Source organism: Ammospiza nelsoni, chromosome 1 (assembly GCF_027579445.1).
Source record: "Ammospiza nelsoni isolate bAmmNel1 chromosome 1, bAmmNel1.pri, whole genome shotgun sequence".
NCBI lineage: Eukaryota > Metazoa > Chordata > Aves > Passeriformes > Passerellidae > Ammospiza > Ammospiza nelsoni.
Window position 1 is genome coordinate 31,402,290 of NC_080633.1, and position 144,179 is coordinate 31,546,468.

At 38.3% G+C, this 144,179-nt stretch overlaps 2 protein-coding genes across 6 annotated transcripts; both read right to left on the reverse strand.

Moving 5' to 3' along the window:
• Nucleotides 1-47,366: 47,366 nt before the first annotated feature.
• POLR1F (RNA polymerase I subunit F) lies at nt 47,367-50,994 on the reverse strand. The gene is made up of 4 exons (XM_059477498.1): nt 50,756-50,994; nt 50,538-50,679; nt 49,238-49,446; nt 47,367-47,842 (listed from the first exon to the last, which is right to left on the reverse strand). The coding sequence occupies exons 1-4, from the start codon at nt 50,992-50,994 to the stop codon at nt 47,434-47,436; spliced, it is 999 nt and encodes a 332-aa protein (XP_059333481.1). The 3' UTR covers nt 47,367-47,433.
• A 16,391-nt stretch (nt 50,995-67,385) lies between these two features.
• TMEM196 (transmembrane protein 196) lies at nt 67,386-86,712 on the reverse strand. 5 transcript variants are annotated; one of them, XM_059478074.1, is made up of 5 exons: nt 86,461-86,712; nt 74,509-74,565; nt 72,439-72,693; nt 70,491-70,564; nt 67,386-68,213 (listed from the first exon to the last, which is right to left on the reverse strand). In XM_059478074.1, the coding sequence occupies exons 1-5, from the start codon at nt 86,605-86,607 to the stop codon at nt 68,207-68,209; spliced, it is 540 nt and encodes a 179-aa protein (XP_059334057.1). In that variant the 5' UTR covers nt 86,608-86,712; the 3' UTR covers nt 67,386-68,206. The 5 variants fall into 5 exon arrangements, with proteins under 5 accessions (XP_059334057.1, XP_059334050.1, XP_059334042.1 ...); XM_059478067.1 differs by having other exon boundaries at nt 86,449-86,712; XM_059478059.1 differs by having other exon boundaries at nt 86,443-86,712.
• Between the last annotated feature and the right edge of the window lie 57,467 nt (nt 86,713-144,179).

Below are 144,179 nucleotides of genomic sequence, written 5' to 3' on the forward strand. Positions count from 1 at the left end.
ACACCACTCAAAGCCCAGTCCACTCCTTGACAGTCAGTGGAGGGAGGAGGTCATCTCCTCCAAAAACCTTTTGACATTGTTCATACAGCTGACTCCATAGTGGGGCCTGTTTCCCCTCCATGGTGTTGAGGAGAGGCTGTGCTAGCCTTTTTTTTTTTTTTTTTTTTAAGGAAACTATTTATTTGGCAAAGAAAATTGGTTCTAGGTTGATCAAAACAATTCACTATTTTTTTTTTTTTTTTTTTTTTTTGCCAAGTGTTATGAATAGCTTTGGCCAAAAAAGGTGCAGGCTTTTCCTTTTTATGTTACAATACTTCATTTCAGTTTATTTCAAAACAGAATGTTTTGTTTCAAAACAGTTATTTGAGATCAAAGTTGCCTAAATTGAATAAAAAGAAATAAAAACAAAATTAAATTAACAGACTCCAAACTGAAGCATTTTTGGAGACTGAATGGAAAGGTTCATTTGACTTCAGATAAAGTTCTGAGAGAGGGGCTTGGTTTTTCAGATCAAAAAGAAAAGAAATATCTATTAACTATTCATTCAGCCTTAGTCTGGAGTTCTGGTTCAGCTGGCTTTTGAGAGAGTAGTGAGCTACAAAGTTCAAATCCAAACTGGAAATTCTCCATACTTTGGGGAGGAGGAGGAGAGGAAACAGGATGAAGCAAAGGCGAGAGAGGGTGTTGGGGAAAGAAAATGCTAAAAATGACAAAAAGTAAAAGCCAAAAATAACCAGACTGATTTAAAGGAGAAACATGTCAGCACAGAATTTCCTTAGCATTACCTTATGTTTATAGTAGAAATCACTGATAAAACTTACATTGTCAAACACAGAAATTCAAACACAAAAGCATCATGCAGGGCCTTAAAAACTGCATAGAAGGCAATGATGCTTAATTAAAGATAAAATAAATTAATTAAGTGTAGCTACAGCATAAAAATGTTTGGAAAATATATGTTTCAAAGAGATAGACATAATTAATACAATAGTTAAGAACATTTTCCTATTTTTATTTTTTTCTAAAGCAATATAGACAAGAAAAAGGTAATCATCAGGCTTTTTGAAGTGATTTTAATAAGTATAATAATAATAATAATAATTACAATAATAAAATCATTATTTCCTTTTAAATACATTTCTGTGTTCTATCTCTGGTTTTTGGGACCTCTTTATTCCTGCTCCAGCAGCTGCATTCCCTATCACACTTTGTCACGTCATCAGTCATACAGCTACTGAAGTCAACTCCCCCTCTGCAGAAAGGGACACTTGTGAGTTTATATTGCTGCCATAAATTTTTTGGCAGTAAATTTCTTAAAAAATAATCCCATATTCTCCTGTATACAGTGCACAAACTGGCTAATAAAATGATTTCTACTTGGGGATTTGTGGAATGCCTCCATCTTCAGTCAAACGTGTAGACAGAAGTATCTTGTAAAATGTACTGGAAAGTTCATAAGTTTCAGGGTTTTCAGGAACACTCCACCTGGTGAGAAAAACAGATTTTAAAAAACTCAAGTTTTAATGTTCTCCAAGTTCACCATAATCATGAGCCAAGGAAAACCTTAATTAGAGTCAATGGAGAAAGTTGAGCAGTAAAGAGCTGGCCTTTTGGGGCTAGCAGCACTTGAAGAAATCCAATTATTAAATAATAAGTTATTTGTGGTTCTGAGGTTTGCATTGTGAATGCTTTATGCCAGCAACTTCTCCCTGACCATTTTATCTGGAGATGCTTGAAATAAAGTACAGCACAAAGCTGCAGAACTACTTGCAGGTCTTGACATAAATTGGGATCACTTCTTGTCTGCACTTCTAACTCTTAATAATCATTTGGCAGTGCAAACAGAATTTGAGTGGGTATAATGAGCCTCCTAAGAATGAAAATGAGCATCACATCTTGCCCAAATGATAAATAATCCTTTATTTTTTTATCACCCTCTATGCATAAACTCAGTAGCTCTCAGACTTTCTCACCACCCTTGGGTAATCTCACCATTTTTTAGGGTAGAATGAATAGTGAGAAAAAAAATTTTTGAGACTTTTAAACTTAATTTGTGCATGTGTTCCAGTTTAATTCTGTTTTCCCATAAATACATGCAATAGCAAACTCTGGATCTCACAGAGAAGAGTAATTTAAGTGCTGAAAGAAATGCAGTTTATAATTACATTGGTTAGTTCATAGCACATAAAAATCCCAGGTCAGCCAAAGGAGAAGAAAAACCAATAAATGTCTTAGGAGGCAGTCTTATCAAATTAGATTAATTAAATTCCTAGAGAAGTAATAACAGTAATCAGGACAATGGAAGGACAAGAGGGTGGGAACTCCCATCACCAAATCTCATAAGTCTAAAAGCTCCCAAACTGGGTACCTTTACCCCAGTGTGAGAGCCTGCTGAAAAACCCTGGTGATTTTGCCCACAGATCATTAGCAGTAACAATGAAGAACTGAGAGCAAAGTGCTATCAGGAGCACTAGAGAGCCCTGAAGACAAGAAAGGTTTAAACTCGAGATAAGGACAAGAAGGAAACAGTTAATGAGACTCAGATAGAAAGTGGAATTATACAAAGAGCCAAGTTCCAACAAATGTGGTAGAGACATTTCATATCTACTGAAAGAGACAGTTATAATGTGAAGAATATAAGAGGTTTGTACGTTTTAAAAATTGAAGGTACTTCAGAAACATCTAAGTACCTCAGAAAACCAGGGTGTTAGTAAAAGCAAACATTTCTGCAGAAAAGTAAAACTCCTGCATCAGAAATGGAAAGGAAAGCCGTGGGAGCACCTGCTCTTCAGTGCAACAAAATTTATTGCAGAGGGCAAACAGAGGCCAAGGAGTTCATGGTCTCCCCTGCACAAATCTTCCTGGGCTGAAAATTATGGTGTTATTTTTTCAGTCTATCAACATCATGATGACAAAAAATATCATGTAAACCAAGTGTATTTCAGAAGAAACCTTCTGCTCATCATTATCCTGAGAAGAAGAGGGATACTTCTGGTGAGAAGTTTGCCTCAGGGCTATGTTCCAGAACTTGCCCATGTCCCAGACACTCTAGGTTTGTTCCTGCCAGGTGGTAGCCAGTTCTTGAGCATTCCTTGATGCCTCCCTGGAGTTTGTTTTGTTACCTCAGGGAACTCAGCTGGGCCAGAAAATTACAGTTTAAGGATACCTGCCATTTAATTTAAAAAGAAGACATTCATGCAATATAAATCTTGCTACAATGAGGCTTATTTTCTAAATAATTATTTTTTTTCAACCCTAGTCATTAGGAATGTATGTTTGTGAGTTGAGTCCTAATCTCCTAAGTTTTTAAGTTTTTTAAGGAATCTGTGTGTTTTAGCTCTTTGTCTACATCCCAGATCAGTTCACACATACCTCAGCTGACACACACCATGTACATCAGCATACACACTATCCACCTATATGAACTAAAAGAGGTTTTCTGGGGTAGATTGTTTTTCTGTTGTAATTTTAAGGTGTTCCTTATTGTGTGCTCATAGTGGTTTGTTCTGTGCACCCTGTTTGATTTCCTCAATGGTTTTACCCTGAAGTTCTTTACTACTATTTTCCTGCCTAATCTTATGTCAGTCCCCATGTCAATATCCCTGGCACCTCCCTGATTTTCAGATTTATCAGTTTCCCAAGATTTAATTTTTTACATCTTTAATCAAGTGATGAAATTTAACTCCCCCTATATTAATTAGATAGGATTATTATTTTCATTATTTTTTTTCTCTTTTTCATTTGTGAGAGCAAATGCAAACATAAATCAAAATAGAGGCTCTTTTGTCTTGAATTTTTATTCAAGATGTGCAGATGTCCAGTGTAACTCTTAAGAGAAATTCAAAGGAAATTAAAGTCTACAAAAAGGGTATGGACATCAATAAATTTTTGTTACTCAGACTGTGATCTGTTAGCCACTTGTGGTCCAAACTACATCAGATGTTTTTCTGTGAAATGACTGCAAACAAATTAGAACAGAATGAAAATAAAAATTAGGTGAACTAAAGCAAACAAACAAAGACTGGTGGGAAAAATGGTACTAAACTAACACTGAAAGGTTTGGCATCATTTCTACTTCATTGTAAATAAAGAAACATTCCAGCACAGCATGAGTAGACACAATGAGCACTTTATTGCAGAGGGAAAGGGGGAAAGCTTGGAAAAATAAGAAGAGCTCTGAAACTAGAAAAAAAAAAACACACTACAGCTGCTGATTTCTAGCAAAGAAATGTTGAAATGTTGCGCTCACTCTGGAAAGTGAAGAGAGGCTATTCTTCAGGAAAGAGACTTGGGTATGCTCTGAACCCTTCCCTGGGTGCCTTCCATGAACTCAAGGCCCAATTCTGCTGGGAATTTTGGTCTCATATCCTCCTTCCCACAGAGCTGTGTGTGGCTCTGGCTGCCCCTGCCCCGGGGAGAGGCATCTGGGGTGGCAGAGACCTGCTGTGCTCTGCCCAGGCCATGGTGAGGGGCTCTGGGACGGTCCCGGGGCTGCGGCTGCACCACACCGTGCCACACCGTCTGCAGGAGCTTCCCTCTGCACTCCTCAGATGGACAGCATGTAAGGAAGAGAACTTCTTCCTTACTAAAAATAGCTTCAATTGTCCTTGTGGGAGTAGAGCAGGGCCATTAACTCCAGTGTAATGGGATGTGGGAATGAAGGGTCAAGCTCAAAAACAAAAAGATATTTTAATATCTCATTTACTTTTTTTCTTTAGTGTTGCTCTTGTACTCTCTGGACTGTGGAAAATAGACTTGATTTTTGTTTCTAATCTGTTTCTACCCAGTCTCACCCAGCTTTCACAAGTGAGCCCAGTGGTCGCAAAAGCAGAAATGGAATATTTCAATCCCATGTCAGCAAGTGTAAGTAACTATAATCCTTTTATCTGTAAGACTTTTCCTTCAGAATAATCTTGTTCTTCTGTAGTCTGTAATCAATCACAGCCACAAATCTTTTACTTAATGTAGCTTTTTCTTCAGAAAAAAATGCCAGGGTTTTATTGTTTGGAATAATTGCAGGTGATGAGAACACTAAGGTGAGAAAGAGTGGGAAATTCTTGTTTTCTGAGGTACACTAAATGCCTGCCATAGTTTGGAATGGGAAAAAAGTGAGTATAAAGGAAAAGCAAGTAGAGAAAAAGCAGATTCAGTAAGAGTTCTTTCTGAATTTTTACTGTCAGCAGCCATATGTTTACCAAAAGCATCTGGATGAGGAAAATTACAAAGTGGTGTGTGTTTGTGCATGGCATTTTGTTCTGTGAATGAAATAGAGCATGAGTGTAACAGTTGAAATTTGGGTTAAAAGAAGTTAATATCTTTATTTTTAAGTAGTTTCTTCTCTTTGTACAGACATTTTTGGCAGTACACCTTCTGAAAAACTTGGCAGGAAATATTTCAATCCCCTCCCAAAATCCTGAAACTAAAAATATTTAAGAGAAGTTGCTGGAGTATGACAATGCCCAAAAATCACTCTTTGGAATGAAAGAAGTTGTAAATGTTACCTGGTTCCTGGAGATAGGCACTGCTCCATGCACGCAGCTATACTTGATTGCTTTCTTATTGTCTGAGAATGTATTTTAAGCAAATGGCTGGACATCTTTAGGTAGCCACACTGTATAATAAAAGAATGGTGCATAGTGAACAAAAATGGCTTTTTAGCATTTAGAAGGAAAGATCTGTTTTGCTATTTATCTTGCGATGGGTTGTTTTAAACCAATAAACATGGGAATAAACACTGGTAATCGAGCTAAAGGCTATTAAAAATGGTGCTAGAACTTGTCCCAGCAGCTCAGCCCATTGCTAACTCAGTTCTTGTAATCCATGGGCTCTATCAGCAGCAATGGGGTTTAGGTGCAGAGCATGCAAATAGTGACACATGTGCTTAACCCAAAGCTTTGTAAGCCAGAGGTCTCAAGCGTGTCAGATTTTACAGCCTTGGCCTCTGCTGTGTGATGACCAGTTCTGTTCCACTGAACGCTCCAAATTACCATTGCTCTACTTATGAACTAAACAGAGACTCGTGCCTTTGTGCTCTAGGATTCAGGTTATTATTAAATCTGTCTTCAAGTATTCTATTTATAAATCTGGGAGCTTCAAAGCCCTCAGCAAGAACAGCTCTTTGCTGAAGCCAGGGGGGCACTTCTGCATACCCACAGTTTAAAAACATCTTAATGAAGAGATTCTGCCAGCCCAGTGACAAAGGTAAGATGGACAGAAGTAAGATGCCTGGCTCCTCAGAACATTCATGCTGATATTTGGCACCAAATCCTTCCTTAGCTGCAAGGGCGACTCCAGTGCTACTCTACCCTTCTTCCTAGTGTGAGAAAGCAAAGGTATTGCCACCACCCTGTGTTTCCCTGCTCCAAGATGTTCTTGAGGCACCAATGGAAATACATGTGTCACTTTTCGCTGTCTTACAGCTATGGCTCTATAAAACACTACAAGAAGTGCTGAGATTTCATTTAGCAGCAAGTTCAAATCAAGAGAAAAAATAAAAACAGAGCAAAAAGTTAGAGTGCTTAACTGAGAGGTAATGTCCCTAAAATATGTTTTGTGATCAAAAAGCCTAAGTAACATATCCACAGTGGCAAAAAGACCCACAAAATACTTTAGTTTAACATTTCCATCATTTGACTTACACTTTGGTGAAAGACAACTTGAACTAGGGCTTGCAAAAGAATTTACACAATAAATACTTAGCTGCAATAAGAAAGAGGGAAGCAGTCAAGAAAGGGGAATATTAAAAATATTCTAGAGATGTCTTCAAATTCAATTAATTATTTGGGATTGAGAACGGAAGGCAGAAAAGTTGAAGAGAATTGTGGGGATATAAATAGAAATTATGACATCCAAGTGAAGTTAACAAGCAATAGGACATTTGGCACTGGCAGTTAGGTGCTTATATTCTCCTTTTTGGCCAGGACAGAAGAAATAGGAAAATCTGGCTAACACTATCAGCTGGAGCTCCAGAGGATTGGGGAACTGTAGAACAAAGTTTAAGGGATACAATAATTAAACACAAGGCGATGTATTTGGATAAATTAACTGATTGCATCAGGACCATGGCAATTACCAACATGAGAAAGGCAGATGTCGTGTTAGGATTAACCAGGTGCTGTTTTTCCACAAGTGTGTAGTTGCCAAGACACTGATGAGTCCTCATCCAGGAGACTGTCTACAGCTTTGGCTGTGAGTTTTCAGAAAAGCTGACGTCCAGCTGAGGCAGATGTAGGTGAAAGCTAGAAGAAAGAAGTATAAAGTCTGTCATGCAAGATAGCAGAGGGACATATTTTGAATCACCTCACGTGATTATCCTGAGCATGCTTGTGGCCCATAAATGTATGAGGGAAACAAATATTAATGAAAAAGAGAAGAGGAACTAAAACAAACTTTTATAAGGCATCCGTGAAGAAAGGCAGAGTGGAAAGGAGACTTCCTATGGCTGTGATATCTTGTAACAGCCTTTTGGTGGGAGTAGTGGGGGCAAAACCACTTGCTTATTTTCAAATGGGACTTTATCAGTTTGTGAGTGAGATTATACGCTAAGAAAGCCTGAGTTTGAAGGGGACCAAATGTAGTGATCTTTCCATCAGGGTGTTTCTAGATGCACTTCTCTGTTCCAGCTTCACATTGGCGAGCTGGGAGGTTGGGAGGTTTGCCTTAATCATAGAAGTAACTCTACTGAAGGGAGAGAGAGGAAGAAAACTGAACTGTTCTGAACCTTTGCCAAGGCTTTGGAGACATTAAAATAGAAACCCAGGAATTTGTCCAAGATTTTATGTGACCTAGTTCAGCAGTTATGGTTCCCTCCCCCACCGCACACATCTTAAAAAAGACATAGCAGAACTGAAAAATAGGAGAGAGGCGAGTGACAGAGCTGATCAAAGGTATGGAACAGCTTTCAGGTGAAGAATAAGTAACTGCACTATGACTCTTTAGCCTCTAGAGACTTGTCTGAGGACAGACACTTTACAGAGATCTACAAAATCAGGCACAGGGCAGGGTCGTTGCACAAGCAATGTGTGGTCTCTGTGAGTGCAACTGGGGAGCATCAAAAGGCAGCATCCAGTGGCAGTTTTGAAAAGCAGGAGGCTGGTGTGGAACTCCCTTCTGCAGGGTGATGTGGGTATGACAGGATAAGTCCTTTCAATGAAAAGATATCACATCTGGCTAAGTTGCTGAAGCATGGATTGCTGCAGGATGTAAAAGTATTTCTGGGAAGAAGTACGATGCTCTCCACTATCAACCTCTATTTGCCTCAGCCAATGGCAAGATGCCAGGGTTAGATAGAGTTTTGGCCTGATTTAACACAACTGCACAGTTCAGAGCTGCTCAGTATTTAAACAGCATGCCATGGGCAGAAGAGAGATCACGTTTGGGATCAGCCCCATGTGCCGTGCAGGGAGCAAACACACTCCTGGCACGGTCACACAGGACAGACATCTCGGGCCACACCTGCCTGACTACACTCCACTGTCTCAAGGCCAAGCTTGCCCAGGCCAGCTGGCAGTGTAGAAAGAGGGCAGGCAGAGCTGTCAGCTCAGTGCTTTTTAGCAATATAGCCACAGCTGCCGAAAGCAAGATATATTCAACAGCTCTTGGCAAATTTTGCTGCTGGAGCACAGCTGAGAACATTTGGAGTGCATCTGCAGGAACATTTGCTGAAACACACCTGGGTCCTACTGTGACCCCATAAAAGGGCTGTGGGGCTTAGCTTCTAGTAGCTAGTCCATGTAAGGACAGTTGAGGCTTGTGAGGTATTCATGGCTTCAGAGTTACTCAGTTAACAGGGAGGAGTATGGTAAGATTTATATTGCTTTCTTGCCATTCTCAGTGGAGCAAAGCACTACTGGAGTAAGGTAGCATTAAACCAGACATTAAAGTTATGCTAATTGTCAGCATTGCAATATTTTCTCTAACTCTTTCTTCCTTGCTTTGCTCCCCCTCACCTGATTTGCTCTACTACATTATCTTTCAGGGCATTATCCAACAAGAATAATGGGCAAGAAAAAAATAGGTCTCTAGGACCACACTATAGTACCAGGAGTGCTTCCAAATTTCTGTGTACGGTACACAAGCTGGCCCCGGCCCAGTTTCAGATGAGGGTGAGACTGTGCACATGTCAGGCTTCCCTACACCTCAGCTTTTGCCAAGTACCACCCCAACACATTCTCCAAACGAAAGCTCTCCCCACCCACCCTGTGCCCACCACCCGGGCAGTACCCAGGGGTGTAGATGGAGCCAAAACTCCAAAGCTCAAGCAACCTGATGCCTGCAGGCTATAAAGCTGTTAAACTTGTTAAACTTTTAACATTTGAATAGCTCCGCTAGAGCTATGAGTTATCCAGTTTAAACTTAAGCACATGCCTAATTAATTTGCTGGCTTGGGGCCTAAAAGTGGAGTAGCTGTTACCTAAATGCCTCACCTACTGCTGCTCTGTGAACTCCCTGCTCTTTTTTGTGGTCTGGGTCCTCTCTTCCCACATGCACAAAACCCAAACATCTACCCCTGCAGCCAGGGTAACCCAGGCTGCCATAACTCTTCCAACAGCTTCGAAGGAGCTGGCTGCTGGGAGTGCATTTAGCCGTGCGTGACCTTACAACTGTCCCTGGACATCGACAGGCTCTCCTTTTCTTAGCTGGAGAAATGATAAATTTCATTGACACTTCTCCTCATTCCTACGCCCAACTGGGAGCACTTCAGAATTCAAGCTAATGTTTTTGTTTCAAGGATTTTTCCTTCTTCTTTTTCTTTAATGGACTGCTTTGCTGCACTAGAAGTTCCTTTACTGTTAGATCCACCATCTCCAACAAGGAAAAAGAGTTCCCTCTAGCCACCATCTTCTGTAACAACATCCAGCTGCCTCCATCCACACTTTAAATGTGGGTTTCTGTTTGCCTAGCCGTAAAACTGTAATCTGAACATCAGTGACAAGTCTACTGAAAAGTTATTTAGCTCCTAAATTATTATACTGGTTTTTCAGAGGGAAGGAAAAACAAATTTATCCAGGGGCAGACAAAATGCCAAACTGAGAAAAAAAATATTGGTCATAATAATAAACTGAAAATGCTTGGAATAATTTAGAATAAAATGCTTATTCAAAAATGTTTTCCATTTTTTGGAGAAAAGCCAGCATAGTCAAATAGGTCTGGGAAAAAATATCCCAAGATTAGAACAAGAAATAATTAGCTTGTAATAGAATTCAAAGAATCCTCATTTTAGTTGTTCAAACAGAGTCAGGAACTGAAAATATTTTCATTTCATTTCTACTTATTTTATATGAATCCAAATGTACTTACTTCTGGTATTAAATCTTTCTTAAAATCAACCTTCTCAGACTTATTTGGTGATCAATGCACTCTTTAATCCACACTGAGTGCTAGGAACAAGCTAGAAAAAGCAGATGCACATTCCATGTAAAAATGATGCTGAAATATGTACGGGTTCTGCCAAACCAATATGACTATAAAAAATCTCTATCAAGTGGTTGAAGCAGACATGGTGCAGACATCTCACAAACAAACCAAGGACCATGTTCAAACACCACTCAGCTGAAGACTCTATCCATAAGCAATCCAAGAATATTGAGGAAATGAGGGTGGAAGAAGTTATATCAATAGGGGAGTGTGGAGGTAGAACAGAGAAGAAAAAATCGTTTTAATATAATATTGAAACAATCATTACAAAGCAAAGTGAAAACTGGAATAATATACAAAGTAAATGATCACAAGAACTATCACTTTGCGAGTCTGAGAAAAGACTAGAGAGAGGAAAACCAGAAATTATTGCTATAATAAGGACAGAAAAGCACAAGAGAAATCAAATCTGACATTAATTGTAGGATTGCACAGGGCTTATTGTAACTATGGAAAGATATACTGTGCTGTGGGTTGCATACTGCTTTCAGTATTTACATGAAATTTTTGAAAGTTAACTACTCTTTTATTATATCATGTGAATAAACCAAAGAAGAGAATGTGAGAAAGGAGAATTAGTTCTCAGGACAGTGGAAAATGTGCATCAGTATTTGTCGTCATATTGGTCATACTCATTTTCCATAGTAACTAGATTGTCATTAAAGAATAACAAAAGTTCCACATGAGATTTTATTCTCTGCTAGAAACTTTATGCTGCTCAAAGATGATGCCTTTGCTGCCCAGCTTACAAGGCCCTGGCAACTCTAATAGAGAGTACAGAGCTGATGTTTTTTTCATTAGCTTAATTTTTTTTTCAGACTTTTGGGTTATACATAACAGTGATTTTGTTAGTCAAAGGGGGAACTGACACCATCAGTGCTGAGCACACTGCCCCCAGTGGTTACTCCACTGCCAGGTCCCTCGGGAAATATAGGGCAGAAATTCCTTCTCCTAAGGGTGAAACGCAGCCAATTTTCAATTTTGGGGTGTGACACAACTGTGTGTGTTAAACAGTGCAGAACAGGTCCTGCATCCACCATGCATTACTGTGTCTACTGGCAAAGAGACCAAGAATGATAAGTGCAGCAACTATGGCTTGAATTGTCTTTAAAAGTACCTTTGTCAGTGCTCACAAAAACTGTTTCCTTGCTGAAGGAAAGCCTAAACTGGTGGATGCTGGGTACTAGGATGATACACCTACTGGGGTAGGTGTATCATCCTAGTATTTGATTGTATGAATATATTGTATTTGATTTCTTTCAACCTATGGGGCTAACTCACTCTTCAGTCTGACCTAATAAGGCAAGTATTTTTTACTCTCAAGCCATTTGAAGATATTTGTTCAACCAGCACAAGTATTTTCCACTGGGTATCAAACAAGCAAACAACTTGCCTTAAGATGGATTTTTATGTCTTGGTCATGCATGTCTTTCAGAAACAGCCGGATAACAATTCACTGGTAACTGTTTTTACTTGAATATATATTTCCTATGGCCTATGGCCAGGTGTTAAATTTTTATCTACTTATAAAAATGTGATTTTAAAAAGCTGATAAATATTTGCATATTGAGGAAGAAAAAATGCTCATGAAAAAAAGCCATTCATTTAATGCAAAGTATTTATGTACCATGGATTGTTACTAAAATGGGTATCAAGCAGTGGAGTTAATACTACTGTCTTCTCAAAAAACCCATTTGGTAGATGTAAACGAAATGTTCACTAAATCTTCATGTGATGCAGGCTTGCTAAAAATGAAGGACCAGCTCCAGTTCCTCCATGGATGTGGATTTCATTTTGGAGGACTTTCCTTCTTTGAAATACATAGCAGATCATTCATTTTGTGGGACTTGGCAAGATCAGGGCAGAAGTCTGAAAGACTGACAGCAAAAATAAATGAGAAGAGAGTAGTTCACGGGAAAAAATACCTGGCTTGTGTTTGAACCAACATTCGATCTAAAAATGATATTTGATTTGCGTTTAGACCATTTCTATGACATTTATGTTAAATGTTTTCATAAAATGCATTTAAAACAGATTGTTTTCATTACAATTGAAGTCAGATTAATATTTCATTACAAGAAAGAGAAAACTGCAAAAACCAATAATGCAGGAAGTTAAATTGTTTAAATTTTAAAAACCTCTAAATCTCTTTGGGAAACTATTTTCATTCCTGCTATTCCTAGCACAATAATGTTACTCAAGCCTCATAAATGCTGGATAAAGGTTCAGTTGATATCTGTTACAGAAAAATCTTAGATATTAGTTCTTTGATATTCTTACATGCTAGGTTCTAGCCAGGACATAAGCATGTCCTTTGAAGATTGCCATAGAGTTGGTCTCACTGCAGGAACACCTAACTTTTATGACCTTTACTACCAAAATTGGACAAGACTGCTGGACTAGTTCACAAGAGACAGCTCCAGTGTTCATTATTTTATGAAGTGAAATACAAACGATACCTTCAGATGAGCAGCAAACTTTCAGTCACAGCGGATTCCAAAAAATACTTCCCCTTTCATGTGCAAGGTTCAAAGCTTTGCAAGTCTGGAAAGCTCAATAGAGAATGGGGAGTTGGCCAGATTCTATTCATTAGAACACGTCTTAACTGTCAGCTTGTAAAATAAACCTTCTCCCCCACCTCTTCCACCTCCTTCAAAAAACATAATGCAACTCTGACAGAAAGCTGATAACTTCACCGTGCAAAAGGAAACCTGAAATCTGCAGGCAAGGATTTTACTATGTGCTGAGCCTGGAAAGTGGAAGGAAAATAATGCAGCATTGTCCCCTACACACAGATTTTCAGGTAGAAATCTTCCAACTCATGTTGTACAGATTCCTGCTGAAGCAGGAGTAGATGGAAGCTTATCTGTCATGGTTTGGCCTCTGCAGAGCTATACTGTATAGAAAGGGAGGATTCATTATTTTATATAGTTTTCTACCTCTCTATTTCCCAAAACACACACAGGAGTGTGAACACACACATGAGATATTTTTCGCTCTCCTGAGATAATTTGTTTTATGCATTTGTTTTTGTTTTATGCATTTCAGATTATTTAGAAGCAAATCTCTATTTTTTTAGCCTGTGGATTGCATCTGCTATCTAGAGTTAGTGGTGCTCTTCCAGAGTGAATGGACAGTTAAACTATACAAAATATTGTGTCTTAAATAAATGTCCTAGGCAAACCTATCCTCTTAACATGCAGCTGGGCAATTCTCAGAAGAGATTTCTGCAGGATATTGGTGTTCCTTCAATCATTGTCTTGATTGAATAACCCAAAATAATGTATAAGCCCTGTGCCAGCACAATATTTCTCATTAATTGTCACACACTTATATGCAGGTGTAGTTGGTGTGCAACATGTATTTATGACTGAGCGTGAATAAACATATATTAGAAACACAAAACATAAAATTCTCCACTGGTGAATATCATACTCCTAGTTTTAGCACAATATCATACTGCTAGTTTTAGCATGTTTACAGTTGCAGATCTCCCAGATTTCACCATGATTAGAACAATTTATTCCATGTACAGTTTAATAGCAAATATTTCAACTATTGATTAGTTTCCTTTGACAGTGGTTTCCCTATCATGATTGCCACAGTCACAGGAATAAGTTCTTATGGTTCTTTCCACTATTATGGTACAGGAGTAAAGGATGGAACACAGAAGTAGTTTTACTGTTTCCCCAACTATAGAGACTTCCAAACTTCTCAAAGGAACTTCTGCTACCCAAGGTCCTGCCCTTCTATGGGTTTATGTGAGAATTGACTTTAATTTTATAAAAACTTTCTGTTGTGTTTTTTTTCAATGTTCTATAACCTTGAAATGCTCTCTTTAGAAGTGATTTACCCCTCCAGTAACTGTATATATGTCTGGAAAAATGACTTGGTTCTTAAACTTCAAGCTTGCACCTGCCTTGACAATATTGTGCATTACGAGAGATTAGCACTTTGTTTCTTCAAAATATCAAAGCACATTTGCATGCCAGTCCCCTAATCCTGGAGAACTTGAAACACGAGAGATGCAGCGGCAGTGAGCAGAACGGGACTCAAAGACTGAGGGTAGGCAGGGAAGAGTAATCTATTCCATCTCACTAAAACAAGTCTTGGACATTTAAACAGCAGTATCTCCTAAAAAACAGGTTGAGGTTAGCCTGAGGGGAAGAGCAAGTGAAGAGAGGAAGAATTAAATTCTCTGTTTTCTTCCAGGTATGTTCACTTTGCAGCTGAAGGAGAATTGTTCCTTGCCCATACTTTACCACAAGGAAAAAATCAAGAAAATAGTACAGAAAGTATCAATTCTCCCTAATGATATTAATTCCCTGTTTCTAAAATTCTTGCTTGGGTTGAGACCTTGTTAACAGAATCTGCCTGAATAAGAATAAGAATGGAGTAACTCAGCTGCTCACAGGAGCTGGTTCACTGTGATAGTGTTCCCATTGCACCATTTTCCTCGTGTAACAGTTCTGTCTGCCTTTGTCAGAACCTGAAACTAGAGCTGATAAAAAAAAAAAAAAAAAAAAAGAGGGTGTTTTATTCTATGAAATGCCCCAGAATGACTCTCAAAAGACATGTTTCTTGGCTGTTAGGGTGGCTGCCCATCTGGTTATACTTTTCAAGAAAAATTATGATTGAATATTCGTTCCTATGTGAACCAGAATTGCTAATTCAGAAATATCGGAGTGATCTGGTTTTTGTTCTGTCACAGCCTGGTGTTCAGGTTAGTCTATTAAACTACTTCAGCACTTTATTTCACCTACTTCAAATCTGCTATTCTTTAGCCAGGTTTTGAATACAGCAGTCCTGAGTCACACTCCTTGCCATTCCCTCAGATATCTGTAGTTCAACAATCCACTTAGCATTAAACATAAAACTTTAGGAATAAGCTTTAATGGTCCTGTCCAGCAGAAAATGCACTTACTGAATTTGGAAACAGTCCGGACCAAAATTAGACAAAGCCTCTCCAGTCCATGAATGCAGGGATCACTTTCCTCTGACTGCTCTGGGGCTGTGGCACAGCTTCATTGACAGTTTCATATTTTCCTTTTCTCATTTCTCGTGTTAGTCAGGTGCCTGAAGTGTTCATTTTCTTGTTCAGTCACACATGTTCCCATTCTTTCTACTTTTTAAGAGTTTTTGCCCATTCTACTTTCTTGTGAGAATTTTTGGCTCCTGTTATCTTATATATATGAGATCTTCTATACCATGTACTAAGACCAAAAGGAGGAAATTGTGCTACATTTACTAAGTAACACCTTGCTGTGTCAGCCATGCTGTTTTGAGAAAGATGTCTGGATTGAGTTACTGTTAAAAGTGACTGGGGAGCCAGACTTCACCTGTGTGTTTTCTTACAGTGGCAGCCTTCTCTTTGCCACCCAGAGTCTGAGAAATTCACATTAACTCACCATTTAGCATTATCTATCTCCTTTTGGCTGATCAGCTATTTACCTTTGAGTTTTATAAGTAATCTTGGACCAAGATTATGTATATATATATACTTGCTGGTTTAGTGCCGACTGTGGTTGGGATTAAAGGTGCCTGTTCATCATCATTACAGCCTGTGACCCATCTACTCTAACAGAACTCTTTCTGTGTATTCATTAATTCATGCTCGAGAAATGCTTTAGAATGGTTAAGCAGTACATAAATGCTGATTTATTGTTTTTCTGAAATGTGCTGTTACTGATCATCCTGTTGAGGTTTGTTGCAGAGCTTTCTGGAGATTGTACTGAATGTACTGTGCTCTTGGCAAATCCATGGGCAGGGACTTCACAGCCCAGAGGAAACAGAGGAGAGCTGAGTAATGATGGCACAAACCTTTTGCTTCTTGGACAGAGATCTCAGCATTCTCCGTGGCCCTTGTCACTCAGAGGATCAGAGGATGAAGAAAGCAGTGTGTTACTGCAGAGGACGGCCCTTCCCTCCTCCCACACTCCTTAGGGAGACACTGGTACACCTTCAGCCCACCCTGACTGTGCTTGGCAATCCAGGAACTCAGCAAATGCTTTGCCATCACGTTTTCTCTCCTCCAGAATGCAACAGCAAAGCAGGTTTGGCATCTCCTCCTTACAAGCCTCACTGCGCTCACACATACATCACACAGAGACTCAGATCACTACTTAAGAAGGATTTTTTGGCATCACGTACTGCATGACTCAGCCTGGGTGGTCACCAGATAAAGGAAATGTCTTTTTCTTGTATAACATGGAGTTTTACCAAACTTTTAAGCTGAGTTGCCCAGCCAAACCCCAAAAGAGGTCCTAAATAGTGGCATCTCTGAGGAATGCCAGTTTGTGCCTGTATGGAGCAATTTTCTGCCTCTTGGAACAGTCTATTCATAATCTAGCAAAACATCCTAACACCAGCTACTAGAACCAGACAAACTTTGGAGACACTGGCATCAAATGGTTAAATAATTTATTACAACACCAGGAACAAAAATAGAAGCACAAAATGGAACCTCAAACTTTGTCTAAAATTTTAGCTTCATTCCTTGCTGCTCACACTGATCTTTCCCCAGGCCGTCCCTCTCTATCTCAGGCAGAAACCAAGCTCACACTGTCAGTGTGCTGCTGTGGAGACCTGCCATGTATCACACCTGAACCAGCAAAGCTGAGGGACCAATTTGGGAAGCAGTAATAGTGTGGAACAGACCTGTTGCTGCATTTTGTCTGTTGTTTGTATGTTAGCATGTTCATTGAAAGCAAACTTAGAGGAAGGCCATTTTCATTTTATTCCTCTGTGTTGCTATAATTATAATTACATGAAAAGCAATGATACTTTAAATACACTTAAGGGATAGAAGAGATACCAATCTCATTGGCAGGAATGAAAGCTGTATCCCACCTACCAACAGAGGCTCTTCCTGTGGCAAAAATGGAGAATGGTGTCTGAAAAGGATTTTAACTTCACATGCCTGTTGTTCTTCCTTTTGGAAAATCTAGTTTCATTGGTGGTCTGTGATACATGACTCTCTCAGCCTTTCTGTGGTGTATAGAAAAGGGGTCCTGTTGCCATACAGACTACTTCAAAATAGGTTACTCAAAGATTTGTTGATAGAAGAATGGAGAATTATTAATGAAAAGTTTGTCCTGCCTAACATAACCGTGCTGAGCTCATTCAAACCTGGCCCAGCTATGAATGAGACCCATTCAGTTTAACATAGGAAGGGTTTGCAGGATTCAGATTCCAAGTTTGACACAATTAATAGTGTTTATAAGTTCAGGAATGTTGCTGTTAGGACGGAGTGTATTCAAGACAAGTGATCATATTTCATAGCACACTTAGAGGGTGAAGAGGCACTTGACATAAAACACTCTTGTTTCCATAATTCAAATCATTTGGTTGTTTAAGAAGATTTATATTTTCTTCAGCTTCTTTCCCTCCCTTTTTCTACTAGTTCATATGTAACGTAAATTTTATTTTTCTCCTATTCCTTGCCTTTGGGAGGATCTAAACAAACAAAAGTCCTCCCCAAACTGTTGTGATGTGAGTTCTAGCAAAACTGAATAGCAGCAAAAATAAAGTATGCTTTTGCATTTGGTGGTTCTGCAGCTGTATGAAACCAACTGTAGCACTGTCATGAATTTCATACAGTGAAATGAATAGCAATGATTCTGCCTGTTACAGGCATAAATAGAAAGAGAACATTCAAAGAAAGGCACATAAAACTAGCATATCCTTATAAACAAATCAGAAGAAAATAGGGAGGCACTTGAAAAAATGAACATAGAATTTTGTAAATGCAAATTCTGCAGTCAAAATAACTGTGATATTGACTCTTGTTTTTGCACTCTCAGAATCCTTTTTTTACCAACCTGGATATGCAACTATATTAGGACTGCTACTGACTTGAGTCCTCTTCAGATCCAGAACATATTAAAAATAAAGCAGGCTCTGCTTCAGGAGAGCATCTATACTTAGGTGTCATGTTCCACTGAAATTCACATGCTTTAGCTCATACAGCTGCTACCTCATGTGAGGGACAAAAAAAGATCAAAAAGTTTGATGTGAAGCAGATACTTTTCAATCAAGTGTACCTCTAAAATAGGGAAGTAGGGATGTAGAAAATGAAAAATTTTAGGCTGTAAAAAGGACAGAAAAATTATCTCAATTACAGAGAGGCATATAAATGTGATTGATGGGCTGGAATAAAAGCAAGAGAAAAGCAGAATCATGATAGCTTCAGAGTACAGGAAACAGTCTGTCTATCAGTCACTATGTTTACATGCCACCCCCAGTGCTGCTGCAAAGCTGCTGGAACAAGAAAACGCTCCATAAAAGACCAATTAGATAGATATTTAACATGTATGCCAGAAGGAAAACTTGGCCTTGATCGATTAACCTGGAAAGCACGTTTATCCTGCAGCATTTATTGCATTGTGGCTTCTCAGCTCCTCAAAGAGGTTCCAGCACTGGCAACACCTTCCGCCAGAGGCCCTCAGGGGCTATTTATGGGTCTTCTTGAGATAAAAGCCTAGCCTCAATCGAGCATGAATTAAAGATTTGAGGAGATACAAAAATAACATTGATGGAACTGAGGCAGTTGCAGAGCCCTAGACCTGGAGTGGAAATGAAGCAGCCTGTACTGGGCACCTAACACACACTGCACTCTGCCCTTCCAGGTGGTAAGGCTTGGCTCGTGCTTTTGTTCTGTGCCAAACTTGAAAACTGAAGAACAAAAAAACGAAACCAAAGTTAAAGACAAAACCAACCAAAAACCTAAACTAAGCAACTAGCAACAAAAACCCCACCAAGTCGTCCTGAACAAGGAGCTCCTTTCAGCTGGATATTAATTAGAGAAGCAAACGCTGAATCTCCTGGCCCTCTGCTGAGCTCCTCGCAGTGAAAAGTACAAAGTGAGGGCCTGCTGTGTGGGTAAACTGATGACTCACTTTTAATATCAGGCTGAGCCAGGACCTTGAAGGCTGCCAAGTTAACTCTACAGGGATCCCCACTTCAGCCCACTCACATTTCCTACTAACAGCATAGCATTTCAGCAGGCTGCGCTTAAGCAAGGCACTTTGATTTGTAAACAGAGGCGGTCTCGGAAATAGCGCAGCAGTGTGGTTAGCTGGATAATGTCGTGAGACAACAAGGGAGAATGGCAGCACTGGTATTAAATGGCCAGAGGATATTGCTCAAATTTGAATGTGACAGCGATTAATAAGAGATAATTTTTAATGGTATTTTAAAATTCTACCCGTGCTTTCTGTAGTCCCGGGAGAGGTATTACTGCCCCTCTTTGAGTCACATGGAGAGGAAAGGGCTGCTGGGAAGCGTATGCCTGCAGACGCACACGTTTTAAAGAATTTTAATTTATCGTTAGATGACCAGAAAATATTTTGTACAAAATAGACCGCTTGTTCCTGTGTTTTGACATAAGGGCTTAAGCCATCCTGCTTGCTGGAATAGTTTTATGGGTTCTTGAAATGTTTTACTTCAGGTCCCCATGTCTTAACCTGGTGAAATTCAGGATGTGCAGAAACATCCAAGAGTACTGACTCACTCCTGGCAGATTTGCATCTCATTCTATCCTGGCATTAGCTATGACTCATGCACTGTTGCCACACAGATCAAAAGATGCATGTTTATTGTCTTGGTCACATGAATGAAAATATATCACTGTGTAAGTTCTACATTAGGCTTCCTGCTTGAGGACAAACCTCCTTCTGTTCAGACATAAAAAGGTTTCTTAAAAGAGATGTCTGATTTTAAGACTCCATTGCCAAACTGATTGCAAATCCAGTAGTGTATTCTGAAATGTTAAACAACTCTGTGAAAGATGTTTAACTCCCTACCCACACTTACCTTCTTCGCCCACTTGGCTAAGGCTTCAACCAACTTTCTTTGTGGCAAGCAGTCTTCCACATGCCTAATACTTGAACACTTGGCACTTTTTCAGGATTACAGTCTTGTGCCTTTCCCTTATGCACAGCATAATGTGCAGGAGGTTTAAGCCCTGTGGTAGGAAATGAGTGCATTTCCCTCTCACTAAATCACTTTTACTTCCACTGGGCAGTCACAGAAAGTGAGGAGAAAATCCTAACCAAAGATTATTTTTAAATCTGACCCCAGCCAAACAAAAGGAAAAGTCCTCAGCTGATTGGTGCCAGTGCACCCACCTAATCTCCCCCAGCCAAAGCCCCGGGGAAGGAAGCATCCACCACACTCAATCCACTTCTGCTTCATGCAATAGGTTTCACCCTTAGCTTCCTGCTAGGGTCGTGCTCTATGGACGTCAGGAGGTAGTTTCTCCTCACATTAAGGTCCTGGATGTGCCTTATATCATTCATAAACCATGATTTTTCTTCCAATGCCTGCAATGGTACAATATGATATAAGGCTTTTTCAAACTTTATTCAGAGATCAAGCAGTTAACTGATTTTAAATTACCTTAAAGATAGCAAGAATAAAAAAAAAATTGTAGTGATTTCTAGCTGTACCATATAGAAGCGAAGGGAGACAACCCATCCTTTGATCAACATCGAACTCCAATTTATTGATCAACCATGCACATTTTATAATGGTGTTAATTAATTTCATACATATTGCAAAACCCGAGCTCATCATTGGTTACAGATTAAACACCAATCCCTCCTTTTGTTTTCAATACCTGTGGTTTGCTTATTGAAACCAAGATTTGTGTTCTCACCCTGATATGAATGGTTCTCAAAACCTCCATGTCTGTTCCCAAAACAGCCAAGGACAGAATGTTTATCTGTTATGAGAAGACAGCCTGAGAACTTAGCTGTTTACAGAAACAGGCTGTGAGAATTTGCTCCTCACAGCTGCCTTTCACTTTTCCATCAGCTGTATATGATTATGGCATGTCTGAACAAAACTCTATAAGCCATTTCTGAGCAAAATTCTCCAACATACCAGGTGTAGCAGCTCTTAGAGATATTGATGATGATATACATCTGCATGTGTGTGAGGCAGGTATTCTGGGATGCAACCATTGGCTAGAAGCCTGTTGGGAAGGGGGGGGAAGAAGCCACCAATTGTTTCAAAGGAAATAATGTTAAAAGAGTATGTAAGTCAGAGAATCATAGAATTAGCTCGTTTGGAAAAGACCTCTGATGTCATCAAGTCCAACCTATGACCTAAAACCACCTTGTCAACTGGACTATAGCACTGAGTGCCACATCCAGTCTTTCCTTAAACACCTCCAGGGACAGTGACTCCACCATCTCTGTGGACAGTCCATTCCAATGTTTTGTCACCCTTTCTGTGACAAAATTCTCCCGAACGTTCAACCAAACCCTTGTCTGGTGCAGCTAAGACCATGTTCTCTAGTCCTGTTGCTGGTTGCCTGAAGAGGCCAACCCCCACCTGGCTCCAACCTCCTTTCAGGCACTTGTACAGAACAATAAGGTCTCCCCTGAGCCTCCTCTTCTCCAGGCAGAACACCTGCAGGTCACTCAGCTGCTCCTCATAGGACTTGTGTTCTAAACCTTTCACCAGCCTTGTTGCCATTCTCTGGACAAGTCCTTGTGGCATTTGCAGCTCCTGAGTTCCTGGTTGGCTTCCTATTGATTCTTCATGTTCTAGGTTATATTTCTAAATGGAGCATCTTCTAAATTTTAAATTTTGTGTGAATAATCTCTAGAAATCTTTTTCTCTGATATAGCCCAAAACTGCAAGGACTTCAATAGGATTTTAGTGCAGAAAGGGTAGAATTTGTCCCAAAACATATCAAAGCAGTAGCAAAAATTGCCCTTCCCCATATTTGTGTACATAATATCCACTGCACTGAAGGCTGTGCAGAAACAGTGGTTTAATTACAATAGGTCACCACACCTTTTGGCAGCACTAACTGTAAATGATCTTTGTGTTTCCAGTCCACTGAAATGAGTTCCCTGAAATGTGTTCATTTTTCATGGTAGTGATATCTTTCCACTGATATAGAAACAGACTGAGACAGCAAGGATATAGCCTGCTCTATTCTGGTTTGATGAGAAAATGTCAAAGCTAAGTCATCTCCAGTCTTCATAGCAATTAAACCTGGCACAGGTGCAGTAACATTATTTTCTTGCTGCTGGAGCTGATCCTGATGGCATTGACGTGACTGTTTCTCATTTCAGTATTTTGTACTTGATAGTCTTCTCAGAAGCCAGCATAGGGGTGCTGATTTTTTAGCAGGTTCTTAAACCAGTCCCATGTTAAAAAATATCAATGAGCCTTCTATGGATACAGATGTCTCAGGGCATTCAGGATAGTAATGAGAGTCAGAGACAAGCATGAAAGAGCCTGTGGACGAGAAGTGGGAATGAGATTCACTGTACCATTTTAATCTGTTTGATGAATGTCACAGGGATAAAATTACAAACTTTTGTAATGCACATGAGAACACAGGGACTCCATAGTGCATTGTGAGGACATGGCAGCAAAAAATGCAGCAAAAAGGTTTCTTGTCATATTGCATTTGAAGAACAGAAGCTTTTAACAGTTGTGGGGTTTTTTTGGTTCCCACCCCACGTAAAAATACAACCCAAAGCACCTTTTCCCTCCAAAATATCCATGAGTCTGAAAGGCAGAGAGCTCACCTGGGATACATAAGTAAGAAATGCCAGTGCCAGAACAGCTTATTATCAAGGCTCTTGCCTTGGCAAGAAATAGACAATTTTCTGGAACCACAGCCTCTCTCTAGGAGCTGGGACAATTTATCATATCATCTCCTTTTCTGCAAACTTTGGGTGTTTTAGGATCAACACATTTTTGCCAGTGCTTGGCTCGAGTGAAAAGACACTGGTGCAGTGACATCAGGGAGTTTGCATTGCTTGTGTCTGCTGTGAACTCAGCACCAGTTGGGAGGTTTCTGTAAGGTCCTTCACAATGTAGAATTCCATTTACTTTTTATCCACAAAAAACTAGCAAGTTCTAAGTTCCAGCTGCTGGATTGGTTTAAAGATCTTACTTCATTTGACAGACTGCTTTATAATTGCAGCAGTGACATGTAGGAGAACTTATTTTAGCCTCTGAGAGATTAAATAAGTTCAGGCCTGCCAGGTCTCTAGACAAATCCACGTGGCAATAAGAAGCGCAGATTCAGCAAACCTCTGTCCTTTCTGTAGCCTTAATTCTGCAAAATAAATGTACATATGAGCACTTCAAATTAATTGTGGATACTGAATGACAAAGATTATAGATATATTTGAAATATATCTTGCTTTTCATCCTAGACAGATGGCAGAGTGGCAAGGACTCCTTGTCTCCAGATGTTACTACTAATAATAATTTACATGGAAGATGCTCAGATACTTTGGTAATGAGCAGTAGGTAGGTTAAGAGGGTAAGAGCAACTCCATTTTTCTAATGGACATTTCTGATTTGACACTACTGCATCAATAAAAAATTATTAGCACCTGACAAGAGGCCTGATATTGCAATATACCAGTATGAATGACGTTCATTCCCTGCTTTCTGTGCCTGTTCATGGACTCAGCAGTCAGGACAGTTTCTGCCAAAGCCAGATAAGATAAATCCTTTGCTATTTCATAAGATGTTCTGATGAGGATTTTGGGACTCAGGAGGATCTCGTCTATTTCTCTAGTGTAGGATTTCATCTCTAGAGAACTTTAAGGTCAGAAGAATGATTTTCAAAGAGCACACCCACTTCTGTCTGCAGGTATCAACATCATTTTGCTAACCTAATTAACATCCAGGACAATTTAAACAATAGGTTGACTCAGCTGCTCTGGGAGGCCCATGGCATCTAGTTAAGTTACTTTCCAACACTGCTGTAAATCAAAAGAGAAAGTCTAAGGTCTCTGTGTTTGCTGTATGTTTCAGTTTGGGACCCTGATTGCTTTATCAACTGCTCATTGATGTTGTTTTCATTACTTGCTAAGGAATACTTCATTTCTTGCTCCAAGGTTTTTATTTCTATCCTCACCTGACATGCAAGGTAGCCTTTAGCTTGAATATAATATGCTTAAATTTAAGAAACAAAAAACAATTCAGGGAAAGTACTTGCAAAGGAAAGCATACAGCAAAGACTTAAGTAGTAGAAAACCATGTAATTCTTTGGTGTTTTGCTTTTAAGGTTTCCATTCCATCTGGGCACAATTCCCATTCTTACAGGGAGCAATATAGACATATTGTTTGAGAGGAAAGTAAAAACTTGGACAAGATCTTCAAGAACAATTTCTGTGGAGAGAGCAGCCCAGCAAAACAAAGCGATGGATGAAGAGTGGAACAAAATGTTATTGGCTTGGACTGGTGATGGCAAGGGAAAAGCAGGAGAAGGGAGAGGAGATGGGCTCAGGGGAGGATCCGTCCTCAGGACAGACGTCCATCACTGACCTGGCTGGGACAGCTCCTCTGCTCTGGGCTGGGGTGGTTTCCACAGGGAATTAGAGGTAGAGCAGTGTTAGGTGGATCTCTAACATTTCAGACAGGTTTGGGTTGTGATGCATTCTATGCTCAAATCAATACCTTTTCCTGTGCTGAGTAAGTGTCTGGGAAGAATCAGCTCCCAGCTGTGCAAATTTTATCACAATGCAATTTCTAAACCGACATTAAAAATGCCACTGAAAAACAATTTTCATCCACAGTAGCTATTTCAATTTCCCAGCTATCAGACCCTTAATATTTTATACCACTATTTAAGTAGTTTTTGCTGTCTTTTGTTCTGCCTTTCATATAATACTGTGTATATAAGTCTGTTAAATATGAAGAAAACACAATAGTATAATTAGAAGTCAATGCAAGGTGAAAGTATTAAGTCTTCTATTCAAGGAGTGTTTTCTCTTGAATAGTATTTACTTATTTATAGACAAGACTGTTAGAGCTGGAAAAACTTAAGGAGATTATGAAATCAAGGGATTTGGTCCTGTGAGTTTAGACATAGAGATGCTAAATTTTCTTCCACTAATAAAATGCTGCATAAGAAGAAATAAGTCTTGCAATGAAATCAAATATATTTATATTTAATAATTGGTAATTCCTATGGGGTTTTTTTCACAATATTTTGCAAATGTCAACACCTATAAAATACAGCCTCTGCATCTGTTATCCATTGTGCAAATACCTTTTAAAACACCTTTCTGAGACACTTTCACTTCAGACAAGTAATCCTCATCTTTGTCATTTTTCTGTGTGCTTGTTTGCATTTATAAAATTTCCCTAAATTCTCCTAAATTCCTCAGTGATATTTTTTACTACTTCTGGTTTTGTGGTATATATCTGGCAATAACCCCTATGCTTGCGTGCTTGCATATACTGTCCCATTGTCTCTACTGGGAGTTGTATACAGATTTTGCCGGATGAACACATTATTTATTTCTATATTAATTAATAATCCTTCCCTTGAATGAATCACATACAAAAAATATTATTTGTGATCTAAATTGAGGCTGTGGCCAATATTTTATATGGTCATATATTTCAGACATGGAATAGATTTCACTTTAAAGATTCATAAATTATTCTTGAATTTAGAATTGTAAGGACAACACAGGGCTCAAAAATAATATGAATCTGGATTTGAGATGACTCTGAGAAGCTTCTGCTGCTATAATGTAAGCAGGAGTCATAGGATCATAGCATCATGAAGGCTGAAAAAGCCTCAAAGATTGTCAAGTCCAAGCAATATGTTGTGAATTTGAAAATCATCTGGCATCATGTGAATGTAATTCTGATTTGGATCAGAGGATGTACTGTAACATACTTTTATTTTTGTCCTCAGTGTGTAACTGGATTTTCCTAACTGTAAAATCTAGTTCAATGATTGAACTGGTCAAGTTTGTCTTGACTGCATTGAGTTTTTTTGTAATTTAAACATACATATTTTATAATTCTTGGGTGTATCTGTTCTGTATGTCTAATTATTAATTTCTAATTTTCACAGAATCTGTCAAATTGTAAGTAGACATTAGATGTATTTTTTTTAATCCTCTATGTCCAAACATATTATAATTCAATGGGTAATTTGCGGGTCTTAATTGGACCAAGAATGGTGTTACAGCTGCAGTGAGCATGGCCCGGTGCCACCCAGGAGAATTGTCAAAAAGATGACATTTCAGCATATCCTCCATTTTCAAAAATCTCCATAAAACTTTCCAAGGCCAGGTGTAACTGCAAGCCCATCGTAGATACAGCTGTGGAATGAATGGGATTTACCACTGCCTCCTTCTCTTAATCTCCAGGGGATTTCTACTCGCAGTCTGACTAGCTCACCCTGTTTCGTCCCAAAACAGCTCAGTTACTGTGAGATGGCAGGGTTGCACTGGCTGCTTTTCCAGCCGAGCCTCTGGGAGCCGGAGGGGCTCTGGCAGAGTGACCTGCAGGCCTGAGGTTCCTGCTGGACTCCCTCCACTTGCGCGCCTCCAAGGGCTCTGATGGAAAACCACAGCTCAGTCCTTTGGGCTCATAACTAGACACAACCAACCTGAGAGGGTTAAAGACAGCATGGAGAAAGGCAGCCAAACCATCAGGATAAACCTCTGTTCTGACTACTGGTTCTGGAATAATACCTCACCTGAAATACATGCTCCCAAGCTTCTCCTCCAGTTTCTGGAAGTGATGGTTATTTCAGAAGAAATCAGTAAATGTCAGTGTGCATAAAATATGGGGCAGATCAAATAAAGGTATTTCAGTATTAAAAGCCATTAATTTTGCACGACATACATTTGAATTACAATATTATTAAATTCCATTAAGCTAAAATGATATATTTAACTCAGACTTCAGAGTGCTAATTTCATAGATCCCTCCAAGCTGTTCCTGCAAAGGTGTTAGCGGTAATTAACTGCCATTTTCTCAGTAATTCAGAATCTGCAATCAATCAAAATGCAGGGCCTGAGTGATTGTAGAAAACAGTAACACTTAGTTTATTATGCAGTACATTTTCATTCTGATTGTTTTATGATGGGATCAGCTACACTTTTTCCTCTGAATTTATTATGCCTACCCTTCAGCCAATTAGTTTTTCTCACTTTACTTTAACCTAAAACCTGGTGAGTTTGTTATATATATGTGTAAGTTTGCCTGCCAGTTATATTGGTCATAGACCTGCAGGACAGCATGTGTTTAAACAATTAGGAACCCAGTATTGTCCAGAAAAACGGCAACTTTGCTTTCTTAAAGCAGTGTTTCTTCTTTAAAACATATGAAGGGAAAAAAGAGAGCAATGGGAAGGCTATTCCCCATAGCTACAAGTGCCTGGCATGGAGGGATGCCCAGAGCCAGGTACCAGCTGGGGATTCTGGTCTCCAGCTGCTGGCTGTGGTACCTGGATGGGCCATGCCTCCAGACTGTGCAAGCACTGCCAAATCAATTGTCATCATTGTGATAATGATGAAGCAGAGATATTTGATCTTCAAAATCAAGCATAGAGGTAGTATTCCCACAGAAGTTCTCATTTACTTTTGGAACTCATCCCCAGTGCTTTGGCACACGTTGACTTTACAGCTAGTCTCACAGGGAAGGAGACTTTAAAATTATAGCCATTTAAGTGGGTAGTTTGCTGAATGTTACTGGTGTGGATAACAGTAGCAGGCCTCCAAGATGGCCTGATGGGAAAGTATAATTGACTTAGCCCATTTTTGTTTCCTAGCCATTTAAACCTGCATCTGGAAATCCTTCTCTAATTTCACAGCTGTGGTGTTGAAACATATGGGGTTGCAGTGGAGTTTAATCAGTATTATAAAAAAAGATGGAAACTCTGAAGCAAACCAAACTTTCTCAAGAAATTTACCCATGTAAAGCCATAAGAAGGACAATACTGAAAGACTCCTGCTGTTCCTAAGAGCGTTGGTAGGAATTATTGTCCCAGTGTGATAATGCTGACTGGACATTGTGCAGAATTGTTCAACTACAACACTACAAACACCTTGACTAGGACATTATTTAACATAAATACAGTTTTAAAATCTTGCTACCCTATTTTACTAACTCCAACACTCTGGGAGCCTACAAGCCCAGCACTCAAAAGCAGCTCTCAGGTGGAGCCTGGGCTCTCATTCTCTCTCTGCAGTATGATGTGCCCTATGTGAATGCATCCAGAAGTCCTTATCTAGGCAGGACTGGGCGTTGTGTCTGATTTCTCAAGGGCAGGTTGGCACATTTGGCAGATCTACAGAGAGGTCCTTTATGGTTAATCTCTACTGGCAGCTGCTGCTGCCCTCTACTGAGGGCAGAGACCACTCGGCTAAAGCATGAGGTTTGTCTGACTCCCAACATTATTATTTTCCCTTATTGATCTATAGTGGACAAAAACACATTTTTTGTTGGGGTCACAGTCTAGATCAAGAGAATGACACAGTGTAGTGACAGGTGGGAGACCCAATATGTCTCCAAAGTACAAGTTTTGCATACAAAGGAGTTGTCCCATCAGCTAATGCCAAAGAACATGGAAGCAGAGGATATTCAGATTTTAGTTTGCATCACTAAGTGTGTGTGGTCCCATTGGGATACACAAAAAAACCCTGAGATGGCCAAAACAAACCCCTTGACTTGAAACAACTGTTGTTTTAAAGGTAGGCTATATTGCTTTTTGACTCAAGTACCCTATTTGAATCTGAATAATCCTAATGATCTCACAAAGTATCTGACAGCACAGAGTTTGGCAACATAAATTGAATATTTTTTTTTCTAGGAAGCTTAAAGAGACATTATATACAAAGAAGTGACACAAAATTGAGATTTTGCAGTGTTCTAGGTAAATGTTAGATAAACATGAGAAATAGCAGTGTTACCCTTGTGATGGTTGCAGCGATGCAGTCAAAAAATGACAAGTGGTATTTCAGTCTATCTGTCATAGCACCCCACAGCCTTATTGGGGTTTTTCCCTTTAAAAAACTGTGCCAACATATATTTCTCTTTCCTGGTTCCAAAAATATAAGATTATATAGAAAGAGATGAATAGAGGTCACGTATTTCCTTTAGGATGAAAGAGAAACACATAGGGAAGTGGAGTAATAAAGAAATTTTGAGAAAATAAAATTAGGAACAGATGTTGCTGTTTATTTTTCTTTCCGTCTCCCCCTCCCTATGATTACAATAAATTATCTCTTTTTGCAATGATTAGGAAAGAAGGGGATTACATCAAGGTTAGACAGAAGCATCAGATAAAACTGACTATAACCCCACTTAAATCCTCTATTCAACATTACTCCAAGGTGGAATTAAAGCTACTATGTAATCTGGTGCTTTAAATGAGTGAAGATATCAGAGAAGTGCACTGTCTTTAGACACACTTCAGGAAAAAATGAAGAGAGTTTTCTACCTGATGTTTGAACTCTGGTCTGAATTGACTGTATCATCATCACATAATCGCGTATTTTATGTTGGTTAAAACATGAGAAATATGAAAGGCAAGTAAGGATTCAGAGATGTCAAAAGAGGTCATGTCAAAAAATCCAGGGCAATTCCACATTCTGTGCAACTGACAGTATAAAGAATATTTATATTGTTGAAGAGAAAGTTAGTTTGTCGGAACCATTCATAACTCTTTAAGAGTAATACCAAAGAAACAATTTCGTTAGCTGCATTTTTCACTGTTCATCCTGTTTGACTGCCTTTTTCATATTTGAACTTCGAAAATTAAACCAGACATTTTTACAGGAGACTTTTAGCCCTTTGCTCCAAGTGTGTTTGCAATGTTCCAGAGTTTAGGAAAATAATCCCAATCCACTGCTCCTTACAACAAACACCTTAAGAATTCCAGGCTAAATAAAAGATATTTATGTTATCTTCTAATATAAGCATAAGGATCAAATAGATAGGAAAAATTAAAAACTAATAGGCACAAACCTCTGTGTTAACATGATTATGACAAATTGTTTTCCATCTTCAGTAACATTAACTTCTATGATAAATACACTGGCTCATTAAGAGTTTCCACTTTGGAAACACTGCTGTCTTAGAATTCAAATATATTGTGGTTTTGTTTGGAGGGATTTATTTTCTTTTTAAATTTTTTTTTCTTTGTAGTCAGACAATTCATGTTATTTATCTGCCCTGCAGAGGAAAACCATGAAGTTTCAGCAAGGTGTAACTGAGAGGAGACGTTCGGATCTTGGATAGCTAACAAGGTCCAAAAAAAAGGAACTAAACCCAAAATTATTGGAGCATCTCCAGCTAGCCTGAATCACTTGGAAAATCTTAAATAGGGCCAAAATGTGTGTGAATTGTCACAAGCCATGCAAATACATCTTTTAAGAGGTATTGCTAAGTTTCCTTTTAATTTACGAACTATTACTTCTCACAAAACCATACGACAAATGGCTTTTTACTTTCTCCTCCCATAAAACCATACAAAGCTTTTTGCCAGGCTAGCAACCATTAGCAAAAATGTTAATGTTAGGTTTGTATTGTAGGAATCTATCTCCTGGGATATAGATACAGTAGCATGATTTAAAGCTTCGCTGTAGTAAGGGTCTTTAAGTTTCTGCACATGCTGCAATTTGAATAGAATGTGTGCATTCTTTCTGAACTCAAATGTTTTTTGTATTGTACTTCCTTCTATTAAAAAATGACACATATGAAACTGTACTTAGAATCCTAAATAAGATATGAGCACTTCATTATACAATTCTCATACTTTAAGGAACGATTTCCTTTAAAGTGGTTCAAGCTGAAACTTGGCACACAAAGTTCTAATTTGGGAAAGGCTGGGATAAAGAATGGTTTTACAAAGTCTCACATAAATCAGTCTTGTCATTTTTTAATTACTTTTACAGAAGAGCATGACACCTATTTTAGTACCTTTCTTGTTCTCTTAATATTTGCCAAGTCTTAAATAGAAATAAGTTATTTTTCTGAGTTGTTTTCACAGTATTTTCTTGTCAGTTTAAATCATTTCACCTTAAATAGAAAGTTTATCAAGTCACAAATCCTAATTAGTACTTGCTTTTCTTCTCTCAGAACAAGCATATTGATGAAAGTTTCAAACTAATTTAGTGATGTGAAAAGTGCCAAACTGTCAGATGTAGAAGATAAAATAGTGTGTTTGTGCTGCGGACATTTTATTTTATTTTATTTTATTTTATTTTATTTTATTTTATTTTATTTTATTTTATTTTATTTTATTTTATTTTATTTTATTTTATTTTATTTTATTTTATATTGCAGTTGGAGGCTTCTCCAGCGTTGTGAACCACAAAGGCCTGTGACTCTGGCAGATGTGGGAGCTGGTGACAGGGATGAGGCTGGTAATGGAAGCATGCTGGCAAATCTGTGCAGCATAAAAGATGACCTGGAATACAGCACTGTGTTTTAAGTACTTCTAGGATACTACTCTCATCAGACTATCCAAAATTTTGCTGAAAGCAAAGGAAAACGCACTGGGGTAAAAGAACATTTGATAGAGACTCATTGCCAATATACAGCAAAAAGTTCAACTTAATTCCCCATGATTAAACACAGGGTGAGCTACTGTTGAGAACTCTTAGCCAGAAACTGTCCAAAAAATGCTCCTCTGTAAATCTAATTATTCAGTTATTTTCACAAAGGCAAAATAGTAGGATATTGATTTTCTCTGGGTAAGGACAGCAACTTTTGTTCATTTCTTACCAGTTCAGTAAAGAATATAAACCTTACTTCACCTATCTCCTCATGATTTATTTTTCCTTATTTAGGTTAGGAAGGCATTAATCTATATGTTCAAAATATCTACATCCAAAATAACTAGCAATGGACAGATTTCCACAGATATGTTTAAGACAAAGGATGGACCTAATTCTTCACCTGGGCTTTTCTTCATTTTAACTGTAGCTTGTGATTGTTTTTCATTACAAACAGTACAGTACAGAAAGAGTAGAATGTTCCATTTCTGGGCAAGTACCTACATTTCAGTAACAACCACTAGAATTATGTGAATTAGAAAATACATGCCAGTATACCTTAAGACCGCTGGTTTTATTTTTCATTAAATTTATATTCTCTTGCCAGAAGCATTTGGGGTTCTTTTTTTAATATTCCATTTTTAGATTTAATATCTGCCACAGTCTGTTCAATGTCACTGTGTTAGCACAGGAATATGGCTATAACATTCTTGCATGTAAAACTGTATTTCAGGCACATTTTAACAGATTTATGTCATCAACCCCTACACAGTATTAATCATTCTTCAAGGTCATTTTTAGCTACCAAAGTAAGAGCCTTAGTAAAATTTCCAAGGCAGCTTTCAAGCCAGGCCAGTTGCAAGTTTTCAGGTGCTGGGAAAAAAAATAAAAGGAGAAGCTGAGGAATTCACAAAATAAGTTTCTTGGCAAAGTATCCTTAAAGGTCTGTGATGGGAGACTAACCATTCATCAGCATCCATGCAAGCTGTCTCTGTTATGAAAACCAGGGCACATTTAAAGGAAAAATAAACAGATTTATCAGTCTGATTGCAATTTTATGAAGTACAATATTAAAAGGCTTCCTCTGTCTGTTGCAGACACTGACAAGATAAACTAGACATGGCTAAGGTGGAATGTGTCACTTCTGTCAGGTGCTATGATAAGTATGAAAAGCCAGGTATGCTTCACACATGGACTCCAAATAAATTTCAGACACGGTTTATGTTCCTTTATTTTGTTTTCCATGTTTCATCATTGCTGAAGCAAATCAAAGAGACCAGATTTTGGGATGTTTATTACCCCACCAAATGGCTGAGGCCTGCAAGTATGGAAAATCACACCAAACTGTTGGGTTTATGTGAGACCATGCTGACATTTAGCAAAAATATTTAAATTATAATTGCTTGAGACTTACTCTGCTTGCTTTACATTCTGGAGAACTTGGTAACAGGAAAATGCTGGTTTCTGGGTCAAATTCAATTACAAAGGCTGTGCAGGGATGAGAGGCAGCCTGGAGAACAATTACACACTAGCATTTTACTAGCATGTAGGTACCGAATATCAGCTGTAGAGTGAATTCGAGAGCTGATCAAAGCTCACAAGGTCACTACATTAGGTTAGGGATGATTTTTTTCATAAAGAAACGTTGCAGATATTGTTATTTTTATGTTCTTTAGGAATATGGAATGGAAATGTTACATGTGAGGATGTCTGCAATGAAATCCTTTTCCTCCTTCTTCTTCCTCTCCTACATTTTGCACCCAGAAGCCCTTTTGCTTGAAAGAGACAAAAAATATCACATTAAATAGAACTTCTGATATTGGAATGGCTTCCTAAATGACATTCATGGGCAAAACAGAGGATGATATAAGAGACAGATCACATATGATCCCCTCTTTGCTACAACAGTTTGCATCCCACAAGTATTGCTAAGCTTCCTTTATTAACTCATTACTAATTTAAGTCCCTATCACACCTAGCAGCTATGCAGTCATAACTTATGTTTTTTATATTTGAAGAAAGACAGAAAATGAGAATTAAAAGAAAGAGAAAGAAAGAAAGAAAGAAAGAAAGAAAGAAAGAAAGAAAGAAAGAAAGAAAGAAAGAAAGAAAGAAAGAAAGAAAGAAAGAAAGACAAAGAAAAACAAAGAAAAACAAAGAAAAACAAAGAAAAACAAAGAAAAACAAACAAAGAAAGAAAGAACAAAAGGGTGTAAAAGAAATTGAGGAATAAACCTCAAAATATTTAGGAGGAAGTGCAATTAAAAGAGAAAGTTGATACAAGAAAGATATAACTGATCAAGCTGAAGGCAAAAATATTAAAGGTGACAGAGTTTACTGTGACTTGTTTTCTAGGTTCATCTCTTTGTACTCTGTTTACTTGTCCCATGCTCCTCTGAGGTAATTCATGAAACTGAGCTCTTGAATGTTTGCCTCACTTTTAAAAAAAAGTCGGAATCTCTGCCTTTGCTTTGATGTGCTGGCTGTCCCACTGCAGGACTGACAGGCATCCCATAAGCTTGTCCTGGTACTCAGCCTGCCTCAGAGACAGGACATGAGCTGCACAGGAGCTTGTTATGGGCCCTAGGTTCAGTCACCATCACTGACACTCACTCTGAACTGTGCTGATATCAAATATGGATTATTTCCATTGTTTAACCCTTCCTTCATAGCAGCCAGTGCTACACGAAGATGTAGTGCTCAGTTGGTTTTATTGCGTGAGGCACAAATAACTGGTTTGATCCTGGAGGGTCAGAATAACCCCCAATGGAATATGAATAAAAACCTAAGACCAGAACACAGCAGGGCAGGGGAAGGAGTAATGAAGTTCTGGTTCAGGACAGATCGCTGGAGATGGGAAAGTTGTATGAGACATGATGTTGAGAAATCAGGCAAAGTATAGATTCCTTTGCATTCAGTATATGCATGCATTTAGAAACTTCATCTGAAAGCTGAGCATCAGAAGTATCTGTGTAAGAGTAGCACTTGGTGGAACAGCTAGAAAAAATTTGCATCTTTTCTCTAAAGTATACCTGGAGTGTACATTGCTTTGTGGGAAGAAAGTTCCCTTTACAAAGTCCAGCTTGATTCAAGATTAAATGCTTCAGCAAAAGAAAAGTAACATGCCATCTGTTACTATGTAGGAATAAAGAATGTGACGTTTCACCAAATAGCCACTGCAGAGATTTTTGTGCTGTGCTTATTAACAGCTTGATAGTGCTGATTAAAAAATCATAAAGGGGAATAGAGATATTTTCTAGCACTCAGGAGAAAGAACAGATTTGATTTTATTCTGCTACCCAGCCAATATCTTCAAATAGGGAACCATTAAAGAGTGACCTTCTAAGGTCTCCATCTGCCCACAATAAAACAAACCTCCCCTGTAACAGAGCAGTTGACTGTGTTATTATTTTATAATGAAGATCATGGCCATTTCTCCCTATTTGCTGGATCCTCAGGTATGAAATCTTGGTTTTGCCCTCAGGACTTGGTATTTATGTTCTTTGATATTAGATAGTACCATTGTTATTCATACATGACCAGCTAAATGGATTGGAGAATGGAAAAAAAAAGAGTTTTCCTGTAAATAATGTCATTAGTTATGAAAATAAACAGGAAAAGCAGAAGATTGGCAGACTTAAACTATAAACAGAGAAAATTAAAATGGTTTCTCCTATGAAAAATTGGCACTTAGAACTAGGGAAAAAACCTGAAATATTTAAGCAAACTTTTCTCAGTTATGCACACTGATAAAAACTCCTTTAAGCCTAAAGAGAAGAAATTAAAATATGATGGATTCAATGAGCTTTATTTCCAACTCTGGTAACTGACTGAACACCTTATGTCTATTTTCTACTATTAAAGGGACTGCTAAGAAGACAATAGAGAAGAGATCAAAGATAAGAGGCAATCTGATGCTCATAGATAAAAATAAACAATAAAAATGTACCTTCTGGAATCATAGGGTTGATGTCGGTAGCCCCACTACCCTGTGCAAAAATCCTATTGGCTTGATCAAGGCTAGACTTCCAACCTTGGCTTTTAAAAGGGAGAAATTATTTTAAAGGAATAACATAGGTATTGTGCCAAGTGCACATTAAATACAGATGGGGATTCCCATTTAACTTCTGCTTCAGCTGCAGAAAGCAGGCATTTGTGATTCAAAAAGTAAAGAAGGTTTGTCATTCTTTGAAGATTGGAAGGAATAGGGTTTATTTGTTGGGGTCATGTTGAGAAAGATGATGACAAAGAGAGCACATAGTGAATGCGACCCAAAATAGGACTCAGGGATTCTGTTTATTCCTGAAGCACAGACAATCCAATAAGCAGAAAGCTGAGAAACAGTTCTAGGAGAAAGCCATCATCCTAATACAATGATCAATTGAAACATACTGTGCTCTAAGCAGCAAATTTAAAACTGAACAATAGGAAAAAACAAAACAAAACAAAACAAAAAACATTGTCAAATCCTTCTTAAGGGAAGTCACTCACTGACCCAAACCTGCATGAGACTCACAAAGGTGGCATAGGGGCCCAGGTGCTATCTCCTTGCTCCCAGTATGCCAGTGCATATGCCTCCCTCTGGCTTGCTCTGAAAACCCACCTTTGGCTTGGTCTAGGTAAGAAATGTCCCTAAAATTCTCAAAATTCCAAACAATCATTTTTGCCTTAAGCAACAGTCCATTCCTGTCTCAGGAGTGCTACTAATGATCGGAAGATGATGAAATTTCATTTATGTCCCTGAGATGTACATGTTTGGCTGATATGAAGAAGGACATAAAAGAGCCTGTTTTTCTCTTCATTCATGACAGTTACTCCTTTTCTGTAGCATTATTCCAGAATTTTAATTAAACAGGAATATACTCAGCTGCTGGGTAGCAGCTTCTAACAGCTCCAATCCTACTTTGAATGGAGCCAGTGCATATGTGTGCACCTCCAGCCCCTGCAAAGGAAAGTGGGGGGCTTAGGCTGGGTGGGGGCAGCAGCTCACCCTGACAGTCCCCTGATCCTCCACAGCAGGACCCAGCTGGTGGAGCATGGGGCAGAGCCCCTGGCACAGCCATCAATTACTTCCAGTGTGTATGACTATGATTAGCTGTTTGACTTCTTGTTAAGCAACACTCCCCATATCTGTAGGCACACAGTAAGCAGTTTGGAACTGCTGATTGCTCTCTGATTTACGAGGGGTGGTGGAGAAGGATGAAGAGAGACATAAGTCTCGTTTCACTGCAGTTTGGGAATCGGAAGCAAAACGTAACTGACAAGGAAACCAGACAGAAATTTAGTTGTCAACCCACAATGCACACTTTTCACTCTTTGGGGCTTGCCTTTTACTCTCTTTTTCTTTTTTTTTTCTTACGTAATTAAGACACTAATTGTCTTAAAAATTTCAGCTAAAAAATAGAGTATCAATACAGGGAAAAAACTCTCCCGATAGCATTTATACAATATCACATCCAGACTAAGCAACACCAATATATAATAAATGTAAATTCAAAACACAGTTCAGATTCATGAGATTTCCAGACCAAACAAGGTTAAATGTACTTGGAAGAAGTTCAGCTACAGATCTGCATTTTGGACACATGTCCCTTCATAACTTCCCAACTTTTGGACACTTGCTCATCATTTCTTTCTCAAATGATGTTTCCAGATCAACAAACCTATCCTTCCCTGGGATCAGTCATTTCCTTAGTCGTGCCTTTTAGAAAGCAACCCTTTTACTGTCTATTTTATGACACTAGTAACACTCTGTGCTCCAGCTCTGTATTAATCTTCAGAGAATGTTATTTATTTTACAGTATTGGCACAGCAAGAGACTTTCCTCTGCTTTGGATGAGGGCCCCCGGAGACAGCAGACACACCATCAGCACAGTGCCAAAATAATACTGCAGCACATTCAGCCTAAATTAGCATAAGATACTGAGATAACACCATTTCTTTTTCTTCTGATACTGCTCATATTGATACATTACGTTATGAAGAGCAGGCTGAGATCATAGTTTTCCTCTCCTGTAAACCCCTAACCATACTCTCCTAACTTTCCTAGCTTCAGGCCCTCAGCAGAAGTCCTGCTATTCCCCATCTTGGCTTTGCTGCAACGGGCTGTGAATCATCCTACATAAACTGCACAGGCATGCAAAACTAAGAATTTACTTGATTTGTCACTTACATAACATTTTAGTCCTGATCTCACAAGGAGTCCGGTAATTTTATATTGAACTAGTGAGAATACTACTCTCCTTATAATTTGTGTGAGAAAACTTTCTAATTAGAAAACCTAATTAGAAAAAGTCTTAAGTTGAATTTTGTATCTGAAAACAGAAACACTGTCAATTTTTCAGCACTAGGGCTTTTTATGAGAAGACATTTTGAAAATTGTTTTTCAAAATGTATTTTTGGAGTTTCAAGACTAAGAGTAAATGTAATAGCTCAGTGGTGAAAGGCACTTCTTAGTAAGACTGACAGATTGGAAGTCTTTAACCATGGGTGGCATCTATCGAAGAGAAGCTTCTTTTTCCTACAGCTTTAGTAAGCAGAGCTGCACAAACACTGGTCCCATGTAGGCTGGTTTTCTGGATAGACACCTACACTAATTTTTATACCAGATCCCTGTAGAAAGCAGTGTGAATGAACATATTCCATGTTTTAGGGCACATTTCCATTATATCCCATTAGCTAAATTTATAGTGAATTTAGCTAATGGGATATAATGGAAGTGTGCCTTAAACTTTTGTGCTGCCTATAAGGTAATGAATCAGTATTTTTTTTTTTTTCAGATAATCCCCTTAATTCTACTCTCTACTTTTTTTTTTTTTAATCCCACAATTCCTAAAATAAGTCAATGGATAATTTCATGACAAAGTCTGAAGCAACCTGAGTGACATCCACATCCACTCCAGAGCTCAGACATAATGCAAACACAGTTGCATATTTTATCATATTCTATCATCAATTTTCACACACACTTGGCAAAATGTTACTGATATTTTTGAGTCCCTGTCGCTGTCTCGGCTGTTTTAATGACCTGGAAAGGCTCGGGATGGCCTTGGGCAGCCCGCGCTCCAAAGGACGAAAGGAGTCTTCAGGTTTTTTCTCAGTCTTCAGTGTTTATTAGTTTTTATCTACAAGATTTTCTCTCGGCCCGACAGAGGTTTGCACAGCAAGCCAGCCATGAGCACACTGAGAGCCCCCGGGGCGGTCACTTATCTTTATACTCAAAACTACGTATAAGATATTTACCTATTTTCCCCAATACCTTTCACCCTTATTGACCAGTGCACTTTTAGTAAGAACCAATCCCAAAGTGCCACCACCACCACAGAAGATGGAGGCCAAGAAGAAGAAGAAGGACAGAACATGCCCAAATTCCTCCATCTTACTTCTCTAGACGCCCCTGTACAGAAATCCTAAACCCTGTGTCTCACACTCTAATTAACTTATCCCTTCACCATTTAGCCAGTGAAATCCTCCCATCCTCATACAGGTGTCGTCTCCCGTGCAGGATCAAAGTCCAGCCACCAGACACTTCTGGCAACATTCCAGGACTCCCGAGCCCCCCAAGGGTGGTCTTGGTGACTCAGCACATCAGTCCTGAGGCGCTGAGATCCCACAAGTCCCCACGCACACAAGCCTGACACTCCCCCTCAAAGGCAAATCCCCACAACAATTTCATGAGCGGGGCTCAGTTTTCTTTAAAAATGTCATTCATTACTAGGGGTAAAGAATTTGTCATCCACCTTTTCTGCAAGATTCTAATGGTTACATTACTTACATGTAAAACACGTGGATTTATGTTGGGGTGGGTACATCACTCACCACACTAAGGAGGATTAAGACACCTTTTAACCTTCCCAGTGAAGCTGTACAGACAAGCCCTTAAGGGTACCTTATTAAGAAAAGGCTAAGTGTAATTGAGCACATTACTGTATTTCAGTGCAGTGTAGAGCATTATGGTCTCAAGTCTCAGCCACCAAGACAGATTCTGTATTTCACTTTGTGACTGACAGTGCAGAGGGCTAAAAGTGTAATCTGATGTCACTCCTTTTACATTAATATATTTCTAATGTGTCTGCTAGCGGTATTGTCACAGCACAGCAGCTTACTAGGATAGGTGGTATGCAGAGAAATTCCACCACCTCCAATTTTGTTTTTAGAAAATCTTAATTCCAAGTCTTACATCAGTCATTGATATTTAACATGACTGATACTGAGGTTTTGATGGTTAACAGTGGGCTTATGTGAAAACTAAAATGTTTTGATGACCTCAACACTAACATGGACTTTTCAGCCTCTTTTTCCCTTGTTCCCAAAGGGAACAAACTAGTCTACAGAAAACCCAGGAAAAAAAATTGCATGTGAATAAACACAAAGTAAGTCCATGTCATAAAAAATAACCCCAAACCCCCAAGTGCAGTAAAGACAAATCCAAATTGTTTCCTCAGCACCAGAGCTAAAGATGCCTCCCTCCTCTTTCCCTCATGTATAATAAGGTGCAAAGTTCTGCCTGGAGCTTTTCCCAGTGCCATGGAGTGTGGTTTGTATTCCCCACAGCTGAACTTGGATCACTTTTTCTCAAACAGGGGAAATAATATTTCTCTCTTCTGCCCCACAACTAGTGTCCATGAAACTTACAGAAATTCAGTATTCATTTAAGTAAACAGGAATCTGAAAACTGGCCATTAACTAAAAATTTACTAAAGAAGAACAAACAAATGCACCCACACATCACAGCATTTGCATGAGCTTTTATTCACAGCAGGGCCATGTAAATCTCTTTTCCTACACAAACAAACTACAGAAAGGATATGAAATATGAACAATGAAAAACTAGATGAATACCAATATTAACAGCACTTTGAAATAGATGAAAATTAGACTATAAACTGAAGCAACATGGCCACAACAGCTAGGGTAGACACCAAGGTTTTGATGCTGATATAGAGAGCAGGTACAAATTTTATTTCTCTTCTACTCTTATTTCAGTTAGCTGGAATACTTCTCATCAAATACCAGTTCATGGAAGTTTTGAGCTCTTTAGATGATAAGTGTGGAAAAAAAGCCCAAAAGGAAAAGCAATACTCCACCATGTGGCATTGCATGAGAACAGGCAGAATCCTTCCTCAAGTCAGACTTTTTCAAGTCTTACATTGATTTGCAATATAAAGTGTAAAATCATAGTGGAACAGAGCAGTTTTGTGGAATCATATTCTGACACATTTGGAAAAAATAAAACTGAAAACAAACAAACAAAAAGACACCCACTAAATTCAGTCCATTTCACCAGACTGTGAATTTGGGAGGAAAAAACCCTTTTGGCTCACTCCCTAACAATGCAGTTCAGGTACCTAGAATGAAATAGTCCTCTATTTGAAATGACTACTTACACTTTTAAATATTATATGTAATGATCAAAAAATTAGAGAAGCATTTTTATTGGACTGAAAATATTTAGTGGAGAGATGAGAAAGGCCCTTAAAGAAAAACTTCAAATTTCCTTTAATTCTCAGGAAAACTGTGGAGATTTCAAAAATCTCCTTAAACTGAATTATTTTCCTTTGCACTCTTTATGAAAAAATCCCCAGCTTTTTCTCTCTTTTTTTTTTTTTTTTTGTTTAAAATCCTTCTTTTCGAGTCAATTTTCCATATATCAATCTTGAATTTTTAGACCATTTTCCAAAGTGTGCTCCAGAGAAAAAACAAAACAAGTCTAACCATAAGTAATTGCAGTAATAATTTTTGCCTGGGAAAAGACAGTTGCTATATTCAATTAATAGGAAGGTATAAAGTTATTTACAACAGCTTGTCTTCACATTCCTCATTATAATATGGCACAACCACAGATTTACAGGATAAATATAAAACATTAATGGATATGGTGATGCTGGTTTCTATTTGGGGATCATTTATGACAATGGTTTTGCAAAACAGCCATTGAAGTGAGATAGAACTAACCACAACACAGATGGCTCCAAAACTAATCTGTGAGCATCTGCATATTTTGGTAAGTACTTCAGAAATACTACATGGGTAGAAAAAAAGGATGTGCAAATGCACTTAAACCTATAACACATGCATATTTTTCTCTACCTCAGAAACCATAGAACTGTCCATAATATCAATCCTTTGGCCCAGTAAACCAAGAGCTCGAGTTTATTTAATGTCTAGTTATAATGAAAAGATTTTCAATTCAAAATTTATCAAAAGACAAATTTTCAAATTTTGTCTATGAAACAGGAATTATCCTCTCAGAGAAAACTAGAAAAATATGGGATTGAATAATAATTAATTCAGACATAAAGCAGGTCACTTCTGCTCAATTCAGTTTAATGTCAAGAAAATCATAACAAAACTAGCTATCAGCACACCCCATACATCATCAGTGCAGACTTATTTTTAGTCACAATTCATGAAATTTCTTGGAAAGGCAGAGGTCCTAAACTGCTTCTCTGGGGAGAAGGTAGATACACCAGAGGTAAAGGCAAGCCCAGCTTCACAAACCCACAAGCTAACACTGAGAGGCTCCATAATGAAATTAGGAATACCTACACCAACTGTGCACTTTTTGGTTTGGGATTTTTTTGTGGGGGGGGGGGGTTGTGGCTTTTTTTCAGCTGAGAGACAAATGGCTGTCCTTCTAGGAAAGTGCTTCATAAAAACTGGTCATCTGTGAGCCCATGTAGAGATGACCAAATCTCTGGAGAAAAAATGAACCTTCAAACGTATATATTAGAAAATGGCATTATCCTGAAAGAGGGTCAGATGTCACTGGTTTGTTATCTATAACAAAAAAGGAACTGATCCAAAAATTTTATAGTGCTCCAAAAAGTCTCACTTTTCTGATATTAATATTCATGTTTACTGATGCAGGAGGATAAATTTGCCTTCTCTTTCAGTCCAGCCTGTAAATGTTGATTTGACTGATCCATACAGAATTATAAAGTTATCCATGTGCTAACACATCTATTATAAGGAAATAAAAGCACAGGCTGTGACTTACCACAGGGAGCTGTAGCCTGCTCTTTGAAAACAAGATTACTCTGGCTGTAGCCAGCTCCCTGAATGACTGGGAGTTATTCCATACTAATTTTGACAAAATGCTTTCAATGAAATCTGGGACCATACTTGCAATTCCACTGACTGCTGCTCTTTAAGTCTCCACCAGGAGCTGCGTGTGCTGGGCATGGAGGTACCACAGTGAGCTCATGCCCACTCAGGATGCCTTTGCAGGTAGAACTGAAATTTATTTCTGAAAATGACCTTACCTGAAACTCAAGTCAAAGCATTTGATAAAGATCTGCTTCTTCAGTGTCCAGCCTTCACAGTGTCCAACCTACACAGGAGTAATGTGAGCATCTAAGCAACACAGTACTGACAGATTGGCTCTTACCAGAGCCTCTGAAATACACTTCTCCTCTCTCAATTTGTGCAGCACAATGAAATCCTGCTTTCGAATGGGACATCACATTCACAGTGTTTAAAAATATTCTTAGAGAAGTTTCTACACACCAAAGGCACCAGTGAAGGAAAATATAAAGGAAACAGGTTAATGGGTAATAATAACCAAGACAGCTTTGAAGGGCAATAGTTATCCCTGTCTTTTTAACTGTATTCTTACTAAGTATCATACAAATGTAGAGACCAAAGCTCACAGCTTAACCTTCTAACCATATGAAAATCACTAAAATAATCCATAAAGGAGGGAGGTATTGATAATGAATCTTGTAGCAAAATTCTTTCCTCTGTTTGTAAGGTTGCTTTGCTACACACTAAAAATTGCTTGTTTTACTCACCTTCTGTACAGCAAGTTAATTTAATCTGTTTTTATAGATAGATTTATCAAATAAGTTCTTTTCCAAGTTCATCTGTTTCTGTTTGTAACAGAAACATTCTAGCAGCAGTGATACTCTATAGATGTATCACAGTATTTAGGAAATGAGAGGAGATCATCTCCATAAGATCACTCTTATGGAGCAGGGGTTCTTAAAATGGGAAAATTAAAGCTTATTCCTTCTTTGCATAGGACAGTTGGCTTCAGGGGAACTTGAAGTCATGACCAGGCTGCAATTGCTTTCACTTGCTTAACATCAGGTCAGTTGAGTGGTTTGGGACAATATTTACAACTGATTTCAACCCATCTTTATCTTAATTATGTGTAAAGTCATGAAAAGTAAAAAAATCTTGAGCTATGTCTGTAAAAACTTATCTACTGACAGTACTGAAGAAGTGCAAAGCTTGATTTTCAGTCTTATTTTTTGCTCACATGAATCCAGAAGATACTTAAAACAAAGAAGATCCTTATAAACAAAGCCTACTGGATACTGAAGTCTCTCAGACTTTATTAAATATACAGAATTACTAAAAGCTAAATAGCAGAATAGAATCAACATTTTGATTAGAATGAAACTATTTCAGTCCTTCCATAGCCAACAGTAATAATCATCTGAGAGCATCAGATCACATAACCTTTTCACAGCAAAGGTCTGTACTGTCTAGGGCTGGCTGAGGTTGGGATGCTTCCAAAGGCAAACTGTTTACTCAGAGGCAGATTTGATCACGGCTCATGGTTTTCCACAGGGCAGCTAGCTCGCTGAAGACCTTTAAAAACCTTTCCCTAGACCTCATCCACTAGGCTGTTTGGGCTAAGTATTTAAAGCAGTAGCAAAGTGCCAAGTCAAAAGCAAAGAATTTTTTTCTTAGAGAAGCAAGGAAAAGACAGAGAGCAAAAGTTAGCACTGCAGATTATTGCAAGCTTCAGAGAATACAAAACAATTGTTTTAGAGACAGCTAAAAATATCTTCTTGTAAGACTGCTTGCTCTTCTGCCAAAGGCATACAATACACTGAGAAACATTTGCAGAATCAAAATATTTATACTACAAAGTAGCAGTTTCTACTTTAGAAACTTATAGCTGATTAAGTTGGAACTTCATGTTCTGTAATAAGGACAAAAGAATATCAAGCATAGCCATAAGTAAATATTGGCTTTGTTACAAGCTTATTAAAACAACAACAACAAAAAAATGAATCCAGCAATTTTTTTCTCTAGATCACATTTACCTTGGTGTAACTATAAATACAGTTATAGGATAAAATATAATTTTACTTTCTAACCTTCTTTTTGCTATGTGAAATGAGTTGTACTAGAATGCACCCTGAAAAAAGGAACAGAAGGGCTGTTCTCTGAGGAAGCTTTATAAATGAACCTCATCTCTCAGGAAGCTTTATAAATGATTGTTCTATATACTCCAAAATCTTGTCTCAACTTAAAATTCAATATAACTCTTCATCTGTAGTTATACAAATGAAGCAGGAAAGGCAAAGCAGGAACTTAAAGGTTTATAGAGATCAAACTTCAGAGAAACTTTATTGGAAAGTGTCAAGTTCAGTTCCTTTGTTAATTACAAGCATCAGAAAATCTTGCCTTTTTATGGGTAAAAAAAACCAAAGACAAGTGATTTAAATCATGATCAGAGTGAAAATTCACTTTTGAAAATCCAAGTTTTCTTGCCATATTTAGCAAATGTCAAAACAGTATTTACAGCAACATCAACAGTGCAGCTCTGAGGCTGCCAATATTGCCTCCAACTGTGTAAACCACTTTTTTCTTCCCTCTTTTTTGAAATCTTTTCTTCCCTTTCCCCTTCCAAAGACACAAAACTTAGTAGGAATTTAACATGTTGTGGTATTTGTATCGCTGGAGAAACAACTTGTTCAGCAATCATTAATTGCCAGCTCCTGCATTTATTTTTAACTGCTCTCTTTTGTTGTAACCCAAGAAAAAACCCCAAAAAATGATACAAGTGGGTGCCAGCCAAACTTTTGTGCCAAAAATAAACCTGCCTCTAAGTAAGGCCCAAAACTGAGACTATTGTAGGCTTTCAGAAAAGACTAATCATCAACAAAACAGTTTGCACAATTTGCTGAACTACAGTAAGCAATTTCTAAGAGAACAGTAAAGGAGCAGAAGTGGAAAAAGAGCAAAAGAGCAAAGTGCTGAAAGCATTTATATTGTCTATTACTTGATTCATTACTTGCAACTTCACTGCTTCCCCCTGAATGTCTTCCTTTGCATGCTGATGAAAAGGCAGAACAGAGCAAAACAGACTTTTGGTGCTACAAACTGCTTCTATCAACTGGTGAGGCTTCACTCTGCAGATGTGCTTCCCTTCTTCCCTTGAAGAAAGGAAAGTGAGGTGCAGTGAGTATTAAGGAGTAAGAGATCAAGTCATGTGAATCAATCTTTGGTTAATCTGCAATAGTAACTGCCTCCATCCTTCTCTTCATGTTGGCACCATCAAGAACTATCTGTGCTTGCCATCCTCCTCTGTCCTTCTTACCCATCCATACAACTTGTCCCTCAAGTCACTACCTAAACATACGTATATTTTATATATATATATACATATATAGGGGCAAGTAGTACATAATTTCTGACAAAATTATGTTTCCATGGGACTTCTGTGCCATTCTCTACAACCAATAACACACCAGAATACTGCCCTCAGCTGATCCTGCAGCATGGTGTAATACATTACAAACATCATCTGACTTCTCAGGTTTTATCACAGTACAGGAGAAATGGATAGAAGAGCCAGTGCCTATGAAATTGTGTGGAAATCAAGTGTCAGGATCATGACACATAGAAACACAACAGGGGCAACTCGTGCTCACCTCAGGACTGCTCAGAAACTGGCTTCATCTCAAGATGGAGTACACTGAAGAGCTAACACAAGAGGACATCCTGCAGTTTCTGCTACTGCAGGCATTAGCTACTGAAGTGCACTTTCTTTCTAAGTCTTCAAAAATTCTTAACTTGGCTCTTTATAGCACCATAACTTTAAAATGCCTACTGTGTACTGTCACGCCATCGAGCCTGTAAGCTGGTAACTTTGTCTTGGCACATCTGGAGCTTTAAAGAAGTATAAATGATATTAATATACAAAGTGAGTCCTAAGTATTGTCAGACTCGAAATTCAGAACATGTTCAATGTGAATGGATGTTATTAGAAGGTGTAAACACTTCTATTAAAGCGAGCTAATAGCATCAGAACTAATCACTACAGCAAAATGTTTTATCACCTAGGAAAAGAGATAAACAGCAAGTTTCCACATTCATGCTCTTTACTTACAAGGCTTTCAAGGAGCTGATTATTTCTTCTTGTAACAGGTAAATCAATACCAAAGCCATCACTGCCTCCTACCTTGGTGAAACACTACACACGCTACAGTTCTCCCCAGAGCTCCTCACAACTGAAAAGAGCTGCAACCAAAAGCTGAAAACTTAAACTCAAAAATTTCTCTTTTAAGCCTCCTGGGAATTCACATGAATTTCCCAGAAACCCAAAGATAATCCTAATCTACTCATGTAAAATCAAGACACTGATTGGCAAAGATGGAGTTATAGTAGCACACACTGTAACTACCAACTGGCTAATGCTAATGTGGAACAGGAAAGCAGACAGAGAGGTGATCCATGTGCTCCTGTAATTACATTCCACAGTTCTTCTGTGCCTTGTTTTCCAGTAAAAAAGCCAGGAAGGTATGGCTTCTATCACGACTTAAAAAAATCTTGCATTTCAAACTGCTGGTGCACATAATCACACAAACACCATCTGACCTAGCAGAGCAGACTGTGTAGTAAAGAAAAAGAGATACATATTTTCAAAACAGGGTTTTATTGAAACTTATCAAAAACATCTGAAATGTAATGCAGGGAAGACACTTCAGACCTCAGTCCTTTTCTTTTTTGCTTTGGGTTTTTCTGACAGCTGAGATAATTCACTTTCTTCAACTTCATCACAATGCTTTCTCTTCTTTTTCTTTGACGTTTTATGGTCACTTTGGTAACCACTGGAGTCACTGGTAGGCAATACAAGTTCCTGTTCTCCTTGTTTGTCCTTGTCCTTATCTTTTTTCTTTTTCTTCTTCTTCTTTTTGTCATCACATAATCCATTCACAGCATCAGCACCTGGCTCTTCATTTTCCCTCTCCAGGTTACCCATCTCATTTAAAGGCTCTTCAGTGACATTATCTTCTCCACAGTTATTCAGGCCATTTTCCTGGTGCTCAAGATTTTGAATTTCATCCCCATTTGTACTTTCAGGGACTGCAGCAGATTTTTTGGGCCGCATGCTGTAAACAAATATACAACATAAACTGGATTAGAGACATGTCAGGGTACCTCACACAGTGAAATGTCAAAATTTGCTAAAACACCAAGCAGATAGAAGATAAACATTTGTTAAAAACAACAAGTGGAGAACATGATACTCTGTGTTACAGAGAATCAGAGTTTAATACTCTCAGGGTAATTTCTATTACCTTACTAGTTTCCTTCTTACCACATAATAAATATTCTCTTTCAAATCTTAGCCTAAATTTCTTCTCTAAAGTGCCATACAGACCATTTGGTAATTCCTTTTTTCTAGTGCTCATTCATCCCCTAATTCATAACTACACAATGTGTAGTAAAGATTTTTTGGGTTTTTTTTAAGTCATTCACAAAAACACCCAGCTAGTGGCCAATTCAGTCATATATGAGGCACACTGCTGATTTTACCAAGCAATTACCCTACTCTAATTAAAACAAAAGTGATGCCCAAAAAGTTTTAAAAAACCCAAAAAACTCCACAAAAACCCAACAGATTTTCCCCCTCCAACAGCTACCTTGCAACCAAGAGCACTGGAAAAATGTCTAAGACAAATATGGAAAGAATGCAGTTAAAAACCATGGAGGTTTTTATGTCCCCAGAGGCACTGAAGACAAAACTGCTAACTTTCACTGCAATTCCACTGAAATTATCCAGAGCATCCTTCCAGATCAAAAGAAGAAACAAACAAAAAATGCCATGAATTTGCCAGTAGGAGTCATATTATACATTTAATCAAAACCAAAATCACGCTGAAAGAAAAACATTGCTCAGTAAATGACCGCTTTAAAAGAAAAACATGAATGAACTCTTCTGAAGACAAGATTTCTTGCAAAGTTACCCATAAACTTACAGAGTCCTAAGGAGGAAGTTGACACATTTTCTCATCTTTGAAATTCTCATGTTTTAGCAAGTATTTAAGTCATGTATTTGTCAATATACAATACATATGCATGCGTTTGTGTTCAAATGTCAATGTAAACACTGTGTTCAGGACCCCTGGACTGTTTGCACTTGAAAAGCCTATGCACAAAGTTACTCTTGAACACCTGGGTGTGCTATTTTGAGCAAATATTATATATGCCATCCACAATGAACAGGTCAACATACTCAGATTTTTAAAGCTCAAGAAACACCTAGTTTTATTTTTTCCAGGGAAAATTTCCATGGAAGTTCTAAACAGCAGAAAGTTTAGTTTAAGCCAACACATATATATATATTTTTTAATTTATATATTTATATATATAGTTATAGATACAGTTATATAGGGATTTGTGTAAAAATAAGAAAGCTGAAAGACTAAGATGTAATTAAAATCACTTAGCTTGCAAAAAACATATTAAAGCAGTTAAAAATATTCTCTGTTAAGGCACCATACCTGCTTTTAGTGAGTCCTCCTCGAATGAAGAACACCCCAGCTGTATCAGAATCCAAGTGCAACACTTGAAATTTCAGTTCATCCCCTATTTTTAACCCCAGCTCTTGCCACTGTACAGGGGACATTTGTTCAGGCTTGGGGATAGATGCATTGAAGCAGCCATGTATCAGGCAGCCAATGTGACTAGGGGCCACTTTATTAATTACACCCTAAAAAAGAAAAAGAATGTCATGCAAGTCTGTAGCAAAAATCAGCCCTTTCAATGCAAACCCTTTAAATATTTAGTTTCCCATATGGAAAAGTTGCAGTAAGAGTTTATGTACAAGTTAGGAAGTCAGTTTATTTAGCAATAAGTTAATGCTCCTTCACTAAAATCAAAATTAGTCCTGTAAACTCTTTATAGAATTCCTCTGAAAATAGAACTGAACTGCAGGAGAACAAGTCAAAATATGGGATTTAGCTACAGTGAATACCTGAGTAGGTGACTCTTTCCTTACACTTCAGTGATCGACTTCACTTTGAAGCCATTTTAAGTCTGATTTACTTGCCTAAAATGCTCTTCAAGCTGGCACAGCAGCTGAAGACAGGGAAGACACATAAAAAGCTTCTGAATACTCCATTCAGTGGATTTCTGACACATCTGCATATGAATCCATATCTACCTTTGTTTTACCGATAGAATTAATGACACTGAAAAATTTTCAATTCTCCTCCTAGGAAGATGGCACATTCACCCTGAAACACAATTATAAAGACACCACCTGGGTTGCAAAAGGTATGGCACAACAATGAATGTAAGCCAGCTCTCAACGTGCTTCACCCACAAGTGCTGAGCAAGGGTTTTGACAAGCTCAAAGCTGTTCTGTGATCCATACAACGCCTTTACTGAAAGGCAGGCTTCAACTTGATGTACTGCTCCTAAACATCTGCCCTCCTAAACGTTCCCGTCACTGTAACAAATGTACCTGGTTGAGAACTATGCGCTCTTCAGAATGGAACACCAGTATGATATACGCAGCCATGACACAGTATTAAATGAGCAATCCCTATGATACAATGGTTTAGCAATAGATATTTATATGTAAATTCAACAAACCTAGAGGCAGACACAACAGACAAATTACAGTAAAAAGTACCAGTACAGACTACTTTAATTTGCTATGAACTACCCATAAACGAATAAGCTAACAAACTAAAATGTCTCCACCTAAGCCCCAGACCACCTGATGTTGAGATAAGCCAAGCTTTGACCAATTAATGAAAAAAGCCCATCCCGTGAGACGCCAATGCGCTCGCATACCACCAGCTTCTTCCCCTTCTTGGGGCTGAAGATGATGAAGTCCGCCTCCACGTCCAGGTGGATGAACCCCTGATCATCGTAGATGTCGCCGAGCTCCCCCACCACTTTGATGTTGTCGTAAGCCACGGGCACGCCCTGCAGGCTGGAAGGACAAGAGGAGGGGCCCCGTTAGCAGCCGGGCCGGGCCGTTCCCGGCCCCGCCGGGTGCCCGCGGTCACCTCTCCGAGTAGCGCAGGAGCTCCGCGTCCAGCTGCGCGCGGATGCCGGAGCGCTTGCGGCCCAGGAAGCGCGGGGGCAGCGCCACGTGCCGCCGGTGCGCCGCCGCCACGAGGCACGAGTGGCGCCGCGCCACCAGCGCGCGGGCCGCGCCGAACGAGGGCGCGCCGGCGGCGGCGGGGGCGGCGGGGGCGGGCGGCGGCAGCGCCGGGGCGGCGGGCGGCTCCCGCGGCACGGCCATGCACGCACGGGCCCGCGGCGCGCTGCGATGGCGTCAGGCCCGGCCCTCCGCCGCGGCGAGCCCGGCTGCCGCAGTGACGGAGTTCCGGGGGGGTGTGCTCGCCTTCGGAGGGGCGTTTCGTGCCGCAGGACCGTGTCGTGGTTTAACTCTTTCCAACCTGTTGGAAACTTGTCGGAATTACGGACTGTTCTGAGTTGGAAGGAGCGTCGAGTCCGGCTCTTACGGGAGCGGCGCGCAGGGGGATCGAGCAGCGGCGCGCTGGGAGCGCGGCCCCCGGAGCCGCCGGCGGGAGCCCCGGGACCCGCGCGGAGCATCTGCTCCTTGGGGCGGGAAACCTGGCACCTGTGAATTCGTTTCCATGAGAAAGTTATCATATTAAGAATAAGAATATTTCTTATTCTTAATATTATATATAAATTATATAAAATATTATTTATTTCACGTTATCCTGTTATTTAATCCACTATCTGAATACGCTTCATTCACTGGCTGGAAGCACACAGGAGAGTTTCAGCGTTGGAAACTTGTGAATTGGCCTTGTGAATTTAAATTGGGCATTTGGTGATCCAGGCAAAAGACGCAGTGACGAATAGTGGCGTTCTTCACATACAGCAGTTTTAAGAATACAGAATTTGTTATCTGTTGCTAGACCCTAGATTCAGTTTGTGCACATGGTGAGAAATGTTTAGGTGCATTTAATAGCTGCAGACTGAGGAGAACAAAATAAAGTACAAGTCCTCAATAGGGTTGCTGGTACGCTCTACACAGCAATTACTTACAAAGTGAACTGCAGTACTAGAACCTTGTCCAGAAACCTTACGGTTTCTGCAGTACTAAATTAGAACTGCAGTACTAAAACCTTGTCCAGTTGGGATCAATGGAATTTGTGGCTGGTTAGTGAAGACATGGTCCAGAAAGGTAATTCAGACTTTATATCCACACAAAGTGGCACAGTATGATTTTACTTTAAACTGACTCAACTGAACTCATGCAAAACGTTGAGAAGGTGTTCTCTCATTGATTTAAATCTAATTTATATCAACTTAACTTGTTATAGTAAATGTACAGTTTCAAACTGATTGAATCCATATGGGGAGTTACAAAAGAAAGAAAAAAAGTACGTATCGGTTTCGTTTCAGGTGTTAAAATTCCTTTTATACTGTGGAGGGCTCAGAAACACTGTTTTGTGGAAACAAGTCTTACATCAGATACCAGAAATCCTTGAACTCCCTATAAAACACTTAGTGATGCAAAAGCCTTTGAAACTACTCAAATACTACATCACCAGAAAGTTTTCTTTGACTGAACACACTGTGAAGACAGGACATTGTTAGCTTTCACAAGTAAAACAAATGGTATAATTTGCAGTACTTTACTGCAAGTAAAGTTGGATTAGTGTGAAAGACCTGACATAAAAATGGCTTTCAGATGTCATACCAAACTCCAAAATTGAAAGAGAAAATGTCTTGAACTACTGTAATCTGTATTCGTATGTGGCTTTAGTCCTCCAAGGTATTTAATGTCTGTTGAAATTAATTTCATGTTATATGGTCTCAGCTTTCTGGAAAAAATATTTTATTTTTTATTTCAACTATTTGGATCATATTTAAACCTTGCAATGTGCTTTCAATCTTGGTGAAAGACCTTAAACAATAACTGCATGCACTTCTATTCCTAAAAGAAATATATTTTTTATAACTCTTATTTATGAGTGGATTTAGTTTGCAGTGAGAACATATAATACACTAAGGGTTCTACTCAATTTTATCCAGGATAATAAAAACCTACCTTTGCTCTTAAAATGAAAACTAATAATAGGATGGAAAAGCAGTATGAAGAAAAATGTGGACTTTTGTCTTTCACCCTGTAGTCAGGTTGGCCAAGATGGTGTCAGAAGGGCTCTATCTCTCAGGGCCTGCAGCTATCCAAGGTTATCCCCATCAAAACTTCTGTCACTAGAGGATTCCCTACAAGATTGAGTCTGTACTTTCTAATTAAATCTCCATTTAGCCCTGCTTCTGTGCCTGGTTTTCATTGCACAGTGCTCTTGGGACTTCCAGATTTCCTTTCAGGCTAAAGCAATCAGGAGAATGAACTTTAAATCCTAGTGGTCATTAAGTCTGTGTGGTAGGCCAGAGATAATTCAAAATAGCCTGTTTGAAATCCTTTAACTGTAAATACCTGGCCTCAGCTGTTTTTCTCTGCAAGTCCACACCTGCCAGGTGCTGCAGCTTGCTGATGCAGCAGGGTCTGTCTGTACCAAAAAGCAACGTTGTCTTGCAGTCTTGTGGAGACTTCAGACCCATGGCATGACTTGGACTCACTACCTCCCTGTAAAAGATACTCTGATGAAAGAAGGAATCTCAATCCAAATACCACCTCCTCCAGCCAGTTCTTAAAACCATCTGGACCATTGGACTTAAATCCTAATATCCCCACATTAATTTCTTGGCTTCTTTCTCTTCCCTGGTTGTATAACTTTTCACTCTTGATGTAAGCTTTCAGCTTAAAGTGTCTGTCTCGGCCGACCTTTCAGCAGCACGGCAGTGAGCCTGAGTCCAAAACGCAGCTAAAATCAATGTCTAAACCAGCACAGCTGTTGGTACGTTTGCAAAGTGGCTGATAAGACTGTGCTGAGACTGTTTGTCTCTAGAGGTCAGGTTGCAAGTAACAATGGGGACCAAACCCAAAATCTGCCTTTGCAGTCACTGCTGTTCTTTTTCTTCCTGTTTTATCTGGGTTTGTCTTGTTTTCTCTGTGAAAGGATGGCCAGATTCCAAAAAGGAGATTCCTTGACAACCACAACTTCTGCACCTCTCAGCTGGTCTTTTCTATCCATACAGTCACTGCCATCTTGTATGCAGGTTTCCGAATTGGCAATGTATGTTGAGTAGAAAGTTCATCCAATTGCTTATTGATGCTCTCCTGTGGCACGTGCACTCATTCATTCAGAGAGTGGCCCTCACCCAGCTTTAAAATCCTGGAAGTCTTGCAGAGTGGAAGAATGCTGATGGCAGTGTGCTGGAGTAGGATATGCACTCCCCCTTAGGACTGTATGCCTGGAGGAATTTCTGCATTTTGAAATTTATTCCATCACAGGTTCCTTATCCCACAGCTTCCACTCTATAAAAAGGATAAATGAAGAAATGCCTCAGCTGCCTAAGTTAGATATGGTACAAAGATTGTTCTCTGGATTTTTTTTCCAAATGTTTTAGCTGGCTTCTCCTTTTTCATTTTCAGCCCTACAGTATTTTTAGTGAAAGTTCTTGCTGTCATACTTAGAAGGAAGAATGAATACTCAAACTCTCAGTTTTGTTTTTGAAGTTGTGTGGCAATTGGTTTGCTTCAATATCTTTGACCCTCATGACAAATAGGGACTAATCATACCATTTTTGGTCATCGAGAACTAAACACCTAAATGCCATTGAGGATTGTCATCTTGTGGTCCTCTATATGGAATTCTGTTAGGAATTCTGATTTGTGGAAGTTATTTTAAAAAGGATGACCATTCAATTATGTATAAAATCTATCAATGTAAAGGGTTAGCTAAAGTTAACAACAGTTACAGTAGTACAGGCTCATTTGACAGTAAATGTGAGAGGAATTAAGTTGTTACTGTCAGGCACACATTAATTTGAGCAAATACAGGATGATAAGATGAAACTATCAATGGTCAAAGAAGGTAGATTCCCCTGAGAGTGTTATCAGGACTCTCTTTATTTGTACTTAAGTTAATTGTACCAAAAGCTGAAAGTCCACCAGATGGCACACAATAGCCTTGGTACGGATAAGTGCCGTCATCCAAGAGAAGGAGAGGAGCTGCATGCCTGGCTGAAAATTTAATCTGTGTTACACTATGCAGACTCTGCTTTGTTTTGTCAGCAATTAGTAGGTCAATCCCTAATAGCTAGGAAATGACTTAAAAAAACATTAAGGGAAAGAAATGCGATAAGACAGCAATTATGTTAATTTCTTTCAGCTACTAATTTGTCTTGATTTGTAGTGACATTCATGATGTAAGGAGAGGGAGCGGTTGGAGTGAGTCCAAAGGAGCGTCACAAAGATGATCAGAGGGCTGGAGCACCTCGCTGTGAGGACAGACAGAGAGTTGGGGTTGTTCAGGCTGTAGAAGAGAAGACTCCAGGGAAACCTTACAGCACCTTCCAGTACCTAAAGGAGACCTACAAGAGAGCTGAAGAACTTTTACAGGGGTATGGAGTGGTGGGGCAAAAGAGGAATGGCTTCATACTAAAAAGGGGTGAGCTTAGATTAGATATGAGAGAGAAGTTCTTCATGTTAGGGTGATGAGGCACTAAAACATGATGCCCACAAAAGTTGTGAATATCCCTTGCCTGGAAGTGTTCAAGGCCAGATTGTATGGGACTTTGAGCCAATGGAAGGAATACCTCCCCACAGCAGGAGGAGCTGGCACTAGACAATGTTTCAGGTCTCTTCCATCCAAACAATTCTTGGGATGGACATCTTCAAACAGTTGGGGACTGACTAGATCTGCCTTTGGCTGTTGTTTCTCTAAGTGGGCTATTGCTTGCTGGGAAATGGCTGATATGGCTGGCAATCACTCTTGTGGAGATAAAATATCTTATCTATAGCATATTATAAAAAGAAACTACTGAAATATTATAATATAATATATATACTATATATTAAAATGTATAATATATACTTACTGAAATAAATATATTACTGAAAGACATGTGTTCAATTAGCTCCCTGGCCTTATTATATTACTGAAAGACATGTGTTCAATTAGCTCCCTGGCCTTATATCTGCAGAAATAAGGAACCTGCTGTAGATGCCTGGTGCTGACTGTGGTGCTCATCTCCAGCTCCACTGGTGCTTGAAGGCATAGTTTCAATAGCAGAGACATCATGACCTGTGGAGCTCTGGCTGTTTGTTGGTCCAATGCTGAAACCCTCCTGTGTGTTTCCAGCTAGTGAGTGAAGTGTGCTCAGATAGTGGATTAAATAATATGGTAACGTGACTTTTCTCATAGAAACAAGAGGTGATGTTGCCACAGAAACAAGGGAGGAAAGCAGCCTGTGCCACTGCAAGCACAGTAAGGCTTTTCTGCAGCACTGTGAATGCTTCTGATGAACGATGCTAACAAATGAGATGGATGCACAGGTTGTAAATGGGGTAAATGAGGTGTCTCTTGTCAATCTGTCTGTGCTATTTTGCAGTTTATATTCTGAGAAACTTCCAGCTACCTTTTACTCTGGTGTTTTTAAAATGTCAGGAAAGATGGGAATTAAGGATCCACAGGGGATTGCCTCCAGAAAAGTCAGATGCTATTTATTTTAAGAGTAGAAACCATCTTTTTGTCATCCTGTTTTATGACACCTATACTTCTTCCAGATACTGCAAAAGACAAAATAATCTTCTGGTTCTACTAATAGTAGCCTGCTCTGTCTTTTCAGTGCTCTTCATATCCTGAGCCCTGTTACAAAAATAATTGTGAAGACATTTATAAATGAAATGAAGAACACTGAGGCATTTATACTTTAATCCATTCTTGCACAGTCCTATTCCTATATATATATATATATATTTTTTTTTTTTTTTTAATGGAAAATTGTTAATCATTCTGGCCTGGAAAAGAGGTCCCAGATCTGAGGAGTTTGCCATTCAAGAGGTCCAAAGTAACCATCTGTTTGAAAGAAAGATAGCTGATTGTATCTCCTAGGTTGTTTTCAAGCCCCTGTACTGCAATCTGAGTTTTACAAGTGAATTTCAGGAGGATTGACACTTGAGAAGTATTAAAAACAAGGATAAATAATTCAGTTATGGGGATTTTTTATTTTATCTACAGAGTTTAGCAGGTAGATTATTATCAACTGTGTTCAGGGTTACACATGGATCTTGGGGATTTTTGTCTGTATTTTCTTCTGCAGCTAAACATGCTTTTGTATTGATAGACTGGAAAAGTTGAAGCCTTTGGCCCAAATGTAAGAGAAATGAGAGATAATTCTTTTTGAAGTTAAAAATGTGCTTAGTTTTACTCTCCTAAGTGTATGCTTTTGTTTTGGATCAAATATGAACTTGCTTGGATAATATCAAAACAATTGTTCTTGTATTTCCATCCTATGAGGATGAAAAAAAAATAAAAAAATCTCAAATCTGATAGGGATTCTGTTTTCACATTGCAAGCCAAAGAGGCTGAGTAATCATTACAGCATTTTCTATTTATCCTGTTTATTTTCAGGAACCACTGATATTCCTTTTCCAAGAATACGATAACTCAAAGATAAGCTTTTAATTATTTTAATCAGTGTTTTGTACATGAAAATCTGCAGAAATGCTGAAGAAATAATTTCTAAATCTCTGCTTAAGAATGAGAATTAAAAAAATGACATCAGTGTAAAACAATTCTGGATTTATAATTTTTCTGCTGCCCTTCTCAGGTAGTGTATACTACTTTAGAAAGTCTAATATAATTGATTTTCTTAGAGGAGCTGAGCCTCTGACTATCCATAGCAGCACTATCTACCTTTGGGAAAATAATGGGTAGGAGTCATTACTTTGAGTGGATACTGAAGAGTTTGACTGTCAATTTTTGCATTTGAGCAGAGAAGCTCTAGATGCTCAAGCAAATGCACCTTCAGTAGATTATATAATCTCCAATGTGCTGTGCCTTATCTTGAAAACTGTTAAGAGTGTCCCTCACTGCTGAATGTGTCATTGCTAGGTATCACTTGATACCTGAATGGTCATTGAATGTCAAGGATAAAGATAAGGTAGCATAAATTTAGGCAATTGTCAACTTGTCCTAATTGGAAGAGAAAATTTTCTGTTCTCGTTCAACTTCCTGCTGAATTCATGTTTTGGTTTAGTTTGTCACATTCTCATTTACCTGGTTCAACTGCGTACCATCACATCCACCCCCCTCCATGTAAAAATCCAAGATTTCAGAAGTCATGGTAATAGTAAAAAAACTGATACCAACCAACCAACCAAAAACCACCACCTCCCCTGTCCCGCTCCCAAAAACACCCCACCTCCTACCCCCAAACCAAAACCAACCAATGACAAAACAAAACCCCAAAACAACCAATCACCCAACAACGCCAAAGCAAAACAAAACATGGGTGTTAGGGACTCTTCTCTGAGAAACAATTTTAATGTTCCCTACACTGGTGAAAGTAGGAAAAAAAATAAATGAGGTGTGGACAAAATCCTGCTCTCATATCAGATTATTTTTTCATTTACCCAAATCACTTAAGAGCATGAGAAATTTCTCTGCTTAGGTGGTGATGGAGGAAGGAAGCCCCAACAGCCAAACCTGAGAGAAACTTCAACAAGCCAACAGCAAAATTCAAGGCCTGCAGCTGGCTGTGCTAGTCAGCAGTTCCCAGAGCAGAGCTTCTTTCCATGCTCCTCTGTGCAGTAAATAATTCTTGCTTCATTCCGACAGAAGAGGGCCTCCCAGTGTCACCTTGAGTGACACAGTGGATGCTGCTGAGAAATCAGAACGGGAGCTTGGATGCTCTCAGGATGGGCAAAATATGCTTTTGCTGTGCAGGTGTGGTTTAGATGGTAGGATGTTAAGTCCTCTTGAGGCAGTCTGAGTTTTTAAGTGCTCAGTTCTTGAACAGGTTACTGATTTATGGTAAAAATTCTGAGCTCTGGATTAGGATAAATGTTTCCTCTGGAGAGCCAAAGCTCACCCCTTTCTCCACAACTAGCCAGATATTTAAATAAACTTTGGATTCCACTCTGACAGCAAGGCACATAAGATATCAGGCTTGAAAGGCCTTTTTTGCAGCTCCCCAAAGCTGATAAACACCAGAATCTAATGCCTTTTAATGCTGGACTCACCAGTAGGATTTAACATTACACAGTCCTGAACTGAGCTTACTCTCAGTTTGAGTTCATGTTCACCATCTCCATTGGAGGATTGAAATGCAGACCTGTTGTCAAACCGGAGTTCACCACCAGAGCCAGGCTCAAGTGGAGCTCCAGAGCAGTGGTTTGAGGGCCTTGTGTGCCTTGGAGTGCTCCCAGCTTCTCCTTGGCTGGATGAGCCGGGTGTGGTGTCCCTCCAGGGCAGCACGCTGGTGGCAGCCAGGCTGGCCAGCTGGAGGCAGCTACAAACCATGCAGGCCACAGGGTCCAGCACACTTAAACCCATGCTGAGGCCTGTTCCTAATTTCTTGCTGATGAGCTGTCCAAAAATTTAAGTAATCCAGCTAAACCAGTACTGAGCTCTTTCTCAGTAAGTAGTGTCACTTCTGCGGTGACCCCCAGTGCAATCAGTGGGGCAGTCAGTGTGGCACTTGAGGTTGTCATTTGGAAAAATACTCTGGGTTTTTCTTTTTTTTTTTTTTTCAATCTTGTTTTTATTTTTATTCTGTTTTTGTTCTGTGTCTTAGAACAGAAGGCATGATGCCCACATTAGTGTTGCAAATCTTTGGACCGTCTCTACGGATACTTGCAGACAGGAGAAAATGAGCAGATCTCCCTGACAGCCCCCTCACTGCTGGGCTGTGTACATCCCAGCAAAAAGGACAGTTTGGGGTGTCTTTGTTTTCTTTGCTTTTTCGCTAGTTTTCAATTCAGCAGAACGATGAAAATAAGTTCTCCTGTAATTTTCCACCACAAATGCATCTCAATGAACCTATGGGTTCTTCTAACATACAGCATAATTTTCCTGGCAAGTCACTGCTATTTCTTACTTTTTATTTATTTATTTACCTTTACTGGACATGTATATTTTTAATTATGCCTGTGCAAACTCATTATGTTGGATGAGGTGTCTCATGCAGGTTTATAGATTAAGAATAAACTTTTTGGTTGTCACACACTTTCGGTAGGAACTAATACATATGTTTATATGGAAAAGGATTTATAGTTCTTAGATTTATAAAGAGAACCCAAGTCTGCCAAGTTATGAAATTTTATTTGCAAATAAATGTTCTACTTAAGTGTTCTTAAGATATCAATATAAACATTGAGAATGTAAATGCCTAATGTAAATGCTTTGAGTGCCATCAAAGAAGGAGATTTTAAATTAAATTCTTAGTTCCCAAAAAAATGTGTTGTTTTGACAGAATGTCCTCTCTTTGCCAGTAAGCTGGGGGGCATCTGTAATGTTTCCATTCCTTGATATAACCAATATATATCATGGAAGTCCCCAGAATGTGCATTTACTGGAAATCGAAAGTAAATGCTTCCAAATAAACCGTTCAGTGTTCAAACATTAACCTTTTAGGGGGGGTTAAGAGAGTGTATTTGAGGAAACCATTAAAAGGAGTAATCTTAAAGGCTTGCAGGTATTGCAGACTATAAATGTAGGTGTTGTGAGGGGAAAGGATGGTGCAGTCTATCTCGTGTGCAGGCGAGGCAGCTGTGATTGCACTGACTGATGGAAATGGGCATTTTTCACTATTGGGTGCTAATGGAAAGGTAGGGAGAAAGCAGCAAAAATCCCTATGTTTGTCCCTTTCCTTTTCTTGTCCTTCAGTAGATCTGTACTTATAAAATTCATTTATTCTGATTGATCACTTTTGTGCCTGCACATCCACTTACTATTTTTTGCAGTGTTCAGGGCAATGCAGGTTAAGGCCCTGATTATTCTCGTACTGACACCACTACAAAAATAGGTGCTAGTCATTGGACTTGTCTGAGTGTTAGTCTACCATTACAAAAAAAACTCTTATTTGAGATAGTTGTTCAGGGTTAACTTTAAACATAAATCTTGGTCCAATTACTCTCAGTGGAAGCAGTTTCTTAAGCATACCTTTAAATATAGTCCTCGAAAGAGACTTTAAATTAGGATTTGGGAAGCTGAACCCCCAGGCACATGAACATACTGACTTCTCTTCATAAAGTACAAGCATTTATTTTCAAATATTCATTTTTTTTTCTGCTTGTGCGATTTTCAAATCAAATATTGAATATAATACTATAGAGCACTGGGCAGTCACAAGTGTATGACATAAAAGAATAAATTGAACACACACAAAAAATTGTTACAATGAAAGTGAAGAATGTAAAGATATATTGAACAAGACTACATTAGTGGTATTTTTTTGTTTTGGTTTGATTTTGGATTTGTTTGGGGTTTTTTTAATTGAGTGTTGTGTTTTGGGTTTTTTCTGTCTGCCATTGAAGACATGATGTGTCACTATGTCATTAAACCCTTAAGCCCTTTTTCTCAGAGGTTTTTTTCCCAAATTTTCCAGTATTACAACAGAGATGCAACTGGCTCCTTTGTACGTACACAATCCCATAATTGCAGCCATAGAATTACCACAGAGTTAAGACTGTTGCAACATTTTCTTGAAAGACAAATTGCAACAAATTAATATTTGTGTAAGCTGTTTTGTTGGATGCTCATTCTGGCTCCATTACTTGCCAAGAGACTGCTGGGACTCAAGCGCATAGCACAGACTCTGAAAAAGCTCACGTGTCCTAAGAGGGGGGAGAAAGGTCATTCCCTCTTGAGCAAACCATTTAGCATAAGGGAAGCATCTTTCCTTTGACAGATGGGAAGGCAATCCCTGTGTAGTCCTTCAGCCTTGTTTGATGGCTGGTTTTGAAACCCAGAGGGAGCAGAGGTCTGTGTGTGCCGAGCTAGGTGTGGCTTTGAGGCAGTGAAGGGGTCCTGTGCCACACAACGTGTTCCTGTACGTGACCCACAGTGTGCAGGAGCACTGCATTCCTGTGTGTGGGTGCTTCTGTCTTCGTGTTTGTCAGCCCCACCTCCCAGCATACGGCTGAGGAGCTCAGGTCAGGGGTGCCTCGGTAATTCAGCTTGCTCTGCATCTGGGTTCTGCAGAACCCCTTACAGCACATTTTAAAATCCTAGGTGTATATGTATCAGTGTTAAACTTGCCAGCCTGCAACAAAGTCACACAAGACATCTATCTATTGATGGAAATCAGAGAAGATTCTAAAATACAAAGTAATTCCTTATTTTCTTCATTACTCCTACAGCGAAAATAGGCTGTTTGTCTGACAAGAAACTGGGGAGAAACAGCTAAGACTGTGTGGAATTTTATTCCATTTTATTGTCCTTGTAGGATCAAGACTAGTTCAAAGCAGTCAAGGAGAGATGAGAACACTGACACCAATGTATCTTTGGTAAGGCAGGGATGAATGGGATAAGAAATTAAAGATACTGACATAATTCCTATGCACAGGACAGAAAGATTAAGTTTACATGGGAGAATTTTAAAAGGTTTAGAAGAGAAGTTATGTATATATGTATATGTATATGTATATGTATATGTATATGTATATGTATATGTATATGTACATGGTCTTGAAATCTGCCCCACAGTGAGGGATTTTAAGAAGCTAACTCAAGAGAAGGTTAAAAATTTACTTAATTCCAGTTTGTTCCAGGCTCTTTAATTGAGCATACAATAGTATAGTGAGAGCCAGTGCCTGGGAAATCTGCATAGAAACAAATTACTTTAAAGTAGGAAAGTTTGTGATCATTGGAATAAGGGAAGTGATAGATTACATGTTTTGACGGAAAAGTGTATGTTGGTTTCAAAGATGTTATATGATTTATAAAAGGATTGTCAGATTAAGTATCCTGTCTTGTCCTACACAGAAGGAAAAGTTAATCATAAAATCCATTCAGGTATTTCTTCAGGTATATCTAAATTTACAAACTCAACAGTTTTCTCCATAGTTTTATACATATTTTTTGCAAGCATAAAATATAAACAAAACAATTTATTGCATAGGTATGATCATGCAGAATCCCATGCCTTTTAGATCCAGAACCCTTGGACCATTTCAAGATCTCTGATATTTATACTTACACTGCCACCATAGTGTAAGTATAAATATTAAGCTACTGCTCTTCACATGTAATAGTTAAAAAAGCAGCTCTGACACACACTTTTCCAGGGTGCTACACAGTTAATAAATATTTCTCAAAAATACTAGCTGTCAACATTCCTGGAGTGTATTCATGGATTTAGGGTGGAAGACGGCAATGATATCAGTAATGTAGCAAACCGCAGGAATTTAATAGTGTCAGTCTGCATGTTTGGACTTCATGGTAAATAATGAATTTAGATTAGCTTTGTTTGTGATCTCACTGTAAAATGAAGGCAATGGTTGTTGTTTCCTTTCTCTGGGCAAGAAAGGTAAGAACTGATTAAATGTTAAACACTTCAAAGGATTCAGCAGCAGTTTAACAGAAGGGAAGAGATAAGGGTAGATACAAGACACAGTCTCCTAGCTTGAACCAGCATGAAGTGGGAGGGAGAGAAAATAGGGTTCACATAATGATGTGGGAGAGGAGCTGAACAAGTTGTGGTCCTGGTAACTTAATTTGATTTGTCTCACATTAGCTACTAGTCATGGGACTCAGGAAAGAGGGTAGGAAATCCTCATGCTTCTTAAATATTTTTAAATGTATGTATGATTTCCTAAGGGTGCAAAAAGAAGTTGTGTTGACTCCTATGCCTGGTTCATATCAGCAAAATTATATACAGCTTTTCAGTTCTCTTTATGGTGCCCCTTCATCCCTGTCTTCCTAGCATGTTGCCATTGCACATTATGCCAGTTCATGTAAACAGCTATTTTCAATATGCAGATGAAGTAATTTTTAATTAATGTAAGTGATCAACCTGTTCAAAATGCCATAATTGCATGTATTTTTAGAAAGACATATTTTGCAGTTTATGTCAGGATTTTAAATGCATTTCAGAGAGATCTCTAGGAAACCAAAACAAAACAAACCTTCTACGGGTTATGAAGCAAAACTAGAATGATGTGGAAGTCGCTATAGCAGCCTGCTGTGAGTTGTGGTTAAAGAACATAAAAGATACCTTGAAGCAAATCAGATGCAATGTAAAGGGAAAAACCAACAGACCTTCCACTTCTGTATACGCTGGGAGCTCATTTGAGGAGACCACAGAGCAATAGTGAGGGTGCTCTGCACAGCTTATTGTTGGTTCTCTGGCAGAAATGGGTGAGTGTATGTGATGTGTCTTCAGTGTTTCTTGGACTGTTTTGATGAGAGGTGGCAAGAGAGACCCTGGTGCAGCCCTCTGGACTTTCTGCTCCAAGGCAAAGCTGCTTCTTCCTGTAGCAGAACAACAATTTCATAGCCAAGCAAGCCTCTCCAGGCACACACCTTCTGCTGAAATCCCAGCTACTGATTAATCTCACCCAGTTCCTTTTTTTCCCTTCAAAACACCATGTCACATTCTCATAATTTTATAATTAGGAGTAAAAAAGCCTTTCTGAGCAAGCTTCCCAAAGTCATTTAGAGCTCCTTAGGCTGGTGATACTAAACTATGATGGGTTTAGCATCTTTACTCCAATCATATTATCTTTTACCAAAAATATTCTGCTATTTTCTTCCTTTTTTTTTTTTCTCCCGCCCCCTGGCAACTCCAAGTCTGTCTGGTTAGCCCTTGTACAAGTTCTAAAAATATTCCTCAAAATCTGCCTCCAGATGCATGTAAAACAGCTTTGGTTGTACATACTGATTGTTGATTTTGGAGGTTTATGGTGAAGCTAAAGATGTCACTTTAATAAAGAAAAGGAAAGCTAGATAAAACCATTTTAGGCAGGAAGATTATGCAGAAGTATCTACAATGGTATGGTAGACTAATATCAATCTGCTTTTAGATATTTTTAAGGATTTAATTATAAAAGGTTCCTTTTAACTCCTTAACCTGCCTGGGACTGGGATCTGAAAGGATTAAAAATGGCTTAAACCATGAGACTCTCATTTCACTGCATCTTTAAAATCACACTGTCAGGGAATTTTTTTGCTATAAGCATGACTATTTGTGATTATGTATGTTTAATGTATATCAATTTCCTATTGAATGTGGCCCGCTTCACTGTCCTTCATACCTCTCCAGACCATCTGAAGGGAAATTCAGAAGTTCTAATACAACAAGTATATTTTGAAGATTGTGCAAGACAGATTTAAAACATATTATACCCACTGTTCTGCACAGTTTGCAATAAGCACTGCTGATTGTTGTAAATTCAAAACATGTGTGTTTCTCACCAGCTGAGGTTCAATGAAATGCTAAGTATAGCATAAAATATAGCCTAAGGTATTATAACATGCATTAAGAATTTACCAGCTAAGTCCTCTGCACAAAGTTCAGTAAATAAGTTCCTTCAGGAAGAGTGTTGCTTGACCTAGTAAATAACAGCTGAATATCTCAGAGAGAATCTAAGCCAGCATCTGATTTTACAGCAGCATGAATCAGACAACTGTGTCAACAGCAATACATGTTTCATCCTATTTAGATTGAAAAGGACTTGGGTGCCCAGCCTTCAAGCTATTGGTGTAGTTACACTGGCTGGTCGCATTCTGTAAAGTGAAAGTTTTGTTTTTCATGCAGTTGGATAAGTGGAATGAGTGTCCTTTCATCTACTCCAGTAACAAAAACACACAGAGAATGTTTCCATTACAGTTGAATTCTGTATGCAATTATGGAACAAAACCATTAAACACAGTGAAACTTTTCCCAGAATTCCCCTACCACATACGCATATTGTGGTAATTTACTCTGAATTCTGATCCTCTTTTTATGTCTCAAGTAGGAGCACTCTGTCACATTTGTTCCCAAGTCTTTTTATTTCCAGATTTGCATTTCCAAGGCTTTTATTTATGTAGGGACCAGTCAGTTTTTCTACATTTTACAAGCTTGGCACCAAAAGAAGGAAAAAAACCTCTATCAATTAAATTTGGGGCCCAGATCTCTTCTTTCTCCTTCCAGCACCTCTGTAAGCAGACATGATGTGGTGGTATTTCATAATTCACAGCAGGGCTTCAAACACTGTGAGCTTAGAGGATGTATCCTCCTTTCCTTTCCAAAGTAGGAGGAAGTGGCTGTTGTACTGCACTACTGTGTTGGATAGAGAAGAATTACTTATTTCCCTGCACTATCCCACACTGTCACTAATATGCCAGGAAGTTAACTGTTTGTGATAAATAACTGGGTGGTGTTGTGGTCAGTGGTTTCATGTCATTCCTGAGCAGATTCTGAACTGCAACTCCAAACTGCTCCAGGATCTGAAGCTACCATTCCTAGTCCTGAGATATCACAAGAGATTCTGGTGAACTATGATATTATAGTTGTGATGAACCTCAGCCAGGCAGTTCCAAGGTGGATTTTTGAGAAATATTTTAATTTAGTCTTGATTTTATAAGGCCCTTGGGTTTTTTTTTTCTGAGACAACGAGGGAAGGAAAGTTAGAAAACCACCTCCCCAGGCTATATGTTCAATGTGCATTTTTCAACATATGTGAATCTCTGCATCTGTTTCTACCATGGTCCTGCCTTGGCAGGTTGTGTCCAGAGTTGCAGCAAAAATGCTCTCATAAAGGGCCTATACTGGGGACAGATTTATCTCATGCTTCCTGCTGCAAAGGAAGAGGAGTATCAAACTGAAGGGACAATGGCACCTATAAAGAGCACAAACAATTTATAACATAGTGAAGGAAGCAGTGTAAAGACAGGTAATGCCTGGAAAGGGGAGAACCTCCTTGAGCAGAGACACCTTAAACATCTAGTTATTTTGCTATGACACTGTCTTTATTCTTCAATGAACCTGAACAATCTCATTAGCAATGCTTAAGGTATGTAATGAATACTAGTCAACCAGGGCCTCTGAGAAAATTCAAAAGCTCTTTGGAACAGTAAGTAAGTGAAGAGAAGCCTTATAAGGTGGTCTGTTTCTCAACTCATAAGCGCAGCCATCCAACTAATTAGCTTGGAGTTTAAGGGAGAGACTTAAATTGCAGTGAAGATATTCCCCATGTTGTAATTAGATCCCTTATGGACTTCAACAATTCTAAGACAGTCAATTTAAAGATTATTTTATGCCATATGAATTCACAAAACAATGTGATGTAATTTATAGGGCTTTCTATGGTGTAGTTTGAACATTAATAGAGTTCTGTTCATACCTGTCTGGGAATATGGGTATGAATCACCAAATGTTGCCAATCATCAATGATGCTCACATCTGAAATTCGTGTTGCAGTGCTGGGCAATACTGCAAAGTCATAGATTCACTATGTAACATATGAGTGATTTTATATGAATATGAATATTAATATTATGCTGTAAATGCTCTGCTACAGACAATACCTTCCATTTTTCATGGCAGTACCAACCACAACGTTCTGCAATAAAGTTTGGGGTCAGTTAAAGCTGCATACCTGCTGCTTTAACATACCCCCAAACGTTATTGTTGGTGTGGAGAATTGCCAGTGACTTCTGATCTTGACCATGACTTTGTTCAACCTTCATTTTTTTCCTTTCTGAGCTTTTAGGAACTTTTCAATATATTGTGCTAAACTGCAAGCATGACAGTTCAGCTTCGCAAAATATTTCTAACAAGAAAAAAAACCCAAAAGATCTCTCTAAAATCTCTGGTTTAGATTTCATTTTATTTGTCATCTTTTATGAACAAGTTACGAAATATACTTCATTCACAAATTGGAAATATTTACAATTTCTTTACAACAAGGCATTATTGAGGTTTTGATTTATGGCATTCTTAGAGCATTCTGTCTTTCAAAACAAAGACATTGGTGTTGTTTTCAGCACACTGTTCATTTACACTCTGGATGTGAGATGGGAGCTTTTTGGAAGAGGAGTTTGCACTCTCTTTTGATATGATCTGCTGGGAAAACTGAGGCAGGATGCATTCAGAATGTGAGGAGAGGGACTGTGCAAATGTGTTGCTGTACCATGCCATGATCTGAAGCCATCATACTAAACCAGATGCTGCTAAGTGGAGAGGAGAAAAAGATTCCCCTGAGCCATTCTTCCTCTGCCTTCTCCTTTGAGTGGGCTAAATGCAGTTCAGGTTTTTTTCTGATTTTTGAGTCTTCATGAGAATAAGAGTCTTGCAAAGTCTATTTCAAATACTATCACAATTCAGAAAGATTATTCGGACAAAACTGAAAGAGAGTAGCCAGGAAGTGAATAAATATTGTATATCCGCAAAATGTTTAGGAGACAAATTTTGAACATGGTTCTAAAAGGGAATTGCAACTGTGCTGGTCTGCAGTTGTGACATTTGAGCCATAAAAGCTATGATTGTTTCATTTTCTTAATTTCTTGGAGTCTGTTTTTTTTTCCTGAAGAAAATTCTAAAACCACTTCCTTCCATGGAACTTTTAAAAATTTCTTAATATACACTTCCATTATAAATCAGATGTGGGCCACCATTGCTTAGGTTGTCTGTCATTTCCTAGAACAAGAATAGAAAACATTAATTAAAATTAGAATTATTGTAAGGTGTACAAAATTCAGTCATCTAAGGGTGTGATGAAATTTGAACAAACTCAGAATTTCAAACACTCAAAAACACTTTACATTTTTATTTATCTTGATAAACCTCCTTACAAATAAAACATATTTTTTCCTTCATAAATTAGGTACATTTGAAAGCCGATAGATTCATTGATAGTGATTGAGTTGGACATTACACTCAGGCCACATACAGAGCATTGATGGCATCTGTACTAGTTTGTGATGTTGTCCTTTGAAATTGCATCAACTCAAGCTTGTGTGCTGATCTACAAAAGAATGAAATGGTAGTTAAGTCTGTTTCCATTCAAACCTCTGTCTGCGCTTACATGCTACAAACAGATGCCAGTCAATGCCTGCTGAAATAGACATTTGGGAAGCAGATCTAGATCCAAATAGGATCTAAGGGTTTTAAGTACTTGTTTTCCCTTGGGATGGGTCTGATTTTAGTTTTCCTTCATTATGCCAGTCTACAATTTTTAGTAGTTCAGGGATTGCTTCTCCAGTGGCAGGTGAGTCATCCCAGAGTAAGCTGACCGGCTCATGAGTCAGAATCCTAAAGCACCTGAAACAAGATTTGCTCAGAGATAGATTTTCTAATTCTCAAATTGAAATGCAAACAATACCCCCTTAGCAGCTGTCTAAGCACAGAGATGACTACATTAATTAAACAGTTCCCTGATCTCCAAGCCTGCAAAGCCACATTGAGTTTATGGTTGGAACTACCTTATTCTGAGCAATCCCAGGCCTATTTCATACCAGATTGAATCTGGGTGCAGAAATAAGTGATCTGCTGCTTATGTCCAATGACAGAGAACATTCAGCTATGGCAAGAGGAATGGATACAGGTAAAAATGCAGCTTGGAGTATTTCTAAAATTCAAGTAGATGAGGTGAAGGTGCCAGTGTTGGACTAGTTCTAAAATAGCTGCATGATGACCAGAGGCTCTTCTCTGCATGGAAAGATTAAATTCACCTCTTCTTCCTCCTAGGTACACTTGGAGAAAACGTGGAATAAAAGGGATTTGTTTGTCCCCCTTCCTGTGGAAGCTTCTGTAAAAAAGTGAAGCAACATTCATTGGGCTAGACAGAGAGAGAGAAAAAGACGGAAAGAAAGAACCCAACTCTGTAGCATAGTAGCTGAGATTCGTGGTAAAGAGAAGAAAATTATTCAACCTGGTCTTTATTACTAGTCTTACTCAGTCTCTCTCTTCTTTTAGTCCACAATATTTGGCAAGCAGAGACCAGAACTCATGGTAACATAAAGTTAAAAAGCACCAATGCCTCCTTTTTCAGTTTACCAGCTACATTTTAAAGCAAATCATAGGACTTAATTGTTCCCTTCACAGTTTTTGAAAGAAGGGATGTTCTATTCTTCTCTACCAAACCAAGTAGCCTTGCCAATTAATACTCCTGAATCAAGCATAAGCTTCAGAGAAAATCAGATGTGAAACTAATTTTCAGTAATTTCTACCACACAGGTCTCCATTTGCAGATGATGGTGTTGGATGTTTTGGTATTGTGCCTTATTCTCCTCATATACTGAAGAGGAACATGCATGCCTAACACTGGACTATGGATCCCAGTTTGGGGATTGTCTGGCACTGTAATTTCTTATTTGTAGGTGCCCAAAGGCTTTGTTGGATCTACACTGAAGGTATCTGTCAGCTCGGAAAGAGACCAAAAATACCAAGGCCAAAGAGACCAAGAATACCAAATACTAACTATCAGTATATTTTGATAGCAATGACCTGTCAGAAGGCTACTCATGAGTTTCCTTTTGTAAGCATCATCACTTTAATTGTCTGCAGACATCAGCTATTTGAATATCACCATAGTTTTGGAAAAATATCAACACCCATTTATTTTCCCCAATATTTCTATCTAAAAAAAAAAAAAGTTAATTAAAAAAAAAGGTGCTGAATTTAGGGAATGAAGGAGCACACAGATTAGAAGCAGAGTGAATCAATGGTGGCTGCATCCAAATAAGAGTATTTGGATGCCTGTAACTAGGGTGAATATTTTTAAATACTCAACTTACTTCCGGACTGCAGCGTTCACCACGTAGAGTTATGTCACTACCTGGAAGCACCATTCCTGCCTCAGAGTAACATCACAGCATCAGCCAACTTCGATTAGCTGAAGCTATGACTTCCTCGTAGAGGTGGCCCTTCCTGAAGTGACATAACAACATGGTCGCTCCCTAGTGTTCAGCGTACCTTGGAGGTAACTCTGGTGTCGGGGGAATCACCGGGCAGCTGGGCAGGTCGGTTATTTCAATACCCCTCAATCTCTAATATAAATATAACAATTATACAATAAATATAGCACCAACAAATGCACATGCAGTACATGTCTACATTACTGTATATCAGTATATCAGTATAAATATACAATATAGTCATATATATAAAACACGTCTAAGCTGGTTGCTAAATTAGGGTCTAATTTAATTTAAGTTTTTGTGCCATGAGCTAGCGTACTCAGCCCTGCCAGCAGCAGGCAGGCTGTGGGTCTGAGAAGTCCCAAGTCAGGCCAAGTGTACATGCACACTTGCTCTACAGCAGACATGCAGGGAAGTTGCCATCAGTGGGGCGCATCCCAGATCTGCTGAGTGTGTGCAGTAGGGTTGCTCGTACATTGTGGCCCTTCACCCTGGGTAAGTGGACACCTGGCAGTCCTTGCTGCTAAGTGCCAAAAAGCTCAGTAGGTCAACAGGCCAGGAAGGTAGGCAGTGAACTACTGTTACCCATGTCATCCTCACCCCAAATTGATAAGGTTTTGGCTTTTATTATTTTGAAAGGTTTTTTTCCTTTCTAAGCTGTTTCTTCTTCCATTCCCTCTCTTCCTTTCTCCTATCTTTGTCCTTGTTGAGGCAAGAGTCTCTTTGAAAGTCAATATCTAGCCTTCCATCAGCAAGACCATCATATTTGCCTAATAGCTCATCAGAATTCTTCTTCATTTTAAAATGAGATGGAGAAATGTATCTCGTCTGCTGATTTGATCACCCTGTTTTATGTTACTGTTGCAACCTCTACTATTTAACTTTTTAAAACCTGTTTAAAACATCATCTTTTTAAAACATTTCCAACTCCCTGCTTTTAAGACACATTTCAAGTATCATCTAAGATTAATTCAATTTATATTTCTACTTGAAGTCTCATCTCAGTTAAGAAACCAAATAGTGACAAGTCATTTTTAACTGCTATATCATGTTTTTTCAGAGAATCTGAAAACAATTCTACAGTCTGAGCAGACTAATCCTTGCTCTGCTCTTCAGACATTTCAGTAGACAACAGACTCTTGAACTTAACAGTAATGCAGACTTGCCAGTAGAGGTTTAGGTGGGCAGTCCACTTGACTTTTGTTCTTTTTTTCTCCTCATTTCTCAAATGAAAGGCATTGGATAGATACTAAGTCCAAATGCAAAGCACAGGTTTACAGCAGACACTTAACTCCTCAAATATTATTCAGATCTGTTAAGACAAGGAGATGATTTCAAGAATTCCACTCCATTACTTGGTTTCATCCTATGTGCTCAGCTTTGGGAGCTTCAGTTTCAGCACCTAATTATATTCCTATACACCTTGTTAGGATTCCTGTTAATACAAAAAGGAAGTAAATGCTCAGTGCTGCAAATGAGACCAGTTTTATTTAGGTGTCTAAATATGCCCTTAGATGCTTAGGTTAAGTCACCTACATTTGTGAACTGTGGCTTTTCTGTTTAAATAACCTAATTTATAAGCTGAGTACTTGGGAGAGGAAGAGATTGATTAAATCCTGGAAGCAATGCAATGATGTGGTTACAGAAAGCTTTCTCTGCTTTTTTTACAGTACAAGACATGATAATTCATATTAATAGGGCTTCCAATTATTTAGGAAGTGCTATATTTAGCAGCTAAGCCCCTAAATAGCTATACAATGGAATTATGTTGAAAATGGATGTACTTCATTGAAATGGATGTACTGCAAATATACAGTACCTAAAAATAGCTCCATATAATGCAACATAATAAAGCTTACAAAGAATGGCAGCATTTCATTTTCCAGAATCTCTTTCTCATATAGAACTGAAAACTGAACACATCTCTTGCCAGTTGTAAACGCTAACGCATACGGTAGCATTTGAGGATAAACAGAACAAATAAAGGAGGACACACAACTCACTTTTTCTGCCATTTCATGGGAGTGATGCAATGAATGTTCCCTTTCTGAGAACATTCTCCTTTGTTCATAGCTGGCTAGCCGACAAGTGAGCCATGAAGAAAGGGTGCAACCACCAATTCCAATGCATGCAAGAGACATGGAGGCAAGATGCAAAGAATAGAGAGCAGATGACTTCTTTGTCAGAGCACGAAGAAATTGAAAATTTAAGATTCCTCCTATTAGTCCACAGATGCAACAGGCAGAAAAAAGTATCATCTGTCAGGAGAGACAAGAGAGGTTATGTCACATTAATATTTTTCAGAAATGGATTAATGCATATAAAATATGAGATAACCACAGTTTAATTCTTTGATAGCATCATTGACTGCAAAACCCTGCACAGCCCCTTGTTTTTAACTTTCTTAGCTCCCCCATTGCACCACGGGAATATATTAACTTCTGGTATAAAAGAGTTAAGATTGATGTTGTGTGTAAAAAAAAAGTTGGGTAAAATGCGTAGGTACAGTTAAAACCTATTCAGTGGAAGGGCTGCTAGGACACAAAACTGATTTCCAGCTGTTCATGCAAAACAGTAACATGACAGAAGGTGTCGTAATTTTCTATTGTGCAGTTTATCACCCTGCCTCAGGAGTGAATGCCTCATGTATTTGTAGTGAATCTCTCTTGCTTTGTGTGCATTCTGACTGTGCCTCCTGCTCAGTTATAATTGATTCAGTCAGATAGCTGATTGAAGGCTTTCTGCAGCTTTTGTGGGGTCTTTGAAAGTGTTCAAGGTGAATGTGCTGGTCAAAGAACCAAAAGAAACAATAAAGACATCTGTGATGCTGCTTTACAGAAGGTCAGTTTGGTGACTATATGGTTGGTGGTTCAGTTTGGTTGATTTTAACTTGACTAAAATGTTCCTGGGAATTTTAGAAATCTGTCAAACAGGCTGCAATCAATGAGACATTTTTAAAAACCTCCTATTGCTTTTAGTCACAAAGATGTTGCACTGATTCAGGATGTGCATTAACCTCAAAATCATTTGAGGAGCAAAAGATCTTACGGAGACAGTGTTAAATGATTGTCTTATTCACTTCCCTTGATACTGCTGACCTGTCAAAAGGTGATCTAGATGGGCATTTAACATTTCTCGATATGGCTTTGTGTATGTACTTATCTACTGTGGTGGCAGAAATTTATGGAGCCTTACAGACTAGTTCTGTACACAACTAGGATGACAATTTCCTTAGGAATGTGGTATTGAGGATGTATTTTGCAGTCCACTGGCACGTGACTATTACATGACACCTCCAGAACAGATGGCTTTTGGAAACTAGCTATGGTACACGTTTTAAGAAAAGGGACTGTCATTTTAACAGAGTTTAGGATTGATATTAAAAAAAAATTGGAAAGAGCTTTTGATTCCCATCACACTTATGCTTGTTTTATGTGACTTCCATCTGTATGTGGCAGAATAATCAAGCTGACAGAAAATTAGGACTGCCATTATCACTTAAAATAAGATCATGTCTTTAACACAGAGTTCTTCTGTGACTTGTTGAGTAGTAACACCATTTTGCTGCAGTCAGAAAATTACTATACCTGAAGAGACATCTTCCACCACTTTAAAACTTACATACACGTGTTTCAGATTGCTAAACAAACTTGCTAAACACTTAACAGCTATGATATGTAGAAACAAACTTGGTCAGCAGCCTTATTGAGATGGCAACCCAGTGCTTTTTTTTGAAGGAGAGAAGATAGAGTCCAGTGACATTACTGAGAAGCATTTATTGACTTGACATAAATCTATGTCAAGTGATTTCTGATCAAAGTTTATCCAGATACAGATAAACAGGGCTTAAATGTATGGCTTAAATAGCATGACCTACATAGGCCATTTCAAAACTGCCTTGTTTTTTGTGACTGTTCCAAAGTGCTGATTACTTTTATTAGATTGCCAACTTGTATTTTTTCTAATTGCTTATCAAATACCCTCGCATGCAGAAAGCCCCCAGTAAAGAGTTCAAATTAGATAAGTAAGCCTTTCAAATACTTATTTGTTATGGATGCAGTGGAAAAACTTACAACAAGTCCAGATTTTTTTTTGGCGCACAATATTCCGCATATGCCGCAAAGCAGGAACTGCAAAAAAACAAGAAACCACACAATGATTTCATCATTTAAGGTACCTAGTTCAAATCCCACTGTGTCGCTGTGGTGGTGGCCACAGTTCAGACAATGTCAGCATTTTTGTCACAAACCTTATATTTCAGGAGGTTGTAACTCAACCATAACACTCTTACCAGAAATAAACTGGAATGAGAAGTCCTAGTGACCATAAGTCACGAGAAAATAAAGAAATATAAATTTTAATCTGCTTAGATAAACAAGTTGGAAAAAAATCCCCAGTGTTGCGAGCACAAAAACGCCTTTTTACTGTTTTATTTTTCTCTCAGAAGAGTTTAGCCAGGTACTAGTCAGTGATCCAAATCATCTACTTCTAGGCATAGCATTGGGACTTAATGCCCTGATCCTACCATCTGAACCACTGAAGGATCACATATGGATCGTTGTCTTCAAGACAGTGGAACTCTGGGCAAGAATATAATTCAGTCATGTCCGTGGGTGCAGGTGTAAATATCAGTACGTCTGTTGGTGTGACTACTCTGGGCATGCAGAAGGATGGTTCAGAGTCTTGATGGCCCAATTTGCAAGAGAGAGCATGAAGGTATCTGTACTTTTTTAAAATGTCATTCCCTCACATAAACTGATTCGCTAATTGCAGCACCAAGCATTAGGCAAAAATTAATTACCAAAACCAGAAAAATGCCTACCAGCTGATAAAAATTAATGATAATGCTTAATAGTGACCTCTGCCAAAGACCAGTGATGTCCTCTGATGTCTTTTTCCTCCTACAGAAAAGTTTAATGATAAAACAATAAATAGTCCCCAGGGAAGCAGTCAGGGTAGGAACTACAGCAGTTGTATGAAAGCCATAAGGCCTTCTCCAGGTGTTAGTAATACTGTCAGATTTCCTTGATACCTCATAAAGTCTTTTATTAAGAAATCTATGCTACCTATTTTCAATAAAGCTAACCCTACTCCCCCATTGGGAAGTAATTTTATAGTTTTAAAGCTGTATTCTTCTACGCTATTTTTGCATTGAGATGGTAATTCTAGCAAAAGACTCTGCTTGACCCTGATTTAGAATTAAATCACAGAAAAGACCTGCCTGTTACATAAGAAATTAAAAAAACAAACAAACCAAAAACCCAAAAAACCAAACCCCTAAGACGTTCTGTAAATCATTCAGGGTCTGTGTAATATATTGCAGGTACTTCTTATTTACACTCTAAAATTTTGCCACTTCACTATTTCAGTTGAGGATTTGCTTTAACTCATAGTTAATCTCCCTCTAACTAAAGTAGTTTATGGGCATAGCTAAGTATAAGCCTTGAAGTATCTTTTTACTCTGAGTTAGATAGCTCCTCATAATGAATGTGGATAAATTATGTATATTATTTACTTTTATACTAAGCATGGGATGTGAATGTAATACCAATCAGATTATAAGGAGGGCTGGGTCACGTGGACCAGGGTGCTGAATGGCTCAGGACATACCAGAAGGCAAAACTGGTAATTGCTGCTAGAACCCACTTCCTGGAATAACAATAAAACAAAGGAAATCACCAAGGGGCAGTGTCCCTTCTGCACATTCCCATAGGCAAATAAGATTTCAGCTCATCACATCTGCTTTGTAAGCGTTCGTTCAGGCTTTCTGTGAAATTTTGGGGTTTTACTCCCAGTCCTGCCATTGCAGATTGCCTTCAGCTGAAGGCACGCTTCAGATTTCCACACATCGTGTTTTGTATTTCTCAAAATGCAGAAACCTCAAATGAAATTTGTTGAAGACATCTTTGTAATTAAATTCTATTCAGTCAGATTTGATAAAGTGGATTAATAATATATTTTCTCTCTGTAGTGATTGAATAGGATTGAAAGGAAATTTTTGTATATAGAAAAAATAATTAGTGTTGGAAGATATCATCATAGATAGTTTTAACTTGTTAACTAGTTTTAAAACCTCTGTGTTTGATAATTTACCTTTAAAGGTAAAAGAGCATGAAAGAGAAGGTCACCCATTTTTTCAGGAATGCTTTAATTCTGCTCCAGTTGGAGTCAATGAAGTTAATCTATGAGCCCTAATGTACCAGCTTTTCAAAACAAGGGATGACTATTCCATTTAAAGCACTTGACTACCTGCAGTAAAGATCTGGATGCAGTAGCTAAATGTACATTAAGTTTTCTAATGATACTAGACTAGGAGACACCATGGACTGTTAAGTGTAGAGAAGCCTTACAGAGAGATATGAATAGACCTGAGAGCTGGGTGATTACCAATCATGTGAAATTTAACAAGAGCCAAGTGCTAGATTCTCCACCTAGGACAGTGTAATCCTGGTTATACATAAATACTGGGGGTCAAGAGATTGGAAAGCAGGCACAGGAAAAGAGATCTGGGTGTCTGGCTTGATGACAAATTGAATGTGAGTCAGCAGTGCCCTGGCAGCAAAAAAGGCCAACCATGCCCTGGGGTACATCAAGAACAGCATCACCAGCTGGTGGAGGGAAGTGATTGTCCTGCTCTATTCTGCTCTGGTGCAGCTCCTTCTTGAGAATTCTGTGCTGAGATGGATGCATCAGTATGAGAAAAGCATCAGACTTTTAAAGTGTGTCCAGAGAAGGATGACCAAGATGGTGAAAGGCCTTAAGGGCAAGACTTACGAGGAGCAGCTGAGGTCACTTGGTTTGATCAGATTGAAGAAGAGAAGGCTGAGGGGTTACCTCTGCACAGTCTAGACCTTTCTCAAGGCAGGCAGCGGAGGGAGAAGTGCTGATCTCTGTTGGATGATCCCAAGGAAAGGGAGTGAAGTTTCATCAGAGGAAGGTTCTTCACTGCAAGGGTGGTCAGCCAATGGAACAGGCTCCTCAGGAAAGGGATCATGGCACCAAGACTGTCAGAGGTCAAGGAGCACTCTGGATGCTGCTATTAGTCTTATGATTTAGTATCAGGTAGTCCTGAAAGGAGCATGGAGTTGCTGATCTTTTTGGGTCTGTTACAAGTTGAGAAATTCTACAATTTTATGATATTATTGTATTATGTCATGTATACTCTGTATGTATTTTCTCTCTCTGCATCTACAGTGTTTGTAGATATAGGCAAGGAATAACATGTTCCACAGTTAAAGAGCTAAAAGAGTTCTTTGTATTCTAACTCAGATGAATTGCATATTCATGCTTCCTCCAAATTCTTCTGTTTAATCTTGAGGTCATGCTGAAGATCCTGAGGAGCCCATTTTATAATCCGTATGGCTATGAGATAAACAAGTTGTGAAACCGAATGCACTCAAGTGCCTGAATATTTTAAAAAACCTTGGAAGAAAAGTATTCGGGCAGTAGCAAAGGATTAATGTTATTTAGGTTGGGTTTTTTTTAAGATGACAGTGTATTACATTCATGGAGAAGAGGGTTGCCCAAAACCTAGTATGGATATTTACTTATGCCAGCATGCATTTTGCAATTAAAACCAACGGATGGCTTTGTGCCACAAGGTCAGGCTTTCTGCCACAAGGTCAGGCTATTATACCTCATGCAAAACTTTGAACTTTCTGAGCCAAGTTCATGACTCTCTTCTAAGGCTGATTCACTGGAAACAGTGGAAACCTGCTCTATGAAGAGAGTATTAGTAACACCCATGGCTCAGGAACACTGCTCATGCAGAATTTCTTTGGCCAAGCTTTCCAATGTGGAGACATCTAGAACAGTTAGGATTTCAGTGAGATATTATGTGATTGACTCTATTCTCTGCTTTTTGAGAGCATAGCGACTTAATTTTTTTTTTAATTTTGGTGGTTTTTGTGGTTGTTGGTTTTTTTTTTTTTGGGGGGGGGTGGTTCTTTTTTTTTTTTGTGGTGCTGTAGGAATTTCCTACAAAATTTTTGATGTGTCAGTTTTGTGATCAGCAGAAGTGAAAAGTGGATGGGAGAAACTACACTGGCCCTTTGTACCAGAAAAAGGATGAAGTAAAAATCAGATTGAAAGTGTCTTTTACTTAGAATCTTCTATTTCATAATACTGCCAACTGGAATGCAGCCATCAGGGGCTCTGTTGTCTTGACACTCTCTGTATCTGTTCTTGGCTATTTTGAAAGACTTCATGTCAATTTTTTGTAACAGTAAAACTTGGTTTGTAACTGTTGAGCTACTCTGGACTACAGTTTACCCTTGACTAACTAATACTGTCATGGTGAGGACTTGCTCCTTTCTACTTTATCATTGATCATCCTTAATAAATTTTTACCAGCCAATCTCATGGACTTTTAAATGTAGTTATATTTTCTAACTATATATTTTCTAACCATGTAACAAAACTTACCTGAGGTAAGTTAGGCAAACAGATTTATACTAAAAATACAGTAAATCAGGAGTGGAAAAGGAATAAATCACTGAAGATAAGCTTCTTGTAAAGAATACTCTGTTGTTGAAGTGTTCACAACTTATGCAGAGAATAAGGCTAAAGCATTTCATTAAAGATAAGCTAAGCTAATAAGCCCTACAAAATTCCCTGGAAGCCCGAGAGGGAACTTCAGCTGGAACTTTTTAAAATAGATGTCTCATTGTTGGACTTCCATTTAAATTATTATTCATAATTTAAAAATAGTAAAATGCTAAAAGACTGAAAGGCTCGCTTAAAAACCTGCACAGATCACCAATTTCACGCAGCCCCTATTGACTACAGGGTTACTTCTGGTTGCAGACTTATTCATGCCTCCTATACACACATGTACATGAAGTATGTTTTGCATCAAGACTAGCAGAGGAGCCTTGTATTGAAACTGCTGGTGTAAGTCCAGAGAAGGGCCAGGAAGTTGGTAATAGGGCAGGAGCACCTCCCCTAAGGAGTTAGGTGGAGAAAGTTTGGGCTGTTCAACCTGGAAGAAGAGAAGGTTCAGAGATTCACATATTATTCTGAGCTGGAAGGGACCCACAAGTATCACTGGGTTTGCATGGAGACCTCATAGCAACCTTCCAATATCTGGGAAGCTGGAGAGGGACTCTGCATCAGGAACTGTAGTTACAGGACAAGGAGTGAAGAGATAACTGGAAGAGGAAAAATTTAGGCTAGATATTAGGAAGAGATTCATTACTGTGAGGGTGATGAGGCACTGGAACAGGTTGCCCAGAGAGGCTGTGGTTGACCAAACCCTGGCAATGTTCAAGGCCAGGTTATACAAGGCCTTAAGCAACCTGGTCTAGTAGGAAGTATTCCTGCCTGTGGCAGGGACAGTTTGGACTAGATGATCTTTAAGGTCCCTTCCAATCCTTATTGTATGATTCTGTGATTCTATGAGTTTATGCAAATGTATCATCAAGTAATAGACAAGGGCATAATTCCTCTTGGGCGAATGGTAAAAAATCCAAAGATACTACAAAGCACAAAAGCTACTTAGAGACTGAGTGCCTCAATCCCACTTTCAGTGATGATTTACCATGGACCCACCAAAGTCAGAGTGGCTCTGATATCACCAGTGTCATTGCAAGGTGATGCAGTAGTGTCTGTCTCTCTGTGGCGTTTTTGTCATTCACGCTGCAGCTGTACCTGCTGATGTTCCATATGCATATTGGAAAATTTCTCTTTTTGTCTGTTCAGCTTTGGAAAAGAACCCCAAAGACCTCCCAGAAAAGAAGAATGTTTATTTTGAGACTGCTTTAATTTACTTTATATTGAATATTGCCTTGAAACAAAACCTCAGATCCAAAACCCCATAAATTTTGATAAGAAGGCTAAAATCTCAATTTATATTCAAGTTCTGTGGTTTGGATCTATCCCTATTTCATATTTTCTGGAACAAAAGACTTGGCTTCTTTCACTTCCTTCTGGAAAACGGGTACTTTGTCCCTGGTAGTCTGAAAAAGATTCAGTTTTAGTTAATCTGCAGGAAGCCAAAGATTTGGTTTTTTCCATCAGGCAGAAGAAAAGGAACTATTTTTATTTTATATCTTGAAGCTAAGAAACCTTTCTGTCTTATGTTTTGAAAAGGCAAAAGCAATGGTGAGTGTAATTCCCTTGAAAAAATGAAAACTGCTCATAGAAAAATTTCCTGGACACAGGCTGAACAAAACAGTAGAGAAAACCTGTTGAATGTAAGGACAGCTTGATCCCTAGTCATTGTTGATGACAAAAAAGACAGCTAAACTGTATAGACTGTATGGGAAGTCCTCTGTAGGTCATCCATATGTATCTGATGAAACAGATGAAGGGAAATTATTCCAAAATGGAATGTAGCATAGTGAAAAAGCAAGTGTATCATACCTAGTCAAATGACACTCTACTTGGAAGACTAAACCATCGAGACAGAATTAACAATTTCACTTTTATCTACCGTTGTCAGGTAGTAAACTAGAAAATTCTGTGTTTTTACACTAAAGCTGCATAAGCATGTGACTTTCAGGACAATAACCAGGAATTTGAAATTAGTAATGTAAAGAAAGAAAGATTCTATTTAATAATGTTGTTTCAACTCCATCCAAATGAGAAAAAAGCTGAAATCCCTAATGGATGAACTAAGCAGATATCTCTAACTCTTATTCAAAGCAGTATATCTATAACTCTTATTCAAAGCAGTATTTCAGAACAAGGATTAAATGTTCTTAGCACAGACATAAAGGGCACAGAATCTACTAATGAAAACAAAGACATCAAACTAAATAAAAATTACAGCAGGCAAGAAGATCAAGCCTAGGTACCAGGTATACCTATTACCAGGTATGCCTAGGTATCAGGTATGCCAATAATCTTTTGCAAAAGAGGGATGGAAACTTCTAATGAGGTTGCTGTCCCATGCAAGTGATGGTGGGGACAGCAATGTCTAGCTGGCTGAAAGGCATCCAGACTCAGAACCAGAAGCAGCAGCATTGCCAAAACCCAACCTTGTGTCTCACCAAATCTGTCATGCTGAGAGGGGGGGCTTAGTTATAACTGAGGCATAGTGTTAAATCATGTCTAATCTGAGTCAAACCTTGTCTGGCAGTGTGCTATTGGGTCTTATCAGATCAGGAGCTGCTGCCCTTCCCACTGATTCAAGCCATATTCAAGCAGTTTAAATTCTATCCCAGTCCCTGTGATTAGTGTTTCCACTCATCTGATTATAGACCTACAGACATGCTTTAAAAATGGGGAATGGTTTTTAGAAACAATCAAGGAAATTAAGAAGTGTGTTTCTGAATCTGGCATTGGTGATTCAAAAAACCTCCATCCATCTCTAAAAACCCTTAAATTATCAGCACAAAATAATAATGTTTACTTTTTGTTTGTTTAGAGCCTATCAGAATAACAAATACAAATAATACTTTTTGGTTTTTTGTTCTGTATCAAGCATTTGGTTTACAGTCTGACTGCTTACATCTCAAAAAAGTAATAAATGACAGATTCTTCCCTGCAGGTGAACTACAGTCTTATGGTAGTAAAACATTTAAGCATATGCTTAAGTCAGTCTATATACAACAGATCCACTAAATACAACTCAGGAGTTGCATGGAACTTCTTCCAGGTTTGTATGTGCCTCTGGAGACTCCAAATCACAAAAAAACCCTACTGAAAGACCTCAGCTGAATTCAGTGAATTGTCCTGGCTCCATGCAAGGCAAGAAGCTTCCACCCTTGATATGCCCTTCCCTATCTATAGGTACAGAACTCTTTCCAGCTTCTACTGAGCTCACTGAAAGTCCTGTGATTAATTTCATCACGAGTGGGAGCCAGACAGAAATATGGTCAGTTTGATGAAAATGCAATGCATATGTTAAAATAAAGTAGGATCACATCTGCATTTTGTCTGCATGCTAAACAATAATGTGATTTTTTTTAGTGCTGTTTTTGAAAAAAAAATTTGACCGTTCTTTCCAAAAGAAACTTGGCAACAGTAAAATCTAGATGTAAAATCTAGTGGTTTAAAATTTCAGGCCACCAACATTGATTTTACAGTCTAAAAAGGTTTTGTTGCTCTGGGAAAGTCCATACGGACTGACGCTTTTTCTTTTCCTCCAAATCTTGATTCAAAAAAATTAAAGTAATTTAAATCAAATATTTCAAGTGCCAACTTTGAACAAATTTCTGTAGCCAAATGCAGATTTTTAATGGGCAGGCAGACTTCCCCTGTGATAAAATCACAAATAATGGAAACAGTAATTCTGCCTCTATCTACAGACAGGCAAACAGACCAACATACAGAAAGTGCATATCTCCCAAGTACATTCAGATATTTGCCTTTATAAGGGAAGAAATTATTACTCTTGAGGGGCATAGCCATAAGTGAATCATCGAGTATCTCTCTCGCATATGAAGATAGATGGCATATTTGTCTAAAGATGTAGCTTTTGTTTCTCATTCTCTCTCTCTCTGTGAGGGAGACTCATTTACAGCAAGGATTTATTCACCACTGCAGAATAAATGAGGATAAATTACACAAATGTATGTGTGTGTACATGAATATCTATTCACTACTCATAGTGAGAGTGATGAAACCACTGTGTTCTAAATATAGATGGAGAAGCATGTGACCATTAAAAAAAATAGCTGTGAATACCTTTTGGTTTATTATCTTCTGACTTTTGTTGTTTGTGCAAAAGCCTTTGCTATGGATGCTGTCATTCTTGCTATGTTATTGTTAGTGGTTCAGCATTCTCATTGGTTGAATTATTCTATAGTACGTCATATAACTGAATTGGAAATGGTGGATTTCAGAAATATCCCTCAGTTTCTGGGAAACAAAGAAATCTGGGAGACACTGGTTACAGCCTGTAGAATAGTTTATCCCAGTACAAACAACAAACAGAAAGAAAATTTAGAGATCACCAACATGTGCACTTCAGGGTATTTGGGACTGTTTTTATTGTGGACTTGTTTTAGTTTTTAGCATTTTTTTCAATTTAACAGCCATGGCCTATTTTAAAAAGAACAGATTGCTGATGATGTAAACTGGTTAGTTGTCTTCACATGCTCCAGATAATTTGAGAAGACAGTCACACCTTCAGTTGTTTTCTTATGGCTACTTTTTAAACAACTTGTACTATCACAATCCAATTCAGCTCCAATGAGAACAACAGATTTGAAACTTCTTTTTACCATTTTTATGTATTTTTGGATACAGATATTGCCTAGGCTTTCAATTTCTTCATTCTGGTATACTCTGCTTTCCCTGGCTTGCTTATACATAATGCAGGGCATGCAATGATCAGGGTACTTCAGCCCATGCTTAACTTCACTTGTGTCCATAATGCTATGGATGGAATTCATATGGTTAAAATTAGGTATGTTAGTAAATAATCTGTCTGAATGGAAGCAGTGAACAATAAGAACAACTCTTTTAATAGAAAAGCTAACGTTTGTCAAGTGCAAACCATCATAGGGAAGCAAGTATAGAAGATAGAATGTGCATGATTTTTAAGATGCCTAAATTTTAGAAATTCAGGTTAAGGTTTCCATGGTGATGCTATCTTCATCTACTTCCTTATGAACTTGGGTCTCTGCTGAGTTCCACTCACATAAAAGGATAGAAGAGGGTCAAAGGTTTTCTGTGCATTTCCAAGTAAATTGCAACAGGAGGAATGACACTGTTCAACTTAAGTGTTTTGTATCTAACATGTCAAAGAATTAGTTTTTCTTTAATGTCCTTTTCTGTTCCTTAGTGTTCACTTCTCAAAGGAAAACCCTGATTCAAGGGTATGAATTGGAAAAAAAATAACATATTTTATGCAAGACATATCCTTTAATACCAGCAACACGAGCCCAGTGTAAGCCACAGTGAGCAGAAAGGAGGCTTATGCCACTTCGGCAGCAGGACAATCCTCAGGATTGTCCAAACAAACCTTTGTCCACTTGTTTAAATTTGAAAGTAGTTACCCATGGCCCTAAGTATCCCTGGAGAACAGCAAATCTCTGCCCCCTTTCTTGGCCTGCCTGCCTCCCCTGCTAGTCCCCTAGTCAGAAGAATGCAACCTCACAGTTTGAACTGCTAGAGTAGTACAACAAGAGTGGTATAATGATGACGATTTAGACCGCAGATCTTTAGCTCAATGAAAAGTAAGTCAGCCTTTAGAAACATGTCACCCAACTCTACACGTCACTTTGATTTTGTAATTTCCTCTGCTACATGAAGCATGAGGTTCCTTCTTCCACTCTGCTTTTTCTTTGAGGCCTCTCTCTGCCTATTCAACCTGCAGTTTTTGCTCAGTTCCCAGATGTCTGCCTCTGCTGGCTCTGGTTGTGGGCATCCTTTGTGCACTTGTTACATTTGCTAACAAGTCCCTTTGGGTTACCTTCCCTGCTTCTGCACTCACATATGGGAATAATTTCCTATAAATATCTCCAAAACCTTTTCACTGTTCTCTGTCTTATTGCTCTCTAAAACTCTACCTATGAACAGCTCTAAATCAGCCAGACTGCTGGTGTGTTAAGACAACCACCTGTTATACCACTCAGTTTTGGTTTGTTTTTTTCTCCATACTCGCTTACACCCTTTTACACTGTATCTGTCTCTTACTATGATTATAATGTCCTTGGAAGCCAACATCTAACATAACAGATTCTTACTCTATGCCTAGTACAAACTCTGGGGTAACAGCATAAACATGAATGAGGCAGTTATGCAGGAAATGTGCATCATCATGAAATGATATCAGCTGTGATAGCATTGTCACAAAATGCAACCACTGCATAAAATACTGATCTCACTGACTGATCAAAGCTCTTTGACCTCAGTGAAACCCAGGAAATTGATCTTTGCCATTAAATCTTCAGATAGACATGTGGTTTTAAGTAATTTTTTCTTCATTTACAATGATCAGAAACCTCCCTTTTTGAAGTGATTTTGATAATATCATTACCTGTTGGCCTGGTAATGTCATTACCTGTCTGAGCTAGTCTTCATTTTCACTTCTCACCTACCTGTTCTGCAGTGCAGAATTATATGTGTGCTTATATACTGCCAAAAATATTTATCACTGTTGTCAATAATTAATAATTATTGACAGGGAGAATATTACATGAAGCACTTTGTCTGAATTAATCTATAAATTAGAGGAGGTAATGCTGGTGAATAATCAAGAGTGTTTTACATTTATCATGTTATCTGAAGCTAAGCAAACAATCCTTTTAGAAATACTGCTGTACAATACACACTGGCCAAAACCAGCTTTGGACTTCAAAAATGCCCACTCATGTTTAGACTGAATATTCAACATTTCCTATTCTTTCATAAATATAAATAACCATTTGGAGGAAAATTCTTCCTAGAAACATGCATATCTCAAACTGGAAAAATAAGAATTATTTTTGAGAAGTGAGAAATGATCTGTTGAGAAGAACATGCTGCTTCTATTAACCCATTACTAGGTTTTCATTCTTTTTTGTTCATTTTACAAGAAGCTCAGGGCAGCCAGTACATGAGAACATCTTTCTCCTTTTCTTTCCCAATGCTTCTTTCTATTTTTCCTCCAAAAACTCAGGACTCAGCTGACATACCCTTGACATTAATTTAAAGCACCTTTTGACAGTCTCTTCATCATGGACAGGGCTGTTCTTTTGAAAAAGCAAAACTCGCCGTCAATTTAAAGACCGTAAGCTACGGCCCGGGTTTCACGCCAAGCATCGGGCTTCCCCAGGTGTGAGGAGGGGTTCAGAGAAAGTTCAATTGCTCACAGCAAGACTGAAAAACGCAAAGGAGCGAGAAAGAAGAGGTCTCCCTCCCGCGTGTCTCCAGCACACACGCACATCTGTCCCCGCCGTGCCTGCCCCTCGCCCCGCAGAGCGTACCCCAAGCACATCGGAAATGGACCCGGCGCGGCCGGCGCAGCATGCACTCACGGGAGGGAAAGGAAGGGAAGGGAAGGGAAAAGGGGATGCCTTCGCACGGTCTGATCATCACCATAAAGAGTTAAAGAGAGAGTGAAATGGCTAACGTACACACACCCCGCTCCATACCGGAGAAGAGTCTCCCAGCTGCGGTTTATGCTCTGTGAGGACCAGGCTGAAACTGACCGCCCCCACGGCCACGCTGGACACCCCTAACCCTATCTCCAGCACGGAGAGCACCAGGAGGCTCCCGATGATCTGGCTGCTGGTGCACATCCTCCCTCGGTCATCCTTCCTTCCCGATCAGCCGGGGAAACCGCGCATCCTCCTCCTGCTCCTCGGGCGCTCCCGCGGCCCTAAGTCGCCCCCAAACTTTTCTTCCTTCGCAGGCAGCCGGGGCGGAGCGGCGCATCCGCGGCCGGGGGCGCTACCGAGGCTCGGCGGGGCGGCCCCGGCGTCGCCGGGCCCCGGGCAGGCAGCGCCGCGCCGGCCCCGAGCGCGGCCCCGAGCGCGGCCCCGAGCGCGGCCCCGGGCGCGGCCCCGAGCGCGGCCCCGGCGCGGCGGAGCTCTCCAAGGTGCCGGGCCGGCGGTGGGTGCGCGGCTCCGCGCTCCTAAGGGCTGCGCCTCCGCCGGGAAAGTCGACCTTGTCCGCTCTCCTCCTGCGCTCTCATTGGAATGACCTCACCGGGATTTTTCTCCCTCCCTTCTTGTTTCTCTCCCCCTTCCCTTCCAGGGCTGGGGGGCGGGGGGTAGAGGAGTGTGGCGAGCCCAGCCCGGCTATACTTATGTATGAATGCAGACCCAATGCACGGGCAAGGCGCACGGCAGCCCCGCCCCGGGCCAAGGGCTCGGCACCTTGCCGGTCCTCCCCCGCCCGGCACGGCGCTCGCTCGCTCGCTCGCTCGCGCACCTCCGCCGTCCCGCGGCGCTCGGGCTGGCGGCGGGACGCGGGAGCCGATGCCAGCCGCAGGCGGACGCTTGAGAGCTGACCCTGCTCGGAGTGGGGGTCCGCAGGCCTCCCCGCTCCCAGGTGCTGCTGTCAAAATTCAGGAGGAAGCTCGTCTTCCTCTTGTATCAGTTAAAGGGTATGCTGTGTCTCACCACTGCAAGACTCTGGTCTTCTGCAGAACCCTACCGCCAAAATAGGCGATTTCTGTAGCCATTCCTGTCACTCACAATGGCCAGAACTGTGTCAGTCCCAAAGCAAATAAGCAATAAAGCAAAATAAAACAAGAGATTCAGGGCTGCTAACTTGAGCCTTGCTGGATTGCTTGGTACCAGTCTTTATTACTGTGCTTAGATACTGAGGATATTTTGCCACTCTGACTACAGTTTTACAATCCAGATGTGCTGCACAACATGGTAACACACAGACACTCAATCTAGCACCTTGGATTTCCTAAATATGGATCACCAACATTTGGATATTTACCTTAAGAAGAGGGCAAAAGAATAGACAATTATATCTCCCAAGTTTGTACCAGGATTCAAAAAATATTGGCATCCTGCAGGATTTAATTATTTCCTCTATATACATGCTGTTTTCTACTCTAACAAAAAATTATATGGAATCTTTACTTTTATCAAAAAATCTGCAATTCTTAACCTGCATATAAATCCAACACTCAGATGTCAGAATCCAGAATGGCAGTCTAGATTTGTCCAGTATTTCATGGTGCAATTTGGTAGCAAGAGCATAGGATTAGCAAGCTCCTGATTGAATATTTTCCTTTGGACTTCACAACCTATCTTGTGTTTTGAGAATAGGTATTATATACATTTGGGAAGGTTGGATCCACCATTGCAGGTCAGAGTTTAGTTCTCATTTGTAGAAATCTTCAATACTTAATTGTGGTTAGTGGAGATAGATTGGCATCAAAGTCTGTCACCATACAGTGTTTATGCTTTTAGATATCCAAGAACAAGAGTAAGAGGTCCTGAGACAGGATCTTAATGCTTTCTAGTTTAATACTTAATCTGTTTCCTATTTTCTCACACTTTTCCCACTTCACAGAAGCAGAACAGTTGGCTACATCTAAAGGAAAGCTCTGTTATAGTTAAAGCTGAATTGCCCCTTTTCATCTCTCATGTTTTAAATGTTACCTGACATCTCTTATCATTTAAAATCAAGGCACAGCATAAAAGTTCCTAAGCTACTATATTTATGTAGGAGGATGGAGAAAGCACAGATTTTCAAGTACCCACATGGGTGTAGGAAGGTGTTTCTGCAATGACAGTATCCTTATTATGTCAGATTGTTATAAACGCTGAAGTGTGCTAAGGTGCAATGATTTTACTGCTCAGAGTACATTTTACTAGGTCTTTAAAATCCAGCAGTGATAAGAGGGGAATTGCATAATGACAGATATAATTAATATATTTAATGCCTGCAGCCAGATAGAGCGCCTGTCACATCAGAATAGAGCTCATGTGACAGAAATAAGATTTCCATAAACAGCTTGTTTTATGTAACATTTCCACTTCAGTCATAATAAGCTGTCAGAAAGATGGAGGGAAAGAGACCTTGTGAAAAGTGTGCCCTAGATGGAGATCACTTCATGAAACAGTTAATAAAACAGAGACAATAAAACTGGAGTCCAGCAGCAGGAGAGGAAGTGCCCTGGGTGCCTGCTTTCTAATCAGCAGGCTACAGAGAGGTGAAGAGTTGAGCAAGACCATAGCCAGAGTTAATGACTGCTCAGGAGGAGCACCCTTTTAAATAAAGACAGGAAGGAAGCATAAAGTTTTAATCACTACCTTTTTAAAAATGAAAAGTACAGTCTTTGTCCATGTAACTTGTGTACTATGGTGCTGCATCATCATTATGTGCTAATCTAGGCAATTAACTTTACACATGGGACTCTTCATGCATACATTTCAGCATATGCTTACATCCTTGCAACATTAAGTTATCTGCTTGCTGTCTCAGCTTGCTGCTTTTGAAATGTTTCCTGTATTTGTGACTACAATAACAGAAATACTATGATGAAAGGAAAAAAAAAGGGGGGAGAAAAGGGAAAAATCATTCAATATGCAGGCAAGTTTTCATTATAACTGCAGAAAGTCAAATACTAAAATCCCATCTCCAAAGTAAAATTAATTGGAGTCATGAGGGCTTTGGATCTTTTAATTTAAACTGTTGGATTCATGAACAAAAGACATCAATCTTATTCTTCTTGACTTTGAAAGAAAACTTTTTTTTTCCTCTCTTTTTTTTTTTTTTTTGTCATTGGAGACTTTAAAAAGGGTTCATGACGAAAAAAAATCTAGTCATACAGCAGGATGAAGGGTGATTGGATGACATAGTACTGGCAATGAAGAAGTAGAAATCAGAGCAAAAAGATTCATTTATACTTAGTCCCTTTTACATGTCTCTCATGACCAAGAGACCCCAACAAGGTTATAGCCTCTCTGTTGGAAATTACCAGCTTTATGTAACACTTCTGAGCATGTATTCATAGCTGAGTACACTCTGTTCAAGTGGTTCAGTTTATTGATTTCCTAATTCCATGAGTCTCTAAAACAATACTGTAAAGATTTTTATTATGAATAAGAACTGGTCCTATGGCATTAAATCAGAACATAGGCCATTGAATCCAATTTGGCCTAGGAAAATGTGAATAAAATTGAAACTGTACACCATCCTGTGGCTGCTTAGAGGATGAGAAACAAGTTGGTACAGTCCTAGAGGGGAAATACTCCCTAAGTTTTGGTTTTAATATGCTGGTATAAGATAGCAATTTTGGACAAATAGACATAACTTTGAGTGATCTTGGAAGCTGGATTACTCTTTTACTTTATGGATTTATTTTCTAGTCAGTACCAAGCCTTATCGGTTGTGCTATCTTTGAATATTTGCCACAGACTAAATGACTTCTACCAGGATGTTCTCTGGGAGGTAGAAAAATTCAGCTTCAGGGCAGCTTGCAAATCCTCTTCTCTTCGCAAGTACTTTATGCTTTCAACTTACTTTGCAGATTCCATTTCTTTACACTTCTTTGTCACCTGAATCCCTTCAATTCAGTTTGACTGAAGAAAAACCAAGGAAAACCAGTACACTGACAAACATCTTTTAAGTGTTTGGGGTGACACACTGCCTTGGGTTCTACGAAGAGTTGCCCATTGATTTTATTCTAAAATCAGCTGTATCAATTGCATCCTATATATAGAAATGTGTGTGAAACAGCCCTTAGAGCATTCCTTTTTTTTTTTTTGTGCAGAATCAACTCAGTAAATTTTATTCCTTAGTCTGCTCATACTCTAAATTAGTATGTGCTGGTGTTCTAAAATGGGAAGAAAACCCCATGTAAAACTTGTACAGGAGAAGAATAAGGGAGTGTCATTGATTTTGTCTGTTCAAAGTTCAATACACAGGCAATTTCTGCTGAATGAGTAGTTCAGGCCCAGTAAAGCTAGGATCTGTGTCACTCTAGTGACTGTTCAGCTTGTTAGGTCACGACTGTTTTTCTTCAATCAAGCATTAAGGCATTGGCTTGTAACACACACAAAAGAATCTGATGACTTAATCTAAAAGTACTTGGCACATAGTTTCATTTTCACTCTTTGTATAGTTTCAGAAAGTTATTCTACAGCTCTATAGTACATCTCATATCTCCACTCCTGAAGTTGTGGAGCCATGGAGAGGTGTTAGAGAGGATGAGCGTGATCACTTGGAGCCGATCAGCGTATAGCAGCTCAGCAAAGAGAAAAACCATTGCCATGGGCTGCTTTCTTGTACTGTGCTCAATAATTACTAAATCTACCAAGACTGTGAGCATTTTGTTCAGACCATTCTGAAACTTGCCTACAGCCATGAAGAAACTGCACTTTTCAGTAATGCACTACCACAGCAGGTGTGAGCATACAGAAGTTCCAGATACAGTTCCCTAGCTGAGCCATGAGAATCTCACTGACATCTTCTGAGCACATCCCATTTTCTTCTTGTCCTCTGCAACAAACTGAGTGTTTTCAAGTGACATTCTTGTTGTCACTCCTGGCAAGAGTCTCCTCCAATTTACTCTGCTGTTTGGGAATACTGATCCGAAATAAAAAAAAAGGAACATAAATCTTTAATCCAAATAATTTATTTGGTGCAATGACCAAGAAGAATCCTGACTTGGTTTCCTTCTTTTTGTTTGGTTACAGCATGGTGCTAATAACACCAAGGTTGCAGTTTAAATCCCTGTATGGGCCATTCACTTAAGATTTGGACTTGTGCATCTCCACCAACTCAGACTATTCTTCAAAACTAAAAAAAGGGAGATAACATTATTGTCTTGCTATATAAACAGAATGTGTAAAACAGTCTCTTCAGGACAGTAAATTAACATGTGCTTTGAATTGCATGACTTACAAAGCCTGTCTGACATCCTGCCATCTTTCAGTCTCTGCCCTTCCCTTTTTGGAGTAAGTTTTGTATTCCAGAGAAGTCCATTAAATCAAGATTTGATTAAACTCCTCTGATCTAAATAGAGTCAAAATATTTTCTGACAATGAAGACTGTAATAAAGCATTCTTAAACCTAAAAGGCTGTTAAACAGTTGTCTAACTAAAACCTCAGTATGTTGTATATTTCCCACTGAATTTTAGAATCCAGCAGCATTTTGAAGCAGTAAGGTTAGAAGGTGTCTTAGGAATATGAGCCTTTGTGTAGTACAGCTGTCAAATGAGTTCAGATTTCACCTTAAGAGTAACACTTTTCTGAATGAGGGTGAATCTAACACATGTACAGCCAAATGTGCACTGGACATGCTTTGTGAATCATCGTCATTACAGCTTCCATGATGTGGATTCCCAAAGCTTACATTTGCCTTAGTGTGAGCACAGCCTAGGTGTCTAGAACAGACCTGCACATGTTAAGTGTCCTGACAGACTACATAACCCATGCAAGAAAGGAGTTTGTGCTGCTACAGTGACCAGGAATAGTGCCAACTCAGAAACTAGCACTCAAGAACCTCAGGACCAGTATCTGCTCCCATTTTTGGCATCCAATACCCTGTAGAAAAAGGCAGTGTCCAAACTCCAGCTGTTGCCTGCTCATACTTTTTGGATGAGTCATGAAAGAGATAACACCTGGTGGGAACCCTGTTAAGAGCCCTAATCTGAAGCCTCACAGGATGGTTTTTCTTTTGAATAAGGAGTGTGGTTATTTTTTTCCTTCACCAGCTCTTTTAATTAGATCAGAGTTTATTTCCCACAGAGTAATTTTTTTCTAGTGATGAGATATATAGTGTTGAAAATAGTCCTTGACCATGGGGCATCTGAGCTGTTACTTGAGAAGATTTGAAATGAGGTTTTCTTTTGTGGCATTGTTCTTTGAAAAACAATTGTTAAAATTTTTAAGTCCTAGGTAGAGTACAAAACAAAATCATTAGCAGTCTAAAATAAAAAATAAAGTATTTAGGGACTAAAATTTAATTATTCACATTCTTTCAAAGTTAGACAAAAGTAGGAATTAATGGTTAACAAAAAGAGTTTCCTTGAAATGTGTATGCCTCTATCATCCCATTTTCTCTGCCAAACTGTAATAACAATTTTTATTAAAACCACACTTCATGAAGAAAGTGAAGAAAGAGTCCAAAATAGTAAGCTCAGAGGGCACAGAGTTGAAAGAGTGATTTGTCAACATGCCTGGAATTCATGTTTTTTCTTGGACTATACCCAGCAAATTGTTAGTTACTGTAACAAATGATGGAAGATCTGCAGTCTGACCCAATTCCTTGTCTAGTTAATAAAAATTTACAGCTGAATGAAATGCAAGTTGAATCAGGTATCAGTGTGTTATGGCTATTTGCTGGTCAACATTTACAAACAATTTTTTACCTGAAAAAACACAGGGTATATTGCTAGACTAAAGTCCTGTTAACATCAGTCTATAAAGATCAGATTATTTTTCTCCAGTAATATCTGTAGGTTGCTGATAGTTTAGCAGCAGCAGACCCAGTCTGGCTGGGGAAGTTGTCCAGTCACATCAGTGTCGGGGAATTAGGGGCTTGTGCAGAAATGACCAGTGCTAACAGCAGGAAGAAGCCATAGTTACCCTGGCTCAAGTGAAAGACTTGGTAAAGTTCACATCTGGGCTTTGTAACAATATATGCTACAGATGTGGTATTATAAGTTAGAATTCTGGCCTTACAGCTCTGAAAAGCAAGCATATCTTAAGCAAACATCCTTAGAGACATATTTCTGGGATGTTGGTTGCCCTTGGTGCATTTGGTTCCCAGATGTTTTGGTCAGATCAGACACATACCTGACAATACCAGGTCTCTTAGACAAAATCTCCTTTCACCTAAGAAAGGAGGTGTGAAAGGACCTCTCCTTTCACACCAGGAGAGGTCTGCTTACTCAGGTAAGTACTCTGCACATGGTGAGACAAGACACTGTGCTTTGGTTTGCATCTGACTCTTAATGATCTGCACTATCATACTGAGTACAGTATCAGCTAATCAGCTCTCAGACTCCTTCTAATTAAATGTGAAAAACAACAGCACACCAACAAAGCTGTGTTCCTTAGCTAAATTGTTCAATGATTAATTTAGTACTGTTTTAACCTGGGTGAGCAAGAAAAGAATTTATCTCAGCAAAAAACTGCTGAGGAACATATTAATTGCAATTGTTTCAAGATAAAGTACTCAGGGCACAGGAAGGATTACAAATAATGATCTTAAAATTGCATCCATCTGGCAGCAATTACTGTAGTTGAGCAATCAAAAAGATCTCATACCTTCCCAACCAGCAGAACAATGAGTTCTAGCTAATAGCTATTTTGTAATAATTTCTAACTGTCATATTACAGTAGTATTTTCACTTCTGCTTGGTACTTTCTAGCTTGGAAAAGTGAGCACAGAGCTGTTTTGGTATCTTATTCAAAGCTCATTCCTCAATATGTGTTTCCAATACATTTTTTGGCATTGTCTATTATATATGATGATTACTTTATTCTACTTTAAAAATTGCTGATTACTGCGCAATAATTTTTGAGGGTTGGTTTGTGTGTGTGTGGAAAAAATCAAAACACCTTAAAATAAGACAATGATAACCTAAAAAATGTGTATTTGAAAGACCTTCACCAATTGTCTCATGTCTCTGCTGGAAGGGAGCAGGTTATTTTCATGGGATTAACATTTCCATTCAGGGCTGGGACTGTGCTCCTGAGAGAGAGAGAGCCCACCAGACCTTCAGAAGGTCTGAGGTCATCTCAGCCATCTCTAGGAGACCATTCCCATTTGATTTTTGTATTTCTTGTTGCATTGGGACTGAACAGACTTCCTCTTGTGAAAGCATGATTTCCCTCAGCTTTGTTCCAGATTTTCTCAGTTTAAACCATACTCATAGATGTCACTGATCATGCTTTACATTATTTTGACTGGTTTAACTACCATAAAAAATAAGTGGAAACTATTTTTATGATTTACCAACCATTTGAGGATGCTTCCCTTTTAGTACATTCAATATGAGACTTTTCTCCCAAGCATATCAAGAATAATTTTTTACATGTTTGAACTGTATATTTTTCTCAAAAATTATCTTGATCTAAATGAAATGCCTCTTAAACAATATTTTCCTTCTGAAAGTGAAATGTTAAACGTATGTACAATTAATAAAAATATCTTGAAGTTATTTTTGAGATTAAAGTTAAAAAATAATGTAAATTTTATTATGTCTGTAAGATGCCTGCATAAAAATGGTGACAGTTCAGAAATAGATGCTTTTATGAAAATAATATTTTGAAGAAAGAAAGAGAAGCCACTTCAATGTAATAAAGAGATGTGTTTCCTCCAGCCATGCTACCTCATCTCTTTCCTACAGCACTCTAGAAATAACAGCATAGGTTTCTGCCTGCTACATGATATTTAGGAATTGGAAGGAAAAGATAAAATATTGTTGAAATAAGCATGCTTTATTTGGTTTCTAGCTATTGTGGTCAAATGCAAGTCAACATATATTAAAAAGATAAATTTCTGTCATTTACAGACTTAAATAGGCTTCAAATTAATCATGGAATGCATTATTTTATTTTAAATCTGGTGAAGCTGAACCAGTGAGTTATCACCCAAAAATCTACCCTGCAGGAATAGACATTAATAAAAACATCCTCACCCATATTTAACACCAGAGTAATTAAGGTTTCTAAATTTACCAATTCCTACCACACCAGATACAACTTCTTCTTTGTCAGCTATTTCTCAGAGCTATAATGCCTTGGGGAAAATTTTCACCCCTGGAAGATTGTCCTGTCATTCATAATTTATTTAAGGTTCCACACACTGTAGATACAGATTACTAACCAAGACAGGGAATTTGAAGGATATAGAGAAATATTCAGGTTTTTACAGGCAATGTCCTTTTTAATATTATACTCGTTTTATCATTGCTTCAAATTATTGAATGTTCTTCTTTCTGGTTACTGATTTAGAGGGAAAATTTTCACAGAGAAGAATATGATTGCCCTGGTTAAGCATTCAAGTAATGTAAATATATAAACCAAATGATATGACTTGTTAACAATCTAAGCAAACACTTTACTGAAATCTTCCTTAGCATACCAACACAGGTAAATTATTTCTATGTTGCCAAATCTATTTAATATTAATTTAAAAACAAACAAAAAAACCCAACTAAACCCAGGGCATCACAATTTGGAAAGAAATCCTCAAACCAGAAATAATTCACCAGATTAAAATCTGCAAGGCTAGTAATATAGCAAGCAAAAGTCAGAGTCATATTTAAAGTTAAATATGAAAAAATCTCATCCATATATGCTTCCTATTCCCTTATGTCACTATGAATCAGGACTAGCTGAAGCTAGTGGGTCATTAGCAGGTGTAAAAATGAGGGGAAGTGATGAGGTAAGTAATTTCTACACCACATGCTCATGTATAGTACCTATGTTTCCAGAGCATAAGGAGATTTAAGTATATAGTACAATCAGAATATTTGCTTCCCATTAAGTTTTGAGTCTATTAAATAAGAATCTGCCATTCCCTGAAAATAACATTTCCCATTTGTAAGACAGAAAAAAAAAAAATCCTTGTGCTTTTCTCTTTGTCTGATTTGATTTAGAGCGGGCCCTTTCTCAGAGGCTGGCTCTTGTTTCGTGTCAGCACTGTGCCTCACTCCAGCGCCGTTTGTTGTCAGGAAGAAAGCAGTAATGTTGTCACTCCAGCTCTGAATCAGTAGGGCTTGGCTGTCGTGCCCGCCTAAGGCACAACATTGTGAGGTTCTGGACAGACATGGTGATGCTCCAGCCCAGAGCCTGCCAGCAGGAGAGGATCCTCATTAAAAGGAAGCTCCCCAACTGTTCAGGCTTTGTTTCCTTGTGAGATGCTTCGTGGTACCCACCTGGGCCCTTGAGAACAGGCCATGTCCCTGACTTCCCTCTTGCTCCAAGATGATAAAGGTCTTCAACTAACTGGAGAAACACTAAATTAGGTTTTCCTTGTTTGGAAATACATTAGTGCCTTCTGGTTTAAATTTCTTTGCTCTCCATTTACAAAAGTGTGCGAAAAGAAACTAATTACAAATTGTATTTTATTAATCTTTGCTGCTGGGCAGAGAAAATGCTGTATAGTCCTGAGAATTAGTAACAGGTCCATTGGCATACACTTTTCTTATTTAAATAAACAAAACAATTAGTATATTAAAAAAAGCACTGGTTATTTCTCGGTTTTCAGTTTCCAAAACAAATGACTATAATTCATTGTACTCTAACTCCAGAACAACATTTTTCAAATTAAATTAACTCAAAGAGATCACAGGAAAATGCCTCCAGATGAGGGAAATATAGCATGATCTATGACACGGGCTATTTTAATAGATGTCGCTGGCTTCAACCCTTTTATGCCATACAAGCATAAATCACAATTTGAAATTATTTGAACAGTAATGCAAAAAGAAACAAGAGGAGAAAAAGCAATGTCTATAAATAGGGTCAAATAATTTCAAGAGAACCATTCCTTTCAAAAAATATAAACAAAATTAAAAACATTTTATTTTGGTAATTTTTTAAATTAAAATAATTTATATATTTGCATTATTTCCTATTAGTCCTTTTGTTTTCCATTTTTTTGTGGATCAATGTGAAATTACTCTCTCTCTAATGATAACAACTTGATGTTGCTGTGACAAAAGAAAATATTTTAACTTTACTTTGTTCCAACAGGACAGAAATCAAATTAGAAGAATTTCTTCCCAGAAAAGAAGCATCTTTCAAAGAAGAAGGGGTTTTTTACACCTTCTACAATTTATCATACTGGTTTTATTCCACAGCTAGAGAGATTAAGTTTAGGCCAACTAGTTTGCCTATTCTTCATACAACTTGAAAAATTAGTTTTCCACACAAAAAGATATTGTCTTACTTACAATCCCAAGCCAGGTACAAGATATTTCCTGCTCCACTGGTCAATCTGCAAAAGAGAAAATAGTCCTTCTTCATACTCAGAACATCGCATCTTGTTCCCTACTCATTCCTACTCATTCTCTCTCATCTTCCATTTCTATCTCTGCAGCTGGTAAAAAATTTTCAAGAGATTACTATGGTATTTTTGAAATACCAATGCTGTGATCTTGACTACTGTTCTTCCATTTGTGTTCTTTAAAGTCACATTTGTTTGAAAAAACAATTTATGTGTTTCTTCCTGTGTGTGTCTGCAGGAACTGGTGTCAGTTCTCAAAGATTTGATCCTGCTGTCCCTGAAGTAATTCTAAAATGTCTGCCAAGATCAAGTACACTGGAATACCTGCTGCAGTAAACCCAAATGGAAGATTCTAAAAATTCAATGACAGCAACATTGTGGAATATATTAATTTTCTGCTGTGTGGGAATCCATCCCTCCTCTTTCATTGGGCATCTTATCTGGCAACATAGATGAAAGTAAATATTTGCTTACTGTTTCACCACCACAAGCTATTGTATCAGTGACATAGAGCTAAAACAGATTTGGAAGAACAATCTGGATTTTTATCTGCTTTGTGTATCAGCAGCAAAATTGCTAGAGCTAAACCCTAATTGTGGATTCTTTATGACAGGTAATAATAGGAGATGCAGAGAAGAGCACAGCTTGTATTTCATCTACCATGCTGCACTGAAAGTGCTAGCAGCTTATAAAAAAATGTTTTGATTTGTAAGCAAAGCACATTTTATTTGGGTGTCACCAAGCAAAAATATACAAGGGACAGTACTGAAGAGTGAAGCTGACCCTGGGGAAGTCAATAGGAATTTTCCAAACGACTTCAGTGAAACCAGGATTTCATTCAATATCTCTTTTCTCAACATTCTGCAGTTTTGGAGGCTTATTAAAAAAATACCCTAGAAACAAACAAACAACAACAAACACCAAAACAATACAAAAACCACAGTACCAAAAAATATTATAAAATAACACAAGAAAGGTTTATTTGTAGAAATATATCACTGTCAAACACACTGCCTTGCAGTGTAGACATGCTGCTCCCACCAACTTTGGCAGGAGCAGGGCATACTCACAATGGGAAGAATTTCACCCCTGAACTTGGTGCCTGTTTAGTGGTTTGGCCCACAGCCTCCAGACCCTTTGGATCTTGTGGTCTTGTTCCATCTGTCTATGTATTGACTATAATTTACCATTACATCATCAGCTAATCTTGTTCTTGATTGATTTCTGAGCAAATCATAACCTCAAATCAAAATGACACCAATTCCTTTCAATGCCCAAGTCTGGCTAGAAGCTTAGTGTGGCTGCAGATGGTTTGTAAATCAGCTTTGCCATAATGTGATATAGGATTTATATACTGTGTTTTCATCAGTACAATGTAACTTTCCATATAGCCAGTTTTGTGCAGTAACTGGCTGAGTAAATCTCTCATTTAAAGTTGTTCCACAGCCGATGGATGACTGAGCTTGGAAACACACAGCAGGGTTTTAAGATGAATCTCAGACACTTTCCCTAGACTATGCATCCTTCTCAGGTTGGCAGTTTTAAATATAGTCTGGTTGGGAATGACTTTTGCCCTCACTTCATTGTAGTTGTCAAGTATTTAGACAGGCATCTGACATTCCTAAGTCTGGTGTCTTTGTAAAGTCTCATGCCTAGTAGCAGAGAATAGGTCTTTGAGCTCATACTTTTCTGTTTTGCACCTGCCAAGTTCGTGCTTATAGAAAGTAAGAAGTGATTCTAAAATGTCCCAGAATTGGAATAAAGTCATCTCACCTCAAGAATGTGTGTCATGGACAAAAAAAGCTAACAGGCAGTGGAGCTGGGGACCAAATTCTGCTTTCTGAGCCATAGTATTGACATTCTTATTTATTTCATTGTCACAGTAAAGGTATATTCAATCTTCTAAATCTTAAGCTAGGTTTTCCCTCTTTATAATAAATTATTTAGATCAATGCCGGTAATTTTTATTCCATGGTCTTCCTGGTTAGTCTTTGTCTAAACATTTTCATTCTATGGAAAACTGTTAATTAAGAGGAACATCAGTTAAATATTTAAAGAATTCAAATCACATGCATTTATCAACATGCCACTTTCTTTTAAAAACATTTTATATTGATTCTTCAAAATACAGGAGACTTTTTATTTATTTTGAGAACAAAGTTTTAGGTAGAGGATAACTTCAGCTAAAGCTTCACAGAAAGATAATAAAGTTCCTATACATAGTTTCAGTAACAACTGCTTAAAGTATGTATTTTGATATAATTCAGTTTTTAAATTCTTGGCTTTAATAATCCTTTGTAAGGAAGAATCTTTAAAAAAGAAGTTTGCTTCTCATCACTTTTGTGAAACTAATTACTCTAAAATTAGCTATTCTGCAGCTGATTTTCTAAGGCATTTCCTCTTAGCCTTTTTTCCACTAACCTGTAGGACAAAAAAACCAAACATGCCTGTCAATGGCACATACTGACCTGAACCCATACCAAAAGACTGAGTACCATTGCTCCTCCTGATCCTTTGGAGCCCAGGAGTAAGAAACAGAGGGCTGATCCAGCTGCCTATGCAGCACTCATTGCACAGTCTGTTCTGCCCTAACTTCACAACTCAGAGGATCCTCAAGGCTTGAGTGAACATTTGATTGTGGTCCTAAAGAGCTAACACTGTTAGTTATTGCAGCTGCCAATAATTTTTGATCTCTCAGCTTCTTGGAAAAATGGCTCTAAAAATAATAATGGCAACTTTGTAAAAGTCATGAGCTGCACAATTTGTTTAAGAATACTCAGATTTTAATTTTTTTTAAAGTTTGTTTTTTAGGACTGAGTCTAGAATAGTAGTCTTCCATCAGGGATTGTCCAGCTGGGGACATTGCTGTGCAGTTACTTTGAAATACAAAGAAATAACTTTTTTAAAAAAGGCCCTACATTTCAGAGAACATTCCACGTCACCAAGATCTCATACAGTTGAACTATTAGGTTAGAAATCTAAAGAAAGAGGGAAGAAGCAGCTACTATAAAAATCTCTTCTGAAAAGAGTGGTAAAGTTACAAAGAACATGACAAAAAGAAGAAGGTTTGGGGACTGTAAGGACTTTGCCTTAGCTTTGTAAAAAAGGGAGAAGTATTGAAAGGGTTTAATTGTTTGGGTTTTTTTTTTTTTTTTCCTGTTAATAAGTAGCTATTCCTTTCCATAATTAAATCTGTCTCATGGGCTTCAGGCACCTGATGATGATGATGGTGGTAATGATAATGATATTTTCTATGTGTGCAATGAAGCATCCTACACCGGTATTTTGCAATGTTATTTCTAGAAAACCTTAAATAAATCCAGGCAAATTAGATGCTATATCAGGTTAAAAGAAATTTAAGCACACTGAGTACTCCAGTAGTTTTTCTCAGTGTCTTCAGGCAAGGTGTTCACCTCAGAGCATCCAGTATGTGCTGGATGTGCAACAGGAAGAAGTTGTGGGATATTTGTTACTGATTCAGACAGGGTGCAACATGCTCAGTCTTGATCTGGCCAAATAATAGAATGATTGCTTGATATTGTGCTGAAATACAAAAATTTCATTCTCTGCTCTTCAGTAAAGCTCATCCTCTGTTATTCTCTGGATATTTGCTTGGCCTCGCAAATCATTTGACTCTGTGCTCAATTTTAGTGAAATTGCTAAACAACAAGCTCCCATTGCCTGCTTTTTTCCCTAGGTTAGTGAACCATCAATGGTGCAATTCATTTTTCTACCAGGCAAGAGAACTGAAAGAACAGAAAGAAACTGTATTTGCTCATAATCAATTTTTAATTTAAATACATGTCCACTTAACTAATCACATTTATTTGCGTTCTTGGACAGTAGGTTTCTAGTTTGGTAGAGTTAATGGAGTATTTTCTACAAAATGCACATTAAAAATTAATGAAATCCACGTGAACAAACAAAATAAATAATTTTATTTGCGTAGCCACATATTTTTGTAGGCTTTTCTTCTGTTTACTTAAATGCAAGAGGTAAAACATTCACAGTATTAGTCCTATGTGGTTGTTGGGGTAAATGTTTTCTCCACATTAAAATGTTGATGGAGGCTTACTGCCAGCCTTCCAGTCCATCATGCATTGCAAAGCACAAGCAATAGAGCTTTGACAATGTTTTCAGAAAATAAAACAATTACTAAAAAAATTAATAAAGTGGAATTCTAAATACAATACATCAACCCAAGATAAGCTGTTTATACATCTTGAGCACAGACAAATCTTATGCTTTTATAGCATAAGTAAATGTTTTGAGTCAAGGACTCAGTGGAAATTCCGATAGTGCTAAAGCAATGCCAAAATGGGAAAGAAGTCCTTCAGGCCTGACTTTATGGGAGTGTGGACACACAGTAGGACGTGTTTTGGATGCTTTTAGAGTGAAAATCATAAACACTGATAGCTGCCTACAGTACCTGCTGTTATAGCTAAGAGCACTCAGATGGCTAACAGGATATGTGGTTTTACAGGACCTCTGCTTTATAGGCTCACTGTGGCTCTGGTGGGCTGGCCTTGGTGGGAGGACTGTTTGATCAATGGTGAGCATTTTAGTAATCCAGCTGGACAAGACATAAAAATTTTTTGGCAGACTCCAACAGTACTCCCAAGAAAAGTTGTCTCTGCAAAAAAGTTAGACTGAATAAGGCAGTCTTTTCTCTGCATTACTCAGGAGATCAAAGATCTGTCTGGATATCCAGATTGGACTGTAAATTACATTGGGGAGTCTTCTTGCCTGAAGAAGAAGTCTTTCTAAATAGTACTGCAGATAATCCAGAGGGATCGGTGATTGTAGGCTGGCCTGATAAACAATCAGTTCTCTCTGACGGCTCACAGCAAGCTAACAAAATGTTTTCCTTTAACAAATTCTAGTTCTGAAGCAGGTAACTCTCTTGAATGCTCCAAAAATAGACAGATTTGTTATAACTTTCCTACTAGCTCCTTCTTACTTTATGAATCATCAGTTTATTTTTCATTTTCTGAGATGCACTATGTAAAGCAGCAGTGCAGCTTAGGCAAAACACGATGAGAATCAGCTGTGAGATCTGCCACAAGTCTCAGTGAGGTCATAATAAATGATGCTCAAAACCGCATTATGGACCCAAGTAACACTGCAAATTAATCATTGACTCTACAGAAGAAATAGCTCTAATTGTCACACCAGCTTCTAAACATTAGGTTTAGATTTCTGCTAAAATAAAATCCTTAAGAACATATCTGAACTTTCTTTGTATCCTGAAAATCCAATGCACCTGGGCAATTTTAACCATCACAACAGACTTTCAAAAGGATAGATTTTGAGTGATTAAACCAACATATTTTGGATCTCATGAAGAGAGAATCAAATGTGTCCTGTGTAGAAAGATTCTGCACATGGTGTGTACAAGGCCATGCTGACCTTTTTATGCAACACACCAGCATCAGTTTTTAAAGTTCCTGTCTTGCGAAGTCCTAATCAAGTTCAAAAAGTGGGGAAAAAGTATTTGTTAATCAAATAATCTCCCAAAGATAAGGAAGACTATATAAAAGAAGAAAAAATCCTAAAGAATTCTCTCCACACAAAGAATAAAAAAAATCTTCAGCCTAGAGCAATCAACATCCTCTTTTCATTTTTATTTCATTTTGTACCACAAAAGAATCAATAGAATCCTGGGACTAGGATACTGGGTATACTGTATGAACTGTGCTATACTTTCCTAAACTACAAAATAATTGTTAAAATGGAAAACTTGCAGCATTACTTCAATCACCAAGGTCATCCTTCAGCTCAGTAAATCTGTCAACAAAGCTACAAACTATGGGATTTTACATTTTGGAGGAGAAAAATAAAATAGAGGGCTTCTAATTTTAAGCAGGTGGGAGAAAAGCAGGAGGTTGTAGTAACTAGCAGGAGAATTTCAGGTAGCATCATGTACAGAGAAATGCAGAAGTCTTGACAGGAGATTAAGTATCAGAACAAAATAATATCTAATAAAGTCATATCTAAATGCACCAATCCTGAAAAATAGCAGAGCACACTTCAAAAAACATTTCTGGTGTCGTCTGTCCAAAGGTCACAATGCAAAACCATGACATATTTTTATGCAATCTTGCATATGAAATAGCTTCATCTGAGATAATGCAGAGCTCCAGATGGAGTTGTAGAATATAGCTTGACTCTTGACAGGTGTTCCTCCTATATATGTGCACATACATATGTTTGTGCATAGTAAGTATTTTCTATGTAGCACACATAAAAATGTTGACAAATAATTATATTTAACATTAAAATGAAGTGAGGGGAAAACATCAAATTCAAAGTTAATATAACTGCAATATTGTCTATGAAGTCATACCACTTTCTGATATTTACCTGAATTCAATTACAGCAGAAATTAATATAACACAAGGTCTAACTCACTGAGAGCTTAAGAACCAAGTGTCCAGGTATGTTAAACCTGCATGTATCTGATTAAAACAGATTAGTGGAAAAAGAAATGAAGATGCAACCAATATCTCATTAATGTTTATAGCTAACAGTGGAATGCTAAAGGTTTTGAACCCATGCATGGCTGCCATAAGTATCAATTTACATCACATAGGGACCTGTGGTTTTCTTTATCGTGACTCCCAACAATGTTTTAGGCCATTTATTTCCAATTTAAGTGTATAAGCTTACTTCTGCCCTGGTCTTTATTAAGGCATGTCATAGAACTGAAGTTAAATATACAGCTATGAGTAGGTATGGCTGGATTTGTGGATGGAGGAAGAGCAGTGGCTGGGGACTTCCAGGCTGCAGAGTAATAATGGGGGTATTGGTAGTCTGTGAACATGAGACAGGAGTGCTCCCTTGGCAGCAAAGAAGGTCAGAAATATCTAAAAGTGTACAAACAACAGTAGAATCAGTGGATGGAGGGAAGTAAATATTCTTTTTCACTTAGACCACAAATCATTAGATGTAGATATTGCATTAAGTGTTGGGATCCTCACAACAAGAAAGATTCTGATAAATTGGAATTAAATCAGTGGAGGGCCACCAAGATATTTGCAGGCTGCAGGATTTTGCCTTGTGAGGAGAGACTGACAGAACTGGCCTCATCCAAGTTGGAGAAAAGACAGTACCTGGAAGCTCCCAGCTGGGCCTGGGGGGAAGTTATGGAGAAATCAGGTTCTTAACAGCTGTGTGTACACTTGTGAATGGTGGGAGGCTGGGAGGCAAAGGGCACAGGATGGGAGGCTTCAGAGAGCTCTTCAGACTGGATATGACACAGGCAAAAAAAGACTGATCATGCAAAGGGTTGAGCAGTGGAACAAAGTGCCTAGAAAGTTTGTACTGTTGATATCTCTGGAAGTTTTCAGTATCAGGCTGGGCAGAGACCTGAAACGGCATGGTCTGATCTCTGAGCTGGACCAGCTCTGAGCAGGAGTTTGGTTAAGAGGCTTCCTGAAGTCTCTTCCTGACTTGCATTGCCCTGCAATTTTAGGATAGCTTTCAATATGCATTCATGAGAATATGAGTAAGGAAATATTTCCTACTGCAGAGTCTTGTTTATCAGCACTAAAGGTGCTGATCTGTCCTGTTGTGGGGTTTATTTTTTGGGTTTTTTCCCTCTGAGGAAAGTTCTGCCATTCAGGAAGAAAACCTTAGTAATAAAACTGACAAACTCAAGCATGGGCTTCTCAAACTGCATTAGAAATGATTAATTCATTAGTTCAAACAGACTTCAGTCAGTATTTTATAGAATTATACAAATATTCACCATGAAAAAGTTGAATCTGAGATGATTCAGCACATAGATCACTTAGTGTGATTCTGCCCTATTCCTGGATGTGTACATTAATTTTAGTCAGGCATGAATATTTACAGTTGCAAAACAAAAACTTTAAATTTTAAAATATTTTTTAATTCTCTCTTAGAAGCCGCTGTTCTGGTAAATTCTTCTGAAACTGGATTAATTTAACATAACACTTGCAAAGACGTGACACAAATGTAAACTTGAAAAATGAAACAGATGAAAAATTTCCTAAAGTCCCTCAGACCATTCACATTTAAGAAGCCAGATTTTCTGATTTCAGAAGTTTTAGCTGGTGTTCAATGATTGTTCCCTTATGCACATGGCAGGAAGATCAAGGCTCCTTCCTCCTCTGGTTTAGAAAGTCATGAGACAGGCAAGGCAGGAACTATACAGAACAAATATTTTATAAACTATACAGACAAATATTTTAAGGTTATTGAATATCTAGAAACTGTTGCCATGGGGAAATAAAAGTATTATTAATTTCAAAGTAGAATAATTCAAATACAACTTGAAAACATGAAGGGCTACTCTAAAGAATTTCACATGGAGTAGAGTAATCCATTGCAATGAATATTTCAAAATGGAAATTTAAGGCTACAGTTGTAAAAGAGTCACATAACATTTATAAAGCTTCAGTTAGCCTGAACTGCAAGTGTCCCTCTTTCCTAAATGCAGTGTACAGCCATGAAAGTTTCAGGATTTGGGAGTCTTCCTCTTTCCAGTATCCTGTTTGCCATTACACTCAAGCTACAAAAGACAATCTAAAAAGACAGGACACATGAAAACAGATGTTATAGCTATAAAACATAAGAAGAGGCGTGAAGAGAAAAAAAAGAGTGAGTTAAAAGATGGTAAAAATGGTATTAAATGTTTATCTAGTGTATTTAAAAATCGGAAAGGATCAGAGGGACAAACTGGTTAGGGACGTGGTTACTAACAGGGTTTTCATATGCTGATTTTATGTCTTATTAACACTTGACCCAGATGCCAATTCCTCTGCAGATGAATGTAGTGTGGTGGGCTATCTAGAAGTTAATTACTGACCACAAATGGAAAGCAATGGAGTTTTTCATTTTTCAAAGTAACAAGATGAAGGCAAAGCATTTGGCTGTAAAATCAGATGTATCAGAGTGAGGAAATTCAACCCACTGACTTTGCAGGAATTCAATATGATAGTCAGGCATTAAAGACAGAAAAGGTAAAGGGCTTGAAGTGCTGTGGCTGCCAAGCAGAATTCATTCCATGGCTGTCTCCAGTAATTTGCAGTACACTGAGCCAGATCCTCTCCTCAACCTACATCCAGTTGCTGCAGAAGACATTAATTGTCACTGAAAGTGAACTTTATATACTCCAGGAATTTTAGTTTGCTGCTTAAAACATAGCCTAGGGCTACCTCAGGACTGCTCTAATTTAGAACAATTTCTTAAGACTCGAACATAGTGAATTAGAGCTTCTTTCTGCTTCTCATCTTGATCACGTATAAATAGAATATAGACAGTTTTGCTCAGCCACAGGAAAGAAAACAAGCAACTTCTTTGGGCTAATCTCCATACCAACAGGGCCAGCCCAAATTGTCTATTTTCTCTGAAACTGGTCAAATAATCTGACCCAAGGGATAGAAAAACACTGAATATCTGAAGTACAAACATGGCTTGAATATAACCTAGGAATTTTAGTTTGTTTTCTGAAACTGTGACCTGAACCATCCAGTAGAATGGTCCAATATTCATAAGAGTAAACAAAAAAAAGCCATGATATTCTTGGTCCCAGTAAATTCCACTTTTCTCTTGGACTCTTATTGAAAGATTTTACATCTGCTGTATGCAGGCAGCTGCCAGTTTAGTCAGCATTTGAGAATTCCCCAGATGGCATAAGAAAGGACAAAGGTTTTGTACAACGTACTGCAATAGTTTTGTGCAGAAGAACATTCCTAGGAGAGCTAGAACAACGCTTAAATTTACTTGGGGACTTGTTCATCACAGTACAAAAATCACATTCAACCAACAAGTGGGTGAAAACCACAGCTGCGTAGCTCCTTTGCTCAGCCTACAGCATGGCCCAGGAAGTGATAATGGAATCAATATGAACAGCAGTTCCAAAGAGCCTGACTGTTTTGGCTTCTTCTAAAGAAAGCAGTGAATCATTTTAAGACAAAATTTGAGTCCTAATCTCTTGTCCACTCTTAAAGCAGAATAAAAAGCCAGACTACAGTCTTTACTAGGGAAACAAAATCCTGAAAAGAAACAAGAATGAGTGTCATCGTAATGTCTCAAGTTTTGGATGGAAATCTTAAGATCAACTTCTCTGAATTCCTAGTAAATGTGTGCTTCTTATGCACAGTATATATGAAATGTTATTATATCTGCTGTCCTGTGTCATCAGAATGAATAACTGGAGAGAGGAGCAAGTGGAAGTCTGCTAGTGGAAAAGCAGAATTTTAGGCAGAATAATTAATTACATTTTGTGTTTAAAATCTTATATGGCATCTTATATTACATCTTTTAGACCTACAATAAAATCAGACAGGTAGACTGCAGGAAACTTCATTCCTTCACTACACATTCCTCCTTGTCTAACTACCATATCCTCTCATTGGTTATTTTTGACTTATAGGAAACATTTTTTCAGACTGGTATTGAAAATATTTCCTTTCTCAGTGCATTGCAACGTTAAAGAAAACTAGCTCTCAGCTCTCCCCAAATTTCCTTCTTCCTTAGACAAAAAAGTATCTTTTAAATAAATGTATCTCTGTTCTAATTAATCAAAACAACTATCCCATCCAGCTCCTGATTTTTGCAAATTTTCTGGAAAATTACTGAACTTCTGCATTAAATTATACTCTAGAACTAATATCCTCTTACTGTCACGTTTTTCAATATGGCTTGCTCTGTGGTTAGACAACTGCCAAAAACTTCTGCTAATCAGTTTACAATGTCATGGAGACACGCATTATTTCTCTGGTCATCTAATACCTCCATCGTGAGAGATCTGCCTGGATCTGTACAGCAAAGTGTACAGTTCCTGTAAATGCTTTCACCTGAGACTAGCAGGATGTTGGAGGCAGCCAGCTTGCAGACAGATGAGAGCCTCTAGAGAGGGCCTTCTGCTAAGCAAGGATTTGTGAGTAACCCAGGCCTTCAGCAGTGCACATAAAGAGCAATTCCATACTGTTGTTTTCTTCAAAAATGTATCACATATAGTTGCATGTACTGTTGTTTTCTTCAAAAATGTACAACTCTTTTTTTTTCAAAAATGTATAAATGCACAAATATCTACCACCCATATCTACATATGGGTGGTAGATAGTTGAATATTTGTCTGTCCTATCTAGGATGTTAGTCTTCCTGTTCGATGAGAAGCAAGTTCTTCTTCTGTTACATTGCATAAGTATTTACATTAATGGTTCATTAATGAACTCCAGTGCAATTTTGTTCTCTATATACATAAAAGGATGGAAAATGTTTTAACAATACCTGTATTATTTCTCCCAAGACCTTTTGCTTCACAGACCTAGGACAATATGTAATGTGCAGGATGGGTTTTAATATTCATCAGATCTTATAATTGTAATACCACTAGTTACTGAAAGATATGGCTAGGATTTCAAAAAGGGGGCAAAACCCCCCAAAAAACTACAGGAAAGCAGAAGTAGAAATAAGAAAAGAATATAAGTTATAAAGTTGATGTCATAGATCAAAAGTTATTCCACAATTCCTGGAGAATCCCTGTAGAACCATTCAGAAAACACTTCTGAAGCAACACAAGCTGGCATTGGACCTTGAAAAGTTTGAAAGCTCTTTTTCTTTCTGAATTTAATTTTTTTCATAAATGCTTCATTCAGCCACATTGAGGAGGACTTTGCAAATTTCAAATTTAAGTCTAGGAAAAGATTTAAGTGAGAAGTGGGATAAAAATATTTTTTCAAGAGAGGCAAAGATCAAGTAAACATATTGCTGTGCTGAGTGATGGGAGAGGATATGAAAGGAGAAAAGAAGACAAACAAAGATATTCTATGTTTTAAACAGACTGTTTGTGGCATGATGTTTAGGGACCAACACAGAGATAAATGCTGACCTCCTGCATGCGTGCCAAGAAATTAATATTTTCCTTCTATTGTCAAGCCTTCCTTTGATTCTGCAATAATTGATTCTGGCCAACAGAATCTATTAGAATGCTGAACTATATAAAGTAGAAAGCATAGCATCTTTGTATTTAAGACCTCTACATTAATTTCCATGGTAGTAGGATAGCTAAAAATACACTTCAAACTAGCATTTTAATATAGTAGTTTGGGGCTTTTTTTGGATATTGGATTAAGAAAATGACAGCATTTTTCAACTATATTCAGTGAAAACTGTGGAAAAAAAAGGTTGGCTATTTTTGTTTTATATTTCCACAGATGCAAGCAAATTTTCACTCAATGCAAAATTCAATTATAAACACTTTAAAACAAGTTGCAGAGCAGAATTAAAAATTACTCCAGCTTTCCCCATTGTGAAAAGTATTCCTGAGATTTGTTTAACATTTCATTGCTCAGTAAGCTCAGCATAACTATAGAGATTTGCAAACTTGTTACAGCTCTGACAGGAACACCAGCACAGTCGATTATTTCATCCATAGTGCCAGAAAAATAGAAAAAAAAATAAAAGACCGAAAAAAGAAAAAAGAAAGAAGAAAAAAGAAAAAAGAAAAAAGAAAAAAAGAAAAAATAAAAAAGGAAAAAGGAAAAAAGGAAGACATGCAATTCCAATGAAGTCTTTGGATACTTGTGGGTTTGGTTTTTTATCTATTTCACTAGTTGTACCTGTGATGCCTGGCTTAGAATTTAAGTGTATTTTTGTCTCATAGCTTTCATGAGTGGCTTGGCTTAATTTTTTTAAGAATAGGATCATCATGAATTCTTCAATTTGCTAGTTGTATCAAAAGAGTGACCGAAGTCTGTAAAGCTAAGAAAAATGAAATTATAAAATTGTTGAAATGCAAGATACCTATCTTGCACTATTGCACTTTGCTACGCAAGAGAGAAAAAATAATTCAGTGCAACAGACATTTTTAATATATATCTGCTTTCAGCTAAGCAAGAAATTTCACACAAAGAGAGAAGATTAGTGATGAATATATAACAAAGAACTCTTTCCATATGTTAAACAAACCTTTCCTATAAATTTTTTTTATCATTCTGCAAGGGCAGTATGAGAGGTTATTCTTTTCTCTAATACAAGAAGTCCATGGACCTGCCTCAGAGAAAGAAGGAAATATATATAAATTGTCTGAAAGCAGTTGATACAGATTTCTGAGAGCAACTGAAACTGCTCCAAGAAATGTGTGCACTCACAGAAAAATGCTCCATGAAAATTCACTTATTTATGCCAAAATATCAGCAAACTTAACGGCCAATCACTTTGAACCTGCATGATGATCTGCATGTCACAAGTTTAGATATGCTTTTCACTCTCTTCAGTAAATTATATTTCAAATTTTAAACTTGCAAGACACTGGTAGTGTTCCAGTTCCTATACATGTAACTTCCAAAGTAAAACCACCTGGCATGAGTCATGATTTCTATAGAGTGTAAATTCAGAAATAAAAGATTTCTGCCACGCAGATCTCCCAATACCAATAGGCCTACAGAACCTCACAAGTTACTTTCTCTAGATCTGAGTTCAAAGGCAGTGGTTCAAGTGTTTCAAAGAATTTTTCAAAGTGTTTCTTTGACTTCTGTAAATATACAATTCACTTTCTTTTAAGGAGAGTCATCAAATTGCCATGCATGTAAATGCTCTTTACAAACACTTGAAGAGATACCGAGTACTTATTTTTTTGGTTTTGTTAATACCTACTTGTTTGTTGTTTTGCTCTCTTTTATATGCAGCCATGAATAGATGAACTACAGAAGAGCACACAGTCAGTATTGCTATGAAACATTATAGCTTTCTTCCTAATCCACATTTAATATGTGAGCTAACAATAGAAGAAAAATTGACATTAAAGGATATGCTTATTAAGATAAATACAGCAAGCACGCAGTTTTATGGTTGCTGTTGGATAGAATTAAATAGAGCTAGTTTTAAAAGCTTTGGTTTAGTCACACAGTCTTTTGTATCAGTGTTGTCTCAAATTTGTCTTGCATTTCCGTTTGCGTAGTAGGTGACTGCAGTGCCTACATCATGTTTTGTTGCAGTTTAGGACAATTAATCTTTTCAGGCTGATTTAGTTGGGGTTGATGATGATTTCAGGCTAGCGTGCTCTCCCCAGAAAGTTCCAAGTATTACCTCAGAGTTGGCCTCTCTGTAGATTTGGGAAGTCTTGATGCATGCAAAAATTTACCGCATGCATTGGTTTTCACAACATTGCAGCTTTTCTAGGCAGAGATGATGGTTTGATGTGTGAAGACTGGAAACCAGACCTCTGGTTCAGTGTTCCTGAAACTATTTTTGTGCTCCTGACCAAACGAGTGTTGATGGTCTCTGTGTTTGCTACCCACCCCTGCTCATGATCTGCATGGAGATGTTGAGAGGATGAAGGTGACAATAACTACTCCCCACAGAGACAAACACCTGCTTCACCTGCATTTGGAACCAAGCTCTTTCTACCTCTCATCTTACCAACATCCAATGCAGGAGGTATTTGTCACAGTGACCCAGGACCAAAACATGAGGTTGTACTTGACTGTCACATTTACCTTCTAGTAATCTGTGTTTTGATCATAATTCCATCATAACATTAATCCTAACCAGTATTTCAAGTTGAAGCCTGTTGATGCTTTGTTATGATGACATAAATTTCCAGTCTGTACAACAGCTAATCTAAGTAGCATAGCTATGCAGGTGGAAAGACTGACCTATGAAAGGGTGTCTCAGTGTTGATTGCATATTTGAGTGTAGAGCTGCAGGTTTGGGACTGCAGCTGGGCCTTGGCTGTGACACTGAAAGCAGTGCCACAGCACACAGACATCTTCCCAAACTAAGCTCAGAGGAGGGTCAGGCTTTACACTGACAAATGATGAATTGATAATGCTTTCATGATTGCAGTCCTTTCAATATGAGGGCAAGTTAATGTTATTCTACTTCTACCAAGCTCAAAATCATGCAACAGGCTCTTCATTAGCAGGTATTAAGATTACAGAAAAAGCACTCTCTGATTATGTATTATTGTATTTATGCTGATGTTATTCTGTCTTTAAGGGTTTGCAAATGTCCTTTTCTTGAGGCATAATTTAGAGGGTTAGTTGAACTTAAAAGAAAAGCTTTTAGAACTTCACTTTTCAGTGATACAGTGAGGTTATCTGTTTTGTTTCTGTGTTCAAAAGTTCATAATTACAAGATTGGCAATTTTCAAAATATTATGGAAAAGTGGGTTCTGAGCTGCAGTCTTATGAACTCACCTGCAATTTCATAAAATTCATTGTGAGATTATAATATAGCCCAGACATCAATTCCTGAGAGATTAAAAAACCTGTCCAGAAGCTATCCATTCTTCAACAAGTAATAATGTTAAATGTGAAGATTGAGTCATTAATGTATGAGTAACTCATTCTGTGAAGTTTGTTACAAAACCATTTTCAGGTTATTACAATTTCCCCTTATGCAGAAGTATGGAACTAGTCAGATATCTATTGTATGAATGACTTGGCAGAAAGCATGGTTTGGCTGAAGTAATAAGACAAGATAGATATCATTAAAATTATTCAGCTTTGTTTCTAAAGTTTTCTAAGTGGGGTGAAGAAGGAAGAAAAGAGAGAAGCTTATTGATAAAGGATAATGCTAAAATTAAAATGAATAAATTATTATTATTATTACTACTACTACTACTGCTACTACTACTACTATTATTATTGTTATTTAAATTGTTTGTTACTAGACATTCAGGGAAAGCTGAACAGTAGTCAGTCCATGATTTTAAAAATATTACTAACCTAATTCTAGAACTATTTGCATTAGTTTCTTGACCAACACATTGAATTTTATCTTAATATTGAATCTCAGGTTACAGGTTTTTACAAAGCACAAGAAAAAAATTCTCATTATTGACTAAAGCAGTAGCTCAATTCTGAACTAAGAGAATAAGGTGAAAAATTTTATTAGTTACTGCATGGCTGTATCCCATCCCTAGACATACCAAAATCAAATCCTAAACCTGAATGAACCAAGCAATCACTTGTTCCTGAGAACTGAAGTAACTTCTTTGACACTTCGCTATGAAGGAAGTCTCAGATGAATCATTTATTAACTGAATCTCTGCTGACTACAAAAATATTATTGGCATCTTACTAACAAGCAGTTATATATACTTAAATGCATAAATTAGGCATTTTAATCTCATACTGAGTCCTACCTGAAAAAATTCATATGGATTATCAACTTATTTCCTTAAAAGCAGTGGTTCCAAACTGACAGCAGATTTTTCTTATAGCCAATCCTACCTCATGCCACAGACTGAAGGGTAGCTCAAAAAACCAAAACCAAAACCAAACCAAAACCAAACCAAATCTCACAAGACTATAAACCAAATGAAAATCCCATAAATCCAAATAATACTGTCCTAAATTTAGCCCTGACAGGTTTTTTAACCACATTATGAAAATTAATCATAATGTCTCTGTATTCTTTATCCCAAACTCCAGATTTAACTCTGGTACAATGTAATGGAAGTGACGGAAAGTCGCTTACCATACTTACCTTTCATGTACAGGCCCTAAAGTTTAGTTTAGTTAGTGAACATTTCTAAACTCTGAATTTATTGCATTTCAAAACTCTCTACATTTCCAAATCCTAAGCAAATTCTAACTCTTGCAATCACACCAACATTAGAAACCTAATGCTGTATACATGTTAGAATCCAGCAAAATACCCTGGATATATACAGAAATAGTATTACTCCAGATCTTAAAGGAACTAGCCATAAACCTAGGTTGACTAATCTGTCTAGATCATAAATTACAGGAGCTGCTCAGACCTTTCAGAACCAGAATAGTGAAGTCTACATATACTTTATTTCCAAAGTAGTACCCTGGAATTTTATATCCTAATATAGGATTATAATTTTAATATTGGATTTATTTCTAGAGAAATTATTCAAATCAATCAAATTTTAGGACCTTTCAGACAGGTTAGCAAACTTATCTACACAGTAGCTCAGCCCTCCTTCCATTCAGTGTTACTGAATCCCTAACTGAGAGACATTAGTTTTTCCCAAACAAATCATGTCAGGTTTGCCTTTCCTCCTGCAGAACCAGATGTAGGAGGCAGGAAGAAAACTTCTGGGATCCCAGCAGTAGCTGCAGCTCTTGTTCCCTGGCATTCCCAGGCAAACCCTATATCTGGACCAAACCCTAATCCTGTTTATGTTCCTTGTTCACCTGCACCAAAGTCAAGGAGAAGGGACTGGATGCCTTCAAGAAGGTGTCAAAGTATAATCTGCCTGCTCTTATCCACACCCTCCAGATAACCCTGCTGGAAGCAGCTGTCACGTGCTGGCACAGGCCACCTGTATGTGGAGAAGGTTTATATATAAAAAAATACTTAATGTATCTCAAGAGCTGCCTCTTGTATTCTGCTTGTCCTTTCTTCCTTAGTCATCTGTCTGCTTCTGTGTGGAGGATACCTTACAGTACCTCCCCTGTCTGCCACAGTTCTATTAGCGAGGCAAGTTACCAATAAAAATAAAAAACAGCCATAAAAAGAAGCGGAATAAGCTTCAAATAAAATAAATAAGCACTGGATTCAAGCAGCAAGAAATAGTTAATCTAGACACTAAAAAACTTTTTCGTGGTTTGAATGGCTAATTACCAAAATGGATTCCTGAGGTGATGCTGTTGTGTCTCTGAAAAAATTGTCAAGTTTCTATGCAGGAAAACAACAGACTCGTGAAAAGGAGATCTCATAGTTCCTCTTGACTTGGTTGCCTGTGATTTTTATCTAAACAGAGTTGGGTGATGTAAAAGAGGACTACTGTAGCCAAACATAAATCTGTCTTTCCCATGAGACTGAGGAAGAGACCGCCTCTAGATTCCTGCAGTGAGCAGTGCTGTGTCCCAGATAAGCTTCATGTCTGAATAATCCTGTTGTTTTCCCTCTAAGTATCAATAATAAAATGTTTCTGATACTTTTTCACTGTATTTTTATTTTGGGTCTATGCCTACCATTACTTAGATGCCAATCAGATTCAAACTGTGAAATGCTTTGAAGGGACAAAATTTGTATCTTCTCTAGCATAATTGATGCACTTCTTGAGGATGCTCCTCAAGAGTTTTTTGCTCCTCAAGCAATTTTTTCACATTCTTTAAATGAGAAATGTGAGTTTCAGTTAACAGACAAACACTTATATTACCCAGTTCTCTCACTAAAATAGATACTTTACCTTGCAGAGTATGTTCTGCAAGACTTTACAGAGTCCAGACAAGCCCTATAACTTACACTAAATCAAGTCTGCTTTGTCAAACCAAGGATCTGGGCAGGAGTGGCAAACAGCAATAAGCTGTCCCACTAAAATATAGAGAAACAAAATGTTCTAGAAGAAACTAAAAAAAAAAAAAAAAAAAGAAAAAAAGTTTAACTGAACTGAAAGTTTCAAAGGTATTTTAGGAGCTGAGGGGAAAAAAACCCCCCAGTCTGAAAATGTCTAGAAGATTTACAGAAGCCATAAGATACTATGTACTTTAGTGCTTAACATTGTGACTACTACATAATGCACTGCCTGATTGCAGAATTCCTTGTAATTAATAAAAGTGCTATTTCTTTCTTGTGCACTGTACTGATGTAGAAAAGAACAGACTGCAGGAGTTATTTTCTAAGAGGTATAAATAATATAAAATTAGTCTTGTTTAAGTTTCGGTGGTCAAATTCTGCTTATAAGAATAATTTTCCTAATTAGCTTGAGACATACTTGTCTTCCTGCTGAAAAGAAAAGAGAGTCTGATTATGGTTTGCTTTTTTCCCCTGTGGATTCTCATCTAACTCTAGGTGAGGTGTCAACCATTGTCCATTATCCTTTCTGAACATCTGTTAGCTCCACAGCCACTCTACTTTTTTTTCCATGGAGTTGGCAGATCTATTCCCACTGCCAAAACCACAGCTCAGTGAAAGATGGCTGGAATGAGCCAAATTTTGATTTACAAGAGGCTAAGAGCAGCAGGACATCCTAGCAGGTCATCCTCACTCCTTCTTCATTCCCAAGGCTGATAGATTCAAATTCTGCTCAGTTTTTTAATTTTCTTTCTTTTCTCATTCTCTCTCCCATCCCACAGTGGGCCAAGGAGGGTCTGTAATCAGCTCTGAGGGCTTAGTTGCCAGCTGGGGTTAAAACATGACACTGTGGAAGCTTGCACCAGATCCAGACTTGTTCAATTAAGTAAAAAGGCAAAAAGCTCCAAATCAGAAATGCCAACAAGTGGTAATGACAATTTAACCTCCTGAAGAAAATGAAAAAATATTTGACTGTGGTGCTGTTTATACTTTGAAACTGATTAGGACTTCATGAAATGGAAAGAATCAAAAAAATCTTGTGTCTCAATGAACCTTATGTGTCTATCTGTACAATTCATTACACTGGTCATAAAAAAAAGCATTGTAACTTGTGTACTTCTAGCTCTTTAAGATTTGTTTTTAAATTCAGGATTCTCTTTGGTTCTGTTGTAAGATGTGCCACTGTCAGATGTTACAAAAGGACGTCTGAAGTCTAACTGGTGAAAATTCAGACAAATTTCAAGTTTAAATGCTGTTTCAGCTTCTCTAAAATATTAATGTATGGATCCCTCATAACTTTACATTTTTAAAATTTTCCCTTACAAATGAAATAGTGTTTGTGACATTGTTCTTAAACCAACAACTTGGATGAATATTAAGAACAGTTCAGCATCTCAGTTCTCAAGTGGCACTTCACACTTCCCAGGAAGGGCTGTTTAGCACTCTAGAAATATGAGCAAGTATGGTCTTTTTCATTTAAACAGACTCCGCTCATGTCCTTTAACAGGCAAACTGTTTGCCTTTCAAAGAAAACATTTGGTTAGATGCAACCACAAGATGTTTTTCCTTGATCACTATAAATAGCTGAGTTTTGTTTATACAGTGTGATTTAAGCTTTAGCATAGCTAGAAAGATGTTGTAGTGCAGGACATTCTTTGGGAATATTTTTATTTGAGTTTTCGCTATATTCTATATTTCACTATATAATATTCCTGGAAAACCAAACCCAAACTCTGAAATTTTATCACTCTTATGAGGACTCCAGCTCTCCATATGCATCTCAAGCCAGTTACTACTGCAAAGCATTGGTGGCAGAACATAACTAAAGATGAGGCTTTGCCTGAAAGCACCTAAGTTTCTTCAAGCAGCAAAAAATTGGTTGCTTGGTGGAGCATGTTATTCATTCAGTCAGGGTTAAAGTGGGTGCTATGCTGTGGTCAGGAAGGAGTTCTTGTCTGCTCAGATGGACAGAGAGACATTTAGGGGGATAGCTGGGAGGAAAGGCTCCCTTTCTAGTCTCTCCTCTGCTCTGCTTGTGATACATTATAACTTTTGAGACCTTATTCTGCTTTCTGTTCCAATAAAAAATATGTGTCCCCAGATGATACATACATATGTGTTCAGATAATGTGAATAGCATGCTAAGCAAGGTATGTGTATTTGCCTGCTTTCTTTACCCTCAAAAAACCCAAAATATGCATGAGCAGGTTGTCAAAGCAGAATACATGTAGGAAATAAAGGGAGGTATTGCTGAAAGTGCTGGGGACATGTCATTGAGTTTGCTTTCCTTACACCTGCAAACTATGCAGTTTTCTTTACATTTAGTTGCAGCTCACTCACAAATGTTAATGTGAGCAGATATTCATGAAACAATCTAAATTGACAGCAGAATTCAGTTAAAGGAAACACAGTTAAAGAACTTTATGTTCCCAAAACTTATCCCAGCAGGGAATGAGGGCAATATGGAGATAACATATGTGATTAAACCTATGGTGCCAGTAGGGAACCCTGATGAACAGCATATAGTAAGTACTGGATTGCAGACAAAGTTTTATGTCCTGATAATGCCCATCACACGCCACGTGAGCACGTACAGCATGCTCCCCTCCTGAGCAGCTTACTATCTAACAAGCATATTTCATCAGTGTTCACAAAAACTGAACACACATTTCAACACGTTCACTGATGGTTTGTGAGCTAAAAATGGCTACACTTGTCCTCTATGTTATTTTCAGTGAAACATTCACTGAATTCTTGTAAAGTTGCAGATCTCATCTGTCTCTTGCCAAGGCAGAGCAAATGTAGATCATGCAACTAAAAATGTCATTTGCAAGGTACTCCTTGGATTAGATTTTGTATATTACTAAACAGTCTTTACTGAGAGACTGGGAGATTTTTTATTGTATTCACAACAGTACCTCACAGCAAATGCTCATCTTTTCTCTGCAACATTTTCCACTTTCATCAGGGACGTAATTAGACAGTATTACTAAACAGCTGAAGATAAGATATCCCTTGCTAGGCATTTATAAAATATGTTTATTCATCATTATGAATAAACATATTTTCATTTCATTTTAAGGAACATGCTTTTAAGAAAGATGCATATATATATTGCTGTTAAATTGCAGCCTGAACAGTCATGATCTCTAGTTATTCAGATTGTTTGGGATGTATTATTTCCAATTTAGCAAATATTGTGTTGCAAGAGGATGAGCTTTGGAAAAGAGCTGTCTAAAAATAGAACTGCTGATTCCACAATGGTCGTTACTTTACCCTCAGGCTTTATGCCTAACTGAGCAGCAGTGCTCGCTGAGGTGCCGATGCAATAACCTCATTGAATGTGCTCTGCTATTTCGGGCTTATCACTTCAGCATCTATAGACTCCAGCTTTGAAATCCGCCTCTCCTAAACTGCACATATAACAGCAAAAAGCTATATTCTCAGCTAATCCTATGTTTAAATAATTTCAGGACATAATGAAGACTAAACAAACTCAGGAGCACATCTACAATAGACAAAATGGTTATGAAGGAGCTGTAATGGAAGGGACCCTTTTCTGAACTACTGTGTTTGGGTTTCTGTGAGTCAGTGTTTCTTTCTCTGGATTTTCAAAATATACTCAGTGCTATGCTCTGGTACCTTCCACAGGCTATATTTAAAGCACCATAATCATAAATCATATGCTACTTGATACCCACAGGCACAATCAGTTATAATTCAATTGGTTAGCCTTGCTAAATGCTGCAAGGGTCTCAACCACCCAGCTGAGGTGAGGTTTAACCATCTGCTTCAAAACAGTAGCAGCAGAAAAGAGCGAACAGAGCTGACATGAAAGTCTCTCAAGGAGAAAAGAAGCCTTGGGCTGCTAAATGTCAAAACTACTTACTTCTCAACCCACCACAGTGCCGAGTCAGCTGTGGAGTTCAAAGATAAATGACCCATTGAGCCTAAATACAAGTGCTTTGGCAATTGGCTATGCCTGAAAGGAGGGTATTTTCATCTGACATATTTTCCCTTTATCAAGCCCATTACACCATCTGAAGCATTGTAGCTTTGTTTCCAAATTAACAACACGTAAATGTATGAGCAAAACAGAATAGCTGCAAAGTGCCGCTAGTCCCTTAACTGCATTTCATTTTCTAGCAGATATATAGCTGAGCAGATGCATGGGTGGCTTTTTAAGAGAGGCAAAATGTCTGCTGTGCTACCTTCTAACCTACCTGCGAAGGTGCTATGCAAACACTACACATCGTTGCCTTTCGTTTCTTCTCTGTTACCCCTCCACACTGAGTGCAGACTTCCATAAGGGAGTGATTTGCAGGTTTGTTTGAAGTTTAGGATTCTTTCATCAACAGCCCCCAAAGAGACATTAACCTAGACATGGGATCTCACTTCTCAAACCTGCACCATCATTACTGCTACTTGTCTCTGCCTGCAAGGAAGCTAGTGCCTAGCAAAAGTAACAGAGCAGATCTTCCAAATCAGTCCTTAGAAGGATCCATGTATTTTTGCACCACATCAAGGAGAAAATTAAAATTAGTATTCCCTTCAAAAAGCAGAGCAAAAATAGGCTGTGCTATGTAAAGAGAGGGTAAAGCATTCAGATGCTGCTCTGTGAGCCCAAGGCTTGGGCTGCTTTGATATGGCCTCCCTTGACATTACAGATGTGTTGGGTAGCAATCCCCATGGAGTTTCTTTTAGGCATCCAGCGAACCAGTCCCCAGACATCAGCAAAAAATTTCCTAAACTAGTCCACATGACAACAATTTTCTATAAAGAGATTCTGCAGAGATAATTTTAGATCCTGGCAGTGATGTTGACAGAGCTGCTACAAGAGGCTCCAGAGGCACTTGCTCTTGCCCCTGCTGGGGAGGCAGACAGGCATTTGTTTCAGGCATGGACCTCTGATGAACCTCATTTGTATCTATCAGCCAGGTACACTTGTTTCACACACAATGACACCATACTGACTCAGTTAGACATTCTGAATTTCAGCTTCCATTATACGAAACTCTCCTTTTGAAGTGTGGTAGAGATACAGACATGCTACACCTTAGAGGAATGTAATTGATATTATTTAGAGCAAGAAAAATTTAAAGGGTTGGGGTTTTTTTTAGGATCTCTTAAATTCTTGAATTTTTTTTGTCAAATACTAGTAGAGATTTTTTTTTTAATCTTGTGCTTATATTATTTCTAGTAGTAGATGCTGTGGAGAGATGCCAGGTTTCCAACACAGCCCTATGTTCAATTAATTATGAACAAAAAGTTTTTGGCATCTTACACTCTACATCCATGATCTCATACTCAAAATTACTTCTTTTTAAATGAAAATTTTAGCAGATATCTGCCTGTTCAAGCAAAATAAACAAAAAATCGCCCGTGTGCAGCATTTTCTTCACACTTTAAGAGCACCTTGAACTCAACAATCTCATCAAGCTTTTCCAAATGCTGGTCAGGTATTGCAATGAATCTATAAGACGGCATTAGGACTAAGACAGCCAGTGCTTGTAGAAGAATGCTGGTGTTCATAGGCAGCTGGTCCTTCAACAGCAATTTTTCCTTTAAGTATTAACTATATAGTCCCTGTGAATGCTAGTGGAATTGTGACTACCCCTCCCAGCCAAGGAGGGAAATGAAAATGTGAATTTAAAAGTTATTTGAATTGAGGAATAAAAACCAAAACTATGCAAAATTATTAAATAAAAATTTGGAACTCCAATTGTCTTGATTCAAGTTCAATATTAATTTATAATCACAGTTCATAAATAATTTGAGCAGGAAAATCATTGTATATTATGTTACTTGTGTTATCCCTAGCTATACACAGTATAAGAGCAAAGTTTACTAGCAAGTCTCAAGTAAAAATGGTGTTTTAGAGATATGTGACATTTCTGCTGTATTTTTTATTATTTAAAAATATTTGAACCCATCATACTTAGATTTTGCATAGCCATTGCACCCACTGCATTGTTATTTGCTAAATATAAGCAATTCAAATCCATCATCAAAATATTCCATTTCTTTAAACAATTCCCTCTGCTTAGAGTCTGAGTTGATGTATGGAAGAATGGAACTCTAATATACTGCTGAATTCAGCCTTTAAATTAATTCAGGATTTCCTGATATATAGCTCAAAGAAAGTGCAATTGTGGTGACTGTGTCTTTGTGTCTGAACCTCAGGCAGTAATCCTAGGAAATATGTCACCTGTCCTAAGGTATCTTTTTATGTGAGCCCATCATATTTCCTTTCTAGTAATTTTACCCTTACCTTTGTGAAAATATGTAGTTTGTGCATTTTCTGTACTTCTGGATTGTTTATACGATCTACCTAAGAAATTTGGTCACTATAAAAGCAATAAAAAAAGATTTGCACTCCAGGATGTTTAGTTGTCTAAGATTCTTAGTTGTCTAAGAAACAGCCCAGAAGATCCAGGATTCCAAACAGAGAGAATTCTCTTAATCTTAATGACAAAGTTATAAACCCTAAGTTCATTTTCTACATCACAATGCCGTGACAACATCTACATTTGTTCTAGTTGTCACTTAGTATTAATAAGAAATTCCTTCTTATTAATACATGATATTTAATACTTAATAATATAATACTTTAACTTCCTTCTTTCCTGTCTTTAGCTCTGATTTCTGAAGTATTCATTCACTCTGATCAAGAGCGTAAAAAAGCTCTTATAATTTATTTAGCAATAGCCTTTGTCTGTTAATCAAACACTGCACACTTTCTATTGGCTACCAAATACAAAGAATTCAAGGTTCACCTGAGATAACTGCATCAGAGCAAATCATTTTCTCCCATAAAGAACAAATGACAGTAGCAAATGTAAGTTCACACACAAACTAAATTCTTCAATCATAATAATTTAATACTAATGGAGAAATCTGGTATCTTGAAAAAAACATTTTTGGTTTAAATTAGATTTTAGTGCTCTTTTTATTAAATCAGAAGAATAGAGGAACAGGTTTTCTGTGTTTTAAAACCATATTTATTTGCAATATTAATCTATACAGACAAAAGTCATATGAAGTTTGTTAACCAGGATACAATTCAATGCCTGAATTACAGATTTCATACACAAAAGACTATGCACTAAAGCTTTGATCCCACCTGGAAACTCAGAATTTAACAACTCCAAATCAATAAATCCCCCCAAGTATCAGTTAAGAAGGACGGTCATTAACATAGCCTGTTTACTGTCTGAACAGGAGATGGCTCCAGATAGCCATACCCAAGGGGCACTAGCATTTTCTAAGTGCAATGTAACATTATCATCAAGTTATAAATGATGAGAAATCTTGCATAGAAGATGCAATGAAATCTGAAAAAGCACATGAATATAAAAAGAGAGGTTTGTCTCCAAATGCAGATCACTTTAATTGTGAGCAGTGTCCAGAATTCAGGAAGTTAAAAATAGGTAGCGATCCCCCATAAACTGTTTCTGAATTTGGTAAATGTGTTAATGTAGGTGTTACAGAAAATACATATTTCCTTCACATTAAGCAGTTTTCTGACTTTGAAAGTGAGCACAGTGAACTACCAAATTAAGTGGCATTCCATCCATAGCAAGGTGGTGATCGCAAAACCTGGAGTATTGTGTACCCTATATTAGACTACCACTTTCTAGCATTCCAAAACATTAAAAAATCTTCTTTGCTTTTTCAAAAGGAACAGATTTTAAGCATAGTTAGTCTAGTCTATTTTAACAGAACTAGCAAAAAAACCAAAAACAAACAAAAAAAAACTGGTAAGGTTTTAGCTGCCTCTATCTCTGAGGCAGCTAACATCAAAGTTCCAAAAGGAAGAAAAGTTTAAATCAAGAACTTCCCTCTTTACAGGTGAAACCCCTTATTTGGGGGGGAAAAAAGGCACCATAACTGCTCCGGCACATATTTATGACTTCCAGAAATGGAAGAACTCATCCGTGGATCCAGCAGGTGTGCTGAAAATACACATTTTTCCTTGGGATGTCTCAAAATCTCCATGAAAATATGGCAGCTGCTTTGGTGGTTTTTAGGATTTCAGGTCAGATATATCAGTATATAGAGCCTATGTATCTAATTGAGGGCCTTGGATCCCATCAGGCCAGAATCCTTTTGTGGATGTGGCTATACAGAGATGGCTAGTATTGTAGAAGAGAAAGGAACTCTATTCTTTAATGGCCTCCACTATCATCTTAGCAATCAGGACAAGCAGAGCAGGACTATCCTAGTGAGACCGTCCTCTGTATATTTTTATAGCACCTGTTTTGACAGCACACACCACAGTGAGACAAGGGAAGGATAAACAAGAAGAGATTCATTTTCTGTCTTGCAGGCAGGCTTTTGGGTATGGAAAAGAGTGGAATGGATGTGGAAATGGGCTGTAGTCATTAAGATGTGGAATCAGCAATTTGTTTAGCTCTCACAAAGCCCATGACAAAACATTCATTGACTTAATGCAAATGTTTTAGCTCCAAGTAACACACAACAATACTCTGCGGGCTCTTTATTATGGGTAAAAAGAAATTCTGTGCTGAAAAAGCAAAATACTTAATGCTACTTTAGGAAAAAAAAAGTCTTTGCAATGCCTAGCACTAGTTAATTTAGAAAATAACTCCAGCTGTGCTGTCTCTGTTCCCCAGTCAGCTGACATCCCTTTTCAGCTTGTTGACGTGTTTTCTTGTGCCTGAAAACATTGCTTTTTTCCCTGTTCCATTTCCTTGAGCTTTAGATTCAAAATGCAAATATATGGAAAACAGCATATATATTGTTTACAATAAGCAGCTAGAAGGCTTCATTGCTTTACTTTTTGAACAAGAAAGGAAGGTTGGTCAGACTACAGTTAGACAAGAAACTGAGTTCAGAGCTCAGCTCTCACACAATTTTTCTGTTTCATTTCCACGGTCCTCTTTAAATCATTTAACATACAGCACATTGCAGCATATTTCACTGCACAGATTATAAAGAATAATCACTGCTTTGATGAGAAGCCAGAGTATCAAGGATGCAAGTGAAGAATAGCTGGAAAAGGGTTAGTTCAGGTCAAAGAGCTGGTACACCAGCTAGCACACAACTGCTGACACAGAGAAATTTGGAAGATAAACAGAGGCCTCATATAGAAACAAGGAAAGAAAATGAGTTTTAAAAAGGCCACCAGGAAACTCTATAAGTATTCTGCCATCAAAAAATGATTCTGTAGCATATTGGGAAGGACCATACTAAATTACTTTTTCAGTCAGGCGGAGTAGATGAAATTTTTAGTAGTTCTCTGCAAAAATGAACTAACAACCTTAAAATAAAATATTAAAAAAATTTTAAAAAACAGAAATGTATGAGGATAGCCATAAAAAGACATCTTCTGCCCAAGTATACTGTAAGGAACTTGGTGCCTGTGGAAGAAAAAAGTTATTCAAACATCTTAAGTTCCCAATTAATGAAGATCCTTCACCATAATTACCATATCACAGGGTAAACTATAACCTATGGGCTTGCATGGGCATACATACACATAGGTATAGAATACCTATGTGTAGTATACTTGTATACCTAGGAGTGGAGCATTTAGACATCTATAGAAAAGATAAAAATTTGCATTGTTTCTCCTTTGGGAAACTGTGACAAGGCACATGTTTTAAGAAAGAAGTTACATGAAAATAATTAGTCCAAATGAAAGGCTCAAGAAGCTATGAAAGAAGTATATCAAAGAAAAAGATGAGTTACAATAAATTTGTGTGTCTCTTCTGCATGACTTACAGAAAAAAAATGAAGTAGAGAAGCAAAGACGGCATTATTTTAAGACTGTCTCAGGTTTTTATGAAAGACACCTAATATTTGTGACTTCAATTTTCTTTATTTAAAAATTATTTATTTGAGGAGCACTTAGATCATAATTCATGCTTCTTGTTGAGTAACCCCAAAATAGTAAATGTAATTTAGGGGAAAAAAAGAGAAAACTGAAAGTTTCAAGGTGATCCTCCAACGTAAATTAAAAAAAAAATTTAAAAGTTACATTCACACTATCTGTTACATTTGGTGATCTCCCAAGTTTCCTCACCTCCTACAATGAAAAATAAGTGATAACCTGATTGTGAAAGGCATTATGCTTTAAAGACAAAACCCTCTTTGTTCTTCATCCTAAGGTTTTAGTGGAAACCTCCACATCTCCATCTCATCTGATTCTTTCCTCCCAGCCAAAGGGAACACAATTGATTTACTCACAGGAACTCTTTCCCTGATGCTGTGAATTGGCCAGGGATGAAGCCTACTCTGGAGAAGCACTCCTCCAGCACTGTGGAACTCCTTGCCTGAAAAAATACACCACTACTCATGACTCCTACACAATTTTCCTTTTCCTCATATGCCAAGCTTAAAAGCAGAAACTCATAACCAAATTGGCATCAAAACAGCATTCCCCCAGAATTTGCATGTTACATACCAAATGGTCTCATGTCAAAATGAGAATACAACTTGAGAGGAAAATTGGCGAAACATTGCAGGCCTGATTCTAATTGTGCTGGTCTTATGGAAACAAAATGTCACACTAAGTCACAGTCTTAGGCTGGGGGTGTGTATTCTATTTGCCATCTGTTAGAGGTGGGGCAGGTATCTTCTGTTGTTCGGGCAGTTTTTCTTTATCTCTTCCACAACCAACTCTCCCTCTGGGGAGATAACTTCTGTTAATGGGCCACTGAGTCGCACTGATAAAATTACATCATCCCATTGTGAGAAGCTCCACCCAGGGGGAGGAGCCAAGCATTCCTACCTGGATATAATCAGAGATTTGGACCAGCAGAAACAGCTTTTCCCCCCTGAATTCTGGGAGAAGCAGCAGTCTTCTCCACTGGATTTCCACATCTGTCACTCCAGAAGGACTGCAGCCACCATTTAATAGGACTGCTACCAACACCCTGACACACAGGGTGTCAGGTCGTATTCCGACTCTGTCAGTGTTTTTTTTCTTTTTGTACTATGCATTTGTATTTCTTTTTAATTTTCCTAGTAAAGAACTGTTCTTCCTATTCCCATATCTTTGCCTGAGAGCCCCTTAATTTCAAAGTGATAATAATTTGGAGAGAGGGGCTGATATTTTCCATTTCAAGGGAGGCTCCTGCCTTCCTTAACAGACACCTGTTTGTTCAAACCAAAGCAGACACTGTGCCTGTGCAGCATATCCTATGCTGTGCATTCCAGGCATCTTTCCTTGAGCCACAGAAAGGAAATGTGCACTGGACTGTTTCATACAGCAGGCACAGCCCTTCCCAGACAACCAAGCTCACTGCAATGCAGGCTGCTTTTGCAGAGTGCTTAATTCTGCTTGTTGAAGAGTCTTCCAACCCATCCAATGGCCAAGGTCTGAAAGACGAAATGCCCTGGACTTCTATACTGCTTTGTGAGTTAAAGTGCTTCTTATTCTAGACATATGTCCTGGGAAAGTGACCTAAGGGCTTCCAGGTACTGAAGACATCCGTTTTTTGTTTGTCTCTCAAAGTTACAGTGACACAGGTGGATCTCCATACAAGTTTAATGAATTATGAACTCACATACCTGAATGGGAAAAAAAAACCAGGAGCCGGAAAAAAACCAAACTCCACACACTGAATATTTACCTAAAACAGCTAAGGTTCTTGACATTAGAATCATTGATTTTAAGACTTGGGAAATAAAGGACAGTACTTGAATACACTCATGTAGAAACAAATAGATAACAATATCTGGAATTGAATATATTTCTATTTTTATTCTTATTTATCAAGGCAGTTTTTTATTCTTGAATTCTTTTCTAAAAAAAGAAAATCCAAAGCTGGAGCACTGGTACCCAAAATCTGGAGCAGACTACAGCCTTTTCTGTAGTTGCTCTCAGTACAGATAAAACAGGCATTTTTCCACCATGTTTTGCAGCAAGGATACCACCAAGACAGCAGCAAATCTACCTCAATGCAAATTAAGAAGGGCTATTATTTTGCCGTTAATCATAAATCTCTCTCTGACAATACAAAGCACATATTTCACATAAGAAGTAGCTTTACAGCAAGGCTCAACTTAGTGCACTTCCTGCAGTTAGCAACAAAAAGCTTTCAAATAATTTCTCAGATACTACTGATATTTCATAAGAACACAAAATTTTACTAATTGCCATCCTGTTGAGTGACTTTTGCTGGAAGAACAAGACACAGAAATGCTTGTTCCAATACCAGCATCACCACCAATTCCTATTGACATCAGTAAGTACCCTGAGACCTTCAATATTCACAGATTAGCTGAAGTCATTAGTCGCAGTAGATCATATTGTTGCTGTTAGTCATTGATTCTCTATTTACGCTTAATGGCAAATTTAGCACTTACCAAAACTGCCAAATTAACAATATTGACTAGAAAACTGAAGTAACTTCAGGAATGAAAAAAAAAAATAATGCAGTCCAAATTTTTCCACATTTGTCAATATTTGCTCCTTGGAGCACATCTGAAGAAAATGGATCATCTACATTACTAAGTTCACTTTGGTCTCTATAGAGACAGCCCAGAAAAGTGCTAAAACATGGCAAGGTTTCAAAACCCTGCAAAGATTCCTTAGTCATACTCTTATTTAATTTCCTTGATAAAATTCCATTAGCTAGTTGTTTTTCTCCAAGAAGAATTCACATCTTATTAGAAGGACTTCTTTACTCTGAATCTATCTGATGCTATTGTCTCTGGCCAAATTACTAGAATTTGGAAGACTACAGGATATACCTTCTTTATTTGTGGGTGAGACTGTGTTTGTGGCTTTATATAATCACCAACCACAAAGACAGCCCAATCCTTAAAAAAAAGCCTATTTCACATTTTAAAAAACTCAAACTTTACACTTTTGAATTCTCTTAAATTGCAGACTATCAAACAAGATTACTTTAAAAATTAGATCAGAAATTGTACTGATAATTTTTTTCTAAAATGTTATTTATTACAACTATGGAAAATCTTGGCTTTGAACAAAAGTAAAATAACAAACTCTTCTCTGGAATACTATGATTAGAAACATGACATAAAAAAGTTTATTTAAAAAAAAAAATAAAACCTAAGCTGGGAAGAATGTCAAAGAGCTGGAATAAATAAGAAGACCTACACCTTCATAAGGAAACTCTTGTGAAAGAAATAAAATAACCTTCTCTCTCCCCCCACCTTCCCCTTCCAAAGACTTTGTTTTTTTTTTACTAGGAATAAGCAGCCTGATAAATTTTGCATTTTCACTTGCTAGGGTCAGAGTGGGACATTTAGCCAGGGAAAATTACATAATAAACTCACAGTCTGGCATTATTAGCAAACAAAAAATGCCATTCTGTTAATGAAGCTTGGAAGATCTGAGGAATATAAAATCTAGCATCTACTACTGAAAGCAATCCTGGCAGCAAAAGGCAATATTTTTCTTAATTAATATTTTATCCAGAAGGCTCTCACCTCCCAGATTCCTGCAGCTGAGAGGATGAAGTCAAAATATAGAAGAACAACAATAAAATCTCCACCCCTCCCAAAACCTTTTTCAAAATTCCCAAATCTTTAATAAATGAGAACTTGTCAGAAATCATTAGTCTTTGTTGACTTTAGTAGAGTGTACTGAAGTCAAATACTATTAAAATGTAGCAAAGATTCTCAACTTTTTTTTCATAGGATAGTGAGAATTGGCAGGGCCTCAGTTACTTTTTTCAGCTCCAAAGCACAGCCTAGATAATCTGGAGCATATTAAGAAATATTCTTAATATTCAGTTACTTTTAACTACTTTTCAGGAGCAACCCTGATTTTTTCCCTTTCCCCTCATCCACCATCCCTCCCACTTTCTGTGAAACCTTTTGGTTGGAATTTTCAATCCTTCTTTGTATTGTTTATTAAAAGTTTTTTATAAAATGCTTTACAGAGTGGGTCATTTAGAGCTTGTAGAATATTTTCTATAGAGCACTGAAGACTAAATGGTCACTAAATAGGTTTGTGCATTTGGAAGAGCAGAAATGCATTCTCAGTAACAAAAGTGGTTCCAACAAGCCTTATCAGGAGGAAGATAAAGAGACAAAAAAGAAAGTCTCCAGCAATACCCTGCTAGGAGTCATATGTGGAATAAAGTAACTGGAACAGCAACACACAGATCTGTCAAGTATCTTGTCTCTGACTGACTGCCATGCATCGTATTTTACTTTGCTTTTGGCTGTTCCTACCATTTTGATTCAGCACCTCCTTTTCTTACAACCTATACCTGACCAAAAATCCCTCTTCACACTCATGAAAATTTCTTTTTGCTCAAATTTTCTACTTAAATGCTGTTGTTGGTGATCTGGGATGATCTGGGGCTCTTTGTATTCTATTCTATGCAGTTCAATTCTAAACCCTATATAATGGGGTGTAAATTCAATTAAATATTGGTATAAACGCCCCATAGTAGAGAAAATAGAAGCCTGATATTCCAACATATTTCTACTACACTGGTGATGAACCCACTGACTCTGGCTGTAGTCATACCATCGTGAATGAGAAACATTAAGACCATTTATTAAATCCTACAAATACTACAAACCTCTTTACAAGTTTTTTTTTCCATACGAATCACATCCTTGAACAAAGCAGAGCTATTCCCATGAATACAAGATTATGTATGAGAAATAATAACAGGACACAAATAATTGTAAGAAATAAAATGCTGATGATAACTGACATTAATGTATTATGCTACGGCATGACTATTTAAAATCAACAGAGCTACAATTTGAGTATAGCCTTAGAAAACAAGTAAAGAAATGCGGACATTAAAATATTCTATTATTCACTCCTGCACAATTTTCTGAAAACCACACAGCACAAAATTTAGGTAGATCTTTTGTTTTCAGATAAAAATGACCTCTTAGAGCCACTCGACTCCATATTTTTCAGTACTAACTTATGCTAGTGGATACAGAAGTAGATCTGCTTGGAAGTAGGACATGCACATTTGATGATTTTCTGGAAGTTACTGTGCTGTCTAAAACACTTCTAATCTAGCATGACTAATTATTTGACAGTGTTTGTGTTCAGGGAGAGGAGCTACATCTCTTTGCACGTCCACCCTGACAGCCTCAATGCAGCCAAAGACTTTGCAGGAAGGTCATTTATTGGCTCTAAACCCTGAGATGACCAGCGTTGCGGGTGATCGGTAGTAATCAAGGGACCTGTCCATACAACTCTATCTTTTGGCAATGGTCAGATAGGCAAGACATGAATATCCAAGAAAGAAGGATTAACCAATCTCATTTTGCTGGTGAGCAAGTGAGGCGTATATCAGTGAGATTATTTCTCTTTTTTTAAGAGAAAGCAAAAAGCAAAGCCAGAACTTTTAAAATCCTCAAGTCTTTTAACTTAGTGATTTAACTTACCAATTTAGCTGTCCCCTATTTTCTTTTACCTTATCTTCATGGCTGTTTTTTCCCCACTGTGTTATCCCACCACATCAAGTGTGTCTCTCTCAGCCTGAAAGTTACATGAGAAAGCAAAATGTCATAATGTACCTCATCTTCCAAAACCCCTTAAAATGTCGCTGGACAAGCACAACGTTGATTTCTTGTTGGTGGTGTTTTAAAAATGCTGCATTCTCTTTTTGAAATTATTTTTTAAAGCAAACAGGGTAATTTATGTGTACTGCCCGTTAAATTCTTAACTACATCAGGTTTTATGTATGAGTTTCCATCATGATGAACAAAGAGTTTAATAACACAGCTGTTAGAACAGCTAAAGTTAGGATAACTTTAAAAAAGTAAGGATATCAAAAACTTATCTTAAATCTTTTGAAGGATAAAGCACAAAAACTAATTTGATGGAAAATAATCCATAGAACTTTGGCCCTGGACATTTACCTCCTTTTCCTCTAAATTGCCTCTGTTTTAAATGGATGTATGAATGATGGGAGAAAAACATTCTGTGTCTGCTTTACATTTCTGAAAGAAAAAATTCCAGTTCAGTTCAAGGGTTGACCTATTACTCAAAAAGCCGCTTAACAGGGATGAACAAGTCGCCTTGAAGAATTTTATTTTTCCTTTCTCTTCTCCTTTCCACTTTGAGGGAGAAATTAAAACCTCTGCTTGGGACATGCTTAATTTTACTCATATAAGTGCTGTAGATGATGTAGCATAAATATTACTGCTTCATAATTACAATGATCAGACAAAGTCATCAAGAGTCATAGTGAGAGGACTTACATAAAAAATTAACCAGAGAGAGAATCATAGACTAATAGACTCATAGAATAATTTAGATCATTGACTCTGGCCATTAATGTAGCACTGCCAAGTTTACCACTAAACCACATCTCTAAGAAACCACATCTAACATGTATTTTAATACTTCCAGGGATGTTGACTCAATCACTTCCCTGGGCAGGTTGTTTCAGTACTTGACAGCCCTTTCAGTGAAGAAATTTTTTCTGGTATCCAACCTAAACCTCCCCTGACACAACTTGAGGCCATTTCCCTTGTTCTGTCACCTGTTACTTGGAAGAAGAGTCCGACCCCCACCTCACTACACCCTCCTTTCAGGTAGCTACAGAGAATGGTGAGGTCTCCTCTGAGCCTCCTCATCTCCAGACTGAATCTCCCTCAGCTGCTTCTCACAGGACTTGTGCTCCAGACCCTTCCCCAGATCTGTTGTCCTTCTCTGGACATGCTCCAGCACCTCAATGTCCTTCTTGCAGTGAGTGGCCCAGGAAGTGAACACAGGATTTGAGGTGTGGCCTCACCAGTGCCCAGTACAGGGGGACGATCCTGATCCTACCAGCACACCATTGCTGATCCAGGCTAGGATGCCATTTGGCCTTCTTGTCCACCTGGACTCACACTGGATCAGGTTCAGCAGGCTCTTGACCAGCACCCCAAGGTGCTTTTCTGTCTGACACCTTTCCAGCCCCTCAGCCTGCAGTGCTATAATGCTTTCTCCCAGCCTATAGCATTGCCTGGGGTTGTTGGAACTTGGTGCTGTTGAACCTCACACTGCTGACCTCAGCCCATTGATCCAGCCTGTCCAGAGCCCTCTGCAGAACCTTCCTACCCTCCTGCAGATCAACACTCCAACCCAACTTTGTGTCATCTGCAAACTGAGTGAGGTTGCTCTCAACCCCCTTATCCAGATCATTGATAAATATGTTAAACTAGACCAGCCCCAGCACTGGTCCTTGGGCAACACCACTAGAAATCAGCTGCCAGCTGGATGTAACTCCATTCACTACCACTCTCTGGGCTTGGAAATGCAAGCAGTTTTTTGCCCAGGGAACAGTTCACCCATCCAAGCCATGCACAGCCAGTTTTTCCAAGAGAATTTTGTGGGAAATGGCATCAGGGTGTTTACTAAGGTCCATGTGGACATGTCCACAGCCTTTCCCAGCAAATAAAGTAGGAAAAATGGTTTTTTTCTCAGGCTGTTGGTTACCCATAACTAAGGAGAACTAATCAAAATTTTCAACTGCTTTCAAAAATAAAAGTAGTTCTACATTTTCCCAGACTATATTCTTTGTGCAGAATATAATTTACTGTCAGGTGAGCTTAATTTCAATAAAAACATTAACCAAGTTTTGATTTCTGCTGTGTTGTGTCCAGTGGAGCTGACATGCCCACAACTCTTGCAGTGCTGAGGTCTGCAAGGAAGTACAATGACCTCTGGTCAGGCTCAGCACTGCTGTAAATTGAGAGTGTTGTGGTTGCTCTTGCTCTACGTGGGCTGTGCCTGCAGAAACTGAGGCTTCTCTGGTGCAGTGAGTGCAGTGCTTGCTGAGGGCTCCCCCAGAGTCCATCCAGCCTGTCCAGAAGGAGGAGATCCACTCTTTCCCTTTGAGCGCTGTTAGAGCTACTTATGAGCTACATCCTCCCAGGTGGATTAGTGTGAAGAGAAGTGCAGGACATGAAGTGCTGAAACAACTTCTCTGCACAGCTTTGTGTGTTATGTGGCTGGGACATGTGGCATCCACATGGAGCTCACAGAGTATGCAGCCACTTGTTTTCCCTTCCGTGGCAGCACTTGTGCTGATAGACTTGGGTTCTATTGCCTTGTTCATCATTCAGTTCAATTGCACTGAGCTCCTAGAACTAAGTAACTAACAAAATAAATTAATTAATAAAATCCATTGTATCTTACTTTATATCCTACTCACAGAATTACCTCTTTTTGTGATAATTCAAAACTTGATGTTTGATCATCAACACTATGATCTTAGGGGACTTTTCTAAACTTAATGATTCTAACTTTCTATAATTCTATGACTTTTTGAAAGCTAATAGTTTAAGTAAGTTTAGGATGGAATTTAGTTTTGTATAAGATTCAGGCAGACAGGCTTTCTCAGGTTGATTAATGTTCTTAATAATGGTTAATTCTTTCATCTCTATCTAAATTTGTGTTCTTGGCAGATGTAATGTTTCTTAGAAACAGCTTTATTGCAAAAGTAGATTTTCAGTTACTTTTAAAAAAATCATATTATTTTGATAAGAAGAGGAATATGAATCCAGATAATATTTTCACTGTGGCAAATTCTTGGTGCCCATTTTTAGCAGGCAAGATCTTCCCATTAAATTTTGGAAGTCACTTGAGCACACTTATTAAAAGCCATTTCTTAACAAGGGTAGGACCTAGCAGGGTTTTACCTGCTTCATACTTTTTCTCAATCCAGAGTTTACTATTTACATCAAAATTTGTACTGGAATGTAAGGGAGTGTCATGGTTTGTGGTTTTTTTTCTTGTCTGTTATTTTTTGCCTTTTTAGTAACTTCTTGATTTTATAAGTTCTAATATAGATTGATTATTATTTTGGGAGCGGAATTATACGCCTCCAAAGCATTCCCTCTGAGTCAGTCTGTGGAAGACAAATTCATTCCATCTCCATGCACTGTAAATAAATTGTATGCTAAAGAGATCAGCCTTTTTAAATATCATCAAGTCTTTTTTTTAAGTATCTTCATCTTTCCAAGCTCAATAAGTGAACTGTTATGAGTCACACTAGAAAGGAGAATAAACAAACACAGAGAAGTGCAGTATTACCTCTGCTTTCCAAATCATTAGGCATTTTAAATTAGATTATGACACTATAATCTTTCAGCTAATATTTAGTTTTCCCTTACCAATTGCCTCTGTGAAGTATATTTAATATAGTCCACAACTAGAGGGAAGTTGAACAAGACTACTTTAGGTCCATAGTTCTGCAGAAACCATTGTCATTCCCATTTAGCAGTTCCTAGGTCAGCAGTTAATCTTCCAGCCAAGTTCTAAATAAATCCTTATTTTTAAATCACTCCTAAATCTTGAATGATCATTTGACAGCACTGATACTGAAATCACTGATCCTTCAAGCATCCTTGTCCTACAAGGATACTCTAATAAAATTAAAGCCCCCAACCCACTCCCAGCTCTCAAAATCCCAGTCAATAGTGTCCCACATTCCCTCTCCAACAGCAGCCATGATCCCGGGTCCCCACATCCTCTTCTCCCAATGCCCTACCTCAAAGCCTCTTTATTAGTTCCAGCAATTTCAGGATGCTTCAGAAAGCAGTAGAATATCTCAGATAAAAGGCAACAGACAAGCCATGGGAAGGCAAAGAGGAAACTTCAATGTTAAGGGAAGGGAGAAAAGAGAGTGAATCCAATTCCATCTGCTGAAGAATGTCACACAAAACAGCAGATATTAGGAGATATTAGGAGATATTAGGTTCTTGTCAGGTCATAAGCCAGTAGGATAGGGATAGGTCAGGAGAGCTCTCCCTCAGACACATACTTTGTCTGTTCTGGGATCCTTCTCTGGAAAAAAATCCCATCATTGAGACAAGAACTGAGGAGTTTTTAACCTAAATGTCTGTAGAGTACTAAAACCCTTTGAGAAAATCAGCATGCTACAAGACATCCAGAAAACAACAGCAAATCGTTATCCTTGCTCCAGGTAAAGTTCCTTTGCTGTAGGCCAAAGTTGTGTGAGAGAAGGGTTTTGGCTTCACATCTGCCCATGCAAATAAAAGCTTAGTAAATGTCTGTCCTTTGGCTGACAGAAATAAGAGAAGTGTGAGAAGCTGCCAGAAACTTCCTCCAAATCCAGCAGAGCCAATTCCAGACAGCTCTAAGATGGACATGCTCCTGGCCAAGGCTGGGCCAATTGGAAGTGGTGGCAATGCCTCTGTGGTAACGTATTTAAGAAGAAGAAAAAAGAAGATATTGCACAGTTGCACTTGTGGCTGGAGAAGAGCAGGGTGATAACACATGAGGGGAACAACTCTGCAGACACCAAGGTCAGTGAGGAAGGAAGGGCAGGAGGTGCTCCAGGTGCCAGAGCTGAAATTTCCCTGCAGCTCAGGGTGCCGTCCATGGTGAAGCAGCTGAGCACATGCAGAACCATGCGGATGCAGAGATCCTCCTGAAGCCCAGGAGAAGCCCCATGCTGGAGCAGGTGGATGCCTTAGAGGAGGCTGTGAACATGTGGAAGGCCTGTGCTGAAACAGGGTCCTGGGCAGGAGCCTGCAGAGAGGAGCCTGTGCTGGGGACAGGTTTGTTGGTAGGACTTGTGACCCCGTGGGACACCTATGCTGGATCAGCCTGTCCTTGCACACCACAGAAGAGTGCAGCCACACTGCAGCAGTTTGTGGAGGACTTTTGATCATGGGATGGACTCCTGTCCAGACAGGTTAGAGATTTGAAAGAAATTCTTCACCCAGGGGGTGGTTGGGCACTGGAACAGGTTCCCCAGGGAGGTGGTCACAGCACCAACCTGAGAGAGTTCAAGAAGGGTTTGAACAACGCTCCCAGGCACATGGTCAGATTCTTGGGGCATCCTGTCCAGAGATTAGAGTTTGACTCAATTCTTGTGGGTCCCTTCCAACTCAGCTTATCCTCTGATTCTGTGTAAGGCTAAACCATGGTTAAAATATTTAACTTTGTTAGGATTTTCCTAACAAATTTCTTTTGCTACTATTTTTAATCCCTGCTTCCCTCATCTATCTGTGCTATGCATCCATCGGTGTTTTGTTTTATCATAATTACTTAGTTTTTGCTTTTCTGATATTTGGCCTGAAAGGCCTATTTCATTTTCTCTTCACACAGCTTAATTTCCTTCCTCTCTAAATGTCTAAATTGCTATGTACAAAATACATTACATCAAATACATGCTGCTATAGAAGCTGAGAATAAATGGTTTGGCACCTGGTAGATGCTGAGTTGCCAAGTTACCACTCCAGATATCTGCAATCTCATTGTTGAAATGCTAGTAGCATTCATGCTTTGCTCACATACACTATAGAGTTATAGGAAATAAACAGTCATAATGAATAGAAAATACTACAATTTAAGAAGAAAATATGAGAAAAAAAATTGACAAAAACCTCCTGGAATGGTTTTGTGACACTTTTAAACATTCTGAATTATTTCCTTCAATGCTAGTGTCCTTAATTAAATCCTCACCAGCCCTGCACTAACTCCGGGGTAAAATTACAATCCTTGATCTTTTCATTGGGATTTCTAAACTCTCCCATTCACCAATTTCAATTCTCTTTGTAGAGAAGGAAAGGCTGAGAGAATTAGAGTTGTTCATTAGACTAGAAAAGAGAAGGTTTCAGGATGAGGTAATCCCAGCCTACCAGTACCTGCAGAAGGAGAGAGACTTTTTACGAGACATGTCGTGGCAAGACAAGGGGGAATGGCTTCAAACTGAAAGACAGGAGGTTTGCATTAGATATAAGGGAAGCATTCTTTACTGTGGGAGTGGGGATACACTGGAACAGGTTACCCAGAGATTTTGTGGATGCTCCATCCCTGGAGGTGTTCAAGGCCCAGCTGGATGGAGTTCTGAGAAAGCTGATCCAGTGAAAGGCATCCCTGCCACTGCCAGCAAGCTGGAACTACATTATCTTTGAGTTGTCTTCCCTAAAAAAAACCCTTCTGTGATTCTATTATTTTTCAAGTGGCCATGTGTGTATTTCCTGCTTGTAACATGCCATTTCTTCTGTCTTCTCCATCACTATCTTCCTCTTAGAGACTCTTTTATTAGTGGTACCTCTCTGTATTAGTCCTAAAGTCAGGTAGTCAAAAATAACGACATTGATAATACTTTTTCTTAATCCATTTTCCTTGGATGGTCACCATATGGTGATTGAGATGAAAAATGCATGCCATAGCCAAAAAAAAAATTAACCTGTACTAGACATCTCTTTTTGCCTCTGTGGGTTTATGTTTTGTGTCAACTCATTAAACTGTGCTTTTCCTTGCATTTGCTCTTCATAGTCTAACAAATATGTTCTAGCAAGTTAAACCCTATTGTGTATGGCAACTTCCATATGTTTTGGGGGGATTTTTTAAACAAAAACTGGTCTATCTGTGGTTGAAACTATTAATCAAGTTCCTAACCTGAGATGAGTAAATATAACACCATTTATTGAAACTTAACCTCTTTTTAGTTCTCTCTCCACTTTCTGTTATTTCACTCAGTAATTTTTGTTTCAGAAATAATTTGGAGCAACAACACTCACAAGTTGGGAATTGTTTTATTTCAGAAGTTATTTATTATTAAATAGCAGCAATATTTTAAAATTTTCTTTTCCAGAAAAATTATGTAATCAGATGATGGCAGTTGAAGTAGGAATGAGGAAACAATAAGGAAATGTATAGAAAGCATAAGAATAGATGTGATAGAAATATTATTATTAGTCTCGCAATAACTTTTTTTTAATATATATATATATTGTCTTGGGGAGCATTTAATTTTGTATTTGACATTTACTGTTTTTCCCAAGCAGTACTCTTTTAGAGTGTTACCTTGGTGTCCTTTATCTTCATTGCTTGAATGAAATATAGTATTAATTGGTTTTTGGGGCTTTTCTTGGCCTGTATTCTGTAGGCATTTGCCTTGGTTTTGTTTGTTTAATTCTTGCTGTTCTTATTTTAACTTTAATTAGTTCAGTGTTCCTATTTCCACTCCAAGTTGCACAATGCTTTTTGAAGCAGCAAAGAAGTAGGTCAGGAGGGAATAGTGCTGGTCTTCAGGAAATGGTGACATTTTGCTCTTTTTTTTTCCATTATGAAATGGAACTAAAATGACCTATAAAACACATTTTCAAAAACAGCATTAAAATAATTAAGGGGTATCATATTACTTTGCTACAAAAAATTCTAAACATTTTATTATTAAAATATTTTGAAAAACCCATGATTTGTATTAAAATAGAAGTTATTTTAAAAGTAAATTTGGAAATAAATTACTCAAAACTTCCACAAATGTCAAAATGGGGCCAATCTCTACATGAAAAAACATGCCAAATTATCCAGAATTTCCAAATATATTACTTTCTTTTTCTAAGAACTTTCTCAAGATTCAGTACTGTCCACACCAGGGTAACTTTCTAGCAAAACAAAGCAGCCATTTCAAAAAGAAACACTATGATTTCTGTCTCTTATAGAAACCTTTCTGCTTTCCCTTTGCTCCCATTCACCTGCTTCTCTGTTTTCTCTGAACAGCACCAAATAGCAGTGCTGTCTTCTCTTTGCTCATGTTTCTCGCAGCCCCTCTCCTGGTAACTCCTGTTCATGGCTGACATCAACTTACAGAGCTCTGACTCATTTTGTAGCTTCACTTCAAGTTGGCTTTCTTGCCTACCTTTGAATTGGCAACGTCTGTTATGGCTTTGTCACAGCCAAAATGCAGAACTCTCCCCATCTGGAACGACTCACAGCCATGCTTTACACTACCCTACTTTTGGCATGTGACTTCCCTGGCTCCAGCTGGTCTTTTTCTGCCCTCAGTCTCCACAATTTCCATTTCTTCTCTTTCTGTCAGAGCTTCAATATGTTCATAGGTTTTTGACATATTTTATTGCCCTCACAGACCCATTCTGACCCAAATTCAACAGATACTGATGCACCCTATGTAGCATCCTTCTATCCGAATAAAACTGTCAATATTTTTTGGTTTGTCTCCCCATTTATGTCAGTCCAATGCATCCAAAACATTTTCTTTTCCAAGTTTTCCCTGCCACTGGGCTTTTTGCTAAACACTACCCTTTCTGCTATACCAGTTTATAATTAGGTATTGACTGTGATCCACTAAGTATGTGAAACTTTACACAATTTTATATTTTCCTGATAGCTTTCAACTAAGATTAGGACACATGTAGTAGGACACATCCTACAGGACACAAACATTCTTCTGTAATTCATCTTGCATTTTGACTTCTGCAGCATCCTGAAATTGGGACTGAGCTAGAATTGCTTGAGAATTGAACAGGATAAGCATGAAGAAATTGTACTGGAAGAAAAGACCCCAGGGGAAAGGGTAGATAAAGGCATAATTTATCAATACTCAGAGAAAGAAGCAATAAATGTGTGCCTGCTAGAGTGCATACTCTCTGGGGTTTTACATGGAACCTGGGATTCCTAATTGTCACAATTTTGTTCACAAAAAAAACCAACAATTTGATCTTCTGGTGGTTAATCATTGTTGCTACCAGTCACTTTAATTTCTCAAATGGCAGAAATTCACATGAATGTCTTACTGTTACTCTGCTGGTGAAATACACAACATTCAGAGTCAACATAAGATTGTTTTCCTTTTACAGAGATCTAGGAATCACCAGAAGAAAGGTTGTCTACAGATAAAATTTAAGTCAGGAGGCATATATCTGTTCAGCAAAATGGGTAAAGTAGAAAAGCAGGTGAATGGTTAAATTTGTGCAGGAAGATGAAACACCAGGTGAAAGCACGCTCATCTTAGATCTTTAAAACCCTCTCCGGCCACAGTTGAACTCCCTTGCACCAGGACTTTGCAAAGTACCCTTCAAGGGAAACAAATTAAAGAAAAACCCATATTGTGTTCCAGTGGACATGAAATACCTACTCTGGGGTTGGATTGGGGTTTTATATTTAAGGTGACTGTCAAATGCTTAATTCCTACTTCAGTTCTTGCAGATGCTGTGAGCATCCACAGCACTGTACCAATTAGAAATGGAAAAATTGTACTTTCTGTAAAGTTTCTCTGACTAGACTCTGGACTGCAGTATTGCTTAGCATGTGTGAGTTTGTTCATGCCAATAGAAGCTGTGCTTCATGTTTTTATAGTATGGGTACTACCTGCCTATTTAATGGAAAAATTTTGGGGCCAGTTATTTTACAATTTAATTTTTATGCCTGTAGGTTAGATGCCTTCCATTTGCACATAGAACAGCAACAGCACACTCTTATCTCACAAAGATCTTGAGCAGATTCAATCATTAATACACACCAGATTGAGTGAGGCCCCAGCTGAGAGCTTGTGAAGGAGATCCAGACCCAGCTACTACTGACATACTGATTTCAATTACTCTGAGGGTCTTCAGAGCAAGCTCACAGGTTGATTCCTAAGTCATGTTTGCCAGCATTAAGCACAGTCACCTTATAATTTTGTCTTCAAAATACATTTTGAAAATTAAGTAAGCTCTAGAAATGATGGGGTGTACATAAAAATATTGTATAATTAGTCATTAAATGGGCATTACCAATTTTGTGCACAGGAGGAGACAGACATTTTGTGGAAAAAACCAACATGGGAATATATCTAAATGTATATGTGAAATAAAATTAATAATGGATGATGAGATATCCTTTTTTATGGAACTTCTTAACTGGCAAGTGTTTGACTGTATAATTTCAGTAGTGTTATTCTAATGTAAGTATGTATGTGTAATTGAACTAATGAATATTCTGCACATACTCTTGGTTTCTGTTGATTTCAGCTGATTTCTGACTGGTTCTTCTCATTAATTTCTCACTGGTCCCCAATACATGATAATATGTTTTGCTGCAGTAATGCTGATGGCTCAGCCTAACATCATAAAAGCTGTAATATATTCCATGCAGAGCAAGGATAGCACATTGCAAGGAGTCAGCACAGCCAGCTCAGATCGCTTCTTGTGCATTAGCAACAAAAGTAAAGCTCAAAAGCTCTGTTGTACCTCAGAATCTCTGAAGCATGACAGATCATTCCCAATACTTTCTAGTGACACCTTTTGGTGATAAACCCATGGTCTGTGACCTGAATGAATGCACAGCCTTGTTCCTCTCTTTTCTGCTGGCATATTTTCCCTAGCAATGAGTCTATTTAAAGACCCTTTTAGTGGCTGAAGAAGAAAACAAAAGAAAAAAATCAATGTATAATTTAAATAAGAGTTGAACAGAGTATGCAGTGGCAATGCAAAGTACAGGCAATTGGGATAAACTCTGAAATTAAACCCTGTTTGTAGGCTAGGATTAATGACTTTGTATCACAGCTAGGGTTACATCTGGAAAAGTCAAACATGAAGTGTTATCTTCAGATTTAAGACTTCAAATTCTAGAAAAAAGTAAGTGATGAACTGGCCAAGGTCTACAAAAATACCTGAGTCCAGGATGTACACGGTTACAGTGATCACACTGACAACTGAGGCTTGAAATAAAATGGTCCAAAGTCAGTTTTCAAGAAAAACTTGTCAGTATAGCAGCACTACCATAAAATCCTTGCTTGGCCGGATAGATCTGAGTCTTTTGAATGTCTTATTTAATTAGGCACACATCTGTATTTCAGTTGTACTGTGATTATTACAGTTTAATATCTTAACTTTAGCCATTGTGACACAATGACTATGAAGAAGGTGCACTGGATTAATGTGCTAGGACATACTACTCTTTTACATATTTGTTAACTCTTATGTCTCTTGATTCATAGATATTTAAACCTATAGAGGGTTTAAGTCCCATAGAGGGACTATGGAACTATTGTGATCATTTGGATGGATTTCTTGCAGAACATAAGCTGTAAGCCCAATCATTCATGCCTCAAATCAGTAAATTCTGAGATGCATCTTTCAGAACAAGTACCTGGCTATATTCCCTCTTCTTCTTGCCTGTACATGTTCCTGTTTCTGCCCTTGCTTTTTCCTCTGAAAAAAATGTCTATTTTCATCCAAAAACTCCTAACAAAAAACCTTTTTCCTAAATCACTCACAAATCGCAGCTGTCACTTATTAGATACTGCATATGAGAGTCACAGGTATGCTTACTTTTTGAGCACCTGCTCTGTACCAGCTCTGACCAGTTACTGACACAGCAGTGCCAATATTGCTCCTGCATCATACATAGACACATTACACACACAGACTGTGATTCTGTGACATAGTTTATCACATGTACAGGAGGCAAGAAGGCAGATGGAAAGTTATCATGACCTGTCTTGAATAGTTCTTTTAAGTGCTCTTATTACTGCTACAGCCACAGAAATCTTGCCAAAAGGGGGAGACCACAGGGATGTAATGTTACGGAAGTCTTTATGTACCTTTCTGACTAGAACAAATGAATGGCTGACATCTTTTTGTGCAGGCATGCAGGAGTGTTTCCAGGGAGGCAGGAATCATTGTTGATACAGCCCAGAATTAATCAGAATTGAAAGTGGATCTATTCCCATCCTTTCCTTGTATGTGAGCACCTTCTAAGGCACCAGCAGCAGCCACTCTCTATAGAGAGGTTTAATTGGGGTACGCAAATAACGGTCTAGAAATACATTTATCTTTAAATACTGGAGAGCCAGATCTGCTGTGAAAGACAGAAGAAAGCTGGTGGGACATGAAGGGATGTGGACACCCTTCAATTATGCATTTTAAGGGAAAAATTTCCCATAGTCTTCCTTGGACCTATTTGGTCTCCTCTGTATCCTGAGGCCTATCTTTTCTTTTCTCCCAAGGCCTTGTTGCTCATTGTCCTTCACAGCACAGAAGATCCATGACTCTGCTCTGCAACAGCCACAGCAGAATCCCAATCTGTCCCAAGTTCCTGAAGAGTTTTTGCTCTGGCTTTACCCTCTGGACTTGCTCTGGGAAAGATAGATACAGATCTGTCCTTCCTTCCTTCCAAAATGTTTCACTGAACCCAAGGGCCAAGAGTTGAGATCAAGACAAGCTTCTTACCAAAATATGCAAGATATTCTTCTGCATTAAGCTCTGAAAAATAACCTAGAGAGTGGAGGAGCACAGCAAGAGCCATGTGATCTCTAAAGAAAGCTCTATAGAAAACTACTGTCCATCCCTTGAAGGAGAAATGTTGCATGTCCCCTTACCCTTGGTGCAACAGAACCAAAGAGAATAGTGTTGAACCAAATACACTATTATATAAGCTAGTTCTCCATCAGAATGCTGTATTTACTGTATGCAAGATGTATGTGCATATATATTTATATAAATAAT

Excerpts from the sequence above, each read along its gene's own strand:
- TMEM196 (XM_059478059.1), bottom strand. The coding sequence starts at position 86,607 with ATGTGCACCAGCAGCCAGATCATCGGGAGCCTCCTGGTGCTCTCCGTG. Across the intron at positions 74,566-86,442 it reads CGGTATGGAGCGGGGTGTGT|TTCCTGCTTTGCGGCATATG; the intron begins GTACGTTAGCCA and ends GTTTTTTTGCAG. Across the intron at positions 70,565-72,438 it reads CCCATGAAATGGCAGAAAAA|AGATTGAGGGGTATTGAAAT; the intron begins GTGAGTTGTGTG and ends TATTTATATTAG.
- POLR1F (XM_059477498.1), bottom strand. The coding sequence starts at position 50,994 with ATGGCCGTGCCGCGGGAGCCGCCCGCCGCCCCGGCGCTGCCGCCGCCC. Across the intron at positions 50,680-50,755 it reads CTCCTGCGCTACTCGGAGAG|CCTGCAGGGCGTGCCCGTGG; the intron begins GTGACCGCGGGC and ends TTGTCCTTCCAG. Across the intron at positions 49,447-50,537 it reads AGAAGGGGAAGAAGCTGGTG|GGTGTAATTAATAAAGTGGC; the intron begins GTATGCGAGCGC and ends TTTCTTTTTTAG.